Source organism: Symphalangus syndactylus, chromosome 18 (genome assembly GCF_028878055.3).
Source record: "Symphalangus syndactylus isolate Jambi chromosome 18, NHGRI_mSymSyn1-v2.1_pri, whole genome shotgun sequence".
Classification (NCBI taxonomy): domain Eukaryota; kingdom Metazoa; phylum Chordata; class Mammalia; order Primates; family Hylobatidae; genus Symphalangus; species Symphalangus syndactylus.
In genome coordinates, this window is record NC_072440.2 from 101470965 (window position 1) to 101592860 (window position 121896).

Here is a 121896-nt window from a genome sequence, read left to right on the forward strand (position 1 = left end):
AGCGCAAGTTCCTTGTGTGTGTCTTGGTGGGAGGTCAGTAGTTGTAGGCCCTGAATGTTGACTGAGTCATCAGACAGAGCCGGCCTGGTCTCAGGTCCCAGAGTGCAGCTCCTGTGATGCTTCACATCAGGGCTGAAGACCCTCCGGCACCCACAGGAGGACCTGCTGGGTCAGCCCAGGTGCCAGCCAGGGAAGGCTCTTGCAGAACTGGAGGCATCCACAGGCTGTCTTCCACACCTGAACAACAAGGCCCTGGCGGCGGACTCCGCTGGCTCCGCCACTGCCTCTCCATCCTCGAGTGACTTCCTAAGCCCACACCCAGGCTTCCAGGGCTCCTATGAGAGCCCACTGAATGCAGGTGAGGTCCTCTAGTCGCCTCTCTCTCTTGCCCTTCTTTATTCCTCCATCCCCAAAACAAATCTTACCCTTTCACAGTTGACCTTAGTGGCCCTTGAGTCCAGAGCCACTGAAATTCTGTATTGGTTCCTCTCCCTCCAGGACAAGAGCTTAATTTCCTATGTTATGAGGCAGGGGATAATTACATGCCACCCTTCCAGCAGAGCAAAGAAAATGATTTAAAAAAAAAAGTTTTACATTAAAACAGGCAGAACATTTCTATTCTGCCATTATTTTAATTCATTGACTTTTTTTTAAGCACCTACTGTATGCCTGCTCAATGAGCTGGGCTCTGATAAGCGAGCTCAACTCCTCCCTGAGTGCGCTGGGAAGACTGCCCCCCAGTAAGGGAGCTCTGAGCAGGTAGGGTGGCAGCCAGTGGTGTGGACACGTGGGGCCCAGGCCAGCAGCCCAGGATCAGACACTCACATGTCCTCAGGAAGTCACTGGGTATCAGGCCTTGGGCTGGGCAGAAATGGGACTAGAGACAGAGCAGCGTGTCCTACGAGGAAGCTGGCGGCAGGAGGACCTCAGGGCAGTCCGGCCCAGATCATGCTTGGGGGCTGCTTCAGGGGAGCCTTTTGGCTGGGCCAAGGGGGCTGGCTAGGAGGACTTGGACAGAAGGATGGGTCCAAAGAGCTCTGGGGTTCAAGGGAGCACCACTGAGGGAACCCGCCCAACCTCACTCAGAGACCAGATCACGCCCAGCTACTGGGGGGATGGCGGAACAGAACAAATGCCATGCACGGAGTGCCAAGGGCTCCCCGTGAGTGTGCAGGATTCCCAGAAGGTCCTCAATGGGAATGGCAGCATTGGAGGAAGAAGCCGAATAAGGCCTCCTCCAATTTTCTGTTCATCCATAAAAGCTGCTCCAGTCAGCCACCACTGACGGGGAAAGAGCGGGGAAAGGAATGCGTTGTTCACATATTCTCTGGAGAACAAATAATCCCACGGTGATTCTGAAGAACAGTCAGTGATGTTTGATTTAAAAAGTGGCAAAGTACAACTCATAGCTCATTTTCCCTGCGGGGACGCTGCTCTTAATCCTCTTCCCCCTCTTGCTAACTTTGAATTCGGGGAGGTGACCCTGGCCAAGCATTTAAGTTCTGTTAACATAATAAATGCTTGTCATCAACTACCTTCAAATTCAGAGGAAAAGGGGGTAATTTTCAACCATCTCCTGAGTACCTCTGAGTAAGAAATCGGCTGGCAAACCATGCAGACATTCTAGAACATTATGCTCTCATATAATTTGGTCTCGCGTTCTAGAACACTTACCCTTGCTGAGAACACGCTGTTGCTAGGATACAACCAATGAGTAAACACCCTTTCTATTATTGTTTCATAGAGTCAGAGACTATCTAAGCCTCTGTTGCATTATTAAAACGGCTTCACTAAGGGTGTCAGTGACGCCTAATCGGTACATCTAATGGAGGACACTTTCTAGTCCTTCCCTGCCTCTCTCCCACGAACTTGGGAGTGCATGCCCTGGCCCTCCAGGACACTTTCCCCTCGACACATTCTTCTACCTCTTTGTTCCTTCCCTTTGAGTCTCTGCCCTCACCTAGCCCCTTTAATCCATGGCTGGTCCCAAGGCTGCCTCCCCCAGGGCTGGGACAAGGGTGAGGCAAGAGAGGCAACCAGGCAACAAAATGTCAGGAGGCCCTGGCTCCCAGGGTGTGCAGGGCAGGGCCTGCTCACAATTTGCATCCCGGGCACCTGGCTTGCCCTGGCTCAGTCCCAGCCAGCCCTCTCCCTCGGTGCTGCTCTACGAGGTGGCCCCTTGGAGCTCAAGGCCACACCTACCTCCTTCCAAGCTTCCCCAGCCTAGAGCTTCTCCCTAGCTTCAGGCCATGCCTCCAACTGCTGGTGTCTCCACCTGGCTCTCCTCCAACTGCTCCTGCCACTCCCCACTCACACTACTCTACCTAGCCCCCCACCAGCCCCATCCCATACCTCAAAGCAACCTTCTTTCCTGATACAGGTCTCCAAATCCTCGCCTCCTGGCTACCCACCACCACGACTGCCTTAGGCAAGACCCTCACCATCTCTCTCCCAGACTCTTGTAGTAATCACTGTTCACTCTCCCTACCTCCAATCCAATAATCCACCTGGCCCCATCATCCAGGACTCAAAGCATTTCTGCTGCAAATATCCTCATGCACAGGAATGGGTGCATAGAATGAACTCCCCTCCTAAGGAGGACGATTTGACAATACTTATCAAAATTACAAATGTATATACACTTTGACCCAGCAACTCCACTTCAGGGAACTCACTCCACATACTCATCCCTAGCCATGAGGATATGAATTGCAGCATTTAATGTAATGCAAGAAATCATAAACAATCTCAATGTCCATCTATGGAGAAGAAGTTGAATACGGTCTGCTAGATTCATGGAACATTTGACAGGCAATGAAAACATTGTGGCAGCTCTATGTATCAACATAGAATGACTTACAAGGCCTATAAATAAAAAGCTAGGTATAGAATAGTGTATCTAATGCATGGCACCTGCATAAAGGGGAAGATGTATATATACATACACACACGCACATTCAGACTATCTCTAGAATAAAACACTGGGTTGGTCAGGTGCAGTGGCTCACGCCTGTAAGCCCAGCATTTTGGTAGGCTGAGGCAGGTGGATCGCCTGAGGTCAGGAGTTCAAGACCAGCCTGGCCAACGTGCCAAAACTCTGTCTCTACTAAAAATACAAAAATTAGCCGGGCGTGCGGGCGCAAGCCTGTAATCCCAGCTACCCGGGAGGCTGAGGCAGGAGACTCACTTGAACACAGGAGGCAGAGGTTGCAGTGAGCTGAGATCGTGTCAATGCACTCCAGCCTGGGCAACGACAGAGTAAGACTCTATCTAAAAAAAAAAAAAACACTGAAAATGGTGACAGTGATCACTGCTTCTGAGAAGGGGGATTTGGGGATAAGGATGAGGAGGGACCTTGCCACTGTATGCTCTTCCCATTCTCCTCCTATTGTCCAAATTATTTATGTTGAGTATGTTTTACTTTTTCAAATAAAAATGCATCCCACCAGCTCTGCAACCAGCCACCTTTCTAAAGCACAAATCTGGTTATGTCACACCCTACTTACAACTCTCCAGGGGCTGTCTATGACGAGGGACTCTCCAGGGGCTGCCTATGACGAGGGCGTCCCAGACCGTCACAGTTTATGCTTGTTACAGAGCAATTATATCTTCACTCTATGGGGTCTCTAAAGATATAATTCACCCTCCTTATCGTGGACCAGAGTCATCTGACATGACCCTCGCCAGACTGTTTAAACTCCAGAAGCACTGAACTGCTGGTAGCTCCCCTGCCCGCAAGCTATTTTTAGCCTCCAGGCCTTTGCTCCTGCTGTATCCTCTGCCAGGAATGCCTAGAGTACTCACCCAGCTCAGCTCAGGGGCACAGCCAGTGGCTCAGCCTACAAGATGCAGCCACGCCCACCCATGTCCCCTGCCTGTGTGGCTCTGAAACCCTGCCCACAGCCTGCCTCAACCTCCTGTGTCCTTAGAAAGACAGAACACAATGAGCTATTTATGCGCCTGCTTTATCTCCTATTCTTGAGGGTCAGATGTGTGTCCTGTTTGAAATGGAAGAAAAAACTAATGCCCTAAATTCGAGCACAGCTCCAGAGCCAGAAACACTTGGATTTGAATCCTGGGTCTGCTACTGGAGCTCTGCAGCCTGAAGGAATGCAGGGATGGCTGCAACCTCGAGCTGTTACTTCACCTCTCTGAGCTTTCCTTTCAGCTGCCTTTCCACTCAACCTCCTGTTTTGTTTTGTTTTTGTTTTGTTTTGTTTTGTTTTGTTTTGTTTGAGATCTATGAACACGTGTACATATAGGACTAGTTGGTTTATTTTACCTGATGTGTACTAGTAAAGTAGAAAACACATTAACTAATCAGTTTCTCTACTTTCACTCTGAGGAATCTCTGCCCTGACTGTAACTGATGTGGAATCTCTGCCCTGACTCTAACTGATGAGGAATCTCTGCCCTGACTGTGCTGAATATGCACATATGAACGTTCCTGCAGACCTTGTCTTTCACTTTACCTGTATTTTTCTTAGCCTGATCTGTCCATGTATGCAGTCTTCCTCCCATTTGTGTTTGGACACACTATCTCAAGCCCTTTTGGGAATGAGGCCAGGAGGATACCTATGCACACAGGCACCCTAACAAACAGACCAAACCTTCAAGGGTACGGGGACCATAAGAGAAGGGCCTGTCATGTAGGAAATGGCCATCAAAGGCCAACTGCCACAAACTGCTAGAACCAAGTCTCCCCATGCTAGTGCCTCGTGGTTATTTAACCTCCCACAGCCTCAGTTTCTTTATTTGTAAAATGGGGACAAGAGTGGTGACTTCACAGATTTGTTGTGAAGATTAACTCATGAAAACCTGGGCATGGTGGCTCACACCTGTAATCGCAGCACTTTGGGAGGCCGAGGTGGGCAGATCACCTGAGGTCAGGAGTTTGAGACCAGCCTAGCCAACATAATGAAACCCTATCTCTATTAAAGATACAACAATCAGCCAGACATGGTGGTGGGCAACTGTAACCCCAGCTACTCCGGAGGTTAAGGCAGGAGAATCACTTGAACCCAGAAGGTGGAGGTTGTGGTGAGCCAAGATCACACCACTGCACTCCAGCCTAGGCAACAGAGTAAGTGAGACTCTGTCTTGAAAAATAAATAAATAAATAAATAAATAAATAAATAAAATAACTCATGAAAGGCCTTACTACAATACCCAGCATTCAGTAAGTTCAGTAGATATTGATAAACACAGGAACTGATGAATACAGAATCTGAAAGGATCCTTAAAGCTCCTCCAAAGAAATCCAACCACCTCTCGCCCTAGTGCTGACAAGAGAAGTAAGGTCCCCAGAGGATGCGTGATTGAAACCTCAAATACTGGAGCTGGCCTACAACACTCATGAGCTTTTGCCAGAGAGTTCTTGTTCCTCTAGGAAGATCATCTTTCTTCCTGCCCAGGGCACGGGACACTTGATCCAAGCTGGCACTTGGCTGGATCCTGTCCACATTGGGCAAGCTTGTCTCTGCACCTGCCAGATACTTCCTTAGCCTGCTATCAAGAAGCCATTTAAGGGGTAGAAATCCTTGTAAGTGGTAATCAAGATAATCCATTGAAAACCTGACTGTACCCTCCTAGCGGTGAGATCTGCTTTTGAGCTTTTGCATGCCTTGTGTGCCCGGGCTCCAGTGTGATGTTCCTAAACTGGAGCTGGGCAGGGCATTCGTGGTCCAGGGGCCTGTGCTCAAGCCAGTGGATATGCTGGGCCTGGGAGTGTAGAGGTCAGTGTCTCCTGTGGCCAGGACGCACACAGACAGCAGAGGGGCCAAGTCATCAAAGAAGGACAAAGTGAGAGCTAGCACTGAGCTCTCAGGAGCAGAATCCTCCAGGCATTCTGGTTCCCCATAAGAGAGACAGCAGGATGAATAGAAAAGACACAGGTCTGGGAGGCAGATGGACACCACTGATTAATGGCATGACTTTAAGCTCATTATTCAACATCTCCATGCCTCTATTGACTCACCTGTGCAGCTGGGATGATGATTACTATGGGGATTGACAAGACAGACGATGACAGGGAAACCCAGGTTATGTGATTAATCAGGGCAGGGTGTCCTCCCTATCATAATTTTTTAAATGCAGTTTTGTAATGTCACAGAACTATGAACAACTGCAAGGGAGGCCCAAGCCTTGTTTGCTCACACGAGTTCCCCCACCCCTTTCTTGCTACCAGCTATGCCAGTCATCAGGTTATTATGTCCCAGCTCTAAAGTCACCCTTCTTTGCCCTGCTTTGAAATACTGGAGCTGGGCCCTGTAAACATTTCCCCTTTGTCAGCTGGTGCAATGTTAGGCTTTGTCACAGGGGGCTCTGGAGGGATGCCACAAGGACAGCAGAGGAAGGGGCTTCTCTTCCTGCTGCCAGAACATGGTGTTTCCCCCTGTGGCACAGCTGCCAGTGGGGCTGGTGTGCAGGAGCGGTGATGGCACTCATTCTCCAGCAAACTTCACACCCTACACCCTATGAGCCACTTTTGTGGAGTAGCTCTGGCCTGCTCTCTCTCTCTCTCTCTCTCTCTCTGAGTTTTCAGGCCCCCATCTGGGCTGGTCCTCTAGACTGCTGTGGCTCCCACGCTGGCAAATCTCCCCACCAGCAGCAGTTTTTGGTGTTCCTGCAGAAGCTGCATCCCCTCCTAAAGGTCTGGGGCTCCGCTCGAGGGGGTGGAAGTCTTAGTTCCTTCATTGTTGACTCCCTCTCAGCCCTAAGGGTAGCACCCACTTCCTGTAGCTGCAGTTCCTGAGACCCTTGGAGTCCTCTTCTACCCTTTGTAGCACTCAGCCACCAGATTTCACCCATTAGTAGTGTCCTGGGGCCACTGTAACAAAAGTGCTAAAAACCAGTGGCTTAAAAACAGCAGGAAGGTGTTCTTCACAGTTCTGGAGGACGGAAGTTCGAAATCAAGGTGTCAGCAGTGCCCTGCTCCCTCTAAGACCCCGGGGATTCTCCTGGCCTCTTCCGCTGATGGCTTGCAGTGGCTTCACTCCACTCTCTCCCTCTGCATTCCATGGCCATCTTCTCCCTGTGTGTCTGCATCCAAATGTCCCTCTTCCTACAAGGACACAGGTCATATTGGACAAGGCCTGCCTTTGATTACATCTCCAAAGATCCTATTTTCAAATAAGGTCACATTCACAGGTACCAGGGGTTAGGACTTCAACATGTCTCTCTCAGGGACACAATTCAACCCATAACACCAGACCCTTTGTGCTTGTTGATGAGTCATTTTCCCTGTTACATTTTCCCTGTTCAAAGTACCGGTGTGGTTTCTGTCTCCTGCCTAGTCCCTGACTAATACATGGCCCTAATTTAACTCACCATAACTCTCATCTGTCCCAGTCCAACTGAGGTGGGATATGAAAGAAAGAAAAGAGAAATAGAAATTAAAAGGGAAAAAAAACAAGCTGCCTGTGATTCTCCTGCTTTACCCCGAGGTCTCTTTTGTCCTCCTGATTTTTCTGCAACACAGCAACCGCTAAGCCATCTCACTGCCTCCAAGCCCGTCCATCTACAGTCTCCTTCCACAGCACCCTGCTTAAAACCCACCAGAGACTTCTCAGCCAAGGTGAAATCCACACTCTGCCCCATGGTGTTCTGTCCTGCCCCTTCCTACACTCACCTTGGACCTGCGTCTCCCCTTGCTCGCTAGGCTCTGAGCCCAAAAGCATCCCTGCCCCAGGGCCTTTGTTGGGCCACTCTTTGGACAGGGCCTGAATCCCCCAGGGCATCTGCTGCCACCGCCTCATCATGTGAGCCTCTGCTCTCCCTCTCCCCTAGGGGAGGCGTTCCCTGACCAACTACTGGCTAAGGCCCCCTCCTGGTCACCCGCTCTCACATGGCCTCCTTTTGTGATCCTCCCAGCATGCACCTGTACCTAGAATTGTCATGGCTGTCCGTTCTGTGTCTGCTCCCCACTCCACCCTCGGCAGCGTTAAACCCTGAGACCAGGACCAGGCATTGCCTAGCATCTCCAGCACCAAGGACAGTGCCCGGCACACAGGAGGGGCTCAGCGAGTATTTGTTGACTGACTGTTGACGTTGCAGCCTTTATTCGAGTACAAATCTATAGAATACTGTAATTACATACCGAGCATTTTAAAAATTCAGATTTTCAGAAATAACAACCACCTGAAAGAAACCTTGGATTTTGTGGGTTTTCTTCATAAACTTCAGCACCTTTGTCCTTTCTCATCAATGCTATGGAAAATGCTGTATGGTCAGGCCTGCTGCTGAATGAAGTCATTTCCTACTGAACCCTGGGGTGGCCCTGTGCGACTCCTCCGATGGACAAGGCTGGCCCTGGCAAGAGGAACGTCCACACAGGCCTCTCCAGCAGCACAGCAAGAAACTGGAAGGTTTTCTGATGATAAGTCCTGCCCTCTGAGAAGCAGCACAGTCAAATGTAGAGAAGACAGGACTAGGGGCTGTGGTTAGAGCTTTAGCCATAGACTGAGTGTTTGCGTCTTCCCAAAATCCATGCATTAGATCCTAACGCCCAGTGTGATGGTATTGGGAGGTGGGGCCTTTGAGAAGTGGTTGACGGGATCTGAGCCCTTACACAAGAGGCCCTGGAGAGCTGCCTTGCGGCATCCACTGTGTGAGGATGCATTGAGAAGACCATCAACGAACCAAGAAATGGGTCCTCACCAGACACCTGATCTGCAGGCACCCTCATCTTTGGATTTCCCAGCCTCCAGACTATGAGAAATAAATTTTTGCTGTTTTTAAGCCACCCAATCTGTGGTGTTTTTTTACAGCAGCCTGAACAGACTGACAGCTTTGTTCCCCAATTTGTCACCTCCTGTGTCCTTGGGCCACACCCTTAACCTCAGTCAGTGACAGGTCTCCCCCTGCAAATGAGTAAACTAAGGAGACCTTGCTTTGAGGGAGATATGTCCTGTAGAGAGACCACTCTAATTAATGCTAATTAAGCTGTTTCCTAATACAAGCCAAAGTAATCATTAAGAAAACAATGTCAATGGTATTAGCATTTGGTTACACTCTTGGGAACAGCTCAGAAAATAAAAGCCTATGAATGATTCCAGAACATGCTTAGAGCTGCTCCCTTGCTGCTGCCACCCAGATCTGCCTCCTTGATAAGCCCAAAAAGTCCCCACGAGGAGCTGTTCTTGCCTGGAGCCTCTGGAAAATTGACATAACTCACGACGTGCGTCAGATTGCAGCAAAGGTGGAGCTCAGAGAGGTTCCATTCCTGCCTGCCCCATTTTTGAAAACCAAGAGAAACTCATCAGAGTGGCAAGAGAGTGGCCAGCTCTGAGGAAAAGAACCCCTGGGTGGACCTCAACACCCACCCCCGGCACTTTCTGAGCCACTGCTTTCCTCTGCAAAGTGGGGCTATAATCTCTACCTTCAGGGAGAATGCAGATTACAGATACTATATGTACACAGTAGGTAACCAATGAATGGTGTCCAACGTCCACCATCTTGGGGCATGCTGAGTGCAGGGATCCGGCCACAGACCCGAGGCCTCTTCCAGCTGCCCAATCAGAGCCCTCTGCAGCCCACTCCTCACCTGCAGGCCCCTTGCCCCCAACTCGTGGGCAGGGTCCCTCTGAAGCCGTTACCCTCATTACTAGAATGTAAGGTCACAGGGCAATCTGTGTTGTCCACAGGTGCATCCCTGACACCTAGAACACACATTCAAACATTCAGTAAATGTTTGTTGAGGGTCACATGAATGAATGACGGATGCGCCCAACACCAGCCTTTTAGCCAACATTCTCTCATCATGAGAATTTTCTAGGGGCTCAGACACCAGTCCCTGGGTCCCTCCAACTCCAAAGACACACACAACTATCCAGACGGTTCCCTCAAATGCCTCCCCCAGACTTGGGAGAGACTAGTGCACCGGCAGCCACTCCGGAGCAGTCCCTGTACCAGCCTCCTCAAGCTCCCCAAACTCTCAACCTGCCTTATTCTCCCTGGAGTGGGTGAGGGCCCATGCTGGCAGAACAGCTCTCAACTGCCTAGGCAGAGATGGGCTACCTGACACCTTGTGCTTTCTTCAGAACGCTTTAGGGCCTCAGCTGAAGATCAGACAGAGTGTGCGCACGCATGCACACACACACACACACACATCTAATTTTCAACACACTCGCACAAATATAGAAACATCATGGGGGAAAATGCAAAATACCTATGATTTCTGGAACAAGATCCGAGATGTCAAAGATATTCCTTGCTTATTCTGCTCATGCCCGGGCTCCCCTGCCCACCCCCAGTATGTTCATGTGACATCATGAAAAAGCAGCAGGGGTGGCATGAACTTGCACACCAGGCTGCCCAGGCTTGAGACCCAGCTCTGCCACCTAGAAGTTTGGAGCCCCTGAACAAGCCACAGTTCTGTGCCTGGGCTTTCCTGACTGCAAAATGAGGATAATCACAGCCCCTGCCTCCAAAGCGTCCCGAGGATCAAATGAGTTGATGATACTCGCACGGCGCTCGGATCATGGTAAGTGTGCTGCATAAGTGCTCCTTAAATCACCATCTGGAGTTTCCATACCAACCTCTCCCTGGCTTCATCTTATTTTTTTCTCCCCCTCATTTTTATTCCTCTCTGATTTCTTCACGTATGTTTTTTAATCTTGTCATATTGAGTGCATCTTCGCAAACTGCTTCTAATACTTCAGGGAACTAAATGCTGTGTTTTGTGCTCTCTTTTCCCCGTCACCTCCTTGAATATTTAGTAAGTCTTTGTGAGGACGTCAGCCCCTCCCTGCTGGGCTAGGGGTGTCCTGGGTAAGGGGGCCGTGCCCGCCATGGGAGCAGCACACAGGCCCAGCTTGCTGGAGGCCGCACTCATGGGAAACAGAGAGGGGTGACAGTGAGAACAGAGGCAGGGACAGAGCCAGCTCCTTGATCCTGCTGCCCCTGGAATCTTCTCCTCCCAGCATCAAGCCCAGGCAGATTTGGGGTTCTGTTGTTTAAGAGAGGTGGGATTTCCTTGCTGTAAGTGGGACAAGTATCATCACTATTAACCATCATGAATGAGAGTGAAACAGAATGAGAAGACAAAAAGCCAGAAAGATGTTCTCATTCCTCTGTGCTCACATAGCTCATCAGAGAGGGTTGAGGCATGGGACCCCACGTTCTAACCCCAAGGAGTCCCCATAACCCTGTCTGCTACACTGAGACACAGGTCCCTTCCTGCTGACATGAAGTAAGCCATCTATTTTTTTTAATCCCCATAGAACACAAGTGGCAACGAAAAGACACAATATAAAGAAAAGGTTAAGTAGATCAGTGGTTGCCAGGGGCTAAGGGAAGGGGAAAATTGGTACAGGTTTCTTTTTGAGGTGATGGATGAAGTGTTCTGGAATTGCTGGTGGGGTTACACAAACTTGTGAATACACTAAAAACAACCAAATTGGACAATTTAAAAGAGTGAATTTTATGGCATGTGATGTGAATGATCTCTCAATTAAAAAAAAAAAAAAAGCCTGCAAAAGTTTCATTTAAAACCACAGAAGGCCGGGCACAGTGGCTCATGCCTTTAATCCCAGCACTTTGAGAGGCCACAGCGGGCTGACTGCTTGAGTTCAGGAATTCGAGATCAGCCTGGGCAACATTGTGAGACTCCGTCTCTAAAAATAGATACACAAATAAATAAATAATAAAATAACACCCCAGAGCCCGAAGCCCCAGACCCATCCTAGACAAGGATGCTCCAGGCCTGACATTGCCAGTGTCTGCAGCAGGCCATCATAGGACCTGAGCGTGCCTTAAGGGAGTGTGGGATCTGTGGCTGAATTTCAGGAAGATTCAGCTTGTATTTCTTACATGGGAAAGACCCTCTGAAAAGTAGGGGTTGATCCCCCTTCCCCTTCATCACTGATGGTGGCACCCCCACGGGCACCTAGTGGGGCCAATGGGATCATCTCAGGCACCAAGTTACTCCATGGTCTGAAAGCATTTTTTTTTTTTTTTTTTTTTTTTTTTGGAGACAGAGTCTTGCCCTGTTGCCCAGGCTGGAGTGCAGTGTGGCTCGATCTTGGCTCACCACAAACTCTGCTTCCTGGGTTCAAGTGATTCTCTTGCCTCAGCCTCCCGAGTAGCTAGGATTACAGGCGCCCGCCACAACGCCCACATAATTATTGTATTTTTAGTAGAGACGGGATTTCACTATGTTGCCCAGGCAGGTCTCGAACTCCTGACCTCAAATGATCCGCCCGCCTCGGTCTCCTAAAGTGCTGGGATTACAGGCCTGAGCCACCGCGCCCGGCCCCGTCTCTAAGCATTGTGACTTCATAGGACCCGCTGGCGGTCCCATGAGGGAGACAGGGCCACAGCCACTGTCCCCATTTGGCAGCTAAGTGAAGGTGGAGCTCAGAGGTGGATCCTAAACCCAGGCTGGGTTTCCTGGTGTATCGCAGATGTCTGCTTTACTTTTATTAAAACATCGTCCTGATCTGGCACACCTAAAGCTGTGTATCTGAGTGCGCCGGGCCGGCTCCCTGGGCCCCACCTGCCTTCAGGCTTCCAGCTCTTGCCTGCAGCGACCCCTGGTGGGTGCGCCGGCCTCGTTACCTCCAGGCTGGGGCCTGGGCTTTACCGGAGGCCGCACCTGGAAGGAATAGGCCCCGGATAAGGCCCGCGACGGAAACGGAACCCGGCCGGCTCACTGCCAGCGGCCTGGTCAAGAACGCCGGCTCCGGAGCCCGACTGCCGGGGGTATCCGCCCACCTCACCCGCCTGCCAGCCCTGTGTCCCTGGAGTCCCCAGCCTTTCCACCATCTCAGGCCTGGGATGGAAACAGCACTTCCTGCAGATGGCTTGGGAGGCCTGGAAGGACGGTTCAGGTAAAGTGCACCGCCCGGGGCCGAGCAGCAGCCACAGTACACACACAGGCGCTGGTGCTGCTCCTTGCTGTAGGCCCGCCCCACGTGTTCATGCTCATCAACCCACGCTATGAAATTAGTTCACTCTAGGCCGGGCACAGTGGCTCATGCCTGTAATCCCAGCACTTTGGGAGGCCGAGGCAGGTGGATTGCTTGAGGTCAGGAGTTCGAGACCAGCCTGGCCAACATGGTGAAACCCTGTCTCTACTAAAAATACAAAAAATTAGCCGGGCATGGTGGTGCGTGCTTGTAATCCCAGCTACTAAGGAGGCTGAGGCAAGAGAATCTGTTAAACTTGGGAGGCAGAGGTTGCAGTGAGCTAAGATCACACCACTGCACTCCATTCTGGGCAACAGAGCAGACTGTCAAAAGAAAGAACGGAAAGAAGGAAGGGAGGGAGGGAGGGAGGGAGGGAGGGGAGAAATTAGTTCACTCCACAAACACATCAAGTGTCTTCTGTGTGTCTGAGGCAGGGAAGGGAGGAGACCTGCCTCTTAGTGTTCATAACAAAGAAGGACCTGGACCCTCCCAGGCCGCAGGAGCCTCGGCCTGCACCCAGACCACAAGGGTTTACTAAGCACCCTGTCAGTCCCGCCAGGCGCTCAGGGACCAATGAGATCCCACCTCTGGGAGTCACTGCAGCCCAGAGGGGTGAGGGGCAGTGCCACAGAGAGGCCAGGCCTCAGCAGAAGGAGGGAGGGAGGGTGGCCAGCCCCCAGGGAGGGAGGGAAGCCTCACAGGAGAAGGGCACACATGTCCAGAATGTTCCCTCTCCACAGAGAGGGTCTTTCTCTCCAAAGCACACTGCTGCAGGCAGCATCCGTGGCCCACATAGAAAGAAGCTCGCCTTTGATCCAGCCTGAGAGGTTCCCTTTTTTGTCTCTGCTCAGAAGTACAGCCTGAAAGGAGAGTGAGACACTGCCTCCTTTTGAAATCACGCAGCTGCTGCTGAGGCCCCAAAGATACAAATTCACTGGGATCTTTCCCTAGATCTGCGTTGCTCTCACTGTAGAAGCTGTTGGGACTTTGCAACAGTATTTAGAAAACACCTAATGCCCAGTTTAAATCTTCTTCAGAAGTTTGGGGATGGGGGAAGGGAGAGGAAATTATTTTAGAATTCCGCTTCCCTGTGGCAACATCCAAAGATAAGAGAAACACAGAGAGCACTGGTGGGACCTGGGAGGAGGCAAAGATTTCTCTAAACCAATGCCTGGGTCTTCCAATAACCAGACACTGGCTGCCACTTCAGGATCCTGCCACCTTGAGCTCCAAGCTCCACTTCCAGACACTTGGTGACTTCCAGCCCTGGGGACATCATTTAACCTTTCCAGCCTCGATGTCCACATCCACTTAACTTCGTACATCTCCCTGCAGAGCCCATTATACACCAAGCGCATGCCCTGGAATCCAGGCCCTGCCTCCGGAAGTTTCAATCTGTGTATGGGTATAAGAGGGATGTGTCTCTATTCATAGGGGCTTACAAGGCTGGTGTCAACCATACTGGCATTCTGGAAACTTCTGAGAAGGGGCTCAAACATGTTCTGAGAAGAGGGCCCAGCCACCTCTACCTGGCAGAAGTCAGGGAATGAGCCCGCTGTGAGTTTTTGAGGTTCTGGGGGCCACTCCCCATGGCTGTGAGGCTTATTACCCCACTATGGTGATGCACTGAAAACCCCCAGTGGGGGTGGGAACACACCAAGCTCAGAGACAAGCAGCAAAGTGGGGTCCTGAGAAAGCTGCCTCCCAGGCCTGCTGACTGGGAAATTCCAAACGGGAAAGGGTGATTAACAACTGCGGGAGTGGGTGGAGGGGAGAGGAGAGGGACAGGACAGGGAAAAAGACCCTAGATCCTGGGCCTGCCCGAAGGCAGGAGCCAGCCTGGCCAAAGTGAGCCTAGAGGACACGCAGACATGGGCCCCTTCTGCGGAGCTGGCCTGTCGAGGGGGCGGGGCTGTCCCTGACACACAGCCTGGGCTCTACATGGAGACTTGTCCAGGTCAGGGAGGGGATGCTTTCTGACTGCTCTGCCTCTGGGAAATGGGGACTCCTGGCATTTCCCCATGCCCCAATATCATCTGTGAGCTCCCTCCCACCCCTCACTTGGCCTTTTAAGGAGAGTAACCTCAGAGGGCTGGAGTTCTGGGAACCTCCAGAGTCCCGGCTTCTGTGGGTCTCAGTGGCTGGGGGGGCGGGGGGTGAGACCAGCGCTGGACGCGACCTTGCCTTTTCTGCGTCTGCCAAATGTCCCTGGGGGCCCAGGTGATCCTCACCGCCTCCTTTCCCTGTTCCTGTGACAAGCCACAGCCTGGCCTCCAAGCCAGCTGCCCCTCCCCTCCTCTGGGGTCGCCCTCTTCTGCGCTGGACCCGACCTCCTGGAAGGAAGACCCAGGCGGGAGATGCTGACTGCAGGATTCAGCCAGCCCAGGGCCTGAGCCTGGGCCCCCTCGGTCCACCACAACCCCAATTTTTGCAAGCTCCACCACAGCCCCGATTTTTTAGTGTAAATATTGTATCTAAGTACAGCGCATATAAAGAAAAGCGCACGAGTCCTGAGCGCACAGCTCAAATCCCACACGCATCACCCAAGCAGCCTGCGCAGAGCAAGGGCAGAGCTCCCCCTTGCGGTCACATCCTGTCACTAAACAGAGGGTGCCCGCTGCAAGGTTAGGTCTCCTGGCCTCGTGCTTCGTACAGGAATTAATGGAATCCCACCAGGTGGTGTTTGTGAGGCATAGATGGTGAGGATATCTGCAGCTGCAGTTTGCTCATTCTCATGGCTGCACTGCATTCCACGGTGTGAACAGAACACAATTCATCCTTCCACTGCTGATGGGCATTTGGGCAGTTTGCAGTTTGGGGTCTGGCCAGTCCTGCTGCTGTGAGCATTCTTAAGCCTGTCTTTTGGTGAATTCACATGCCCGTGGGGTGAGTATGTGCCTGGGGTTCGGATGCTGGGTGGGTGTGTTCCATTTCAACATTGATGGCAGGATTGTTGTCTATTTCACTCCCCGCCATATTCCGCCACCTCGAATTGTGCCTGGAATGTCATAGGTGCTCAGTAAATATCTGTTGAAATGAATTCTCTCTTTTTTTATTTTTTTGAGACAAGGCCTTGCTCTGTTACCCAGGCTGGAGTGCAGTGGCACCATCATAGCTCCAGGGGACCCTGGCTTGCCCCCCTCTGCCCCCCGCGCCCAGCAGAGAGCCTGGCACATGAGGAGAGTGAGGTTTGAGGGGAGAGGAAGGAGAGGACATTCACACCCCATGACTGGCTGTCCAGGGCAGGAGAGCAGGGGTCCAGGAAGGTGGCTTGGAGGAGGAGGATGACTATGGCCAGGAGCTGGGTGCTGCTTGGAAACTGCATCCTGTCAGGCTCTAGAATCTGTCAGACACACAATCACCCAATGAAGGAGACGTTGGTATCAATTAACTAGTGTTCAGGGAAGGCCAACCCTGTCCAGTGAGCAGATTACCTGTGTCTGCCAGGCAGAGTGTGGAGGCGAGGGGGACATCGTAGCTGGATCTGAAAGCTGCTTATTGCACCCGAATCAGCAGCCAATGACGCCTCCCATTCAGGCTACCCAGAGGTCTGACCGATGACCTGCCCCTGCCCCAGGATGTGGGGCTGCCAGGTGAAACACAGTCTTAGCAGCTGCAAGGGAGGGCTCTAGCCACCATGCCGGAAAAGGATCACAGGGAGAAGGAGCCAGAGAAGGAATGTGACCAGCACCGCTGATTCTTAGTGAGCTGAGCAGTTTTGCCAGGTGGGGCCACCCTCAGAAACGAGCCAGCCCGTGTTTCCCCAAGTAAAGAGAGTGCCGTAGAGCAGGGAGGAGGGCAGCGCCACAGCCCTGGCCACAGGGTCAAGGGGAAGGCTAAGTAGGTGGGGGCGAGTGGTCACAGCGCTCATCAACGCCCGCCCTATCACAGTAGACTCATCTGCGGCTCCAAGTGCCAAGGGTGAGGCCAATCCAAACCCACTGCCGTCAAGGAATCCCGGAAAGAGAGAAAGGGGGTCTCACCAGCGGCTGGAAGCAGAGCGGGGTTCGCTGCACTCCCACGAGGGCCCTCCCTGCCGGCCCCTGCGGCTCAGGGACAGTGAGGGGCTGGGCCGGTGCAGGAGGGAGCTCATTTCTCCGTAGGAGGGAGACCCAGAGGCTAAGTGGGGAGGAACTGAATGTTCTGAAGAGCTGATGTGGCCAAGCGCCCGAGGAGACCACAGAAGTGCCCCATGTGCCACCTGAGCCACCAGCCGGTGGGGGTGGCACCGGGCAGACCTCAGCTCCGGCCCACTCTGTGCAGGTGGAGTCCCCGTGTGTCCAGGGGCACAGCCACGCCCACGCAGGGGGTGACCCGAGGGCCTGGAGGGGCAGCTCAGTTCAGCACTAAGTCTGAGGCCACATTCTGCCTATTTCCTTGAACTAATTTCTCACTTTAACTGAAGACTTAAGTATCTCCTACAAAACTGCTTTGCCCCCATGGGCTGGGTCTGGATTTCATTTTTGAGAGAGCGAGCTCCAGAAAACAACTTAGAATCCTCTTTTGTCCCTTGGCGGCGCTCCCCGGGCCGCCAGGGAGGAAAGGCCCTGCCGCTTCCCGCAAAGGCTCTGGGCGCCACCCCGTGTCCCTACGGACGCACTCCTGCCCCACAGCCATGCCCGCAGGAAAAGGTGCCCGAGAGAGCCTTGACCCTCTGGCCAGAACCGGGCAGGCTTGCAAACTCACCGAGTTCCACCAGTTCAAACACAAGCATCCAGCCAAAACAAATGGAGAACTGATAGGCACAGAGGTCCACGGCATTTTATTCACAGATGCGTTCATTCATTCCGACATTCATTCATTCATTTTCCCAGGCCGTGCTAGAAGCTGGGACACAACCCAGTCCTGGCCCCTGTCTTTAAGCTGCGCACCCACACTGGAGGGGCAGACACAGGCACTGCTTCTACATGCAGTGGCAAGGAGGCAGTGTGGAGCAGGAGCCTGGGGTGAGGAAGCTTCCTAGAAGGGCTGCCATGGCTTAAGGGATGAGTGTCAGCCAAGGTAGCAGGGGGCAGAGAAGCATCCTAGGCAAAGACAGCCAGAGAGCAAAGTCTTCCATGCAAGATGCTTGAAGCACCTGGGCATGGCGGGAGCACAGAGGACCAGCCCTGCCACCTCGCGAAGGCATGTGGACTTCACAGTGCCACCATGGAGCCGCTGAGGTTTGATTTATGCCATTTTTAGGTGGTCAGAGGGACTGTTGACCCGACTTCTCATCCTCAGAAGAATCCAGGGATGGACTTCAGAGCTCACCTCCAAAAGAGATTTGAAATTTAATCACCTACGGTGTCAATATGTACACCTACTATGTACCCACAAAAAAATTAAAAATAATTTTAAAAAAAAGAGGCTGTTGCAGTAGCCCAGGCCAGAAATTCTGGGAGCTGAACTAGGATTCGTGTAGAGAGGAGAAAATGCCACTTAGATTTCAAGTTTGGCAGGATTTGGTGATTGACTCAGTGGAAGGCAGAAAAATTGTTTCTAATCTCCACCTCCAACACCGTGCCTTCTAACAAGGGCAGTTCCTGGTGAGGACAGGATCTTTTGATTGGAGAGCAAAAAGTCGACACCCTTGGTTATTATGGCTTTTGGCCAAATTATAGGCAATAGCAGGCAATGGAAGGAGGAAAATGAGAGCCTGGAGAAGCAGGGCAGAGCCCACCTGCTCAACTAAGAGAGGGGACAGGGCATTGAGGCATGGGTGCTCCTGAGGCTGAAGAAGCCAACGGTGCTGGGAGCTGCCTGGAGGCGGAAGGTCTCCATGAGCCAGGGTTCTGGGTATGAGTGGCCCAGAAGAGACCCTGGGAGAGAGGACATCAGGGGGACAAGCAGCTGAGGGGGTGGACACAACACAAACCCTTCTCCCAGCCCAGAGCCTCTCTAAAAGCCTCTCCAGATATCTCCTTTTTCACAACACCGGGTGAGCAGATTCTCTCTTGAGGAATGAGAAGCGCACGAAGACCTGCTGAAGCCAGTGCAATCCTGGAAAGTTCCTGGACAGCACCCCATAAGAGAGCGTGACCCAGGTCACTGAAGACGGGGTGGGGGATAACACTGTTAACGTGATGATACATCAGCTGTCCCCAGACCACACCAGCGTCCCGAGTGAATGAAGCAGGCACTTTAGTAGGCAAGGAGGAAACCCTGTTTTGCTGATCATGCATTCCAGGCTCCCGGAGTGCCCCTGGGAATTTCTGGACACATCCATGCACTTGTGACCTGTGGGCCAGAGCCAGGGGTCATTTGGCTTTGTGCCCCCTCCAAAGCAGGGGTTTCCTAGTGTAGCACATTTGTGCCCCAAATTCTCAGAGGTGTTTTATTCCCAGCCCCTGTCCTCAGAAGAATCAGACATGATCCAAAGGGGGCTGGTAGGGGACACTGAGACAGTAAGGCTGCACCATGCCCAGTGTCGCCTGCCCCGCACAGGCTAGCAGGAGACTGGCGCTGTGCTGCGCCTTCGTCCCAGCTGCCATCTGCAAGGGCAGAAGAGTGCCCTGGGCCCTGGTGGTGCAAGGAGGGCGGGAGACAGACCCTCGCATTCCTCTGGTCTCAGGGTTGTGGGCCTGAGTGGAGGGGGCACACACCCTACTGGAACTGGGTGCTCCAGGCTGTGCCCGTGGCCTCGACACTCTGCACTTCTTAAAGGGGAAATAACAAACAGCAGCCTGTTCTTCCTCTTCCTAACCCTCTGAAACTCCTTCCTGCCCAGTGAATTTCTGATACATTTTAATTGAAAAATTGATATACAAATAAAGCAAATTGGGGGTAGGTTGGAATAAATAGTTGGAGCACAGAGGATTTTTAGGACAGTGAAACTACTGTGTCTGATACTCTAAGGGTAGATGTGTGTCATCGTCCATCTGTCCAGACCTGTAGAACGCACAACACCAAGTGTGAACCCTAATGTAAACTGTGGGCTCTGGGAGATAATGAGGTGTCAATGTAGGTTCATTGTAACAAACATGCTGGCTGCGGTGGTGTGGGATGTTGATACTGGGGAAGACTGTGTATATGGCAGGGGGAGGGGTTTTATTGGGAATTCACTGTCCCCCTCAACTTTGCTGTAAACCTAAAACTGCTCTAATAGACTAAATGAAGTCTATTAATTTTATTACATTGCATTAAAAAAATAAAAAGATTAAACTTTCACATTGTTTTTTTACTCTAGTTCTAAAGAATTGCAAGAAAAAGAAATTTTTTTTTTTTTGAGACAGAGTCTTACTCTGTCACCCAGGCTGGAGTGCAGTGGTGTGATCTCAGCTCACTGCAACCTGTGCCTCCCAGATTCAAGCAATTCTCCTGCCTCAGCCACCTGAGTAGCTGGAATTACAGGTGTGTGCCTCCATATCCCACTAATTTTTGTATTTTTAGTAGAGACGAGGTTTCACCATGTTGGCCAGGCTGGTCTTGAACTCCTGGCCTCAAGTGATCTGCTCACCTCAGCCTCCCAAAGTGCTGGGATGACAGGTGTGAGCCACCACACTAGGCCCTTATATTTCTTCTGAAAACTTACACTTTCATTAAATTTTCAATCACTAAACTTTATTAGTATGTGGCAGACACTGTTGTAGACGGATGTTGCCAGCACACAGGAAGGTTCTCCTCTGTTCCCTCATGGAGTCTTCGTCCTAGTGAACACAGATGATAAACAAATAAATATGTAAATAAGGCCGGGTGCAGTGGCTCACGTCTGCAATCCCAACACTTTGGGAGGCTGAGGAGGGTGGATCATCTGAGGTCAGGAGTTTGAGACCAGCCTGGCTAACATAGTGAAACCCCGTCTTTACTGAAAATACAAAAATTAGCCAGGCGTGGTGGCGCATAACTGTAGTCCCAGCTACTCGGGAGATTGAGGCAGGAAATCACTTAAACCCAGGAGGTGGAGGTTGCAGTGAGCCGAGACTGTGCCATTGCACTCCAGCCTGGGCAACAGACCGAGACTTCATCTCAATCAATCAATCAATCAGACACATAAGAATTCTGATCAGTTCTGTGGAGAAATTAAACACTGAGTTTGATGAACTGCTCACCGGGGGGCACTCTCACTTCAGATCACCTGCTGTGAGAAGAGCCTGAAGAGGTGGTACATAAGCTGAGGCTGCAGTGATGGGGGCAGCAGGTGGTGCCAAGGCTCCAAGGCGGGAACCAGCCTGTTGTGTCTGAGGAACTGAAAGAATACTGCCATGAACAGAAGGAAAGAGGGAGGGGTTTGAGGTGACGTCAGAGGCAGAATCTTAAAGGCCTGCTCAGGAGGGCAGATTGTTTTTCTATGTCTTGTAAGAAGCCACTGGGAAGGGTTCTGTTTAACAGTTTTATTGAGATATAATCCACACACCATACGATTCACCCAATTAAAGCATATAATTCGACCTGGCATGGTGGCTCACGCCTGTAATCCCAGCACTTTGGAAGGCTGAGGCAAGCGGATCACCTGAGGTCAGGGGTTTGAGACCAGCCTGGCCAATATGGCAAAACCTCCTCTCTACTAAAAATACAAAAATTAGCTGGGTGTGGTGGCAGGCACCTATAATTCCAGCTACTCGGGAGGCTGAGGCAGGAGAATGGCTTGAACCTAGGAGGCGGAGGTTGCAGTGAGCCAAGACTGTGCCATTGCACTCCAGCCTAGGCAACAAGAGTGAGACTCCATAAAAAAAAAAAAATCCATTATTCAATGGTTTTTAGTAAATTCATAGATATGTGCAACCATCCCCTCCCAACTCCCAGCCCTAGACAGCCACAAACCTACTCTGTCTGTATAGACTTCCTAGTTCCGAACTTAAATATGAAAGTAATCATGTGGTTATTTTGTGCCTGGCTTCTTCCACTTAGCATAATGTCATCAAGGTCAATCCATGTCGTGGCATGCCACCGTGCTTGCTTCCTTTTAATGGCGGAATAATATTTCCGTTGTATAGACATGACACATTTCGTTTATCCATTCGTCAGGTGATGAACATTTGAGTTATTTCAGCCTTTTGATTATGACGAATAATGTTGCTAAAACATTCCTGTATGTGTTTTGTGTGGACGTGTGTTTCATTTTTCTTGGGTAGATGCCTAGGAGTGGAATTTCTGGATTACATGGTAACTGTTGAATTATCTGAGGAACTGTCGGACTGTTCTCTAAAGTGGTTGTACCATTTTACATTCCCAAAAGCTGGTGTCGGAGGGTTCCAATTTCTCCACCTCTTCACCAACACTTGTTATTCTCTGACTTTGATTCTAGCCATGCTAGTGGGGATGAAGTTATTTCTCATTGTGGTTTTGACGGACATTTCTCTGATAACTAATGACACTGAACATCTTTTCATGTGCTTTATTGGCCATTTGTATGTCTTCCTTGGAGAAATGTCTACTCAGATCCTTTGCGCATTTTTAAATTGGAGCTTTTGTCTTTTTATTATTGAGTTGTAATCATTCCTTATACATTCTAGATACTAGTTCATTACCAGACATATCATTGCAAATATTTTATCACACATTGTGGGTTGTCACTTACTTGATGGTGCCCTTCAAAGCACAAAAGGTTTTAATTTGATGAATTCCAAACTGTCTATTTCTCTTCTGTTGTCCATTGGAAAGTTTTAAGTAGGGGAGAGGAGTGTGAACTAATTTAAACTTTTTCAAGAATCCATAAGAGTCTGCTTTGTGGAAAAAGAATTTTAAGATACTGTATTAGTCAGGATTCTCTAGAGGGGCAGAACTAATAGGATATATATATATACTATTATATATATATATATAGAGAGAGAGAGAGAGAGAGACAGAGAGAGAGAGGAGTTTTTAAAATATTAACTCACATGATCGCAAGGTCCCCAAATAGGCCATCTGCAAGGTGAGGAGCAAGGAGAGCCAGTCCGAGTCCCAAAACTTAAGAACTTGGAATCTGATGTTTGAGGGCAGGAAGCATCCAGCATGGGAGAAAGATGTAGGCTAGGAGGCTAGGCCAGTCTGGCCTTTTCACGTTTTTTTCCACCCGCTTCATATTCTAGCTGTGCTGGCAGCTGATTAGCTGGTGCCCACCCAGATTAAGGGTGGGTCTGCCTTTCCGAGCCCACTGACTCAAATGTTAATCTCCTTTGGCAACACCCTCACAGACACACCCAGGATCAATACTTTGCGTCTTCCAATCCAATCAAGTTGACACTCTGTATTAACCATCACAGATACCAAGAGTGAAAATAGAAAGACCAATTAGAAACCCAAATCAAACTTGCTTGAACAACAAAAATGATTTCATATTTCAATAACTGGAATGTTCAGCTGAAGGACAGTCCTCAGACACTGATCAGGGATTGGCTCCATTTCTCCATGACTGTTTCAGCTCTGCCCCCCTTCAGCTTCATCCCCACGTGGGTTTTCCTCATCTTGTGGGGTAGTTTCCAGGGACAACAGGGATCCATGCTTCTGCCCAAGCAAATGCCACTCTTCTAGCCATTGACCAAAGTCCAGAGCTTCACTCTGATTGGTTTAATTTATGTCACATGCTCACCCTGGAACAATCACTGTGGCCATGTGAATTCCACTGGCCACTTGGCTTAGAGGTTATTGTGGTGACAAACCCCTTCCTGAGCCAATAACTGTGGCAAGGGGGATAGAGTTCTGCCAGCTGGACAACGTTGCTAGAATCCACCCAGGGTTGCTACACAATGGGGAGGGACGGCAGAACACTCGGCAGATGTCATCGGCCATGGACATGTAATCATGGAATGTAAGCTGCCCCCAGGGAAGGGGCATAACCTTGGGCACAGCAGCTCTTTCTAGCCAATGAAAGGACACAGCCATGAAGCAACAGCAGTCAACACTCCCCATGACTGGAGGTGTGAGTGTCACCTCCTGAAGTGGGGTCTGGGCTACACACCACAACATCCACTACAGTACGGCACCAACATGTTGACTCTAAGGGGCTACTGCAAAAGTCCACATAGCCATTTGGAACCAAGGTGGTGACAATTGTGAGAAAGTGGGAAAAATGTCAGCAGACTTTGAATATGTTTTGGTGCTCAAATTATCAGAAATTGCCAAAGAATGTTGGGAGCTGGTGATGGAAACAGAACCCAGTGAGATTTGGGGCTTGAGCAATTGGATTGGTGGTGTCATTGATACAGATGACAGACTGTTCGCTGAGCACCTAGGCACTGAATAGAGATTTATTTCCTTCTTCCTAACCCTCTCCCACTTTATTCTGAAGTTCATATGAGCCATAACAAGGATTGGAAGAAGTTTTAGAAGTAACCTCCTAGGAGTCCATGAATTAGCAGCAGTGAGAGGCTAGAGGCCTGACAAAGAATTGGGAAGCAGCTGCTATATCCCAAGCAGCAAATGCCAGTGTGGATGGAGAAGAGAGAGCATCATTCTGTGGCAGGAGAGCTTAGCTGCTGACAATGAGACTGCACCCTTGGGATTTGTCCCTTGGATTCTTCAGCATCTGAGCTCTAACCTCTGAAACACAAGAAAAAATGAGCAAGGTGATTTGTCCAGGCCACCTCTATTTCTGGAGAAAGGAGCCATAGCAAATGATCCACCACTATCTAGTCCCTGAGTGGATGAATACAAACCACCCCAAGACACTGGGGTACTCTAAGATTGGCCCCAGACAAGCCATGGGGATACAGCACAGAAAAACTGTCCATGGCCAATATCAAAGATGCAGCTGGAGACCAGGCATCATGGGAGGTTTACAAAGGGGAGGCCTTGTCTTGTCCGCAGGAAGCTGTGCTCACAGCTTGTCTCCTCAGACCTGCTAGAGAGGCAACAGCCATAACAAAGGCTCAGACCTCACTTTTGGAGTGGCCACCATATGTTTTGGTTTTAGCTTTGCCTAGAAGCCTTGCAAATTGTTTAGTAAAGCCAGCCCAGAACATACATCCAAATGCTACTGCATCGATCCCAAGCTACCTATTTGACTTATTAGATGGCATAGAGGGGTGGAGATATTATCACTCTACTAAGTGCCTCCTTATCAATGAGTCCCAGTAAGGAGCACGTGCCCACTTATCCCTGTTTGCAGTGCTACATTAAAAATCATTTATGAGGCCGGGCGTGGTGGCTCACGCCTGTAATCCCAGCACTTTGGGAGACTGAGGCAGGTGGATCACGAGGTCTGGAGATCGAGACCATCCTGACTAACAAGGTGAAACCCCGTCTCTACTAAAAATAAGCCAGGCATCATGGTGGACGCCTGTAGTCTCAGCTACTCGGGAGGCTGAGGCAGGAGAATGGCATGAACCTGGGAGGCGGAGCTTGCAGTGAGCTGAGATCGCGCCACTGCACTCCAGCCTGGGCAACAGAGCGAGACTCCGTCTCAAAATAAATAAATAAATAAATAAATAAAAATCATTTATGGCTGGGTGCAGTGGCTCATGCCTGTAATCTCAACACTCTAGCAGGCCGAGGTGGGCTGATCACTTGAGCCCAAGAGTTGAAGACAAGCCTGGTCAACATGGTGAAACCCCATCTCTACAAAAATACAAAAATTAGCCGGGCATGGTGGTGCATGCTCGTAGTCCCAGCTACTCGGGAGGCTGAGGTGTGAGGATCACTTGAGCTCAGGAGATTGAGGCTGTAGTAAGCCGTGATCACACCACTGCACTCCAGCCTGGGCAACAGACTCTCTCTCAAAAAAAATTTTTTTTTAATTTTAAAAATCGTTTATATAAGGCTGGGTGTGGTGGCTCAAGCCTGTAATCCCAGAACTTTGAGAGGCTGAGGTAGGAGGATCACTTGAGCCCGGGAGTTCAAGACCAGCCTGGGTAACATAGTGAGGTCCTGTCTCCACAAAAAATAAAACATTAGCCAGGCATAGAGGCATGTGCCTGTGGTCACAGTTACTTGGGAGCCTGAGGCAGGGGGATCACTTGAGCCTAGGAGGTCAAGGCTGCAGCAAGCCATAACTGCATCACTGCACTCCAGTCTGGGTGACAGAATGAGACCCTGTCTCAAAAAAAAAAATCGTTTATTATTGCCCTTGGATAGAATCTTTAAATTCACAGAAACACTTACAACCCTGTAGAGGGAGAAGTGCTGAATTGCCAAATTCTCCAACAATGCTTCCTCTTTCTAGATGTTTGCTCAGCATCAATTCAGATACTGCTGAATAGAAGGCAATACCCAACCACACAGCCAGAGGCCTCCTGGGGAAATCGGGGACTGCTCTCCCCTGACCCCTCTTTCTCCTGCCTCTACCCCTTGGCTTCACAGCGATTATTCATTTTTTAACACTCATATGCTGGGTGCCTGTTGCCTATGTCAGGGGCACGCTGTTGCTCCCTACACACAGGTAAAATTGATTAACTGAATCTTGCCCTCCACTGGCTTACCGTGCAACGGTAGAGACTGGAAGCAACAGACGAGGGTGAGCTTTGGAAGAGCTGATGAGGCCATGATTAATTTCAACTGAGAGGTAAGAGAGGCGGAAGGAAGGAGGTGGATTTCAGCTGGGCCATAAAGGTTGGGCAATATTTCAACAACAGAAAAGTGAGAAGAGGGCATTCCAAATCTCTGAAGGCTGTTTTAAAAGACGACCTGAAAATTCGGTGGCCATCTTCTTACTGGGAGGTAGAATCCACTCCCCTCCCCTTCGTCCTGGGCCCAACGACCTGCTTAACCAGGGTCAGTTTCCAAACCCAGGTCCTGAAGTGGCAGCTTCCTCTTCCTGACTCTTAGGATGCTCACTCTCAGAGCACAGCTTCCAGAGGAGAGAAGATACCCCCAGCATCCATGAGAAGAGACCTCCAGGAGAAGCTTGTGCGGGTGTGCTGACCACTGGCCCCAGATGAGGTCCCAGCCAACATCAGCTCTGACTTCCAGCCATGTGAGTGAACCGGCCCAGCTCCCCGACTTCGGGCAACCTCAGCTGGTGCTGCTGATACAGGAGGTAGAAAGAAATTATTTAGACAGATAGGACAAAAGAGTCCTTGACAGAACTTCCCTTCTAACAAAAAACAGCTCAAGAAATTATTTTTTTCCTAACAAAGAATAGCCTAAAAAATCAAACTACAGACACAGATAAACAAAGACGACTAGAAAAACTAGAAACTTACACGGGGGAAGGCCAACGATGACATCTATAGAAAGGCAGCTACCTGGGGGCTGGACATGTCCACCATGGAAGTTCCATCTTCCCCTTCTTTAACACGTGTGCAGTAAAAAAGAAATGGGCAACATGACAATTCAGACTGAAAACACACCTATAATAAAATACTGGGGTGGCGGTTGCCAGAAATGTACACCCTATACAAATGACACACCTGGTCCTAATCAATTTTTCATGCCTTCTGTAGATCAGACACCGCCTTCCCACCAACTCATCTATAAAACACCCCACATTTAACCACAGATCAACAACTCATTTTTCCGGGACCCCCTTCTATAACAGAGACCTATTCTCTCTCTTTCACCTATTAAACTTCCGCTCTTAACCTCACACTTTGTGGGTCTACGTCTTTAATCTCCATGACCATGAGACAACGAACCACGGGTATTACCCCAGACAATAAGGCCACTTCACTATGCCAAGAATGCCTCCGGACTTCAGTGTCTCCCTCAGTAAAGTGAAACTGGTCATATCTAACTGCAGGGCTGCTGTGAGGATTAAACGAAACATAACATATGGTGGCCCCATCTAACAGAGACCACCAGGGCAAACCTGCAGACCAGCAGAGGCGGGCTTCTCGGATCACTGCAACAACTTAGGGCACCTCAGAGGACCCATGGCGCAACTCTAACCAAGCAAGCCAACAGGATTACCATAGGGTGTTGGAGAAGGGAAGGATGTAGGTAAGATTTAAATAAAGTAGTGTTTTAATAGGCTCAAAGCAAAACACAACTGTGTATAAAAGAATTACGGTCAGACCTGGGCTACGAAGTGGATGGAGGTTCCTTTTTCCTTGGAAATGATGAAGTTAAGACAAATATGCAATGTTGTGTCCAGAAAGCCCTGGGTTGGAAATCAAGGCAGCTTCTCAGTGTTAAAATGACTCAGGTCCTTCAGACAAAAGAAGGATATTCCATTCTTACTCTATTTATCTCAAATAGCACAGTTTATAACAGTCTGTGCTTTTTCAGGAATAAGATTTTTCAGCACTGTAACTTTTTGTTGATTAACAAAAGCAGTTTTAACAGGTTCACAGATGTAAATACGTGGAGCCCGGCATATGGTGAACATTCAGTAATAGTTTCCACATCCCCACCTCACTCATCTCCTCTTCTCTCTCACTTTCAGGCTCAGCATCTTCTCCTGCCCACTCCCTGTCAAGAAAAAGTCCCATAAGGTATCCATCAACCATGATGGCTAATGCACCCGGTAAGTACAGGAGACCCCCAGAGTAGGAGCCTCCATCTGTTTACAACAGCCAAAAGGTGGAAACAACCCAAGTGTCCACTAACAGACGGATGGATAAACAAAATGAGGTCTATTCATACGATGGAGTGTGACTCCGCTTTAAGAAGGAAGGAAATTGACACATGCCACAGCGTGAATGGAGCTGGAAGACGTGAGGCTAAGTAAAATCAATCACTCACAAAAGGACAGTGCTGTAGGATTCTACTTACATGAGACATCTAGAGTAGTCAAATTTATAAAGACAGAAAGTAGGATGACAGTTTCCAGGGACCAGGGGGAGGGGGAATGAGGAGTTGGCATTTAATAAGGATAGAGTTTCAGTTTGGGGTGATAAAAAGCTCTGGAGACAAAGGTTGCACAACGATGTGAGTGCATTTAATACCACTGAACTGTACACTTAAAAATGGTTAAAGGCTAGGTATGGTGGCTCACGCCTGTAATCCCAGCACTTTGGAAGGCTGAGGTAGGTGGATCACCTGAGGTCAGGAGTTCGAGACCAGCCTGCCCAACATGGCAAACCCCTGTCTCGACTAAAAAAAAAATACAAAATTTGCTAAGGGTGGTGGCATAAGACTGTAATCCCAGCTACTCGAGAGGCTGAGGAAGGAGAATCAGTTGAACCCAGGAGGTAAAGGTTGTAGTGAGTCGAGATAGCACAATTGCACTCCAGCCTGGGCAACAAGAGCAAAACTCCATCTCAAAATTAAATAAATAAATAAATAAATAAATAAAATGGTTAAAGTGAGCTGGGCACAGCGGCTCACGCCTGTAATCCCAACACTTTGGGAGACTGAGGTGGGCGGATCACTTGAGGCCAGGAGTTTGAGACCAGCCTGAGCAAAATAGTAAAACCCCATCTCTACAAAAAAAAAATACAGAAATTAGTCAGGTGTGTTGTGGCTTTCATCTGTAGTCCAGCTGCTTGGGAGGCTGAGGTGGTAAGATTGCTTGACACCAGGAGGTCGAGGCTGCAGTGAGCCATGATCACACCACTGTACTCCAGCCTGGGTGACAGAGTGAGACCCTGTCTCAAAAAAAAAAAAAAAAAAAAAGTTAAAGTGGTAAATTTTATTTTATGTTATGTGCATTTTATCAGTATTTTTAAAAGGCTTCATCTGCCTATCCCCACTGAAAATAAGACTCGACTCTACCTGTGATCCGAACCTCAGAATGAATGAGAAAGTCCAGACAGGGGCACTGTGTGTCTCCTGAGCACCTCTAGGAAGAGGTACATGTCCCCTGTCGGGTCTATCCAGTTCCTTCTGTGGGTACATTAGCCCAGATTCTTCACCCTGAGAACATTAAGCCCTGTATTAGTCAAAGTCAAGCTAAACTGCTGTGACAAGTTATTCCAAACTACAATGGCTGAAACTATAGAATCTTCTCTCTAAAGTAACAGCTACATGGTGAGCCATCCAGGTTAGAGGGTGGCACTGATCTTCCCGGTCATTCTAGACTTGGGTTCCTTCCCTGTCACTGCTCCAGTGTCCCCAAGGGCCCTGTGGGGGTCTGCATGGTAGAAGCTGGGGTGCCCCAAGTCCAACAATTCTGCCTGGTGGAAGAGGAACAGGACCTGGCTAACTAGTTGGGATTATCACCTCCACTCCCATTCCCTTGGTAAGGCCTTGGGCGCCCAGCGGGGGAGCTGTGTGGTGAAGTGTAGCAGGCAGTGTATACCTGGCTGCAGTTCTGTGACTGTGGAGGAATTTCCAGAATCTGCAACTTTGATTTTGATTGCTTGCAGTCTCTTCCACAAGCCCTAAAATAAGAGTCACTCTCAACTCTGGGGCTTGGGGACAGTTCTTTGTTCTAACCCAGAAAGATGACCTGAGTGACGAGAACTCAGAATAGGCACCTGGGAGTCCCTTAATTAGACAGAGGGGGTTTGCAGCCATAGTTCTACCTGCCGTGTTGTAACAGTGTCATTGTAACAGTGTCGCCATTGGCTGCTGAGGGGGGGGGCAAGTGACTTGCCGCTAATAACATAAAGTACTCATGTCTGCAAACCACTTACTCTTTTAACTAAATTAGAGAGTAATCAAAGTTAGCCTTTTAATAACATCACTTTCACTCATGAAAAACCATACAAGCTTCCTGAGTGGAAGAAAAAGGGAGACTGATCCTAGCAGGCTGGAGCAGCCACGGGTGTGTGTGTGTGCGTCGGCAAAGAACGGCCAAGGTGAAGGATTGCAGTAGTCAAAGAAATCTCACAGGAGGCAGCAGGTTTTAGGGGAAAGAGCTTGAATGTGGGCATCAAGGAACTTGGGTTCTGGCTTTTGATATGTCATTAACTAAGTTGAACGAGGACATTCCTTGAAAGCCTATACTGTGCCAAGCACATGCCCAGTGTGGGTCTTGGGCAGGTCACATGACATCTCTCCCTTGCCCATCGCCTCCACCCTCCGCCCCCAACAAAACAGAATGTTGAATTCATGTCCTCTGAGACTTTCTTCAACTCTGCTACAACCTGATTCTAGGAAGTAGAAGCTCACTCTCTGATCTTCGGAAGCAAAATAACTGTGGAAAAAAGGAAGGCTGCACAAAGAAAAAAATCCCAGTCACATATGTGGTCTTCCTGGCAAGAGGGCATGACTTGAGTCCAATCGCAAGAAAATTTCAGATAAACCCAAATGAAAATGCTGTATTTTTAAAAGTGGGGAGGTGGAATTGTGTGCTTCCAAAGTGTCAATGCCAAAAAAAAAAAAAAAAAAGCATAAAAAGGGCATGAAAATGTTCCAAATGAATAGAGGCTGAAGAGACAAGATAATTTAACCCAACATCTGACTCTAGGCTGGAGCCTGTGAAAAAGAGAGGAAAATGGTGTTTTGAAAAAAAAAAAAAAAAGATACAGGCCGGGCAAGGTGGCTCACGCCTGTAATCCCAGCACTTTGGGAGGTCGAGACGAGTGGATCACCCTGAGGCTGGGAGTTCGAGACCAGCCTGCCCAACATGATGAAAACCCTCTCTACTAAAAAAATTTTAAAAATTAGCTGGGCATGGTGGTGGGTGCCCGTAATCCCAGCTACTTGGGAGGCTGAGGCAGGAGAATCGCTTGAACCCAGGAGGCAAAGGTTGCAGTGAGCCCAGATTGCAGATTGCACCACTGCACTCCAGCCTGGGCAACAAGAGTGAAACTCCATCTCAAAAAAAAAAAAAAAAAAAAAAAAAGGCAAATATGATTTCTCTTATATGAAGTACCGACATTAGCCAAATTCATAGAGAAAGAAAGTTGAATAGAGGTGACCAAGGGCTGGGGACAGGAGGGAAGTGGGAGTTACTGCTTAATGGGTACAGAGGTTCTGTTTAAGGTGACAAAAAAGGTCTAGAGATGATTAGTGGGGATGGTTCTACAACATTGTGAATGTATTTAATGCCACTCAATTGTACACTTAAAAATGGATGCTGACCAGGCGCAGTAGCTCATGCCTGTAATCTTGGCACCTTGGGAGGCCAAGGCAGGTGGATCACATGAGGTCAGGAGTTCCAGACCAGCCTGGCCAATACGGTGAAACCCCGTCTCTACTAAAAATATAAAATTAGCTGGGAATTGGTGATGTGCACCTGTAATCCCAGCTACTCGGGAGGCTGAGGCAGGAGAATCGCTTGAGCCCAGGAGGTGGAGGTTGCAGTAAGCTGAGATTGCGCCACTGCACTCCAGCCTGGGCAACAGAGCAAGACTGGCTCAAAAAAAAAAAAAAAAAGTAAAAGGGGGTGTTACAGCTTATTTAGAATTTGTCTAGCAGATTTTCCAGCTTTTACTGGAAGCCCCCTCACCCCCAAAAATGTGTGAAATGGAAAATTGCATGTATATTTTACCACAGTGAAGAAACAAAAATAGAAGTTATTCCTCTGGGCTCCACTGTACCAGGGCCTTCTCTTTGTCAGAGCACAAGGAATATCGCAGTGTAATGTGCCTCTTTGTTGGCCGTGTGCTCCCTGGGGCCAGTGACTGTGCCTGAGACAGTTTCTCGTATAATTAGGTTGTTAATGTGCATTTAGTTTCAATGAAAAAAGAAACAAGCAACACGCCCTGGTGCATTTCCGGAAGCCTGTGCATTTCCAGAAGCCTGTGCATTTCCGGAAGCCTGTGCATTTCCGGAAGCCTGTGCATTTCCAGAAGCCTGTGCATTTCCGGAAGCCTGTGCATTTCCGGAAGCTTGCGCATTTCCGGAAGCCTGTGCATGTACAGTGGGCTTCACAGGGGTGTGTGCCTCTTGCAGCTGCACATTCAGCCCACGGTCCAGAGCAGCCAGTGACCTGGGATATTTAGCAGGGAGTTATGATCTGGCCTCTGTTTTCTCCACGAGGATCAGCCCTGAGGCCAACTGGGACAGACAACTACACAGCACACAGAGGGCACTGGCAGTGTGGGCCACCGCAGTTCGAGGGTTCTGTTCCAAGCAGGATTGCTGCCCAAACACAGCAGGCCGGGAGAGGCTGCGATCAACTCACAACCCTGAGAAAACAAACTCGATTGTGAGTGCATTGTGGAAGCTGTGATGTCTGTGGCCCATGGGGACAAAGTTAAGTCACTGTCTCAACGTGAAGACAAATGAAGGGGCCCTCTTCAGGTAAGAGAATTAAACTCCTCCATCCAGAGAGGAAAAGAATGACTTTCCAGGCTGAGAGGAAAAGGATTTCGCTGTAATCCAGTCAGCAACAGCAGCAAATTTAAGGGGGGAAATGTGTCAAGTGCAGGAAAGGGGTCAGAAAAACAAACTCAGCATTCATTGCCCCTCAGGCGCCCTTCAGGGAGAGCAGACAGGCCTGGAGGAACGGGCTCACAGTCCACTGCCCTTTGCTACGAATCCCAGACAGCCCTGCCATCACTGGTTGGGCTTCCCATGCACCTTCACAGTCAGGAGGAGCTGCCCGGGGTACCGAGCTGAGGATTTCTGTCTCGGGACAAGCAGCCTCCCTGGGGAAAATCATTGCTGTCATGTGGCTTCCAGGAGAGGCCCCCGTGACTTCAGATGACTGCTGTGCCTCTGAGTTCAGTTTGCCTGAAAAATCTTCCAAACGCAGCTCTAGTGCCACTTCCTCCAGGAAGCCCACCAGCCGGCCCCCATCACTCCTGGACCCCTGCCTAAGAATATTTATGCCTTACACACTACAATATGGAGAAATAACTAATACAAAAACAAAATGTCCGAGTCCACTCCAAACATAGGAGGGAGAATCAAGGCGGAAAGATACAGTGGTCTTAACTTGTGCTTGAAAGATTTTACTTTTAGGTGGCGGGCGGTGGTTCACGACTGTAATCCTAGCATTTTGGGAGGCCGAAGCAGGCGGATCATCTGAGGTCAGGAGTTCGAGACCAGCCTGGCCAATATGGAGAAACCCTGTCTCTACTAAAAATACAAAAATTAGCCGGGCGTGGTGACATGCACCTTTCATCCCAGCTTTTCGGGAGGCTGAGGCAGGAGAATCGCTTGAACCCAGGAGGCAGAGGTTGCAGTGAGCCAAGACCCCGCCTTTGCACTCCAGCCTAGGCAACAAGGGCAAAACTCTATCTCAAAAAGACAAAAAAATTTTTACTTTTGCCGGGCGTGGTGGCCCATGCCTGTGATCCCAGCACTCTGGGAGGCCGAGGCGGGAGGCTCACTGCAGCTCAGAAGTTCAAGGCTGCAGTGAGCTGTATCATGCCACTGCTCGCCAGCCTGCCCCACAAACATTTTTTCCTTCACTTTTGCATATTTTACAAAGCACACACCCACGTGAGCGCATTGCCAGCCCTCTTGCCCCCCAGGACAAAGTGGAGACCCTGTCAGCGAGGAGGCTGCCGCTTAAGTCCCTGGGGTTCTCCAGAGAAGGAGAAGGCTCTGCAGGGCCATGCGACCTGGACGGAAGAACTTTCAAAGTAATTCAACAAAATAGAAACTTGTCGAATTACATCGCAGACAGCGCGTGCGGAGCAAATGTGTGTCCAAGGAATATTCGTTGGGCACAAGAGGAATTCCCGGTCAGCTACCAGGACCGTGGGTGCCCTGAGGCCGAGTCACGCTCCCCCGGGATAAAGAGGGTGGGGAGCGCACAGAGGCAAGGAGGAGGCGGGGTGGGGGGGGTGCAGAATAAGGAACTGAGGTAAAAACGCCCAGTAGTGGGCTCCCCTCCGAGCAGCACCCCGAGAGGGCCGGGGGGAGCTGAGGGGATGCGAGCAGAGGCTGCCAGGTCCGCCCCCAGCAGGCCCCGCCTTTCGCTGCTCGCCACCGCCCCCGTGAAAAAAACCAAACCGGTAACCTCTACCCGGCCGCCTCCCATTGGATATGTGAGTGAGCGATGTCCGCCAGGACCAATGAGCCGCAGCCACGGCGTGGCGAGCGCCTTCCGGCCCGCCCCCGTGCGGCCGCCCAGCGGACCACCGGACTGGCCTGGGGCGGGACGTGGGCGCGGCGTGCGGCGTGCGGCACGCGGCGGGGCTGAAGCGGCGGCGGCGGTGAGGACTGCACGTATCCCGGCGCGCGGTATGGCTCTCCTGGTGCTCGGTAGGTGCGGGCCGGCGGCGGGAGGCGGGCGAGCTGGGGTCGGCCTGAAAGGTTTCGAATCTCTAGGCCGTTCCCCGGCGGGCCGCGGCCTGGAGGCGGCCGGAAGTGGGCCTGGCGGGCGGGAGGCACCGGCCTCGGCGTCCGGAGGAGTTGCGAGGTTGCCCCGGCGGAGGTGCGGGTGCGCGGGAGACTAGGGCGCCCGTGGGGAGGGGCTTCCGCAGCCTCGCGGGGTGGTTCGCGGGGGGCGGGAGCCTGGTGCGCTGGAGCCGGGCGCGGGGTCCAGGGCCGGGCGGGAGAGCCGCGGAGCCCAGCCCCGGCCGGATCCCGGGGAGGGGGTCAGTATACCCGGCGAATCGCAGCGAAGCTTTTTCTGGGCGCTTCTCGAACTCGTGCGTGGGGACGGAGGATGGCGGGCGCCCTGCACTGTAGCTTGTTTCTGCCACCTGTTTTATGCAGCTCCTACTTTGAAAAACTGAAATGTTAAGCCGGGCGCGGTGGCTCACACCTGTAATCCCAGCACTTTGGAAGGCCGAAGTGGGTGGATCATCTGAGGTCAGGAGTTCGAGACCAGCCTGATCAACATGGCGAAACCCCGTCTCTACTAAAAATACAAAATTAGCCGGGCGTGGTGGTTCGCGCCTGTGATCCCAGCTACTCAGGAGGCTGAGGCAGGAGAATCTCCTGAACCCAGGAGGCGGAGGTTGCAGTGAACCGAGATCGCGCCACTCCAGCCTGGGCAACAAGAGTGAAACTCTGTCTCAGAAACAAAAAACTGAAATGTTAAATCTCAGTCCTGAAATAAGGACCCATAGTTGCCTTAGAAAGGGACAGTGCCTTCCAAAAGCTGGGCTTAAGACGCAGGGGCGCTTCACATGTGATCGGACTCCTTGAAAACGAAATGGAACCCGGCGTCTTAGGAATTCTGTAAATGTTTGCTTCTTAGTGGGCGAGGCCGAGGGTCCTATCCTTGCCGGGCTCGACTTGGTCACAGCCTTGGCTGTGAGAGTCCTTAACCTCGGCTCTGGCCTCAGACCACCTGCCCCCTATTTATTGGCTTTGTGACTCGGAACAAGTTACTTAACCACTCTGTGCCAGTGCCTTTTCAACAGTGCTTACCAGTTTAGGGACTGATAATAGTACTCCCTTAGGGTTGTCCTGAGGATTAATGAGTTAGGACATGTCTTTTTGTTTTTTGAGACACGGTCTTGCTCTGTCTCTTAGGCTGGGGTGCAGGGTTTCGATCATAGTTCACTGCAGTGTGGAACTCCTGGTCTCAAGGGATGCAGGCACATGCCACCACACCTGGCTAATTTTCAAATTTTTTATAGAGTCAGGGTCTCATTGTATTGCCCAGGCTGGTCTTAAACTCCTGGCCTCAAGTGATCCTCCCTCTTCAACCTCCCAAAATCCTGGGATTACAGGTGTCAGTCACCTCGCCCAGCTAGTACATGTTTAAAGAGATGTAAATATTTGCCATATTACTGTGGAGAGAGTAGATGAGGGGAAAAGAGTTTAGTTTCCTGTGAGTGAATTCAGACTAGACCCTGAAAGAGTCCGTGAGTCTATTAATTAACTCGTTTTAATAAATGGCAGCCTTTTTGGGAAACCTCTTGGTTTCTAGATGACTGCTCTGGGACCGTAGACTCCTCCTAGCAGATGTGGGACAGAGATGTTACTGATGTGAATTTATAACATCCTTAACTGCCGTGGAGGAATGGAAAACCACAGATGGCAGAGCCATCTGCTCACAGAGATTCTAGACATTCACTCGGATGGTCCAATTTCCCATTGGTGTTCATTATCACTGAGTGGAATGGTGATGTGAATTTTAGAAACAGAACATCATTGGTCAGCATTGACCTACTTTGTCATCTTAAGTGAGCTCAGGGTTTTTTGTGTTCTTGGGGGTTGGAGGTAGTTGTTGGCTACTTTTATGCATTCAGAATGTCCACATCTTTTGTCTGTTCTTTCTCAGTAATATGTTAGGTTTCTTTGTAACCCTGCTAGGTCACATTGCCTTTTTAGGAATTTTAGTCTCAAACCTTAATCAACATAGCATTTTCATTGGGTAGCCATGTACAAGCAGAGGAGGCTCTTGTGAGAACCAGGCAAAATTTAAAGACAAACAAAGGTCCGTCACCATTACTAGGAAAAAGAATAACCCAAGTCTACCTTAATACTGTCAGTAAAGAGCGTCTTTGTATGGAAAGGGAGGCACATTCCTAAGGTGAAAAACCCTGGTCTGTTCTGGTGACTGCAGCCTGCTTGTAACAGCATGAAGAGGAGAGGACTGACGTTATTGCTGTCCTTGATTGGCAAAGAGAAGTGAAAGTACCTAATTCTGCCACAGTCTACCTAATGATGCTCTGTGGATTATACCCCTGCATTCTCCAGCCCTTCGGTTAGAAATTTGGGTCTATCTAATTATATGATCTTAGGTAAGTTATCCTTTCTGTGTTAAAGTTTCCTGGTCTGTGAAATAATGGGCACCATGACACATACCATATAGGGTTCTTAAATGACTTAATATATGCAAAATGTTTAGAAAAATGCCTGGTACAGAATCATCCAAGTGTTACTGTTTTGTCTCGCCAGAAATAAAGACCCCAGTTTCTGGAGCGTAGTGTGACAGATATCTCAGAATGTTAGCCATAGTCCCAGATCTCTCTTGTAAGAATTTCTCTTGAGGAAACAGTCATACTAGTTTGAGGGGAGGAGGAAAATACAAGAATTTTCAGTGCTGGGCTGTTAGTGAAAAATTGGAAACAATCAAAATTCAGTCAGTAGTGGATTGACTAAATGGTTCAGCCATTAAAAATGGTTACATTGGAGTAATTTTAAAATTCTTAAGTAGAAAATATCTGTAACTTACTCTTTTGCTTTTCCATTTTTGAAAATTTCACAATAGGCTCAGTGTATTGAGCAAGTACCAAATTCATATCAATTTTACAAAAAAGATAAAGTTCTTTAAAAGTAGTACATCTCTGTAGAAGATTATCCTATTTTTGGGTTTTTTTTTTTTTTTTTTTTTTTGAGACCGGGTCTCGCTCTGCCTCCCAGGTTCAAGCGATCCTCCCACATCAGCCTCTGGAGTAGCTGCGACTACAGATGTACCCTACCACACCGAGCTAATTTTTGCATTTTTGTATTTTATATTTTTTCTCTACAAGAGATAGAGTTTTGCCATGTTGCCCAGACTGGTCTCAAACTCCTGGGCTCAGGTTATCCACCTGCCTCGTCCTCCCAAAGTTCTGGGATTACAGGCCTGAGCCACCACACCCAGCCTTAGTCTTACTTTCAAGCTTATTCGGAGTTAGGACTGTCAGTGCTTGTGTTCTTAATTTACTTGCTTTGTTAAACATGTCAAACTCTACTTCACCTTTTCTGCAGCAGTGAAAAGATTAATGAGCAGTGCCATCCAATAGAAATATAATGCAAACATGTATGTAATTTTAAATTTTCTAGTAGCTACATTTAAAATGGCCAAAAGAAACAGGTGAAATTAATATACTCAGTATAAGATCATTTCAACATGTGTTTTCAAAATGAAAAATAATAATGAGGCCGGGCACGGTGGCTCACGCCTGTAATCCTCGCACATTGGGAGGCAGAGGTGGGCGGATCACCTGAGGTCAGGAGTTCAAGACCAGCCTGGCCAACATGGTGAAACCCCATCTCTACTAAAATACAAAAATTAGCTGGGCATGATGGCTGGTGCCTGTAATCCTGAGACGGGAGAATCGCTTGAACCCAGGAGACAGTGTTTGCAGTGAGCCGAGATTGCACCACTGCACTCCAGCCTGGGCAGCTGAGTGAGACGCCGTCTCAAAAAAAATAAAATAAAAATAATAATGAGATTACATTTTTCCCTCCATTAAGTCTTCAGAATTCAGTGCGCTTTTTACCAGCACATCTTAGTTTGGGGTAGCCACGTGTAGCTAGTGGCTATCATGCTGGATAACACTGTTATTTAGGAAGCAGCCCCACTGTGGTTAGCCTGGCCTCCGTTCACAGGCATCCTTTCCCACCTCTTGAAATGGAAAAGGAGATCATCCTGTCAAAGGCTACTCCATCACTGAATGGGTTCCCGCTCCTCCTCTGACTCGGGGCATTTTATTCAGATATTCCCTGTATTTTATCTTTGGCCTCTCCCACTGCATATGTCTTCCTCTCCTAGATCACTCCCATCTTTAAAGAGAAACCTTCGTTGTTTTCTACATTTGCCTGCCTCTGGTCTCTATAATGAAACCTGCTTAAAGAGTTACCTGTATTCTCTCCAGCCTTCTGCAGACTGCATGCCTCTTATTTTCACTCCACCACAACTGCCAGGGCTCCCAGTGACTTTGTCACTAAATCCAATCAATAGATGGTTTTTAGTCTTTGCTACTTTATCTCCCAGTAGCATTTGTTAGTGTGGCCCCTTCCACATGTATCTTGGTGTATGTGACACCACTCTGGATAATTCTCCCAATCCACCTTCCACATGGCAACTGGAATAGTCCTTCTAGAAAGCACAAATCTATTCTTTCCTCTGCATGATAACCCTTTAGTGGCTTCACTGTCAGTAAAGTTCACAGTTTTATAAGTTTTTACAATATTGGCCATATCTGTGATTCAAATGCAGTGTAAATCTTGAATACCATAATTGTTCATTCATACCTATAGCGTACAGAACCACTTTATCTTGAGCACTAAAAAGACAGCATGGTGTAATAGGAAAAGCTTGGAAATGGAGGCTGCCCTGCCCCTTATATGTATGACCGTAGATGGACCATTTGGTCTAGACCTTTATTTACAAAATGGGGATAATTCCTACTTTCTAGTTAGTAATGCTGTCAAAAATTAAGTGATCTAACATATTTGAAAGTGATTTGAAAAATTGAACGTGTTGTATGATGGAGGATTTAGCAGTAAAACAATGAACAATGGTGTACACTCCTTCCAGAAGAAATGTACCATTTAGTTATTCCAAAAAGGTCCATTTGAAATCTTCCAAATTCTAATTATGAAGCAAGCATATGAAAATGTAACTAAGATGGCATGTACACACACTACTTGAGAACACAGGCCAGTCTCACTTATAATTTGCTATATCAACAAATTAAAAGGAAGAAGTGATATGATCAACTTCAGAGATGCTGAAAAGACAGGAATAGATAGAAATTTCGTTAACATTGTAAGTATATTTTGGCCTGGCATGGTCGCTCATACCTGTAATCTCAGCACTTTGGGAGGCAGAGGCAGGAGGATCACTTGAGACCAGCCTGGGCAACATAGGGAGACCCTGTCTCTACAAAAAATTTAAAAGCCAGGGATACACCCGTAGTCCCAGCTACTGGGGGTGCTCAGGTGGGAGGATCACTTGAGCCCAGGAGGTCAGGGCTGCTGCAGGGGGCTGTGTTTGCACCATTGCACTCCAGTCTGGGTGACAGAGCAAGACCCTCTCTCAAAAAAAATTAAAAAGTGTATTTATTTCAATCCAAAAGCCAGCATGATGCAAATAGGAAAACACTCCTGTTGAAGTCAAGAACAGTCTGAGGATATTCCATTATTTACCTTGTTCTAGAGGTAGTTAGCAAATTTTTGTTTATAGTCATGTGTTGCTTTAACATTAGAGATCTGAATTACAACTTCAGAGATGCTGAAAAGACAGGAATAGAATTTCTTTAATTTCTATTGGCATGTCAGACGATTTCTTCATTGTGAAAAACATCAGCGTGTATTTAATACAAACCTAGATGGCGTAACTTACTAAAAACCTAGGCTGTGTGGTATAGCTTATTTCTCCTAGGTTATAAATCTGTTTGGCATGTTACTGTACTGAATATTGTATGCAGTTGTAACAATGGTAAGCATTTGTGTATCTAAACATAGAAAAGGTGCAGTAAAAATGATATAAAAGATTAAAAATGGTACACCTGTATAGGACATTTACCATGAATGCAGCTTGCATGACGGGGTTGCTCTAAAAATTTTATTTCTTGGATAATAGATTAACCTTAATTTACTGTAACATTTTTCTTTTTTTTTTTTTTTTTTTTTTTTTTTTAGGAGATGTGGTTTTGCTATTCTGTGTTGGCCAGCCTGGTTTTGAACTGGTGGCCTTAAGCAGTCCTCCCACCTTGGCCTCCAAAGTGTTGGGATTATAGGTGTGAGCCATGGTGTCTGGTCAACATTTTACTTTCTAAACTTAATTTTTTTTTAACTTTTTGGCTGTTGTAAAAACACTTACCTTAAAACACATTGTACAAAACAGCAGTACAAAAATATTTTCTTTTCTTTTTTTTTGAGACAGGGTCTTGCTCTGTCAGGCTGGAGTGAGTGGCACATCACAGCCCACTGCACCTGTAGCCTTGACCTCCCTGGGCTCAGTGATCCTCCCACCTCAGCCTCTCGAGTAGCTAGGACTATGGGCGTGCAAGACCATGCCTGGCTAATTTTTGTACTTTTTTTAGAGAGGGGGTCTCACTATGTTGCCCAGGCTGGTCTTGAATTCCTGATCTGCCTGCCCTGGCCTCCCAAAGTGCTGGGATTACAAGCATGACCCATAGCGCCTGGCCAGTGTTTTCTTTTATATCCGTATTCTGCAAGGTTTTTTTCTGTTTTTAAAGTTTATTTTACTTTTTTATTTTTTATTTATTTTATTTTTTTTTCAGGCTTAATTCACTTTATTTTTCTTGTATAAAAACCCTATGTTGTAGCCACAGCTGGAGCCTGGGTCCGCTGCATGGAGACTCTGGTGTGGGTCTTGACAAGGTGGTCAGTGAATTCCTGATAGGGAAACTTGGTAAATACAGTCTCCTTCTAGAGGTTGGGGGTCAGGTAGGTGTAGGTCTTAGAAATGGCATCAAAGGTGGCCTTGGCGAAGTTGCCCAGGGTGGCAGTGCAGCCCCGGGCTGAGGTGTAGCAGTCATCGATACCAGCCATCATGAGCAGCTTCTTGGGCACAGGTGCGGAGATGATGCCAGTGCCCCTAGGTGCAGGGATGAGGCGCACCAGCACAGAGCCGCAGCGGCCTGTCACCTTGCAAGGGACGGTGTGGGCCTTGCCGATCTTGTTCCCCCAGTAGCCTCTGCCCACAGGTACAATGGAGGGCTTGGCCAGGATGATGGCCCCACGGATGGCGGTGGCCACCTCCTTGGAGCACTTAACACCCAGACCGACGTGGCTATTGTAGTCCCCGATAGCAACAAACGCCTTGAACCTGGTGCGCTGGCCGGCATGGGTCTGCTTCTGCACTGGCATAATCTTCAAAACCTCATCCTTGAGAGAGGCCCCCAGGAAAAAGTCAATGATCTCTGATTCCTCCTTATCCTCGGCCTTGCCTCCGCGAGCTCTGCGGGCTCAGCCCCGGCCCCGTCCACGGCCGTGACCCCGGCCCCAGATGCCACTGCGGAAGCCACCGCGGTTCCCCATCCCAGGGCCTCCAGGCCTCCCTGCTGTACCGGCGTCATCCGCCATTTGGTGTTTTCTCGAAGAAGAAGCTGTTTTACTTTTTTAAATTTTTTGTCAAAAACTAGGACACGGGGACGGGCACGGTGGCTCACGCCTGTAATCCCAGCACTTTGGGAGGCCAAGGCTGGCGGATCACGAGGTCAGGAGATCAAGACCATCCTGGCTAACACAGTGAAACCCCATCTCTACTAAAAATACAAAAAATTAGCCAGGCGTGGTGGCGGGCGCCTGTAGTCCCGGCTACTCGGGAGGCTGAGGCAGGAGAATGGCGTGAACCTGGGTGGCGGAGCTTGCAGTGAGCTGAGATAGCGCCAGTGCACTCCAGCCTGGGTGACAGAGCGAGACTCCATCTCAAAAAAAAAAAAAAAACACAAAAACTAGGACACAAACACACATTAGCCTAGGTATGCACAGAGTCAGAGTTATCAAGGCATCACAAGGTGATAGGATTTTTTCAGCTCTATTATAATCCACAGGATCACCCTCATATATGTGCTCTCTCCTTGACCCTGTAGATGTGACTGTATGTGTAAATTTAAAAGGTGAAATTTTGATAGTAATGCCATTTCAGAGAACTTTTGGGTTCTTAAGATACTAGTAAGTCAGTTCAGAATTTGTTTTCCTATATTATTGTTGTAAATTGCATTTAAGTTTCCAGAGTTGCTAATGAAAATGCTCTTGCTCCACAATGTGGCAGAACTGTATGGTCAGCAATACAGTTGACACGATCCTTTCTTTATAAGGTGGTTCACATGAAAAATGTTTCTGATAATGTGTTATGGATAGTATTAAGATAAATAAAACTATTTATAAAAATAAACATTGGCCAGGCGCCGTGGCTCACGCCTGTAATCCCAACACTTTGGGAGGCCAAGGCGGGCGGATCACCTGAGGTCAGGAGTTTGAGACCAGCCTGACCAACATGGAGAAACCCTGTCTCTACTAAAAATACAAAATTAGCGGGGCGTGATGGCACGTGCCTGTAATCCCAGCTACTTGGGAGGCTGAGGCAGAAGAATCGCTTGAACCTGGGAGGCGGGGGTTGCGGTGAGCCGAGATCGTGCCATTGCACTCCAGCCTGGGCAACAAGAGCGAAACTCCGTCTCAAAAAATAATAAATTACCATTGCCCTTGAAAGAGTCACAATCTAGTGGAAGAGACAATAATTATTTTTCCCTTCAAAAAGATAGTTTAATAAAGATGATGTGCTAATAATTGCAACTGAATAACATGAGGAGTGATGGCTGTGTGATTGCCCAAGGTTACGCAGGCAGAGGTGACCTCCCAATTAGTCAGTGTCCGTGCCCATAAAATGATAGTAGTACTGCCTCATGGAGTGGTTGTAAAGAACAAAGATGTTGACACATGAAAGCCACTAAGAATAATGCTTCAGCCTTTTTCCAATGCAGCCCAAGGAGTGGGAGTGGGGACTGTCCGTTCCTTTCTTGCTCAGAGTTGCAGCAATGGGAGTGAAATTCCAGGGGCTCCGACTGCAGCAGGGAGGGCAGAGGGGCCAGAGCTGGGCCGTCCTCCTGTGTGAAGGGTCCTGGTCAGTTGAAGAGGAGTCTGGTTGCCCAGGGTTTTCAGTCAAAGCATGAACAGTGCTGTTAATGGTGCACTTTTGTTGTTACTTCAGGTCTGGTGAGCTGTGCCTTCTTTCTGGCAGTGAATGGTCTGTATTCCTCTAGTGACGATGTGATCGAATTAACTCCATCAAATTTCAACCGAGAAGTTATTCAGAGTGATAGCGTGTGGCTTGTAGAATTCTATGCTCCATGGTAAGTATTATAAAATGGTTATAGATTATTTATAGTACTTTCTGAAATTGGAGAAAATGCTGTATAAAAATCTGATTTTATTAAGTCATCTAGTTTAGCTTAGTGTTTGTTTAAAAGAAGTAGAGAAGAGGGAAATGGGAAATGCAGAGTATCTAGTCTATTGTTAAGGAAGATCTATCTTTTGATGAGGTGATGCATGTGGAAGGAAAACTAATTTTATGAGGAAGGAATCTTGAGCAAAGAAAATGGAGGGGCCTGTGATTAACTTCATTCTGTTTCTTGAAGAGAATTATTTCCTGAAAAAATGTAGTTAGAAAATCTGGTTTAATTAAAAAAATCTTTTCTTACCTTACATTCAATACTGGAAAAACCCTTGTGGGGTAAAAATGTAATCACCATTGAAACTAACGGCACAAAATTATATACAGTCAAAAGTACAGCACTGCACTAGTTATTTGTGTGATTAAAGCATTTAATGCAAAAAAACACCAAATAGAAGAGTGGAAACTGCAAGATGTGTATGAGGCTGTCTCTGCTGTAAACCAGCAGGCCACGAGTATCCTGAGGAGAACCAAACCCTAGCCAGCTGTGTGTCTGTGAAGAACTGTGTGGTGATCTGAAATTCCAAGGAGTCCTTTGACACGTGAACAAGGGTTTGTAAGCTTAAGTGAGGGATATTAGAACCTGATGGGAACATTTTAGAGTATGCCTGATGAAAGTTTTTCCTTTCTCACTTGAACTTTTTTCTTCGAAACTGAGTTTTAGAAACTAACCACCAGTCCTCATGGATCATTTTACTTCATGCTCAGTGTAGCAAATGGAGGTAAAAACGCTGTGTTTTCAAAGTCGATGGTGCCACATTGTGTGTCCTGTCCACCTAATGCCTTTACTATTTTTAAAGGCTCTGGTATTTATGTGTTCAGTCCAAATGCTAATTCTGTATGGATTAGTTCAATTATACTAGCAAATATATAAATAGTAATTGTACAAACTGTTGTATTGTTAAATATCTCTGTATGTGGTTTTTACAAGCTTATCATATGTGGCATAGGTAATTTACCTTGTTTCGGAGAGCGACCATACAAGAGAAAACTCTACAGGACGGCATAATTGAGAAGGCAGGATCTAGATCCACTAGTTAATAATTATTATACTGGCAGAGTTTTACTTTGTGGTGTTTGGGTGAGAGAATGTCTGATTAGAGCAAGCGCTTTTTTTGAGAGACAGGGTCTCACTTTCTCCCAGGCTAGAGTGCAGCGGCATGATCATGGTTCACTACAGCCTTGATTTCTCAGGCTCAGGTAATCCTCCCACCTCAGCCTCCCCAGCGCTGGTGCTACGGGCATGTACCACCACGCCCGGCTAATTTTTGTATTTTTTATAGAGACGGAATTTCACCATGTTGTCCAAGCTGGTCTCTTAACGCCAGGGTTCAAGCAATTCGCCTGTCTCGGCCTCCCAAAGTACTGCGATTACAGCTGTGAGCCACTGCACCAGGTCAGACAGGTGCTTTTTAACTTCCTTTTGTGCTTGGATTCCTTTGGCACCTTGGTGAAGGCCTTGGATTCTTATAATAAAACTTTTTCGGTCAGGCATGATGGCTCACGATTATAATTTCAGTACTTTGGGAGCCCAAGGTGGATAGATTGCTTGAGCACCAGAGTTCGAGGCCAGCCTGGGCAATGTGGCAAGACCCTATCGCTACAAAAATAAAAAGAAAAGAAACAAAGAAATTACCCAGACGTGGTGCCGTGCACTTGTGGTCCCAGCTACTTAGGAGGCTGAAGTGGGAAGATCACCTGAGTCTGGGAGGTAGAGGCTGCAATGAGCTGTGATTGTGCCACTGCACTCCAGCCTGGGCAACAGTGAAAACCTGTCTCAAAAAAGAAAAAAAAAAGCTCTCCTTAAAAAAAAAAAAAAAAAAAAAAATCAAACCTTTACATGTTTAAATAAAGTTTATAGGATCGTAAAAAAAAAAACCTAAAGTATGGAAATATGATCATTGAAATATTAAAATTTTGATGCTAATGTAGTACTTTACCAGAGCAGTAAGTACAGGTTGAACATCTCTTATCCGAAATGCTTGGGACCAGAAGTGTTTCTGATTTCGGATTTTTTCAGATTTTGGAAGATTTGCATAATACTTAGCTGTAGAGCATCCCTAATTTGAGAATATAAAATCTGAAATGCTCCAGTGACCGTTTCCTGTGAGTGTCATGTTGGCGCTCAGAAAGTTTTGGATTTTGGAACATTTCAGGTTGTGGGTTTTTAGAATAGGGATGCTAAACCGGTGCGAAGATCCAGCAGCAGGTTTGACAGCTGCAATAATTCTGAATAGTGATGGGCATAAATGATGTTTGAAGATACCTGCAACAACTATAGTGGTGATCATGAAAACAGCTGTGATTTTTATTCATGACAAAGTCACAATAATTGACTACGGCGTGTAGTTTACATTCGTAAAGAAATGCTAAATTTCGATTACAGATTAGTGAAAATAAAGACTTTTTTTTCATCCAAATTCATAGACTCCCTCCCCTAAATTTTTCCTAAAAGGCCACCTTGGCTTCAGATTTATTCTTTTTTTTTTTTTTTTTTTTCTTTTCCTAAAAGGGATTCCCTAAATTTTTATCCACCAGCCCTTTGGGAGTCTGGACCCCAGGTACAGAACCCCTGGGTAGACTGTATGCCATATTTCTATGTATGTGGCATTGTGATGTATGTGCAGATCAAAAGAAGAGAGGATGAACCCTGACAGTCTCTGCATTTAGTCCTCTTTTCTTAGATTAACAAATTAAAGAGGCACAAAACCCTGTAAAAATCTGACTTCTGAATTTTTGAGTATCTCACCTAAACAACAAAACATACTGTATGTAAATAACGTAGAAGTAGCATTTCAGGACATTCCCCTGAAAGATCCTAACTTCAGATATTGGGATTGAGTTTAGGCCCCAGTACTCAATTACATAATGATTACAACTTTTCCTGTATGATTGTAGTATTTGGAATCAAAAACTTGTCAGGCAGCTCTGACACTGGATGGCTGTGATATTGGGTAAATTTCTTCTCAACATCAATTCCATCATCTGTAAAATGAAATAACAAGAGGACCTGCCCTCAGCTTCATGCTGATTAAATGAAATCATCTATAAAGTGTTTTCATCATGGTGCTGGCACCTAGCATTTGTGCATTTGGTCCTTAGATGGATAAACTATGGTATCTGCATACAGTGAATGTTACACAGCAATAAAAATAAACAGTATAGCTACCTACAACCTCAATGAGTGGTAAGGGCTAACAGGTTTACGCACATGTAATTTTTTAGAAGCACTTTTCTGTGTTGTATTTCACAATAATAGTACCTATAAGGTTAAGGTTGTTTTTCCTTGTGTTCTCTTCGGTCCTCTCCCGACTCTCTTTCACTTTCCCTGCCTCCCCCCACTTCAGTCACTCACTCACATCACCATCTTGTGGTGTCACGTCTTGCATTTCAGCTTGTTAGGCTCATTAACGTGGGTTTGTGTATGTGTTTCTAAGTCCAGAAGCAATTTGCAGGACTCAGAGAGTATTGAGATATAGGCATAGTTGATCTAGGCCAGATACCTCATCTATAAAATTAGAAAGTTGGACTAGAGACTATCAAACCTCAGTAGGTTTAAGAATCACTAGCAAACTTAATAAAATGCATTTCCTCCACTAGGAAGTTTGGGTTTGTGGACCCCAAGAATCTGCATTTTGCCTAGGCTTTCGGCTCCACACAGTGAAGCACATTGGACCAGACAGATTCTAAAAGGCTTGTTGAGGTGTAGAGTTATAAATTATAGAGTTTAAATGTGATTTAATTGAGCAGTAATTCGGAAGCTTTTTTGGGGGGACAGAGTCTTGCTGTGTTGCCCAGCAACACAGGAGTGCAGTGGCACGATCTCAGCTCACTGCAACCTCCGTTTCCCGAGTTCAAGCGATTCCTCTCCCTCAGCCTCCCCAATAGCTAAGATTACAGGCGTGTGCCACCATGCCCAGCTAATTTTTGTATTTTGAGTAGAGATAGGGTGTCACCATGTTGGCCAGGCTGGTCTTAACACCTGAGTTCAAGTGATCTGCCTGCCTCAGCCTCCCAAAGTCAGGCGTGAGCTGGAAGCTTTTTTATTAGGATGATAGGAAAAGTGATTGTTGTAAGTAATAAAATGGTGAGCTCATCCAGGTTGCTGATCCTGTTTTACTTATTTATTTTATTTTTATTTTAGTTTTTTGAGACAGAATCTCACGCTGTTGCCCAGGCTGGAGTGTAGTGGCATGATCTCAGCTTATGCAACTTCTGCCTCCTGGGTTCACGTGATTCTTGTGCCTCAGCTTCCCCAGTAGCTAGGATTACAAGCATGTGCCACCACGCCTGGCTAATTTTTGTATTTTTATTAGAGACGGGGTTTCACCATGTTAGCCAGGCTGGTCTCAAACTCCTGACCTCAAGTGATCCTCCCTCCTCGGCCTTCCAAAGTGCTGGAGATTACAGGCGTGAGCCACCGTGCCTGGCCTTGGTCTTGTTTTATTTGTGCTTGTCCTCTTTGCAGGCATCTCATTCAATAGACCATTGATGGGGTTTTTTAATTGAATTTTTGAATTTTTTGAATTGAGAATCAAAGGCTTTAACGGTTGCTTTGTGTTGTCTTCCCCCAAAAGGTGTGGTCACTGTCAAAGATTAACACCAGAATGGAAGAAAGCAGCAACTGCATTAAAAGTAAGTTTCTTAGGAATGCAAAAGGCTTACAAAACTTTTTTTTACAGTAAGTTTCTAAGGTGTTCATATTCACCTGTGTATGTTTAAGTAATAAGTATGCAGATGGTTTAATGTTCAACGGGAAGCTAGTTTGCATATCAAAGTTGAAAATACTGGTTCTGTTGTCAAAATCATACTGAGAACAAGGGGATAATACACATTTAAATGTTTACATTGCCTGTTTTTGTTTATTCTCTTTCCCAGATAAATGACAGTTACTCTCAGCCCTGCCAATTCTGTGAGCTGCAGAGTTGCCTCCATGGGCTAACTTTGATTTCCTCCATCATTCCATTTAGATTTTCTTCTGGTGTTCAAGGCTAAAGTCCTTATTGACTGATTGCAAACTGCACCCTGTGCTTTATTACCTTTTTCTGAGTAAGCAGATAATGAGTTCTTGTGGAGTCTGCTCTAGCAGAAGGAAAAATTGTTGTTTCTTTTACATTTCCACAGGATGTTGTCAAAGTTGGTGCAGTTGATGCAGATAAGCATCATTCCCTTGGAGGTCAGTATGGTGTTCAGGGATTTCCTACCATTAAGATTTTTGGATCCAACAAAAACAGACCAGAAGATTACCAAGGTAAGGACTTTTCCTAGCTACTTCATTCCCCTGGTAGACAAGAACCTACTGTTCTTTAACAAGCCTGAGAACCTGCTCTACCTGCAAGGTTCTCAACCTCATTGTACCTGAATTATCTATAAATGGTACACAGTGATTCGTACACCCTCCGAGTCATTCTGAAGATGAAATGTGTGTCACACAGGTTTGTCTTATCACTTAACGCTTGCTTAGGTCTACGCTGCATTAGCAATGATAGAAAATAGTGTTCTGTGCTCCCGTTGTCTTTCTCATTACAGTCACTTGTATTTAATAAAGATCTACATGTATTTTCTTGCTCTAATCTCTCTTCCCTTTACTGTAGGAGAAGGGTCTAACATACCACTATGGAAAAGGAGACTGTAATTTGAGAGTCGTAGTCTCCTAAACTGTCAATAATAAATGGATACCACAAATTCTGTTTTGTAGATAAGTAAATTGTGGGTGTCTGCTGTGAGCCACTGAGGCAACTAAAGATAGAATTCAGGTTCCACCCTCCCAAGACTAAATGTTATTTCAGCTACACTATTCTTTTTTTCTTTTTTTTTTTTTTAAGAGACAGAGTCTTGCTATGTTGCCCAGCCTGGACTCAAATTCCTAGGCTCAGGCAGTCCTCCTACTTCAGCCTCCTAAGTAGCTGGGATTACAGGCATCACACTCTTAGAGAATTGTCCTGTTATTTAATTAAGATATCACAAACAGGCCAGACACGGTGGCTCATGCCTGTAATCCCAGCACTTTGGGAGGCCAAGACAGGTGAATCACGAGGTCAGGAGATCGAGACTATCCTGGCTAACACGGTGAAACCCCGTCTGCACTAAAAATACAAAAAATTAGCCGGGCACAGTGGTGGGCACCTGTAGTCCCAGCTACTCGGGAGGCTGAGGCAGGAGAATGGCGTGAACCCGGAAGGCGGAGCTTGCAGTGAGCCGAGATTGTACTCCAGCCTAGGCGACAGAGCGAGACTCCGTCTCAAAAAAAAAAAAAAAAAAAGATATCACAAACAGATTATTCTATTTAAGATGATCAGAGTTGCTGGGTTGGGCCAGATCCATGGTGCTAGTAAACGTATTGGGCATAATTTGTTTGAAGCTGAAATTATGGCTAATTTGGTAAAGGTTTTTGTTGAAGATTTATATGGAACATATGAGTGACTGAACTTTGTCATCTTAGGTTTTGCTTTATGTGAGCAGTACCAGCTCATGGGTTGGGTGGCAGCATCAACATCATAGTAAAAGAGTTGTCTGTCATCGGTGACTTGCCTGAGTCCAACTAATAGAAGGCAGGGAAGGTGGGGGTGAGGGGTACAGAATCTGTTGTGTGTGAGCTGGGAAGGCAGTCCATCCTGGCTGCCTGGCTGCTGGCTTCTCCATACTCCAGTGTCGTAACTAAACAGTACTTAGTGTCTTGCTTCTCTGTATAATGGGGATGTGCAAACCTATTTTAAGGTACCAGAAGCTTAATTGAAATAGTACACATAAAGCATATGAGACAAATACTTGGTAAATACGTCTTCGTCTGAAGACAGAGATGTGGCCTTGGACACGTTGTCTCTGCTAGGCTCCCCAGCTCCAAAGTTCTAGGGAAAGACTTTTTTTTTCCCCTGAGTAAACACCTGCTTTTCTGCCTTTGAATAATAATTTGTTTTAGTTTTCCTCCCTTATGAAAATGTACATGTTTTTAGTGCAGTCAGTCTGCTGCTGTTTTTACAAATTTAGTTTATTGGAACACACCCTACCTGTGTGTCAACATACTGTCTCCGGCTCCTTTTGCACTGGAACTGCAGAATCGAGTAGTTGCAATAGACAGTATGGCCCAAAACGCTGCAAAGTTTTTTCCTAGTATACTTCACGATTTGGCATATGTCCAGATAAAGACTCGGGGAAGGGGCAGTGGTTCAGATGACGGAGATACCTGACATAGATAAGGAGCAGAGGCTGTTTCATGTTGAGGCCTTGCCCTTCTGTGTTATCAAGTGACATACTTGGTAGGCTCAGCCAGCGATACGGTGCAAGATTATCTGAATAGATGCTGAGAGTTGCTGTAATATATTTTGTGGGTATTTTTGTTTTGTTTTGTTTTGTTCGAGATGGAGTCTCACTCTGTTGCCCAGGCTGGAGTGCAGTGGTGCTCTCTTGGCTCACTGCAACCCCCACCTCCCGGGTTCAAGCAGTTCTCCTTCCTCAGCTGGGATTACAGACACGCACCACCACACCTGGCTAATTTTTGTATTTTTAGTAGAGATGGGGTTTCACCATGTTGGTCAGGCTGCTCTCGAACTCTTGACCTCATGATCTGCCTGCCTCGGCCTCCCAAAGTGCTGGGATTACAGGCGTGAGCCACCGCCTATATTTTGTTTCTTGTGTCAGGTCTGGTGTGTTCTCAAAAGTTTCTCTTCCTGGGCAGAAAAAAAGGCCGGCCGCCGCACCTTAGCTCTCTAATCCCAGCACTTTGGGAGGCCGAGGTGGGAGGATCACTTGAGTACAGCAGTTTGAGAAAACTCTAAAAAGAAAAAAAGATTTTTTTTTTTTCCTGACACAGTCTCGTTCTGTCACCCAGGCTGGAGTGCAGTGGCGCGATCTCAGCTCACTGCAGCCTCCGTCTCCTGGGTTCAGGTGATTCTCCTGCCTCAGCTTCCTGAGTAGCTGGGATTATAGATGTCCACCACCATGCCCAGCTAATTTTTGTGTTTTTAGTAGAGACAGCGTTTCACCATGTTGGCCAGGATGGTCTCGAACTCCTGACCTCAGGTGTTCCACGTGCCTCCGCCTCCCAAAGTGCTGGGATCCCAGGCGTGAGCCACCACGGCCGGCCAGAAAAATGAACTTTCTAAAGAGATTCTATTAGATCTAGTTTTGCCTTTAAACTGAAGAAAGCAGATGGCATATGTTATTCCAGTACTTCTGTGTTAGTTAATAGCCCCTGACTCTCTTGAGCAAATAAGTTTTTGGTGAACTTCCAAAGACTATTGTCATCTTGCCTCTTTGAGTTTTAATGTAGATTTGTTACTTATATTAGGATTAAGTTCAGCTTAACAGTGTTTCAAGCAAGATAGAAAAAAAGAAGCCTGGAATGGTTTCCAGTTACTTGGCTTCAAAGACACCTCATACCTACTTTTTCCATCTTTTCTATCCGGTATCTCACAGAAATAGTTCCTTTTTTATTTGGGAAATTCCCCTGCTTTCCCAGCTAGATATTAAGCTTCTTCTTCATCCATGTTCATGTTCGGTAAACATTTGTGAGTTATTCTCATTAGGGGATGGTATTTGAGCAGGGAGTTTTCGTTCACACTACGTAAAACTTGAGAAATCGGGCTGGACACGGTGGCTCACACTTGTGATCCCAGCACTTTGAGAGGCCGCGGTGGGTGGATCACTTGAGATCAGGAGTTTATGACCAGCCTGGCCGACATGGTGAAACCCTGTCTCTACTAAAAATACAAAAATTAGCCGGAAATCACTTGAATCCGGGAGGCGGAGGTTGCAGTGACCCGAGATTGTGCCACTGTACTCCAGCCTGGGCAACAGGGTGAGACTCCGTCTCAAAAAATAATATTAATAAATAAAAAAGGAAAAGGAATTGGTTTTCCAAGTGTTAAGTCTAGTGCAAAATGCATTCTGGGGAGAAAGTGTGTTCTGTCAGAGATACATGTGTTGTTAGAACTGTGTCACACCTGGTGAAGCTAACAGTGAGGTAAAGACACAGTCTTGGGCTGGGCCAGATGAGGCACTTGCTGAAGGCCGGGCTGAGGACCGCCTACCTTCCGTCTCCTGTAGGTGGCAGAACTGGTGAAGCCATCGTAGATGCTGCGCTCAGTGCTCTGCGCCAGCTCGTGAAGGATCGCCTCGGGGGACAGAGCGGAGGATACAGTTCTGGAAAACAAGTAAGACCATAAAATGTCAGTTTTTACTGTGTCATAATTTTGAAGCCAGAGTGGATTCCTTGTAAAAGATAGTTGTTAAGTATGTTTAAAGTATGTTAAAGTGGTGAACTTTCAATTAAAGAATAATAGAGGATTGGATCCAGCAATCCCAGAGGTAACCAGCCATCCAGCCTGCTCATTTGGCCTCCTCAGAATTGCTGTTGCCAAGGCCAGTCAGTCCCAGGGCCTCTTGCCACACCTGCAGTCCAAGTACCAGGCCCAGGAGCCACATGCTGGCATCCCACGGCACTTGTAGGTCCAGAGTGGGGATGGGATGGACGGGTTTTCCTCTAGGTAGGCTTTGGCAAACCGTGATGAGATTGGATTACCTCTTGGACTGTATCTGTGGCAGTCAGCCCCAAATCCATGGAAAATTCTACACAAATGGATAGGGAAGAAGAGAGAGAGATAGGAGCAGACTGGTGTTTTAGATGCCCTTGTATGAAATGTGAAGCTTAACACTGATGTTCTTGTGAAAAGACAAACTTGAAGATAGATAAATATTAAATGGGCTTTTACTTTTAGGTGACCAGTTAAACTAGCTTCTTTATACAGGCTCAGAGCTTACCCAAAGATTTCATGCTCTTGCCTTTTATTTTAAACTTAGACATTTAATGAGCATAGTTGCCTGGCCCCCTGCACCCTGCCTGGCAACAGAAAGCAATGCTGACTGCTTCTTAGATTTAGTACTGAAGAACATTCTTCGAAAAAAGAAAAGGATTAAGTGTTATTTTTAGCTTTGTTGACTGGTAGGGACTTTGTCTATGAAAGATGTAACATAACATCCTGGGATGAAGCAGCAGCTGTACTTGAGTCTGAATTAGAACAGTGTTGTTAAGGTGGTTTTTTGAGCCATGTTGAGGTTTCTCTCTAAAAATAGCTGGTGACGGAATTCAGGTACAGGTTATGTGTTGTACTGAATGTATTGATAATTATTTGAAAGTAAAAGACTATTTACCAAGCAAAAATTATAATGCTGAGGAATGTACCCAATTTGAATACAACCGTTTTCACTATTTTATTCACTAAAGAAAAACCCTAAAACTTTGTTAAGATGTAGAAGCAGTGTTAGTATTTAAAATAGGAAAAGTGTTCTTCTTGGCCAAATTGTTGTTTGATGTTTAATGTCATAAATGACAGGGCAGAAGTGATAGTTCAAGTAAGAAAGATGTGATTGAGCTGACAGACGACAGCTTTGATAAGAATGTTCTGGACAGTGAAGATGTTTGGATGGTTGAGTTCTATGCTCCTTGGTGTGGACACTGCAAAAAGTAAGTACCTTCTACTAAGTAGTCTGTTCATTCACAGTGTTTTCAGTACATTCATTAGCTTATTTTGAAAGAGCTGAACTAGATAATAGATCACCACTAAGATCTCTTCCAGCAAAACTCTGACTCTAAGTGAATATTAAACATTGACATTAGTGCCAAGAGCTTCCACTCTCATATTGCCAAAGATTAACAAGGGACTGGCTCATGTCTGGATTTAGGGGCAGTGGTGGAATGGGAAGCCCATGTGAAGGGTGGGTAGCATTGTATCTTTAGTAAAGCCACACACAAAATGTTTTCTAGGTGTGACATAACTGGGGATTGGGCAGAAATGCACAGATCAGTTAAAAAGTATAGGCTGGGCGTGGTGGCTCACACCTGTAATCCTAGCGCTTTGGGAGGCCGAGGCAGGCGGATCACTTGAGGTCAGGAGTTTGAGACCAGCCTGGGCAACATAGCAAAGCCCCATGTCTACTAAAAATACAAAAAAATTGGCTGGGTGTGGTGGCATGCGCCTGTAGTCCCAACTGCTTGGGAGGTTGAGGTGCAAGAATCTCTTGATTGTGGGAGGCAGAGGCTGCAGTGAGCCAAGCTCACACCACTGCACTCCATCCTGGATAATCGAAGGAAACTCTGTCTTAAAAAAAAAAAAAAAAAAAAAGGTATTTGGGCTGCAAGTTAAAATGCAAGTATTTGAGTATTTGGGCTGGTGAGGTGGATCACTTGAGGCCAGGAGTTTGAGACCAGCCTGGGCAACATGGGGAAACCCTATCTCTACTAAAAATACAGAAATTAACAGTGGGTGGTGGCACACACCTGTAGTCCCAGCTATGTTAGAGGCTGAAATGAGAAGATCACCTGAGCCCAGGAGGTTGAGGCTGCAGGGAGCCATGATTGCACCACTGCACTCCAGCCTGGGCAACAGAGAGAGACCGTGTCTCAAACAAAACAAAACGAATATTTTTCTATAGCCTAGAGCCAGAGTGGGCTGCCGCAGCTTCAGAAGTAAAAGAGCAGACGAAAGGAAAAGTGAAACTGGCAGCTGTGGATGCTACAGTCAATCAGGTTCTAGCCTCCCGATACGGGGTGAGTATACTTATAAGGCTCATTTCATTGTGAAATATATGGTGTTTCGTTACTTCTTCCAATACTCCAGGCCTCCCTATGAGGTAGTAAAGGAGATGTTTAAACCATTTTGTAAGTGAAGAGATAAAGTCACTTTACTGTCATAACTAACAAGTCTGAAACTCAGGACTGTCAACTTTTTCCCCCTAATGTCACACTGCTTCTACTGTGTGAGGTTTCAGCTTGCCCAGACTTATTCAAGTTGCTCATATGGCTGTTGTGAGTTGGTCCATTTGTTCTAGAGCAGATACTTTGTGTTAATTATATACCAGGGCTTAAATATGATTGGGCTAAACTTCACAAACTGTTAAAACTCCCTGATTGATAATTGACCTCTGTGAGTCATTCCTTTGAAATCCATGCAGTCTGGGGAACAGTTTTGTTACATTAAATTACCTATAAGGCCGGAGTGGTGGCTCACGCCTGTAATCCCAACACTTTGGGAGGCCGAAGCGGGCAGATCGCTTGAGGCCAGGAGTTCAAAACCAGCCTGGCCAACATGGTGAAACCCCGTCTCTATTAAAAATACAAATATTAGCCGGGTGTGGTGGTGCGTGCCTGTGTAGTCCCAGCTACTCGAGAGGCTGAGGTAGGAGAATCGCTTGAACCCAGGAGGCAGAGGTTGCAGTGAGCTGAGATTGCACCTGTGCTCTCCAGCCTGGGCAACAGAGTGAGACTGCTTCAAAAAAACAAACAAAAAAAAACTAAAATTACCTATAAGGTGGTTTTAGAAACTGTAAAGATTGTGTTATTTTGCATTAAGTGTTAATTGGATTTTATCCTCTGACCTTTTTTTAATAGATTAGAGGATTTCCTACAATCAAGATATTTCAGAAAGGCGAGTCTCCTGTGGATTATGACGGTGGGCGGACAAGATCCGACATAGTGTCCCGGGCCCTTGATTTGTTTTCTGATAACGCCCCACCTCCTGAACTGCTTGAGGTAAACTACTTCAACTGCATGTAGTCCAGAAAGCTTTTTTAGCTGATAGTGAGGAATGTTAAAGCAGTGTGACACACTGTTCATGTTATGCCCCTAAAGATACTCTCTTTAAAGTGGTTTTTATACTTTGAAATGGAAAAAAATGTCTGATAAATTGCTTTTCATAACTTTTAGCATTAGAATAATTACACTGAACAGAAATACAAGCTTCTTAAAGATAGAGTGTATTCAATCACTCTTGCTTATCATTCTCAAAGTAATAGCACATTTATCGAGTACCTAATCATGTGACAGGCACTGTTCTGGTGTCTTTATATAGTTCTTTTTTTTTTTTTTTTTTTTTTTTCCATTTAATTCTCACATGAACACTGAGAAGTAGATACTGTTTTTTTTTTTTGTTTGTTTGTTTGTTTTGTTTTTTTTTGAGACGGAGTCTCGCTCTGTCGCCCAGGCTGGAGTGCAGTGGCGCAATCTCGGCTCACTGCAAGCTCCGCCTCCTGGGTTCACGCCATTCTCCTGCCTCAGCCTCTCCAAGTAGCTGGGACTACAGGCGCCCGCCACCACGCCCGGCTAATTTTTTGTCTTTTTTTTTTTAGTAGAGACGGGGTTTCACTGTGGTCTCGATCTCCTGACCTCGTGATCCGCCCGCCTCGGCCTCCCAAAGTGCTGGGATTACAAGCGTGAGCCACCGCGCCCGGCCGATACTGTTTTTATTTCCATTTTATATATGGGGAAATGGAGGCACAGAGCCTCAAGTGTGTATAAACATACAAGACCTATAATACATGTACGTATAATCTATTTAAACAAGTAAGTGGCAGAGCAAGGCTGTGTCCAGGCATTGTGATTTCAGAGACGTGTGTATGTGTGCTGATCCCCCCCCACCACCACCACAGCTTCCACAGGCTTAAGAATCAGTAGCAGAAAAATCTCTTAGAGAACATGCCTCCGGGTGTTTCCATACAAGGAAGTAGTCGTGGGAGAAATGTTTTCAGTGAAAGTGACAGTGCGAAGGTCTTGTTTGCCAGCTTACCTTTGGGTGTTGTATCATGCAGCCTCCTGATCGTCCCTTGTCTTCTGGGTCCCACAGATTATCAATGAGGACATTGCCAAGAGGACGTGTGAGGAACACCAGCTCTGTGTTGTGGCTGTGCTGCCCCATATCCTTGATACTGGTAAGACAGACAGAAATGATTTCCCTTAGCTGTTCTATGCTAGATGCTCTGACAATACTTCCTAAATGGATTAATTTTATGGACTCCTTTATCTTTACCTTTAAAAAACTTTTGTCTGTTTAAATCAGGAGCTGCAGGCAGAAATTCTTATCTGGAAGTTCTTCTGAAGTTGGCAGACAAATACAAAAAGAAAATGTGGGGGTAAGTTACTGAGCTTACTGTCTCAGTGTCATCTGAACAGTTGATTATAGGCTTTCTTGAGAGTGCTTCCCCTGTGTTTTTATAAGCTGTGTTCTGTGTTTGCTCTATTTTTTTTTTTTTCCTCCTGCCTGAGCCTCCCAAGTAGCTGGGATTATAGGCGCCCGCCACCACACCCAGCTAATTTTTGTATTTTTAGTAGAGTCGGGGTTTCACCATGTTGTCTAGGCTGGTCTCAAAACTCCTGACCTCAAGTGATCCACCCGCCTCCGCCTCCCGAAGTCCTGGGATTACAGGTGTAAGCCACCACACCCTGCCTGCTCTGCTATATGTTTTTATTCAGGATGTGAAAACTTTATCATGGGAGGAAAAGAAGGAATGAAGGGCTATCAGCACAGCATGCATTTTTCTCATAGGAATCATGTTTTAAATGGTGATTGGGGTGCCACGTTAGCAGGCAGACACATAAGGAGTAGTGCACCTGAATTCTACTATGAACTTGAAGGCTGGGTGAGAAAGGGGAAATAGAATTGTTTCCTTCTCCTCTTCTGAGTAAGGACTGGGTCTAGGCACATTTTCAGAACACTGTATCTCTTTCCTATTTTATCTTTTTTTTTTTTTGAGACAGAGTCTCACTCTCTTGCCCAGGGTGGAGTGCAGTGGCACAATCTCAGCTCACTGCCATCTCCGCCTCTTGGGTTCAAGAGATCCTTCTGCCTCAGCCTCCCGCATAGCTGGGACTACAGGCGCACACCACCATGCCCAGCTAATTTTTGTAATTTTAGTAGAGATGGGGTTTCACCATATTGGTCAGGCTGGTCTCGAACTCCTGACCTTAGGTGATCCACACATCTCGGCCTCCCAAAGTGCTGGGATCACAGGCGTGAGCCACCGTGCCCAGCCTGCTTCCTGTTTATCTTTTTGCTTCTTGTCCTCAGTATCCATTGCTTTCCCCAGGTACCTAGCGCCCCCTGTTGTCCCTCTCTCGATGACCTTGCTCCTCCTCCATTAGTCCAGCAAATGTTTATTAGATGCCTACAGAACGCAAGAACATGCTTGATAACCCAAATGATATTGGTGGGATTTCAGGTAAAAAGGGAAAATCCATATAGAAACTCATCTTTTGTTTTTTATTTGTCATTCTACAAAATATCTGAAGCGTGATCTTTTGTTCTCTAAGATCTTCTAGTTAGATCGTAAGCAATTTAAAAGACATATTTGCCCTAAAAACCAGTCTGGTTTTCTAGGTGGCTATGGACAGAAGCTGGATCCCAGTCCGAACTTGAGACCGCGTTGGGGATTGGAGGGTTTGGGTACCCCGCCATGGCCGCCATCAATGCACGCAAGATGAAATTTGCTCTGCTAAAAGGCTCCTTCAGTGAGCAAGGCATCAACGAATTTCTCAGGTAATTTGTTTTCTTAGGTCGTTGTTTGGTTCTGTTGTAGGTTTGTATTTGAAACTAGGTATGTATAAGCCAGGTAATAAATGGAATTTAAAATGCAAACTAATTCCAGAGAATTGAATGTTTATAAATTAGAGTTTTTAAATTGTCTCCCTGTTCGTTCTTTTTTCCATGGAATACTCTGCTTGCTGGATGAGGAGAAAGCATTGCTGCCCTCAGGCCGCCCTGTGTGCCATTCTGTGCATCTGGCCCTGGGTTCTTTCTGATTCTCATAAAGGTCTCATATGGGCTAGAGGCAGCCCTGTCTGTCCATCCTCACCCTCATATGCATTGTAATCTTGACCTTGGATAAATGTGGTTTCCATTTCTGGGCACTTGGCTTTGGAATGTAGTTATTTATTTGAAAATGGGTGTACTTAAGTTACTCCAACAATGTGCAAAACAACATGATAGGTTCTAAAACTCTAAAACCAATATACAGAGCTGTCTACCCTGCTCTGCTATTCAGCTCACCTAATCATCTTTTAGGCAATACAGGGCATTGACCTAAAGAGGTTTCGTTTCCCATTCTTGCTTCCTTCCGTGTTCATTTCTTAGCTGCTGTATAAGAGATGTTCAGCACACAAAAGGCAGTTGAGAGGCTTGTGATGAATAATGAATAGGAAGAATAGCACATGAAAGCCTGCAGTGCTCTTGCTGCCAGTCTTCCTACTTGACGCAGAAGTTTGTGTGTGTGCTGTGTGGTGAGTGGGGGCTCCAAAGTCAGGCGCCTCAGTCACAGCTCTGCCTTGAGTAGTGAAGTGGGAGGCATGGAGGAAGCCATGTGAGATCAGCTGCTTCAGCCTCTGCCTGGGGGCAGACCGTGGCTCCGTCCCTCCCAGCTCTCACTCATTGTAGTTGGTTAATATGGTTAATGGGTGTTTTCTTTTTATTTATTTATTTTTTTTCCCCAAGACAGAGTCTTACTCTGTCATCCGGGCTGGTACAATCTCGGCTCACTACAACCTCCACCTCCCGGGTTCATGTGAGTCTCCTGCCTTAGCCTCCCGAGTAGCTGGGATTACAGGCGCCTGCCACCATGCCCAGCTAATTTTTGTATTTTTAGTAGAGATGGGGTTTCACCAGGTTGGCCAGGCAGGTCTCAAACTCCTGACCTCGGGTGATCCACCTGCCTCAGCCTCCCAAAATGCTGGGATTACAGGTGTGAGCCACCACACCTGGCCAAGGGGGTGTTTTCATTAAGTTTGTGGGGCCAGGCACGGTGGCTCACACCTGTAATTCCAACACTTTGGGAGTCTGAGGCAGGCGGATCACTTGAGGCCAGGAGTTCGAGACCAGGCTGGCCACCATGGTGAGACCTTATGTCTACTAAAAATAAGCCAGGTGTGGTGTCGTAGGCCTGCAGTCCTAGCTACTCGGGAGGCTGAGGCACACCCAGGAGGTGGAGGTTGCAGTGAGCTGAGATCACGCCACTGCACTCCAGCCTGGGCAAAAGAGTGTGACTTGGTCTCAAAGAAAAAGAAGTTTGTGGACTGCTTAAGTTTGTGATTGTCATAGAGTAGTATTTATTAAATCATGAAGTCACAATGTGAATATAAATATATCTCGTAATTTTTTTTTCTAATAATAGGTTTGCTTATTCTAGCCTATGGGTGCCATAGATTGTTAGTCTAGCTCCATTATTCTATGAGTTGTTTGGTGAACTCTAAATATTTGTGCCCACAGTATTTCTAGCTCTGGTTTCCCAACAGCCAGATTACACCAGGTCTGGTATGTTTCAAGTACTGATGTTTATGCACGTATGCACCCCGCTGTCTGCCAGCCCACTGGAACCAGTCGCCTCACTGCTGATATGCTCCCTCTGTACAGGTTCACAGCAGTCTTAGAAAGCTCACAGGCAGCCCATGTTCTAGATCAACTTTGATAATTATTTATGTATTTAATTTGTATTTCAGCAAATGCTCTGCTATTTTTAAAAACTTATTGATAGCAACTGACTTTATCTGATGCAGGGGGGGCTTAGTTGGGAATGTTGAATCTGGTTGTAATGTTGTCCATGATTAAAAAGATAATGTTCTCAAGGTGTTTCTGAGGAAGGTACTGCAGCAAGAGAGAAGAAATGCCTCTGCATAAACAAAGTAGGCAGACTGTTATTTTTAAAGTTGTTTATTCTTCTGCACCAGTAGTCCTTTGTAAATGTGTGTGTGTGTGTTGGTCATTTTTCCCTAAGGGAGCTCTCTTTTGGGCGTGGCTCCACAGCACCTGTAGGAGGCGGGGCTTTCCCTGCCATCGTTGAGAGAGAGCCTTGGGACGGCAGGGATGGCGAGGTGAGTGCCCGGGAGGGAGGCTGTGCGGGCAGCAGTCATGGTTTACTCTCTTGAGCCTGTGCATCTCTGCACCTGGAGTCAAGTCCTTTCCATCAGACCTCAGCCCTGGTGCACCCATGGGCCTTTTAAGAGGTTCTTCTCTGAAGACCCTCATCTTCCTTATCACAAGTTTAAGTGCTGCATGGCATTTGATACTCTTGACAGCCAAGATAGATTTCAGTAGTAAGGTTGCTTTCCTGATTATTACCTTAAAGTGAATATTTAACCTGGAATTCATTTACTTTATCTTAGAAAAATAGAAAATGATAGCTTTGAAATTAGTACTTATTTCTGTACTGTTGTGTCCCACCCTCCTCAGAAGGACATGTTCAATGGCTTCCAGTGTTAAAGTGGTGAGTGATGTGATGTTGAAATGTTTCACCTGAGTTCTTAGCTTTTCCATCCGTATAATCATAGGTACGAAGGTCAGGGTAGGAGTCAGACTGAGGAGAACCTGGACTGTAAGCAGGAGTAGCTCTAGCGAGTTGCTCTTCTATAAAATGAGATGTTGACCTTCCAGGGTGTCCCCTTCTGCAGATCTAACAGTGGCTTTCTGTCTCCCAGCTTCCCGTGGAGGATGACATTGACCTCAGCGATGTGGAGCTTGATGACTTAGGGAAGGATGAGTTGTGAGAGCCACAACAGAGGCTTCAGACCATTGTCTTTTCTTGGGAGCCAGTGGATTTTCCCAGCAGTGAAGGGACATTCTCTACAATCAGATGACTCTACCAGTGGCCTTTTAACCAAGAAGTAGTACTTGATTGGTCATTTGAAAACACTGCAACAGTGAACTTTTGCATCTCAAGAAAACATTGAAAAATTCTATGAATTGTTCTAGCTGGTGAATTGAATCGTATTCTGTCACATAATATTTTGAAGAAAACTTGGCTGTCAAAACATTTTTGGACTGCTGCTTGAATGTTCTTGGAGGCTGTTTCTTATGTATGGGTTTTTCTAATGTGATTCCTTCATTTGAATATTAATGGCTTTTTCCATTAAAGAATAAAATATTTTGGACAATGCCGATAAATGTATGAAATTAGTATCCACATCATAAATTCAGAGTGATGTTTAGCGGTAAATCAGTGTTTTGAAGTGATACACAGATGTCTTTCCTCCCCATAAACTTTTTTAAACAAAAAACAGGACCTCTTTTCTTCAGATGGTGCCATCTGTGCCCACCACAACAGAGATTTTACATGGAAACTGGGCTCAGTGAGAACTGATTTCCTGCCCAATATTAGTCTTTGGGCTGTCTCTAGTGGCTAATTATTAAGGATTCTAGCTGGTTATACAGTTCAAGGCTTTCTATGTTGTCATGAACCTCAAAATAGCCATTAAGACATGAAATACAGCAGCAGGTTACCAATGCGAACAGGTAGTTCACATTTATGTAAAACATTCAGAAAATGAAGTTTTGAATTTGTTAGAACATTCGAAGGACTTGAGAGCATTTTATTGTAACTTAAAAAAATAAATACAACTGTCACTAACTTTTGTGAGCAATTTCTCTGAAAAAGATCTTAGTTCTGTAAGACATTTGAACCATTCTCTGACTAAAGAGGCATCTGTAATAGTCTGCACGAACATGAGACAGAGGTGCCAGCTGGCCTTTCTAGTCAAGAAGACTAAGGTCAATATGGAAGTAGACATAAGGAAAATAATCTTGGTTATTGAGTTGCAGTCCCGGGATCTCCACAGATGCCTACAAAAGAAGACATGGTAATGCTCTAAGTGCATAAACCAGTTTCCTGTCTTATCCTTTTATTTTTGAGGAAGCTCACCAGGCACTGAGCGTACATTCTGCTCTGCATAGCTGTGGCCCACCCCCTCCAACCCTCTCCTTGCTGTGCTTTAATGTGTATGACATGTAGATTTTCATAACAGGCTGACAAATAATAGTTTTGCTTTGTTTTGTTTTTGAGACAGTCTCTGTCACCCAGGCTGGACTCAGCTCACTGCAACCTCTGCCTCCCAGGTTCAAGCAATTTTCCTGCCTCAGACTCCCAAGTAGCTGGGATTACAGGCATGCACCACCACTCCTGGCTTTTTTTTTTTTTTTTTTTTTTTTTTTTTTTTTTGAGACAGAGTCTTGCTCTGTCACCAGGCTGGAGTGCAGTGGCGTAATCTCAGCTCACTGCAACCTCCACCTTCCAGGTTCAAGCAATTCTCCTGCCTCAACCTCCCAAGTAGCTGAGACTACAGGCACACACCACCACACCCACCTAATTTTTGTATTTTTAGTAGAGACAGGGTTTCACCATGTTGACCAGGTTGGTCTTGATCTCTTGACTTCGTGATCCACCCGCCTCAGCCTCCCGAAGTGCTGGGATTACAGGCGTGAGCCACTGTGCCCAGCCCAAGTGTTTTTTAGTAGAGACAGGGTCTTACCATGTTGGCTAGGCTGGTCTCAAACCCTTGACCTCAAGTGATCCGCCTGCCTCCCAAAGTGTGGGGATTACAGGCAGATACCAGTTTTTTGAAAGTATCTCCCATTCTACAGTAAGGTGCTGAGCTTACTGTAGAAATACTGCTGTTTCTGGATACCTACATCCAGTATACTTGCAGCGGCTACTTCATCCAGATGTCGGAAGACAGAGTTTAGAACCTCTCTTAAACGCTTGGTGGATGACTTCTTATGCGGCTGCAGGAGCACTGCCTGGAAGTTCACTGGTAGTCCGTACCTTTTCAGACAGACAAAATGTGTCAGTTCACCACTCCAAAAGCAAACACGGATAGAAGGAACCTGAAGAAAACCAGTACATTCCGAGGACGAAAAGCTTCAACCAACACAGCTTCATAAAGTCAAACTCGAGCAAAATGCCTTGGGTCAGCGGTGATCTCTCTGGATAGAAAAAGCTCTAGAATTTGCTAACCCCCTTCTGATAGCTAGTTTTCAACTATAGAGCAAAAGAGGCCATCCCTCTGGCCATGAGTGACCATTCCATGGTGCGTGCTCAAGTTGAATGCAGGTAGTTGGACTGAACATTCGGACTCCAAGGCGTTTGTCTAAAACCCAGCTTGGCTGTTTTTCTCCACTAAAGGAGAGGCAAAATCTGGTTTATCAAGATTGTTACTATTTTCGCTGAGTTTTTGGGTAGATAGAAAACATTTTTAACATACCTAGTTGTATGCCTGAGCGCATTTAAAACCAGTTTTTGGGATGAGCTATTCCTGGGGTGTTAGCCCACACAAAATACAGCAAGTGCTGTAAATGGTAAACATTTTGTGATTGTTGAAGTATTTTTATACTCAGAGAGCAAAGGATCGGATGTTCAGTAGTTAGCACCTGTGTTTCCTCGGGATCCCCAGGCCTTGATGTGAAATCCATTTTTACACGCCCTTCCACTCACCTAGTACTGTGCTTTGTTCAGACTGGGGTCTGCCGTAAAAATAAGTCCTGGGAGCAGGACCTATTAATATTACTAAGGTTTTACTTTCTTTTTTTTTTTTTTTTCGAGACAGAGTCTAGCTCTGTCACCCAGGCTGGAGTGCAATGGTGCGATCTGGGCTCACTGTAGCCTCCACTTCTGGGTTCAACCGATTCTCCTGCCCCAGCCTCCCGAGTAGCTAGGATTACAGGCACCCGCCACCACCACGCCGGGCTAATTCCACCACAGTCATTACCAAGTTGCGCTGGAGGTTGCTTATTCATCTAGGACATGTCTAAGCTTAAAGCACTCCTCCCCCAGCAGCCTGGCTTGAGGGAGAGACCTCCCTCTGTTGTGCTCGCTGTGGTGGGTGGTAGGCACCCTAGGTCCTTAATGGACATATACTCCAGCCCTTAACCTTTCCTCAGCCTCTGAGCTCTTCTGGCCCTGTCCTGTCTCTGTGGCACCCATCCTGCTAATGCCTTCTCCATTCTGCCCAGAACAAGACACCATGCCAGGCGCAGTGGCTCACACCTGTAATCCCAGCCATTCTGCCCAGAACAAGACACCATGCCAGGTGCAGTGGCTCACACCTGTAATCCCAGCACTTTGGGGGGCCAAGACAGGCTGGATCACCTGAGGTCAGGAGTTCAAGATCAGCCTGGCCAACGTGGTGAAACCCCGTCGCTACTAAAATTACAAAAATTAGCCGGGCGTGGTGGTGCACGCCTATAATCCCAGCTACTAGGGGAGGCTGAGGCAGGAGAATTGCTTCAACCTGGGAGGTGGAGGTCGCAGTGAGCTGAGATTGTGCCACTGCACTCCAGCCTGGGCGACAGCAAGAGTCCGTCTCAAAAAAAAAAGACCCCAGGAGTGGCTGGCCCGTCAGTCTCAACCTCTTTCTCGGGCAAATGCACATCCTGGAAGGCATGGACAGGCTTCACTGTTAGGCCTGAGAGCAACCGACTTCTGAGCCGGGCAGGGTTGATCTGGGGCCACGTATACTAGAGATGGCTAGAACACTCCCAGGAGCTGGGTACACCCTCCAACCCAATGCTGCCATCCGTGTCGGTACAGGCTTTTGAGATGGGCGTGCACAGGTGCGCATGGGTACAGGTGTGGGTGTGGTGCACGTGCGGGGCAGAAGAAACACGAACCAAGGTCAGATCTGTATCTGGGCAGACCACACACTGAGCCACATGGAAGGTGAATTGGAGGCCAAGAACAAAGAGGAGGCTTATGGCAACAGCCAGGCCGGTGGGGCCAGACCCGTGAAAGAGAGAGTGCAAAGGCGGAGTGGACCGGGCCTGTCAGGGGTGTCTAAACTGACCCTGAAGTTTGGGGTCTGATGAGGGGAAGGATGAGGAGGCCATTGGCAGAAACGGGGAAGCAGAGGAAGGGGTGCGGGAGGGGAGATGAGACAGTTACCCAGGTAAAGCCTACGGCAGGCGGATGGCAGGACCCGGAGACCAGGGAACATGGGCAGGAAAACGAGGGAAAGTAGGGGACATCAGCCAGGGGGACGGCAGGGAGGGATGAGGAGCTCCTCAGTGCAGGTGGGGAAGGGGTCCGGAAGGTCACACAGAGGGTCCCAGGGGCTGGAGGAGCCCAGGAGGCTGCGAGTCAGAGCAGCAGGCAGTGCGCAGCACTCCACGACGCAGGACGCAGCCACACAGGGCAGAAAAGTGGCCTTCAAAGGCGTTTCTTCTCTGATTCTACTTTCATAAAAATCTGTAAGAATTACATATCTATTCATAAAAAACCAACAAACCCTACACCTAAAAGGGCACCCACTGGCACGCTGGCAGTGTTCTCTCCTGGTGTTAAAATTAAAATTACAGGAGATTTTTATTCACTCTGCTTACCTAGAATTGCCAGGTGAAGCTTTTTTTTTTTTTTAGCCTGAGTTTCTCTTGTTGCCCAGGCTCGAGTGCAGTGGCGTGATCTCGGCTCACTGCAACCTCCGGCTCCCAGACTCAAGTGATCCTCCCACCTCAGCCTCCCAAGTAGCCAGTACTACAGGCCCACGCCACCACACCCGGCTAATTTTTGTACTTTTAGTAGAGGTGAGGTTTCACCATGTTGGCCAGGCTGGTCCCAACAGTCCATAACAAAAGCCTTTTTTTTTTTTTTTAATTAGGCAAAGGCTGGGCATGGTGGCTCACGCCTGTAATCCCAGCACTTTGCGAGGCCAAGGTGGGTGGATCATCTGAGGTTAGGAGGAGCTGGAGACCAGCCTGACCAACACGGCGAAACCCCGTCTCTACTAAAAATACAAAAAAATTAGCTGGGCGTGGTGGCGGGCGCCTGTCATCCCAGGTACTAGGGAGGCTGAGACAGGAGAATCTCTTGAACCCGAGAGGTGGAGGTTTCAGTGAGCCAGGAACACGCCATTGCACTCTAGCCTGGGCGACAAGAGTGAAACTCCATCTCAAAAAAAAAAAAAAAAAAAAAAAAAAAGGCAAAATAAGCTTTGTTGTTGGTGTGGTTTTGGTTTTCTCTCTGGACTGCCTTGAGGGGTGGGGCTTCCAGGCTGAGAACGGAGGCAGCCCGACAACGCCTTCCAGGAGCCACTCGGGCCCTGCAGGCTTCACAAGGGTGGGGACAGGAGCCAGCCAGAGGGTCCACAAGGGCATGCGGGTAGGGCAGCTGGGGAGAACCAAGATGACACTTGCCCCAAGTGTAGCAGGAACAGAGGGAGCAGACAGCAGGGGACACAGGGCTGAGGGGAGGGTGTACTTGACTCGGAATTGAGCGTGTTGCCAACAGCCACAGTCACAGAAAGGAGACAGGTGGAGGATGGAGAAAAGGCATGAGCTGGGGCACCCCGATAGCTCCCCCAGACCCTGCCCATCTTCAGGACAGCCCCAGCCGGGGCATCGCTGCCACGCACCTGAGCACGGACTCCACAAACACTCTCAGGGCCTTGATGTGGATCCAGGCAATGAAGGCTTCGCTGAAGTTCACCTTGAGCCAGCGCAGCAGGGGACCCTGCAAGGACAGAAGAGCCAGGTGACCCCTGCTGACCACCCCGCCTGATAAAGAGCCAAAAAAAGAACTTAGGTTTTGACAGAGCACACCCTGAGCTGAGAAGAAGTGCCCAGGAGCCAGAAGCAGAGAGTCGGTCAGACCAGCCCTGGGTCAGGCTCAGGACCTTGAGATCCAGGGCACCTGGTGCCAGGGAAGCTCAGCGGGCCAGCCACCCGGTGCATGCACGGGGCCACCACAGACCGCAGCACGGGGAGCTGGGCAGCCCCTGACCTCGGGGCTTTCAGCAGGCAGCCAGGGGCTTCTGCCTGACACTGCGCAGCCAGGGAGCCCACCTTCCCAGAGGCTCTGCCCCCAGGGTCCTGGCATCATCCACAGCAGCCACCTCCCCTCACAGCCCCACCTCACGTGGCCACAGCAGCAGCCACTGATGCTGGTGTGGCAGGTCCTCCTGGGAGCTCAGAGTCTTGGAGCAAGAGCTCCGAGCTCCCGCCTGACACTGCAACTGCCCACAAAGGTCAGGGGTGGGTTCAGCAAGGGCAGCCAAGGGAGGAGAGCTGAGCTGCCAACCACCACCCCAGCCAGGGCCCTGCCCATCCCAGCTCCAGCCACCTCCAGCCAGGCGCCCGGGGAGAGGTGCCCTGGCCGACAAGCACCCTTCACTGCTGGCGGGGGCAGCTCCAAAGAGGCCCTGCAGATTAGGAGGAAGGCATGATTCCAGCTCCTCAAATTTAAGACCTCAAAAGCCATATTAGAGAACAGAAAAATGCAAGGATTCATTTTCCCAGAAGGCGCCTGAGCTGGCGAGGAGATGCGAGCCAGGGACCCCGGCGTTCCCGGGGCATTGCTTACCTCACCCTCGCCCTCACTCTCTCTCTCTCTGTCGGTCTGCCCCGCAGCGGGCCTATCAGGGTTACCTAGCGGGGTTACCTTAACCTTGTGGTCCGGGAAGGTGGATGATCCCTTTTTAAGAGCAACACAGGAAGTTTGCTAAAGGCACAGAAATGATTTATTAATCTTTCAGCAAACATGCATCACAAACAAATAAATCATTCTCATCGCCTGAAAGGCACGCGAGAGCAAGCTCAGGAATTCAGGCCCACCCTCGGGACTCGCGTGCTGGCTAGACTAGAGATGTGGTAGGTGCCCACCGGGCTCCTGGAGTGGTGAAGGCAGAGAGAAGGGCAGTGTTAAGGTCTTTGGGTTGCACATTCCAAGCACAGAGTCGATCTCTGGCAGAGGAGTCAGTCCTGAGCCCCCTCCCCTTGCTTGGGCTTGGCCAGGACCCCCATCGCAGGCCGACCAGGACGGCACCGGGAGGCATTAGTGGAAACAGCTCTCTGCGCTCTGTCAAGGTGGCTCCACCGTGCCCAGCCACAGATGCCTTCCTGGCATTTGGGGGGCACCTCGGCGTGCAGAGTGCAGAAGATGAGTTGGGCATGCGGTTAGGACACTCACCCTTTCCCATTCTGTCTCTGCCAACAGGTGGGAAACACAGGGACATCCCACTCTGCTCTCAAAGTACACTCAAACCCCAGGGCCTGGTCTGTCCCTCTGGTTGATGAGTGACAAAAAGGATATAAGACGTTTGTTTGGTCATGCACTTCTAGATAGGTCAGAGGGGGCCAGATTCTCAGGAGGCCAGTGGGACTGACCCAAGCTGAGACTGCCTCCACCTCCCGCCCACAGAGAGACCGTGGCAGGGCCCCCAGGGCAGTGTGGGCAAAGGCTACGCCATGTAAAATACGCCAGCTGGCAACCTGAGCCCCACGTGGCAGGCAGCAGGCTCCTGTGTGTCACCCTGTTCCCCGGGGGTCTGGCAGGCCTGGGCCAGTGCCCAGGTGGGTGCCAAAGGCCCTGCTTTGCCACCTGTCCCCCAGCAGGGCCTCCCTGGTGTGGAGGCTGCCATGGTCTAGCCCCGTCCAGAGATACGGTGCAGGGGGTTGGGACCAGGACTGAATCAAGCTGGGAAAAAGCCTGGCTAAAGAGAACAGCCGGGGCGTGCCCAGGTAACGAGGGTTTCAGGTGAGCTGAGGCTAAGGAAGAAAACACTTTGGAGCTCAGCTTTCACGGGGGAAAGTCTTTCCTGCCTGGTGTCTGGGTCTGTGAGCCCTGCTCTGAGGACTGGAGCATCCAAAGGGCCGGGGGTCCCCAGCTCCAGCTCGGCTCCTCATCCTCAGGAGGGGACGCCCTCCCCGCAGGCTCAGCCAGAGCCCAGCAGCGTCTGGCTCTGAGGCGTGTCTCACTTGCTATGTCCACATACACACCATTCATGCGCACACACACACACGTGTGAGCGCCCTGTGCTTCTATTTCAGGGGAGGAGGGTGAAAAATCCCTATATAAACTTTTATATTATCAGCTGTTGTTTCCTTCCTAAAGGGAAACAGACCAGACCAGCAGAGGGGCTCCGAGAACCCCACTATGGGGGCTCCATGGCTGGGCTTGCTTGTGACGGGGTGGCTGCTCATCCCCAGTCCCTGCGAAAAGGTCGCTGACAGACGGCCAGGTCCCCAGGAGCCCGGAGCACACACTTGGCAGCACGGACACTGGGAGCACTCCCAGCCTGCCCGTGGCCACGGCGCTCCTCCCCACGGAGGTCCTCACAGTGCTGTGTTCACACAGCGACTTTCCCCCAAAGGCCTCAAGAACTTTCTACTCATTCCTCCCGCCCCGTCACTAGAGGCTGGACTGGAAGGTGCTCCACGGAACCTTCCCTGGTGGGCACGAGGAAGAAGGGGCCCAAAAACATTCCACCCAGACAGGCTCCTTCCAAGTTGCCCGGCCTAGCCCAGCACTGCAGCAGGAGGACCTGAGTATGGGAGGTGCTCACTTCCCGGAGCGGTGGAGTGACATTCCCAAAGCTCTCCTGCTCACATTTCACATGCAAGCATCTAGTTTTGCTCCCTGGTGAGCTAAGCTGTCCTCCTCCATGAAGGGTTTCTGAGTGGCTGTGGTCGGAAGTCTCCAGTTAAGCACCCTCTCCATGCTAAGGACACGGGAGGTAAATACAGGGGCTAGTGGCGCCCTGGAAACCTCACGGCTGCAATCTCCAAGGCCTAGCACTGCCCACCCTGCACACAGATGCTCCCGCCTGGAGCCCATGTGCCTCGCTCAGTCCCAGGAAGGCCTGGCAGGGTCCTCTGGCCAGCTTGCCTCTCAGAGCCTCAGTTTCTCATCCATACTGTGGAGTTAGCAACCCCTTCCTGGCAGGCCGGCGCTCGGGACCAGTGAGAACGTATGTGGAAAGCGCTGGCTCGGGCGGGCCCCCGGCTCCCGCCCCCAGCTCCACCGCCTGGGCTCTTTTGTGCTCATCACCCCTCCCCCCAGACCCTGCTTAGGCGTCCCAGGAGAACAGACGGTCTCCCTGGTGTGAGCCCAGGAGCCTGGGGACAATGAGAGGGAGGAGGGAGAGCTGGAGACCTGGGAGGACTCTTCTATCCCCAGGCCACCAGGTAGGGGTGGGAGGGGCTGCTCAATCACATACTTACATACTGTTGCTTCTTATCAGACAGCAATCTGGCCATCTCCTCCCTTTCTCTTTTAATTTCTTTCTCATCGTAGTAAAATTCACGAACAGTGAACCTTAAAACAAGCAAACCATGGGCTTTCCCTCAGAAGCTTTCCAGAGGGGCAGAGGCCCCCCGCAGCGGGAGATGAACCAAACCCGGAACACCCTTACTTGTTTTCTTTGGCCTTGGTTTTGAAATCTTCAATCACTTTTCGAAACAGAGTCACGGTGAAAAGGCCCCCTTCCTTGTCCTCAGTAATGAGTCTGTTGGAGAGAAGCATCTGTTGGCTGGATTCACTGCCAGGCCCTGTGTGGGAGTGGGGCTCAGAGGCCCCAGGGCCTGGTGGCCTGCACCTGCAGTCCGTGGCAGCAGCTGAGGGCTGGGGAACCAAGGACACTCTCTGAGATTTCCTAACCCCTGGCTGCCTGCCCTTCCCTCCTGCCCCGTCCACACCCCTCCAGGCTAAGGCCTCAGGGGGCTCGGGGTGCAGGGAGTGCAGGGGCCTGGGCTTTAGCTCCTGCTTATCAAATTCCTGAGAGACCAAGCCCTCCTGGGCCTCCGTCACCGCAGCTGGCACAGGGTGTGCCTGGCTCTGATGTGCTGCCCGATAGTGAAGCAGAGTGGTGGAAACTATCTTACAAGGTCCATTTCACTTCCGATGTCACAAAGTCCTAATAGGACACAGCCTCCCAAGCATGTCTCAACACAGGACCACTGGGGCCACTGTCTCTAGCAACTCAGGAATTCTTGGGGCCAGGAGTCTAAGCATCTCTGAGTCATATTGGCCAGAAGACTGGAAGTGGGAGCCCTCAGGCCCAGACACGATCTCACAGCACGCTGGCATGCTGGCGGGGTCACCCTTCCTATTTCTCAGAGCCCATGCCCATAGGGGCTGCCCTCAGACTCCAGGTATTTCCAGAGTCATCTGTGCAGGCTTTCAGGTGGCCTGTGACAATGGAGGGCCTGAGGCTCTGGTCTGGGAGGTCCTGGCAAGGATCCCCGGTGCTTGGCCTTTAAGAGCAGTGAATGCTCCTGCCAGCACACCGGCTTCCAGGGCCTTGCTCCTCTTCCCTGCCTCCCCTGTAACCTCGGGCTGTGATTGTCCTGTTCCTTGCACCCTTCAACTTAGATCCCGATTGCCATCTCGTAGCCCTGGGAGAGCCCCGTCCCCCAGCAGGGGCCCCAGGGCAGAGGCCTTGCACCGGGAGTTCTGTGTGTGGGGAGTCAGATGAACAGGCTGGCTGCCTGATGCGCATTCTAAAACCTCTTCAAATTACAAACCATCTCAGCCATACAAAAAGGTATAGAGGAAAATGAGTACCAAGCTGGGTGTGGTGGCTCACACCTGTAATCCCAGCACTTTGGGAGGCTGAGGCAGGTGGATCACCTGAGGTCAGGAGTTCGAGACCAGCCTGGCCAACATGGTGAAACCCCATCTCTACCAAAAATACAAAAATTAGCTGGCTGTGTTGGTGCACACCTATAATCCCAGCTACTTGAGAGGCTGAGGTAGGAGAGTTGCTTGAACCTGGGAGGCGGAGGTTGCAGTGAGCTGAGCTCACGCCACTGCACACCAGCCTGGGCAACAGAGTGAGAATCTGTCTCAAAAAAAGGAAAACATGCAGCTTTGGATCAGCCACCCAAAACCAAAGTTCCAGCAGGTGAAAGCCCACATGCCCCTACCCCACTATGTGCCACTCACTCCATCCTGAGCCACTAACATCCTAAGCGTGGCCTTCCTCCCCGTGACCCATCCCCATAATTCCCTGTGCACCTGTGTGTGCCCGAGTCACACCCATTTCACATTCAGTTCAGACCCTCTGCTCATCTGCAGCTGCCTTTCCCCTTCATCCCTCCTGACACACAGGGCCCAGCATCCTTGGTTCCCCCGCCATGCAGTGTCCCGTGATGGACACAGTCTGTAACCGGCTCTCCTCCTGTCACTTTGACAGGGCCCACTGGCCACTCCTGCTCTGGCCCCCACAGGCCACACGCTGAGGCTGCTTTCTCTCCCGGCTCCTGCTGTGGCCGTTCACTGGGCAGCCGCTCAGGCCAGGGCTGGCTTCCCCCTCTGGCAGAGAAGAATTGACGCTGAGCCGAGAACGCAGAGCCAGAATGCAGCAAAGGCAACGGCGTGGAGAGGCTGCTCGGCCAGGTGGGGCCAGGGCAGCCTTCCCAGGGCAGGGGCAGGGAAGTGAAGTTTTGAAAGAGGAAGGCACTCTGGCATGTGACAAGGTGTGCAACCCTGACAGAATTCCAGGCCAAGGGACAGGAGAGGGCCCAGGTGTGGAGGGCTGGGGGGCCTCACACCCTCGGGGCATGTTTGGTGGTTGGGTGCCCTGAAGCACCCACACATGCACCCCAGGGGCCCTGGGACCAAGCTGGGGTCTCACTTACTTGGTTGATCGAGGGACGACCATGTCTGAGAGAGATTCGTAGGTTTTTTGCCATTGTGAGTAGTTTGGTCTGCAAGAACACAGAATCGTTAACGTGATTTTTTGCAGAAAAGGCTCTTGGATGTCCTGAGTGCCTAGGAAGCTGCATAACCCTTTTCCTGAGGGCCTGAAGGTGAGCAGGGATGGGGTCAGAGGGAGCCCTAACCTCCTCTGAGGGCCTGCTGTGCCCATAGGGAATCCCCTGCCCAGCCTCCACAGGGTACCCACAGAAGTACCTTTGTGAAGAGCTATGGATACACTTGGGGCTCACTAATAACCATCTAATCCAGGCCCCTTGTGACCTTGGACAAGCTAACCGACCTCTCCAGCCTCAGGACAATGGGAATCACCAGACTTCCCAGGCCTTTGGTGAGGATGAAACAAAATAATGTCGACCACGCATTGGGTATACAGCAAGCGCTCAATAAATGGCTGCTTCTATCGTGGCCACAACCACTATCAACCAACCACTGTCCCTGCTGACACAGCCACAAGCAGGGCCCCATGAAGGAATGACTGCTTCCCGAGAACTGGGGCTGGGCAGGGAGCATCCTCGTCCACACCACCCAAGTCACCAATGGGCCCACCTTCCTCTCCACTGGGCAGGGCCAGTTTCCTTCGTGATCGCCCAGCACAGGCCGAGACACTCGATCGCCCAGCACAGACCGAGACACTCACTCGCCCAGCACTCACTTGGGGACAATGACCAGAAGTGTAACGAGATATTCAGAATCCAGCACGAAGTCCTCTTTGCTCACAATATCACTCAGTGTCCGGGTGAAGAGGTTCCCCCTAAAAGGCAGGTGGAACAAAGGGTGTGAAAGATGTGAGCAGAAAGGGACACAGTGACCCCACACACACCCACACCCAGGCGCTGGGGCTGGGGGCAGTTCTCAAGGAAGGGTGGGCGCCAGGGATGCTGGAGCCTAAGAGAACCCAGCAATTCTCGGCAATGATTGCTCCCCGCCAACCCCAGGGCCAGGCTCTGTGCTGGGGCCAAGCTGCTGCCTCCTCCCCTCTAGGGACAGGAAGGCTGGCAGGGCCTCAGGTGCTATCACCCGTCACCCAAGGGGCTGCCGAATCCAACACCTCAGTGACCTGCCCTGCCCTGGTGCCAGCCACAGCTGCTACGGGAGGGGGGCCTCGGGTGCCAGGCAGCTAAAGTTACTCAAGTGTCAACACAACAGCCAGCTCTTGGAGATGCGTGAGTCATCCTCGATAGAGCTCCGTGTCACTTTACAGAACTCCCAGCCAAGCAGCCAGGGGACACTCACCTGAAATAGCTTTCTACATGCCCAGTGGACCTAGTCTGAGTGGAGGGTATGGTATTATTGGCACACGGATCAAGGCTGTCAGATCAGCAAATGGGCCAAGATCTAACTACCCAGGCTGTATGCGGCGTCAGCACAGGGGCCATGACGTCAGCACAGGGGCCGTGACGTCAGCACACAGTGCTTCCCTGGGAAATCGCTCTCAGCGTTGAGCCATGACCAAAGCTTTAAAGGCAGTGGGAAACACCCTCCTCAGGGCGCCTGCGTGGCTTCTTTGCTGTCCCCTGCCTGAACATCACTGAGCAGCTGCGTGGCCATGGATAAAGCCCTTAGGTTCTTTCTCCCTGGGCACCGCGTGCATGAACCTCCCTGTCCTAGCACTGAACACATTACTCTTACACTATCCCACCTGTCTCCCTGGCTCACCTCTGAATCCCCAACACGAAGCCAACTTTCCACACGTTTGTTGAATGAATAACTGTGAGCTCTGCAAGTGCAAAAATTGTATTGTACTCTGCTTTATATCTTTAGGGTCTAGCATCAGGCCTGAGGGCACAGTGCATACTTGGTTTGTGTACAAAGAGGAAAAGAGAGCGCAGAGGAGGGAGTTAGAAACGTTCATCCCTCTTTGTACGCCACCCTCCTATGCTTGCTGTATGTGCTCAGTAAATCCATTAAAGTCACTGCGAATCAATGAATGATCAATGGATGAAGGAACCTCACCAGTTGAGTGAAGAGGCTGGACCAGATGTTTGCTCAAGTCCCAACCAATCCTGAAGAAATCCATCACAGGGTGATGCCGTGTGAGTGGATGGCCCCATGGTCTGTAGGCTCCAAGCCAGGACAGACGGATGACCCATCCCCACTTAGGGCTCTCTGCCCCGGCACCCAGCCTCTGTCCCATCCTCCATAGCTCATGCCCACTGACTTTTGACATGAAGCCAGGCATCCAACAGCAAGGGCTTCCAGTTGAAGTGGGCTTTTTTTTTTTTTTTTGAGACGGAGTTTCGCTCTTGTTGCCCAGGCTGGAGTGCAGTGGCTTGATCTCGGCTCACTGCAACCTCTTCCTCCCGGGTTCAAGCGATTCTCCTGCCTCAGCCTCCCGAGTAGCTGGGATTACAGGCGTGCACCACTACACCCGGCTAATTTTGTATTTTTAGTGGAGACGAGGTTCCTCCCTGTTGGTCAGGCTGTTCTCAAACTCCTGGCCTCAGGTGATCCACCTGCCTCAGCCTCCCAAAGTGCTGGGATTACAGGCATGAGCCATCATGCCCAGCCTAAAATCCATCTATGGTTTTTAATTTTCCTTCCACTGATGTACCATTTGCTTTCTTCACAAGAAGACAGCTGGCCCAGTGACCCTCAGAAGTGGATTGCTGAAGTGGGGGTACCTCCCAGGTAACATTCTCTTTGCTTACAGTAGTGGGCCAATCAGGGGGAGGGTAGCTGGCTCGGGGCTCCCTGCACCACTTCCCTTCTCTGGAGTTAGGGGCCCAGTGTAGGTATCATATTGAAAACTCTACAATTGACCAGGGTTCTCGGAGAACCGCCAACAGCATCAGATCCAGAGTCTGGGGGGACTGGGCTGTTCCATGCCAACCCCACCCCACCCTGCTCAGGGGCAGCCTCTCCAGCAGGGGCTCACCTGGCTTCTTTTTTTTTTTTTTTTTTGAGACGGAGTCTCGCTCTGTCGCCCAGGCTGGAGTGCAGTGGCGCAATCTCGGCTCACTGCAAGCTCTGCCTCCCGGGTTCACGCCATTCTCCTGCCTCAGCCTCTCCGAGTAGCTGGGACTACAGGCGCCCGCCACCACGCCCGGCTAATTTTTTGTATTTTTAGTAGAGACGGGGTTTCACCGTGGTCTCGATCTCCTGACCTCGTGATCCGCCCGCCTCGGCCTCCCAAAGTGCTGGGATTACAAGCGTGAGCCACCGCGCCCGGCCTTTTTTTTTTTTTTTTTTTCCAGGCAGAGTCTTACTCTATGCCCAGGCTGGAGTGCAATGGCGATCTCAGCTCACTCAACCTCTGTCTCCCAGGTTCAAGTGATCCTTGTGCCTCAGCTTCCCAAGTAGCTGGAATTACACGCACCCGCCACCACGCCCAGCTAATTTTTGTATTTCTAGTAGAGACGGGGTTTCACCACGTTGGCCAGGCTGGTCTCAAACTCTTGGCCTCATGTGATCTGCCCGCCTCAGCCTCCCAAAGTGCTGGGATTACAGGCGTGAGCCACCATGCCTGGCCACCTGGCTTCTCTTACACACCTCCAACAACAGGACACTCACTACCTCACAAGACAGTCCCTGCCACCGTGTTGCTGAGCTTACACTTTTCTGTGGCATCTCCACCATCCTGGTGACTGTTCTGTCTGCGGAACCTGCTCCCTCTCCCACACGGCAGTTCTTCAGGTGGGTGGAGAAGGCACCTGAGTCCCTGAGGCTGCTCTGCTCTGGGCCACAGAGCCCACCAGCCTGCTGCACTTTCAAAGGGCCGTGAGCTGACGTCCTGGCCTCCCATCACCCCTGGGGGCCCTCTGTGCAGTCTCCACAGGGGAAGACTGGGGTGGCACCCAGGGGCCCTAAAGAAGCTGGGAGACGGAAGCGTGCATGGCTGCCTCCTCTTCCCTGGGCACATTCACGGGGTGTGATCACCCTCACCTGGCCCTTTCTTCCTCCCCCAGCACACGGCTCTTGGAGGGGTGAGAGTGCCTCCACCTGTCTGTCTCACTCTCATGCACATGCACAGACTCCCAGGTGGCCCAGTGACAGGACAAGCAAACGCTAAGCCCCCGCCAGGACCCGCCCTCGCCAGATGTGGAGGCTGGCAAATACACACATGGATTTCTTTTCCAGGTTCTCCAGGTTTGTCTTCAGAGTGTTGTAGGCGGCCGTTCGGGACTTCAGGTCCATCTCGATCTGCGCCAGTTGCTGTTTGGGAAAGCAAAAGCTCCAGGTGACCTTGAGCATTGAAGGAGTTGGCTGAACTTTTTGAAACGGCCACAACAGCTCATGGTGCGTTCAAGAAAAATAACTGCCCTGCCCATTTGCTGGGATGGCTTCTGTTTACCAGCATTTGGCCCTTCCAGGGAGCCCTCGTGTGGCACCCAGGCGCCAAGCCATGATGGCTTTTCTAGGATGACTCAATGAGCCCAACCTCTCCTGATTTCAAGCCCATCCTGAACGGTCGGGACATCCCACGCCCACACCTACCCTCTCAGGCTCTGCTGGAGGGCAGCTCAGGCTGACCCCCAATCTTTGCTTCCACGGGTACCCGACATGGCCTGGCCCTCTCAAATGCCCACGTCTCCTGGCTCGGCTGTGCCGATCTCCCTCGCATGGGTTGGCAGGGGCAGGGAGGTGCAGTGGACAGAAACAGGACAGGCCCGGGCTCAAGCCGCGCCCTCCTGCTTTCTGGCCGACTGGCTCAGGTTCCCCATTTGTTCCACAGCGGGGATAATGCCAGTGCTGAGAGCCGACTGTGCCAGGCTCCTTCCCATTCCCTCCTCGCAGCCCCACGCAGTGACACCCCACCAGCTTGGGCAGCCGGCCACAGCAGGAGCATTTACACCACGGCCATCCACAAATGCTACAGACCAGCACACGGCTGCTGACGGGAGAATCTCGAGAGTCAATAGATGAAGAAAATGGGTGCTCCATAGAATGCCAACAGCTTTAGTCTAAATATATACATTTTTATATATGGAAGAATCCATTGCCAACTTTTAAACATTGGTTACCTTTTGGGACAATAAAGGGAATGGAGGTGATTATCACAGCTCGGATGATTTTATTATTCTAAAGATAAAATTATAAAATAATTTTAAAGATAAAGTAATTAAATAAAATGATAAAATGATTAAATTAAATGATTATATTAAAATGGTAGGCTGGGCAAGGTAGCTCATGCCTGTAATCCCAGCACTTTGGGAGGCCGAGGCGGGCGGATCACCTGAGGTCAGGAGTTTGAGACCAGCCTGGCCAACATGGTAAAATCCTGTCTCTACTAAAAATACAAAGATTGGCTGGGCATGGTGGTGCACACCTGTAATCCCAGCTACTCAGGAGGCTGAGGAAGGAGAAGTACTTGAACCCAGGAGGCAGTGAGCTGAGATCGCGCCACTGTACTCCAGCTTGGGTGACAGAGTGAGACCCTGTCTCAAAAAATATATATAATAAAATGGCCAGGCACATACCTGAAATCCTAGCACTTTGGGAGGCCGAGATGTGCGGATTGCCTGAGCTCAGGAGTTTGGGACCAGCCTGGCCAACATGGTGAAACCCTGTCTCTACTCAAAATACAAAAAAGTTAGCCAGGCATGGTGGCATGTGCCTACAATCCCAGCTACTTGGGAGGCTGAGGCAGGAGAATTGCTTGAACCAGGGAGGTGAAGGCTGCAGTGACCCAAGATCACAGTGAGACTCTGTCTCAAAAATAATAATAATAAAATGATAAAAAATGATAATAAAAAAAGATTTAAAGATAAAGTGATGATTTTAAAGATAAAAACTAAATGTTTTTCTGCACTATACAACTACATACTATACTGTACTATGCAGCTATGTTATACAACTATACAACTATATTAAAATCTTCTGCACGATGGAAGTATACTGTACAACTGTATAGTATACTGCATTATGGAACCATACAACTATATGATTACTATTTTGCACTATACAGCTCTATCACTACACCATACTGTCCTATACAACTATACTATACTATTCTGCACTATACCATCATAGTGCAGTATCATAACCAGGAAACTGACATGGGTACAATCCACAGATCTTGCTTTTTAAAATAAGATTTATATATTTTTTGGAAAAAAAAAAAAAGCAAAAAAAAAATACTGCTTGTCTTTATTTTTCTGATTTCACCACAAGCCAATGAAAAATTGCTGAGAGGTATTTGGGAGCCAGTAAAGCAGTGGTAGGAGTTAGGGCTTTTGAACCAGTAAGGCCCACATTTAAATGCCAGTTCTGACTTTTACTGGCTGTGTGACCTGACATAAGCTCCTTGACCTCTCTGAGCAAAGTAGCCCAGAATTATTGTGAGATAATAGAGGAGTCTCCTTTGACTAAACGTCTCGAGTTGATAGATTGAGACCTCTCGTTGGCAGAACGAGGCTGAGGTGGGGGGTGTCACACTGTGTTCCTGGTGTAGGAAGGACTGAGGGAGCCAACACCCCGGAGCCTCTGGCCCTGCTGCTGCCAGGAGCAGCTTCCCTGCGGTTGGGCCAGTCCAGTGCTTCCTTGGGAAGTGGTGCCATGCACATAGCACAATCTGCGGGCTCTGGCCCCCAAGACCTGCATCCCCATCCCAGCATAATACTCCAACCGCTGTGGGCCCTGGATCGCTCGCTCAACCCCTCAGCTTCCTCTTCTGCACTCACAGGAAAGCGATGTCCACCCCATGGCACGAGGTGGAGAGTAAGAGAGCCCAGCACAGTCTCGGGCACATCTGGAATGCCACCAAACCAGCGCCCTCCTTCCTTCCTAAGGCACTCTTGGGGTGCTCTGGACTGGATAAGCCAGGTCTCCCGACAGCCCCTCTGCTCCCTCCATGTGCTCCAGGGGACCCTCCCCCCTGAGTCTGGCATCCCTGGGACTGAGAGAATCCCAAACTGGCACATGGCGAGGCAGGGAAGGGCCAGCCCCACCAGCCACCATGTGCTTCCAGTTCCTTGGTGGACATGCACAGCGCCCTCTGAAAGGCACACCTGGCACAGGTGCTCTGGGCAGCCCCTCCTTGAAGGGCCTTCCAGAATCACTGCCTGATCGTCCCAGCAGGGGCCTGGGCCTCTCTGATGTAAACAGCACCCAAGGTGCCCCACCCAGATTCCCAAGCTTTCTGGCCCCACCCTACTTTCCAGGAGACCTGCAGGAGCTGCCAGAGGACAGGTCAGAGGCCCAGCTCCACTCTGACCCTTGGCCACAGTCACAGTAGAGAACCGGGCGCCTTTGTTCCTGGCCCAAGCCGAGACTCTCCCACAGCCATGGGGGCCAGCAGGAGAGGGGACACATTAGGGGCTCAGTGTTTTGTGGCAGAAGGGAGGGCCAGGCCATCAGAAACCATCAGCCTCAGTCTCGCGGTCCTTGTCATCCTCACCTTCAGTGACGACACAGAGAAGTCACCCAGCTCCAGGTGCCCATAGCATCCCCTGGGACTCGAGTCACAGGGTGTTCATTTTACCAAGTGGAGTGGAGGCCATTGCTGAACAGGACAGAGGACTGTCGGGACACTTACTGCCTCTCCATTGTCACAAGTAGAGAGCAATGAGCTGGTGCAGTGTCTGAAGAGGTTAGGGCTCCCAAGCCAAACTCTCCACTTAAACCAAATAGCTTTGCAGGTGAACAATCCCCTGGGGGCTAGAGGTGTCAGGTTCCTAGGAGTAGATGATGGGGGAGCTGCCTTCACCATCAGTAACTTTTTTTTTGGTGGGGGGACGGAACCTCATTCTGCTGCCCAAGCTGGAGAGCAGTGGTGTGATCTCGGCTCACTGCAACCTCCACCTCCCGGATTCAAGAGGTTCTCCTGCCTCAGCCTCCCGAGTAGCTGGGCCTACAGGTGCGCACCACCACGCCAGGCTAATTTTTATATTTTTTAGTACAGACAGGGTTTCACTATTTTGGACAGACTGGTCTCGAACTCCTGACCTCGTGATCCACCCACCTTGGCCTCCCAAAGTGCTGGGATTACAGGCGTGAGCCACCGTGCCCATCCACCATCAGTAACTTTTGAAAAAAGAAGTGGAGCAGCAAGTGAATGGGTGCTGGGCCCTCGAGGGGAGGCCAGGGGACTGACTCTTTCCCTGTCCAGGGCTGCCCCAAAACCCCAAAGCTGCCCAGTGCATGGAAGGAAGCCACACCTCAGAAACCCAGAGGCCCAGACAGGACAGGCTGAGGCTGTTGACAGGGGGGCCCTACCCAGGCTCAGACCCCAGACTCTTGCCTGCCTGACCCACCAGTCAGCTGTTCCCCAGAGCAGTCCCTTTTCTCACCTTGGCTATTGCGTCCACCACACTCACAAGCGGCTGCTTGGCAGGATATTTGGCCATGTCCCATTCAAAGTGGGTCACAAAGGATGTTAAGTCAACTGGAAGAATACAAACACATTTCAACACATGAGCCTGCGCTCTGCAGCCACGATTAAGACTTCGGAATCCCAAGCCAAGCATCAACGTGGACACGAAGGCAGCCATCACGGGCAACGCCGGTGGGCAGGCACAGGGCTCTGGGAAGGCAAACGCTCCCCGTGGGAGCAGGGAGCTGTGAGCTCAAGCGCTAGACAGTTTCCACCTTCACTGTCCATTACAAAGAAGGCATTTTACACATTAGCAAAATACTGGTCTGTGTGACTGTGGTTTATATTAAACAGCAGGGAGGTGCGTTTTTCAGTATATGCTATTTATAGAAAAGTCCCTGGTGAACAGATCACACCAGTGTTTTCAAGCATTTCCTTTTTTTCTTTTCTTTCCCCAAAACCCACTGCCTTCAGGATGTCTCTGGCTCATTCTAACCAGGTGTGGGGTGGAGAGAGCCCCAGAATTGAAGTCAGAAAGAAGCAACACTGAATAAACCTCAGCTGACCCAACCCCTAGGCCAGGAAGGAATCCATTTCCCTACCTGAGACACAGCGGAGTGGCCCCTGCCTGCTCTCTTCAGATTAGTTCTCCACACACTTACAGAGAGCTACCCGGGCCAGCCCCACGACCCGACCTCTTTTAATACGCCGGGTCTATGGGAGAGCGGGAAATTCCCTAGAAGCTGCAGCGCCACGGTGGCCCCTGGAATTCCTGCACCGCTTAGAGGGCCCTTCCTATGGCCGATGTCCCAGACCAGGCTCCCTGTGCACCTGCACTTCCCGGTCTATCCTGGTGCATGAAAGGGGACTGTCACGCTCACTCCACACCCATCACACTGCTGGGGACACACACTAGACACCACCCCCTGCCCAAGGTCCACAGGGAGACCCCTAGGCAGACACACCGCAGAGAGCTGGGGGCCCAGTGATAACCGCCTAGAATGCTAAGTGAGGACAAAGAGCTGGCGCCGGCTCCTCCTAGGGAGGATTGTGTCCCTTCACTGGGACACAGACATGGTATTCACGTGGAGGCTAAGGGGAAGAGAAGGTGGCCGTATGGCCGGTAATGGAGGGCGCTGGGTGTCAGGCAAGGAGGGCTGGCAGCGCTATGTGCTCAGGGCACTGTGAGTCAGGGAAGAGGGAGTGTGGACGGACGCTGAACAGAAAGGGGTAGGATCGGTCACCAAGGGTCATGTCTGCACTTCACCATGTGCCAAAAACAACACTAGATCCTGCCCACTCAGCCCCTAGCATGGGAATTGGACTGAGATTCCTCCAGCCCCAACAGCGGCACCCAGTGGGGTCACCAAACAAGACTCCAGCTGACCAAGGGGAGCAGGCTGGGGACACTCACGCACTCTGGGGGAGTCCTCTGAGGCTGGTGTGGAGGAGGCTTCAGGGGAGAAGCCAGCAGGAACGTGGGAGGGAGAGGGTGGTGCCAAGAGGAGTGGGAGGGGCCCTGGGAGGGGAGAGGAGGACAGGGGAGGCCCGACTGGATAGGGTGCAAGGCAATGACGCAGGCCTGGCCACACCAGCTTTCGTGCTTGGTGGCTGGGTGGAGGGAGGGAAGTGCACTAAGCCGGGCAGCCATGGAGGTGGGAGGGATGGGGATGGAGGAGAGGAGGCAAGTTCTGCCTGGGACAAGCTTGAGTTTGACATGTGGGTGGACAGGTCCCCAAGAAGCCCTGAATGAAATGGGACTCGGAGGAGGAAACCGGGCCGGGGAAGAAATGCCAGCACATGAGACGTAGGAAAGGCCTGAAAATAACAGGATGACGATGGTGACAATGACCATTAAAGCAGCTGGCACCTACTGCTGCTGACCTTGGGGCAAGACACATGAATTATTCCATTTAATTTATGCTTCAACCCTATTAAAACCCTATGATGATCTCCATTTCACAGATGAGGAAACGCTGGCACAGAGCAAGCTGTGGAAGCTCCAGGATAAAGTGAGACAAGGCATGAAGCACCTAACGCCCTGCTTGGCCCATGGCAAGGCCACGGCTTCCTTCCCTGCCACATCCACTAAGTGGACACAGCCTTGTTGCAGGTGGAACCTGCCTGGGAACCATACTCAGACACCTTCTAGACCACCGGGACTTGGATGAAGTCCTTGGGAGAATTTGTTTTACAGACTTAGGATGCTGGTGTTGGAATTAACATGGCGAGTCCTGGCCTGTTGACAAGAGTACCTCTGAGGCACTAAGGGTGGGGCCCTGATCCAATAGGATCCGAGGCCATATAAGAAAGGACAGCAGAGAGTTGGATCCGTGCTCTCCCTGTCCTCATGCAGGCACCAAGGAAAGGCCATGGGATGACACAGCAAGAAGGTGGCCGTCTACAAGCCAGGCAGAGAGCCTTCAAGAGAAACCAGGTTGTCTGATCTTAGTCTGTGGTTTAAGCTGCCCAGTCAGTGGTATTTTGTGACAGCAGTCCAGGCTGACTCAGACATTGGTATTAGTTTGGTTATTAATACAGGCTTTGGTATTGCCACACACAGTGGGAATGACCTTGTAGCAAGGGTGCAGGCCTGGGGAGGAAGTAACAGCAGGGAGTAGTCAGAGGGTAACCAGGAGGACAGGGGGGACTCCTCCTGTGGCAGGAACAGCAGCGAAACTCACCTCCAGGACCCCACTGCACAGGCACAGGCAATCTCACCTCCCACCATGGGCCCAGAGCCATCCCACAAGCCGGGAACCAGCCTCAAGGCACCAAGCGGCAGCCCAGGATGGGAGATGGCAGGGCGGTGTGTGCTGTCCCATCCATCTCTTCACTCCACCTCCTACCCCGTCCCCTCTGACACTCCAGGCAAGTCCCCACAACTCCCTACTCTCCTCTCACAGCTACCTCTGTCCTTCAACATGTAGGACAGGCAAAGACCAACTCCTTCCAGGGGGGCCCAACTGTCCCTGCCCCTGCTGTCCTGAACTCCACTCCTTGTGCTGTCTCAGGCTCCTCGAGGACAGAGACTGTGACTCACTGGTCTCTGTGTTCCCAGAGCCTGTTGCAGTGCCCTGCACAGAGCAAGTGCTCCATAAACATGCTCAAACGTTGAGACTCCTCCTGGCAACCATGACTGTGGTATCGGCTCGCACTGTCTACGTGGCTTGGAAGAGATACATTTCAGATCAAGCTCTTGTCTCTGGCCATTTGCACCAAGTCCAAGGCCTTCATGGCATTCAGACCAAAGGGCTGAGGTCTCCCTTTCCATCTGAAGCACCCCTGCCCGATAACTCCTCCAACACTGAACCCGCTTCCTGCAGCTTGGTCTTTGTTTCCATCATGGCGCATGTGGCACTATGAGTCTGTCCCCAGCAAGGCTGTGGCTTCCAGAAGGCAAAGACTGTGCATCACCTCCGCATGTCGAGCATGTGCTTGGTTACTGACAGATGCTCAGGGACGTCTGAGATTATGTCTCCCTGCAGGGGCCTCCAGAAGCCTCTGGGTGTGTGACTGTGACTTCTTCCTCATCTCTCACATGTCCCAAACACCAGCTCCAGCCATGTACACTAAGCCTTGCCCCGGGTCAGGTATCCAAGCCCTTTCCTGTCCATGCACCTTGCCTTTGGAAAGAATGTTGTCTGAGGATGGCCCTCTGCCATCCCTCTGGCCTTCTATTTTTTTTTTGAAATGGATCTCGTTCTGTCGCCCAGGCTGGAGTGCAGTGGCACCATCTTGGCTCACTGCAACCTCTGGCCTCCAAGGTTCAAGCAATTCCCCTGCCTTGGTCTCCCAAGTAGCTGGGATTACAGGCACATGCCATCACGCCTGGCCATTTTTTGTATTTTTAGTAGAGGCAAGATTTCACCATGTTGGCCAGGCTGGTCTCGAACTCCTGACCTCAGGTGATCTGCCCGCCTCGGCCTCCCAAAGTGCTGGATTACAGGCATGAGCCACCGTGACCAGCCAGATCTTGCTTTTTAAAATAAGATTTATATTTTTTTTTCAAAAAGCAAAACAAAACAAAAAAAAATACTGCTTGTCTTTATTTTTCTGATTTCACCACAAGCCAATGAAAAATTGCTGAGAGGTATTTGGGAGCCAGTAAAACAGTGGTAGGAACTAGGGCTTTCAAACCAGTAAGGCCCACATTTAAATGCCAGTTCCAACTTTTACTGGCTGTGTGACCTGATATAAGCTCCTTGACCTCTCTGAGCAAAGTGATATTGTGAGATAATAGAGGAGTCTCCTTTGACTAAATGTCTCTAGTTGACAGATTGAGACCTCTTGTTGTCAGAATGCGGCTGAGACACCCAAAGTGCTGGGATTACAGGCGTGAGCCACCGTGCCCAGCCCCTCCGGCCTTCTGTACTCACAGCACCACAGCTTGCCCGCTGCTGCTTGGAACACACAGGCCTTGCCTCCCCTGCCTGGGCTGCAGTCACTAAAGCCTGGGCCTCAGAGGGGGCAACGCAGACCTGGGCTGAGGGCCCATGAGGTCAGACCATGACCCAGGCAGGCTCACCCCTCATCAAAATATGCTGTGCACAGGCTGGCAACTCTTGAGCAATGATAGTCTTGTCCGAGAACCAAAATGAGGCCTGCCCGGCTGGCAGCAGCATGAGGGACTGTGACCAACCAGACTGCGGCCCATCGCCCAGCAAGCCAGACAAGCCTCGAGGGTTTCTGTCTTCCGTGGGCATTCCAGGGCCCAGGCCGGGCAAGGTGTGTCTGCCAGCCCTGGCTGCAATCAAAGCTGTCTGTGTCCTTCCCATTCCCAGCTCTGCTAGAGGCAAGGAACAAGCAGAAACAACCCATCCTGATGAAGCCAAGAGCCTGTGAAGCCATTCAGTCCATTTACAGGTGAGAAAAGGAAAATCCAGAAGTGACTTTTGGACCAGGTCTGACCGGCTGCGGGCAGTGGTGCCCTAAATGCCCCTGGAAGAGACAGGATTCAAATGCAACAATGCGCGCCTCTGGTTCATCCCGTCAATCACTAGCTCATGGGTGCCCTGCAGAAGAGAAAGATGTCCTCATTCAGGTAATATTGGGAAAGCCCAAGTCAAACTAAGTTTAAAGGCCTCTCGGCCGGTGCGATGGCTCACGCTTATAATCCCAGCACTTTGGGAGGCTGAGGCGGGCGGATCACAAGATCAAGAGATCAAGACCATCCTGGCCAACAGGGTGAAACCCCGTCTCTACTAAAAATACAAAAATTAGCCAGGTATGGTGGCACACACCTGTAGTCCCAGCTACTTGGGAGGCTGAGGCAGGAGAATTGCTTGAACCCAGGAGGCAGAGGTTGCAGTGAGCTGAGATCGCGCCACTGCACTCCAGCCTGGGCGACAGAGCGAGACTCCGTCTCAAAAAAAAAAAAAGGTCTCTCTGGCCTGGTTTATAGCACATGCTGTGTTTTGTTTTGTTTTGTTTTAAGAGACAAGGTCTTGCTATGTTGTCCAGGCTGGAGTGTGGTGGCTATTCACAGGCACAACCACAGGGCATTACAGCCTCAAACTCCCGGCCCCAGGCAATCCTCCCACCTCAGCCTCCCTACAGCCTCTAGGCTTCAGAATGTGCTTTACCAGCTCTAGTCTTGGGAAGTTGAGACCCGACTCACAGGCGGCACAGAGGTCATAAAGCCTGTTCAACAAACGAAGCTGAATTTTCTTCTCCTGAGAAGAGAGGCCACTGCTTGTACCATCGGGATTGGGGATGGATACTGCATAATAATAACATCTAACTTAAGGTTACATTAATTTTGCATAAAATATAAGCACTTTGATCACTATTTTAATATAAGCTAAAGTTCCTCCATTGTTTATGGAGAAAAGTAGTTCTCTACCTGAAGTCAGCCTTGCAGTCCTGGGCCCGAGGAGTGACCTTCTGGGAAATCAGACCTGCTTGGTCAACTTGACAAGGTAATTTTTTCTTAGCATCATCAAAAAATCTCAGTGTGACAAACAGACTGCATTTGGGAAGGCATTTGATAAATGCCAATCTCTAAAGATTTTTATTCAACCTAAAATGATTTGCTATTTTTAATTCCACCAGTTTGAGCGGGTTGGAGAAAATCCAAAGCAAACGGCTCCCTCTAACATTCACACAAGCAAAGACCTGTTTGGGCACCGGGACTGCCCTGGAGGCTCCTTGTATGTCTGAACCCCATCAAGGCCACACAAAGTGAAGCCTGGAGTTTAAGGTTCCAGTGTCCATAAAACAGACAGGCTCAAGAGCAGGCAGTCGGGACATCGCGTCAGGATCAAAGCAAGAAGCAGACCACATGCAGAAAGAGACAGGAGTTCACCTTGAATTCCACAAGGTCAAAGTGTTCCCAGCTTCCAGGCGACATGCAGTGCTGCTCAGGAGACGCAGGGATGACAGGACAAAGAGGGGAGGGGACAAGATGGTGGTTATCTGTGTCATATGGATATTGTGACCAAGTTACAAGGCTGTTACTTGAGAAATCGTGGTAACTTGATCACTGTACCAATACAACCAGACCGAGATTCCACCTTCCTGGGACATGCGGGCATCACGCCGAGCACAGACACAGCAAACAATTCATAACCTACTCTTTAAACATTTCATTTTTTCTTTCAAGCCTGCAATATAATAAGGTGGAGTTATTAAGCCACATAGACACACAAAGCCAAGATCACAGGTGGGGTAGGAACATTTCAATTTGTCAATTTAAACAGCCAAATAAAGTCTCCTCTGGCCGGGCGCGGTGGCGCACGCCTATAATCCTAGCACTTTGGGAGGCCGAGGCTGGCGGATCACCTGAGGTCAAGAGTTCAAGACCAGCCCGGCCAACATGGAGAAACCCGGTCTGTACTAAAAATACAAAAATTAGCCATGTGCGGTGGCAGGTGCCTGTAATCCCAGCTACTCTGGAGGGCGAGGCAGGAGACCTGCTTGAACCCGGTAGGCAGAGGTTGCAGTGAGCTGAGATCGCGCCACTGCACTCCAGCCTGGGTAACAGAGTGAGACTGTCTCAAAAAAAAAAAAAGTCTCCTCATGTTTTCAAGAGGGAAAAGTATGAATATGTTATATTTATAACAAATGATATAAATCTTATTATAAACATATAGTGTAAACAGTCATGCATTGCTTCATGACAGGGAAACATTCTGAGAAATGTGTCATTGGGAGATTTTTGTCATTGTGTGAACATCACAGAGGGCACTTAGAAAAACCTAGGTAGTATCGCCTACTACACACCTAGGCTACTGCAACTGTAACACATGGTAAGTATTTGTATATCTAAATATTTCTTTTTTTTTTTCTTTTTTTTTTTGAGACAGAATTTCACTCTTGTCTCCTAGGCTGGAGTGCAATGGTGCGATCTCGGCTCACTGCAACCTCCGCCTCCCAGGTTCAAGCAATTCTTCTGCCTCAGCCTCCCGAGAAGCTGGGATTACAGGCGCCAGCCACCACACCCAGCTAATTTTTGTATTTTTAGTAGAGTCGGGGTTTCACCATGTTGGCCAGGCTGGTCTCGAACTCCTGACTTCGTGATCCATCCGCCTCAGCCTCCCAAAGTGCTGGGATTACAGGCGTGAGCCACCACACCCAGCTAATTTTTGTATTTTTAGTAGAGTCGGGGTTTCACCATGTTGGCCAGGCTGGTCTCGAACTCCTGACTTCGTGATCCATCCGCCTCAGCCTCCCAAAGTGCTGGGATTACAGGCGTGAGCCACTGCGCCCGGCAATATATCTAAATATTTCTTAACATGGAAAAGGTACAGTAAAAATACAGTATTATCTATTGTTGTTTTTTGTTTGTTTGTTTTGAGACAGAGTCTCACTCTGTCACCCAGGCTGGAATGCAATGGTGCGATCTCTGCTCACAGCAACCTCTGCCTCTTGGGTTCAAGCAATTCTCCTCCCCAGTCTCCCAAGTAGCTGGGATTACAGGTGTGCACCACTATGCCCAGCTAATTTTTTCTGTATTTTTAGTAGAGATGGGGTTACACCATGTTGGCTGGGCTGGTTTTGAACTCCTGACCTCAGGTGATCTGCCCGCCTTGGCCTCCCAAAGTGATGGGATTACAGGCGTGAGCCACCACACTGGCCCAGTATTATCTCTACTCTCATTTTCAATATATATGCATAGAATCATGTAAGTTTATCTCTGGAGATAATTAAACATTTAATTCTAAAGTTTCCAAAGTCTCAAAGGTTTTGCCTTGCACACTTTAAATGCACTGAAATAGTATGCACACAGTTAATGGGCCAAAACATCATTGGAATCTAAAGGTTCGTCCTATTAGCACGAAGGAGGCAGACATTCCCAACGTGACTACACTGCAGGGAGCCTTCAGGGCACAGCCTCTGTTCTTTTTACTGGACAGCAATTAAAGACTGGCTGGAGGCCTTCCTCAGCACAGGAAGGCATTTTTCATACCTGATTTGGGCAAAGGGATAAATCGGTGAGGGTGAGGCGAGGAGGCAGAATTGCCCAGGTGGGGAGAGTGGTGGCTCTGGAGAGGGTGGAGGGGCAAACAGTAGGAGCTGGGCTTTATCTGCAGCACTCTGAGGAGTTCACCAGCTGGTTAGAGTAGAGGCGGAACTGCAGAGCTGTGAACTTATGAAGGGGAACAACTTCCAAATCTAGCAGTGCTGATGTGCTAAAAGCAGTGCATCAGCCAGGAACAGTGGCTCACACCTGGAATCCCAGCACTTTGGGAGGCCAAGGCAGGAGGATCGCTTGAGCCCAGGAGTTTAAGACCAGCCTGGGCAACATTGCGAGACCCCATCTCTACAAAAAATAAAAAATATTAGCCAGGCGTGGCCAGGCATGGTAGCTCACGCCTGTCATCCCAGCACTTTGGGAGACCGGGGTGGGTGGATCACCTGAGGTCGGGAGTTCGAGACCAGCCTGACCAACATGGAGAAACCCCGTCTCTACTAAAAATACAAAACTAGCTGGACATGGTGGCATATGCCTGTAATCCCAGTTACTCGGGAGGCTGAGGCGGGAGAATCGCTTGAACGCGGGAGAATCGCTTGAACCTGGGAGGCAGAGGTTGCAGTGAGCTGAGATCGTGCCATTGCACTCCAGCCTGGGCAACAAGAGCAAAACTCCGTCTCAAAATAAATAAATAAATATATATATATATATATATATATTAGCCAGGTGTGTTGGTGAGCGAGAGGCTGAGGTGGGAGGACCCCTTGAGCCTGAGAGGTTGAGGCTGCAGTGAGCTATGATCACACCACTGCACTCCAGCCTGGGCAAGACCACGTCTCAGAAAATAATCATAATAGGCCGGGCGCGGTGGCTCACGCCTGTAATCCCAGCACTTTGGGAGGCCGAGGCGGGCAGATCACAAGGTCAAGAGATTGAGACCATCCTGGCTAATATGGTGAAACCCCATCTCTACTAAAAACACACACAAAAAAATTAGCCGGGCATGGTGGCAGGCGCCTGTAGTCCCAGCTACTCAGGAGGCTGAGGCCAGAGAACGGTGTGAACCCGGAAGGTGGAGCTTGCAGTGAGCCGAGATGGCGCCACTGCATTCCATCCTGGGTGACGAGCAAGACTCCGTCTCAAAAAAAAAAAAAAGAAAAGCGAAGAAAATAATCATAATAAAAATTGGCCAGGCATGGTAGCTCACGCCTGTAATCACAGTACTTCGGGAGGCTGAGGTGGGCAGATCACTTGAGGTTGGGAGCTTGAGGCCAGCCTGGCCAACATGGTGAAACTCCATCTCTACTAAAAACACAAAAATTAGCCAGGTGTGGTGGTGGGTGCCTGTAGTCCCAGCTACTCAGGAGGCTGAGACAGGCGGAGGTTGCAGTGAGCCAACATTGCACCACACTCCAGCCTGGGCAACAGAGGGAGACTCTGTCTCAAAATAATAATAATATAAATAAATAAAAGTGAGTGCAGAGCCTCTGCCCAATGTGTCAATCCAGAGTGTCCACTGAGGCCTGGGCCACCTTAGTGATTGCTGTGTGGCCACAGCGAGGGCGACTCTGGTCTAGATGGAGTGGGGAGACTGTGCTCCACATCAGAGGGCCGCCCTACCTACCTCCGTTTGCCAGGAGGTGCTCCTGGACCTTCCCCTTTGAGTCCTCCATGACTTCCACCACGCTCTGAGCCATTCTCCTTATGAGGCTTTGGAGAGAGAAGAAAAAGCCGGTTAGAGTAGGAAGCTGTCCTCAAAATACTGTCACATGCTGCTGGCAGGAAAAGTAGCTGGTGACACCCTTTGGGGGAATAATTTGGCAAGATGTATGAAGAGGGTTAAAATGCCAATAGCGGCCGGGCACAGTGGGTCACACCTGTAATCCCATCCCAGCACTTTGGGAGGCCGAGGCAAGCAGATCACTAGGTCAAGAGATCGAGACCATCCTGGCCAACATGGTGAAACCCCGTCTCTACTAAAAATACAAAAATTAGCCAGGCATGGTGGTGGGTGCCTGTAGTCCCAGCTACTTGGGAGGCCGAGGCAGGAGAATCACTTGAACCCGGGAGGTGGAGGTTGCAGTGAGCCGAGATCGCACCACTGCACTCCAGCCTGGGTGACAGTGTGAGACCCCATCTCAAAAAAAAAAAAAAAAAAAAAAAAAATGCTAATAGCCTTTGAACCAGTAATTCCACTTCTGGGAAGCTATCTTAAGGAAATAGGACAAACAGAAAAAGCTTTCTGAATAAAACAATGTTCTTCGCAGCAGGCTGCTGACAGTAAAGAATTGGAGAGAGCTGGAAGGTCCGACAATAAGGAATTGTTTAAGTAAATGATGGTATATCCAGCTGAGGGATTATTAGGGAGCCGTTGAATATAAAGCTTCAAAGAATTCCTAATACTGTGGAACAAGGCGTGTATTATAATGTTGGAAAAATACCAAGATACAAACTCCTACAGGCAGTATGGGCACTGGCTATGACGACGTGAAAGTGTTTTTCCTACTTTACATATTTTCCAATTATAATCAGATATTGCTTTGATAATTAGAACATTAAAACTTTTTGTCTCTGAAAAACACACTGAAGGCTTTAGAAAGTATAGCATTTGAAGGCAAAAGGGCTCAAATCGGCCACAACTCTGCCAATTACCAAATATAGGATTTTGGCCAATTTTCAATTTTTCTTTTTTTTTTTTTTTTTTTTTGGAGACAGAGTCTTGCTCTGTCACCCAGGCTGGAGTGTAGTGGTGCAATCTTGACTCACTGCAACCTCCGCCTCTCAGGTTCAAGTGATTCTCCTTCCTCAGCCTCCCAAGTAGCTGGGATTACAGGCGCCCAGCACCACGCCCAGCACCACACCCAGCTAATTTTTGTATTTTTAGTAGAGACGGGGTTTTGCCATGTTGGCCAGGCTAGTCTCGAACTCCTGACCTCAAGTGATCCACCTGCCTTGGCCTTCCAAAGTGCTGGGATTACAGGTGGGAGTCATCGCACCCTGTCGATTTTAGCTGAATTGATGTAATTACTTTGAGCCTCGGTTCTATTACCTATAAAATGTGGATGATACTCATTCTACAGGATTATTATGAACATTGACATAACCAATCATCTCGTAGCAAGGAGTCTGCTCCAGAAGGCTGAGCCATTAGAACCCCAGTTGGAAAACAAGTCAAACTAGGATCAAAGTCTGAAAGTTATGATGATCCGAATCGTTGCCTCAGGCTCTGTCTCCACATTCTCCCCGCCCTCAGGAGAGAGGTGGTGTTTGCAGGAAGACTCAAGTCACTGAATCCTACATGGAGTACAAGGTCTTCCACTGCTGCAGACGCCGGCCACCCCGGCCACTCGGACCGGAGCCCAGAGGCCTAGGGCCCAACACAGAAAACAGAGGCAGGGACACAGGACGCCCTGATAAAAGCAAAGGAGGGAGGGAGAGGTAGCACCTTGCTTTTCTGACTCCCAGAGTCATGTGTTTATGGTGAAAAATGGAAAAATACAAGTATAAAGTAGTTAACAAAAATTGAACAACCATACTCCCCCACCCAAGAGGGAACACATTTCGTATTCTGGCATGTTTCCAAAGGCTTAACACTTGCATGGTTTATGTAAGTTTTTTTTTTTTTTTTTTTTTTTTTGAGGCAGGATGTCGCTCTGTCACCCAGGTAGGATGGGAATACAGTGGTATGATCACGGCTCATTGCAGCCTTGACCTCCCAGACTCAAGTGATCTTCCACCTCATTTTTAAATATTTTTGTAAAGACAAGGTCTTACTATATTGCCCAAGCTGGTCTTGAACTCTGGGGCTAAAGTGATCCTCAGGCCTCAGCCTCCCAAAGTACTGAGATTACAGGCATGAGTCACTGCGCCCAGCCAGACAGAGTTAAGGTCTTCTTTTGATATCACCTATTATTTAGTGGAGTCGATCAAGCATCAAACATTCTATAATCGTTGCCTCATTTAATCCTCGCAAAAATTCCCAAAAGTTGGGTATCATCTCATTTTACAGATGGAGAAACTGAGGCCCAGAGAAGTAATGTGCCCCATCCCTTCCAACCATCCAGTCGTTATGTGGACTCCAAAAGTGAGGCTCTCGGCCACCAGGCCACACTGCTATCTTTACCGTCATTGTGGCCCATCCTGGGATTAAATCTCCACCAGTATGATGGCATTTCTTAGAACAGTAGTTAATAGCCTCTTACTAATTATAACCTCGGGTAAGTTACCTAACTAATCTCAGTTTCGTCTGTAAAATGTTTTCACATTTTTACAGTTTTCAGCTGTAAAATGGGGATGACACTCCTTATCTCACAGGATTCTTCATGGAGTTTGGTGCCTGATACCATTGTAAGGTATCAGAGTCTGCAAGAGACACGTTGAGATATGCTCTAGGCAACCTGGGTGGACTGTTTTGGGTTCTCTGCCCCATGACTCCTGGGTAGATCTGGCAGGAGATCAGAGGGAGGGAGAGTCTGGCTCCCTCCCAGTTCCAGTGACCTCAATCCTCTCATCCCTGCCAGCCTAGGGGTTGTGACAATGTCTCTCCACCAGCCTGGGTTCCTGCATGGTTCCTGTGATTCTCCTATAGCCCACATATAACTCTGTCTCCCTATAAGGAGCCCCTCCTCAAATTATCCCTGGCATAATTTGCAAGTGCATCTTCTGTCATCTGTTGGGACCCCGACTCCATAAATTCATTGGTTCATTTGTTTAGCAAATTTCATACATCAAACAACTACTATGCGCCAAGCACTGTTCTAAAATGTCATGGACAAAACAAAGTCCCCGCTCTTTCGGAGCTCCTATTTTAATGCTGCCAACTGTTCCTCTTTTATCCTTACAGCGACCTGTGGGAGTTGCTGTCTCCTATCACCACATCCCCTATAATATTTTGAGTAGTTATTTGTTTACATAAATCCAGCAACTACCACAGTGCCTGACTCACAGCAGCTGCTCAGCAATGTCTGCTGAATGAATCAATGAATTCTGGCACCCCTACTTGTCTCTGTCCTAACAGACCTAAAAAGAGAACTCACTCATCATTTTGCTGATGACTCTTTAGTGCTCCTTGTCCTAGCCTCTGTGAAGTTTTTGTTTGTTTTGTTTTGTTTGCTTTTTGTTTTTGAGACAGGGTCTTACCCTGTCGCCCAGGCTGGAGTGCAGTGGTGCTATCTCAGCTCACTGCAACCTCCACCTTCCAGCTTCAAGTGATCCTTCTGCCTCAGCCTCCTCAGTAGCTGGACTACAGGCACCCGTCACCATGCCCCACTAATTTTTGTATTTTTGGTAGAGACGGGATTTCACCATGTTGCCCAGTCTGGTCTCAAACCCCTGAGCTCAAGCAATCCACCTGCCTCGGCCTCCCAAAGTGCTGAGATTACAGGCATGAGCCATCACACGTGCCCTTCTGTGAAGTCTTTAACTACATAGAAGTGTGGCCCTTAGGCATATACAAGACACCAGAAACGTCTCAGAATAACATGGTCTGATGAAGTTCTACTGCTAGAAAAAGCCCTGGTTCCACATAACACAAACAGCCCTGACTTACCTGTGATCACTAGTGATGGTCATCAGTGAATTGCAGTATTACTGAATCGGAAAATTTTTCTCATTGAAAGGGAACTAAGAGTCTAGATACTGTGTTAAATGTACTTTTTTCACTCTACAGTTTGTGGTGAACACCTTTTCATGGGAGAAGACTGGTTCCTCATTCCTTTCACTTACTGTACTGTATTTCATTTCATAGCTGTGTCATAACAAATTCTCTACTATTGGACATTTGAGTTGTTGCCACTTTGATATGGTATCACAATAATACACACATTTTGCTCACTTGTGCAGGTATATATAAAAAATAAGTTACCTGGATGAGAAAGCTGAACTTTGTTAAAAAATAAATACATTTCTAAAAAGAAAAATGCATTTAAAAAGGAAAAAATAAGTTGCTAAGAATGCAACTTCTGGAATTAACAATATGAACATTTACAATTTTAACAAGCAAGACTAAACTACCCTACACATGTACAAAGTCAGTGTACACTCACACCCCAGCGTATGAGACTGCCTGCTTCCCTAAACCCTTGCCAACATAGGTATTATGAATCTTTTTAATCTCTGCCAATCTGATATCTGAAAAATTATATCTCATTGTTGCTTTGATTTGCATTTCTTTGATCATCAGTGAGGCTGGACATCTTTTCTCATGTTTGACTCTATAAAAGGCTATTTTCTTCTTCTGTGGATAGCATGTTCATATATTTTGCCAGTTTTTTACTGGCTAGTTCATTTAAAACAAAATTTTTTCTGGTAGGGCCAGGGTCTTGCCATGTTGCCCAGGCTGGTCTTGAACTCCTGGCCTCAAGTGATTCTCCCGCCTCGGCTTCCCAAAGTGCTAAGATTACAGGCATGAGCCACCACACCCAGCCTCTTTTTAAAAATTTTATTTGTTGATATATATAATTTTTTAGGTGTTTTGAAGACTCCATTCTTTTTTTTTTTTTTTTTTTTTTGAGACAGAGTTTCACTCTTGTCGTCCAGGCTGGAGTACAATGGTGTGATCTCGGCTCACTGCAACCTCCATCTCCCGGGTTCAAATGATTCTCCTGCCTCAGCTTCCCTGGTGGCTGGGATTACAGGTGTCTGCCACCACGCTCAGCTAATTTTTTGTATTTTTAGTAGAGACAGGGTGTCACCATGTTGGCCAGGCTGGTCTCGAACTCCTGACCTCAGGCAATCCACACACCTCGGCCTCCCAAAGTGCTGGGATTACAGGCGTGAGCCACCATGTCCAGCCAGAAGACTCCATTCTTGAGAAAAAGTTTTGAGCTAAGTGACATTCCCATTTTAGAGATGAAAAAAATTGAGACTTAGAGAGCTAAAGGTCACCCTACACAGTAAGCTAGTGTCGAAGCAGAAATTGATCATAAATCTACACTACTCCAAGGCCCATGGAAATTAGCTCTCCCATGTTTGTCTAAAGTAAACTCTGGCAGCTTTATGTAAAATGCCAGGAAAAAAATTTATATTAACCCATAAAAGATGGACAAACCATATTTTTAATTAAAAAAGCACTGTAAACAATATATAAAGAACTCGATTGGGATGTTGGTTACACTGATGGATGGATGATACTTATTTGTCAAAACTCTCTAGCCTGTTCACTTAAGATGTGTACATTTCACTGTATGTATCTTTTACCTTGTTTAAAAAAAAAAATTTAAGCAGATACTGCCTTAGTCAAGTGACCAAAGTTAACATCATACACATGGAAAAGACCAATGCTGTGTGCCTCCTGCAATGCATTGAAGAAAACAACATCAATTCTGCAGTGTTTTGCCAAAACTGCATAACCTCATCTAGCCATGAGGAAGCAGCACGAGTTCAAATTAAGGAGCATTTTACAAAACAACTGATCTAAACACTTAAAAAACTCAGAGCCATCAAGGTCAAAAAGGCTGGGTGCAGTGGCTCACGCCTGTAATCCCAGCACTTTGGGAGGCCAAGGCAAGTGGATCACGAGGTCAGGAGTTCGAGACCACCCAGGCCAACATGGCTAAACCCCGTCTCTATTAAAAATACAAAAATTAGCCGGGCATGGTAGTGTATGCCTGTAATCCCAGCTACTCTAAACCCTAAACTCTTCCAGGTTTAGGCTGGAAAGCTTTGAGGCTGAGACAGGAAAATTGTTTGAGCCTGGGAGGCAGAGGTTGCAGTGAGCCGAGATCGCGCCACCGCACTCCAGCCTGGGTAACAGAGCAAGATACCCCCTAAAAAAAAAAAAAAAAAAAAAAAAAAAAAGTCAAAAAGTCTGTATAAGTGTTCCAGCTTAAATAAGGCTAAAGAGACATGACAATTTATTACAGAAGACAGGAAGCCATCTCAGTTTTTATTATTATCTGAGAAAATATGACATTTTATTTTGGTAGAAAGTGTGCTTTTTTTTTTTTTTTTTTTTTTTTCAAAGAGATGGTGTCTTGCTGTGTGGTCCAGACTGGTCTCAAACTCCTGGCCTCAAGTGATTCTCCCACCTCAGCCTTCTGAGTGGCTGAGACTACAGAAATGTGCCACTGTCCCCAGCTTAGAAAGCACACTATTAAGACAACCAGTGATACCCAAGTGAAATCTGCAGACCAAGTACCAGTATTGCATTCCTGATTTTGATCATCATACTAAGGTTATATAAGAGGATGTCCTTGTTTTTAGGAAATATGCCCTAAAGTTTTTAGAGGTAAAGGAACATCATGTCTGCAACTTACTGTTGAAGAATTCAGAGTTCAGAAAGAGAGACGGAAAAGACAGAAGCAGAGACAGAAACAGAAAGCAGATGTGGTAAAAGTATATGAAAAGTATAAGAATTCTTTTCTTCTTTTCTTTTTTCTTTTTTTTTTTTTGAGACTGAGTTTCACTCTTGTTGCCCAAGTTTGAGTGCAATGGCGTGATCTCAGCTCATCGCAACCTCCACCTCTCGGGTTCAAGCAATTATCCTGCCTCAGCCTCCCGAGTAGCTGGGATTACAGGCATGCACCACCACGACTGCCTAATTTTGTATTTTTAGTAGAGGCGGGGTTTCTCCATGTTGGTCAGGCTGGTCTGGAACTCACAATCTCAGGTGATCCACCTGCCCTGGCCTCCCAAAGCACTGGGATTGCAGGCGTGAGCCACCGCACCTGGCTGAGAATTCTTTTCATTGTCTTTCATATTTTCTGGAAATTTGAAATTGGGTCCAAATAAAGCATTTAAGCATGTAAAGCACATAACCCCACTTAAAAAATTATGTCAGCATATACCTAAATAAGAATCCTAAAAGAAAAGAAACCAAACTGTTGACGCCGGCTATTATCTTCATGGATATAAGAATGGAGACCTGCAATTTCCATGAATTTATGTAATGCTATGTTTTAATTTGTTAAAAACATATTACTTTTGCAAATAGAAAATAAAAGAAACTACGGTTGGGCGCGGTGGCTCATGTCTGTAACCCCAGCACTTTGGGAGGCCGAGGCGGGTGGATCATGAGGTGAAGAGATCAAGATCATCCTGGTCAACATGGTGAAAACACATCTCTACTAAAAATACAAAAATTAGCCTGGCGTGCTGGTGGGTGCCTGTAATCCCAGCTACTTGGGAGGCTGAGGCACGAGAATGGCTTGAACCTGGGAGTTGGAGGTTGCAGTGGACTGAGATTGGGCCACTGCATTCCAGCATGGGTGACAGAGGGAGACTCTGTCTCAAAAAAAAGAAAAAAGAAGAAAAAAAAAGGAAATAAGAGAAACTGAAAATAAAATAGTAAATCATAACAAAATAAATAATAAATAACTAATAAAAATAAACATAGCAGCATCATTAACAATAGCCAAGGCTGGACGCAGTGGCTCACGCCTGTAATCCCAGCACGTTGGGAGGCCAAAGTGGGCAGATCACTTGAGGTCAGGAGTTTGAGACCAGCCTGGCCCACATGGTGAAACCTCATCTCTACTAAAAATACAAAAATTAGCCAGGTGTGGTGGCACACACCTGTAGTTCCAGCTACTCGGGAGGCTGAGGCAGGAGAATTGCTTAAACCCGGGAGGTGGAGGTCACAAATTCCATCTCAAAAACAAACAAAAAATAATAGCCAAAAGGTGGGAGTGACCCAAGCATCCATCAATGGCTGAGTGGATACATAGAATGTGCTGTGTCCATACAATGCGGCACTAGTCAGCCTTAAAAGGAAGGGAATTCTGACACATGCTATAAGACATTGAAGACATGATGCTGAGTAAAATAAGCCAGCCAGAAAAACATTGTGTGATTTCATTCATAGCAGGTACCTAAAATAGTCTAATTCATACAGAGAGAAAGTAGAAAGGTAGTTGCCAGGGCCTGGGGGAGGAGGAAATGAGGAATCACTGTTTAATGAACACAATTTCAGTTCTTCAAAATGGAAAAGTCCTGCGGGTGGAGGGTGGTGACGGTTGTAACAGCAGTGTGAACGTACTTAACGCCACTGAACTGTACACTTAAAAATGGTTGGCCGGGCCTGGTGGCTCATGCCTGTAATCCCAGCACTTTGGGAGGCAGAGGTAGCTGGATCACTTGAGGTCAGGAGTTTGAGACCAGCCTGGCCAACATGGTGAAAACCTGTCTCTATTTAAAATACAAAAGTTACCAGGGCATGTAGTCCCAGCCACTTGGGAGGCTGAGGCAGGAGAATCACTTGAATCAGGGAGGTGGAGGTTGCAGTGGGCCAAGATGGTGCCACTGCACTCCAGCCTGGGTGACAGAGTGAGACTCTGTCTAAAAAAAAAAAAAAAAGTTAAAAAGGTAACAAATAGGCTGGGCACAGTGGCTCATACCTATAATCCCTGCACTTTGGGAGGTTGAGGTGGGTGGATCGCCTGAGGTCAGGAGTTCGAGACCAGCCTGGCCAACATGGTGAAACTCCATCTCTCCTAAAAATACAAAAAAATTAGCTGGGTGTGGTGGCAGGCACCCAGATACTCGGGAGGCTGAGGCAGGAGAATTGCTTGAACCCAGGAGGTGGAGGTTGCAGTGAGCCGAGATCACGCCACTGCATTCCAGCCTGGCAACAGAGTGAGACTGTGTCTCAAAAAAAAAAGAAAGAAAAAGAGAAAAAAAAAAAACCATCAAGCATGGGGACAATTATTGTAACAGTGAGACCTGTTTATGTAGTTCAAGTGTCAGATACTAGAATCTCCCCAAGTTAAACATCTGCAGCATTAAAGGTGAGGAGGCCCAGTCAAATGCTCGTCTATAGGTTCACAGAAGAGCATCAACAAATAGCTCATAAGCGTGAGGAAGAAAGCTCAGCCTCACTTGCACAGGAATATCTTTTACACCAATTAGTTCAGTATATAAAGTAAACTCCTAATACAGCATTGGCAGTCCTTGGGGAAACAGGAGCATCAAGGCACCGCTGAGATGAGGTGTTGATTGGTACAGCCTTACTAGAGAGGAATTTTAGAGTATCTATCAAACATTTGGAGGCAAGGGTTGGTTCTGGTGAAAACCGGAAAACCTCCTAGACAAATTCTAAAAAAGCTGTATTCTTTTCTTCGAGACAGGGTCCCACTCTGTCACGCAGGCTGCAGTGTAATGGCATTACATGGCCCACTGCAGCCTCAAACTCCTGTGCTCAAGGGACCCTCCTACCTTAGCCTCCCAGGTAGCTGGGACTGCAGGCACACACCACCATGCCTGGTTAAATTTTATTTATTTATTTATTATTATTATTATTATTTGAGACAGAATTATTATTATTATATTATATTATTATTTGAGACAGAATCTCGCTGTTGCCCAGGCTAGGGTGCAGTTGTGCAATCTTGGCTCACTGCAACCTCTGCCTCCAGGTTCCAGCTATTCTCCTGCCTCAGCCTCTCGAGTAGCTGGGATTATAGGTGCCCACCACCATGCCTGGCTAAATTTTGTATTTTTAGTAAAGATGGGGTTTCACCATGTTAGCCAGGCTGGTCTTGAGCTCCTGACCTCAAGTGATCCACCCGCCTCGGCCTCCCAAAGTGCTGGGATTACAGGCGTGAGCCACCTTGCCCGGCCTAATTTATTATTATTATTTGTACAGACAGGGCGTCCCTATGGTGCCTAAGCTAGTTTCCAACTCCTGGGCTCAAGCCATCCTTCTGCCTTGGCCTCCCTAGTGCTGGGATTACAGGTGTGAGCCACTGAACTTCTAGAAATTTATTCTTCTGCTATACTGGCTCATGTGCTACAAACACCATATTTTGTGACAGAATGGTTTGTAATTACAAAAGACAGGAAGCCATTTCAATGTTTATCAACAAGGGACCCATCTGATACAATGGACCACCAAGAAGTCTCTAAAAAAGAATGAGATCAGGTGTGGTGGCTCACATCTGTAATCCCAGCACTTTGGGAGGCCAAGACAGGAGGATCACTTGAGCCCAGGAGTTCGAGATCAGCTTGAGCAACATAGTGAGACCCTGTATCTACCAAATAAATAAATAAATAAATAAATAAATATTAGCCATGGGTAGTAGGCTGTGCCCGTAGTCCCAGCACTCAGGAGGGTGAGGCAGGTTGCAGTGAGGAGTGACTGAATCACTGCAGTCCAGCCTGGGCAACACAGCGAGACCCTGTTTCAAAAAACAAAAAGTCAATCATGGTAATTCAAATAGACAAAGCAGTGAGTAAATAAAGGAGTAAGACAAGGGTATGCTACTCAGGCCCAGCCCCTTACCTCGACAGTCATCTGGGGAATCCCCAAGGGAAGAAATTGGGTAAGATGGAGTTGGGGGGGGCATTGCCCAGGTGTAAGGTAGGGCAGGTAGGGACTGGAGGCCTTCGGGTGCTGGGCAGGCAGCCTCCAGACACAGGCAAGCTGCAGTGGGGGATCAGGCGAGAAGGGGCCACCCAGGAGCTTCACAAATCTGCCTGTGGCAGGTCTGTACTGAACGTGCCCTTTCCTTCCTTTCCACAAACACTACGGGGGCACCTCTTAGCCCTGCTGATTTCTAAACCCTGGGGCCCAAGGCGTTCAGGGGTGGTAGAATAGCCCTGGGGTAGAGGATGGCTGAAGGGCTTCGATCCCAGTGGTGAGGGGGCTCCTGAGATCTGTCTCCTCTTCTTCTGCACCCACAGCCAGGACCTTCCTGCTATGCAGGGCCCCCAGGACTCTTCCAGTCCGGGGATATGGGGAGAGGAGCAGCCGGCGGGTGCCTAGAAGCCTTGTACCCCAGCAGGAGGGCTGGAATCGGAGGTGAATACTTGAGGCCACAGATCGCGGGGCCGGAGCAGGGGAGATTCTTAAGTAGCCTTAAGACGCAGTGTCTCCAGGGGTTCTGCCCTGCAAACTGCACAGGCCGCTCCCTTCTTTGTAGAAGGAAGGGTTGGGTCTCCCACCTCCAGCTCTCCCGCTGAGGAGTAGTGGATACAGGTTCTGAGGATCCTGAGGGCAAGTCTATGCACACCAAAGAGAAGGCTTTCTCCCTCCCTGGATTTTCTGGAAAATTCTGGCAAACGCAGGATAGAGTTGTTTGGTTGTCAGAAATTACCCAGAAAGGCCGGCATGGTGACTCACGCCTGTAATCCCAAAAGTTTGAGAGGCTGAGGCGGGCAGATCACCTGAGGTCAGGAGTTGGAGACCAGATTGGCCAACATGGCCAAACCCTGTCTCTACTAAAAATACAAAAATTAGGCCGGGCGCGGTGGCTCAAGCCTGTAATCCCAGCACTTTGGGAGGCCGAGGCGGGCGGATCACGAGGTCAGGAGATTGAGACCATCCTGGCTAACACGGTGAAACCCCGTCTCTACTAAAAATACAAAAAAATTAGCCGGGCGTGTTGGCGGGCGCCTGTAGTCCCAGCTACTCGGGAGGCTGAGGCAGGAGAATGGCGTGAACCCGGGAGGCGGAGCTTGCAGTGAGCCGAGATCGCGCCACTGCACTCTAGCCTGGGCGACAGAGCAAGACTCCGTCTCAGAAAAAAATAAAAATAAAAAAAAATAAATAAATAAAAATACAAAAATTAGCTGGGTGTGGTGATGTGTGCCTGTAATCCCAGCTACTCGGGAGGCTGAGGCTACCGCTTGAGCCTGGGAGGCAAGATTGCAGTGAGCCGAGATCATGCCATTGCACTCCGGCCTAAGCCACAGGGCGAGTCTCCATGGAAGGAAGGAAGAAGGGAAGGAGGGAGGGAGGGAGGAACCCACATGCCTGGGAAGAGCACAACCAGGTTACAGGGCAGAGTCGGAGGGAGGGCGTCTGGGAGCTTCTCTTTGCACTCAGAAAAGCACTAAGGATTTATATCTGAATGCTCCACACACAAAGCCAAGGCCCCTAGAGCTGAGGAAATGGAGTGCACAGAGGCCCAGAAGCTTGCCCCAGGTCACTTCACTGGTGGCCACATGTCAGCTGGTCCTGACCCCCAGCCTTCCCCTAAAGCCAGTCTCCATCCGTGAAAGCAGGTGCTAGCATGCCCGCTCTGGATAACCCAAAACCCCAGGCCTGCCAGTGCCCGGCCACTGTCAGGGTACCTTGATGAGAGGGGCCACCTGCCCTAGCCTCGCTCCTGCAGCCACACAGGAGGGGCCCGCACACCTGAGAGAGGAGGCCCAGAAGCTTCCAGGGGGAGCCTGTTCCCTGCCTCTCCTGGTGACTCAGGAGCCCCTGGGCACCTCACCCCATCCTTTGTCTCTCTACTTCCTCCTCCACCAAGCGACAATGAAATCGTCATGCCCTGCAGCAATGTCACCAAGAAAATGTGACTCCACAGCAATTAAGTGATTTTCTTTTCACAAAAACAAAGGTCCAGTGAGGCTCACTAGGAGGCTCCCCCTGGGGACTCTGGCCACAGACACACCATGCTTTAAATTCCAACTTGGCTTCACAGAAACTGGAAGTTTAAATAAGGAGCTGACCTTTGGCTCTTTAGAGGGACTCCCCTCCACATACAGTGTGTAGAGCCACCCAGCAAAGTTACTCTTGTCACTAAGAACAGAATTCTCATTGGCCAAGCTGGCATTATAGAGTGATTCACCCACATGCGGTCCAGATAGTAATGCCCTACCCTCTTCAAAAAGCCAATTTCAGCCGGGTGCGGTGGCTCACGCCTGTAATCCCAGCACTTCGGGAGGCCAAGGCGGGAGGATCACCTGAGGTCAGGAGTTTGAGACCAGCCTGGCCAACATGGTGAAACCCCGTCTCTACTAAAAATACAAAAAGTAGCCGGGCCTGGTGGCGCACATCTATAATCCCAGCTGCTTGGGAGGCTGAGGCAGGAGAGTCACTTGAACCCAGGAGGCAGAGGTTGCAGTGAGCCGACATAGCGCCACTGCACTCCAGCCTGGGCGATAAGAATGAGATTTGGTCTCAAAAAAATGAAAAAGAAAGTTTTCCCCTTGGAAGGAACAGGCAAGGAGGACCTGAACTCAGCTCCCAGAGAAGTGTTGCTTAAATCCCCAGGGCCTACAGTCTTTTAGGAATCATTGGGCAATCCCCCAAGTGTTTGGGATAGAAAGAAACATCACACATTGAAGTTCTGGAGACTACGCCAAAAAGTCAATCCACCGAGCAGCTTAGCCACTGAGAACAATTGCCGGTCCTGCGCTCACGGAGCAGAGTTCCAGCACACACAATGTGAAGGGCTTCCCCGGAGTTTTGCAAGCTGCAGCCCAGCCCAGGGGATGCAGGAGCCAAGGCCAGGAACAGCCCAGTCACACAAATAGCAGTACAATGGCTGATAAGCTCTTGAAAATATGTTTACTCTCGCTGGAAATCCAAGAAATGCACATTAAAACAATCACACATCATCCTGCCAGGTACACGAAACAAGTTTCTTAAAAGCACTTAATAGATGGGCTGTGATAAAAGGGCACTTCTTCTAACTTCATTGGAAAACAAGTTAGTAGTATGTACAAACAGCTTTCAATATGTCTATAACCATTATACCAGTAATTCCACTTCTGGGCATGCAACTTTTTTTTTTTTTTTTTTTTTTGAGATGGAGTCTCACTCTGTCGCTCAGGCTAGAGTGCAGAGGCGTGATCTCGGCTCACTGCAACCTCTGCCTCCTGGGTTTAAGTGATTCTCCTGCCTCAGCCTCCCAAGTAGCTTGGATTATAGGTGCCCACCACCAAGCCCGGCGAATTTTTTTGTATTTTTAGTAGAGACGAGGTTTCACCCTGTTGGCCAGGCTGGTCTTGAACCCCTAACCTCAAGTGATCCGCCTGCCTCGGCCTCCTAAACTGCTGGGATTACAGGCATGAGCCACTGTGCCCGACCATTGGTAAAGTTATATTTAAACATCTCCATGCAACTTTAAAATAATCAAAAATTTACACAATGAGTTATGCAAGGATATTAATTACAAAATTAATACCCCGCAAAAGGCAAAGATAACTTATACAGTGGGCTTTAATAGTGGACTGCGGAATGCAGATAATTAAAACGAGGTCACCTAGAGGGAACGGGCTGGCTGGCAGTCTGGAGACGTCTTCTGGGTGAGCAGTCTCCTGAGATCAGGCCAATAAGAAGAAACCTGCCCTGCTAGGCTGGGGTGGTGGGTGGGGGGTCTTCCAGGCATAGGACCAAGGCAGGATGGAGCCAGGGTGGCTGGAGAGGAGTACCCTGGGGCATGACCAGCTAGGGGTCTGGAAGCGAGGGTCGCAAGTAAGAATTTTACATTGAGGGCACAGAAAAGCCATAGAGGGTTTCATGCAGGACAGCCATGTGATACGGTGCTTTTATTTATTTATTTATTTATTTATTTATTTATTTATTTTTAAGATGGAGTTTTGCTCTTATTGCCCAGACTGGAGTGCCATGGCGAGATCTCGGCTCACCGCAACCTCCGTCTCGTCTCCCGGGTTCAAGAGATTCTCCTGCTTCAGCCTCCCAAGTAGCTGGGATTACAGGCATGCACTACCACACCCGACTAATTTTTTCTATTTTTAGTAGAGATTAGGTTACTCTATGTTGGTCAAGTTGGCCTCCAACTTCCCACCTCAGGCGATCTGTGATACGGTGCTTTTAAGAAGATCACTCCGGCTGCTGTGGGGTGAATGAATGAAAGGGAAACCGGGAGACAACTGAGTCTGTTGCAAAAACACAGGAACGCAATGAAGGTGGCTTCGATGGACGTGCTGAGAAGTGGGTGGATACGGGACAGATTTTGGAGGTGGAGCCCACAGGACTCCATCCCTACTGGCATCTCCTGTGGAGGGTTGGACAGGGAGGTGGTGCCCAGACTGTCTGCTTGAGCACCAGGGCCTTAAGTTGCTGGAGGCTTTGACTGAGATGGGAACGAACCCTAGGCAGAAGGCTGCACAAATGGAAGCTGTCTGTTGAGCATGATACCAACTTTGGACATGAAGCTATGCAAAAAGAACATCCAAAAAGGACCACGGGAGGTTGCCCCTGAAGCTCGTGAAAATAAGGAACGTCCAAATGGCTGCCATTTACCGGGGCTGTGATGAGCACCAACACGGTGTTAAGTGAAAAAGGCCTTGCTGGGACCTGGGGAACAATGGAGCTGTGGGTCCCGGGGCAGGGCCCGAGATGGAAATGCCTCACATTAAATTTAACCTCCAAAGAATGATCTCGGGATTTCACAATATTGCCTCGAGCTGACCCTTACTCCCACATGTTGTACCTAAAGTGGCCAGCCAACATTCCTTCCTCCCCTGCTGGCTGGACTTCTGGTTTGATAAGAGCTGCTGGGGGAAGCCTGGCAGATACTGGAGACTCTCCCAGCTGGGCCTAAACTGAAAATCAAGGCAGGGGAGGCAAAGCAGAGCTACTGCCACCTGTGAGGGGCCTACGACAGAGCAAGGGCAGACCAGGGAGCCAGGGAGTCCGAGCTGGAAGCATCGTGGAAAGCCCAGGGCACAGGGTCCCCCAGGGCAGACGGACCCAGACAGACAGACCATTAATGGCAAGTTGATGGATCTGGAGTGTTTTCCCTCCTCTGCCACCCCCGCCCACCTTTGTCTTTCTAGGATCTTCTCTCTGGGCCTGTTTCCTCCTTTGGAACTCTTGCAGGTTAGATAAGATCTCTAACGGGCTGCCCAGCTCTTCTAACCCAGGATGCTCCCCTCTATTCATCCATTCAATCAGTCACCAAGGGCCTCCATGTTACAGGTGCTAGGGATCTAATCATAAGCAAAAGACAGGGAAGAAAAATATGACCAAATAATTCCACAAGAAGACGTCAAAATCCACTGTGGCAAGTGCCATGAAGGAGGGGAGCACCAGGTGTGTTAGAGAGGGTGAATCTGTGGGCGTGATGGCAGAGGGTGTGGGAAGAGGTGGGGAAGACAGTCTCCCGGAGCTGGGGAGGAAGAAGAGGGCTCAGCAGCGGCAGATGGGAGGAGGAGGGGTGAAGAGGCCTGGAACAGCCGCCATGGAAAGTAGGAGCCCTGCAGACACACACAGTAGGGCTGCCCAGCAGCTTAGAGCAACCCACCATGCATGCGGCATACAGAGACATGCAACCGCGGTCTATTCACTGAATCCCACGAAATGCCACATAGGTCATCTCAATCTGACATTCTTCCACCAACAGAGAAGAAAAGCCTATATGCCTTTTACAATTCCATTTACTTCTCTTTAGAATGCCCTTAAAAGAACTGACTCACAAGTATCACTAAGCAGACATCCACACTCAGCTTGCAATCTTTGATCAGCCAAGCCTCGGTCAGCTCCATGGAACCACGTGGGTAAAGAAAAAGGCAGCAGCTATTCCACAGACAGGGGAAGCACTCAGGGGCAAGCAACGACAGGGGAAGCACTCAGGGGCAAGCGACGGTCACCAAGCACCACAGCACCCAGGAGGTCCTGCTGAGGTCCTGCTGACCGCCCCAGCGCCTGGGAAACGCACTCTGTCAATCAACACCGCAAAACAGGCTAAGATACTGTGAAGGACTCACACGTTTTTTTTTTTTTAAACAGGGAGAGAGATTTTTTTTTTTAAAGATAATAGCATTGGGTTTTTGAAATGTTCATGAATGATAGGGCAAATACAGAATAAATTAACAAAGGCAGTATGAAGGAATAAATTAAAAAAAGAGAGAGAAAGCTCTCGTAAGCAAAAGCTGCCTTCCAACTACATGGAAAAACACTCTAGTGCCCTAAGTAAATAAATAATAAAAGGATATTGAAACAATACACCCTGAAAACGCTTGTGCCTTCTCTGTTCTCCTGGGCAGAAGCAGTGCTGACAGGTTTATGCTACCGAGGTTACAGACCCAGCTAGCATTTATTTACCTAATAACACTCGAGGACTTTTCAAAGAATCAGAGAGGACATTTCAAAGAACTGATGCCATTCTCCAGATTTATTAGTACATATAACCCACTCTTTTACCCCAAGCTCTAGTACCAACTCCCAACACAGGACACCCTGACCCCTGGACTAGAAAAAAGCTAAGATTAGAATTTTGACGTGCTCAGACCACACCATTTTCCTTCCCCCGATAGGAAGGCTCTTAAGAATATATACCCACAAGGAAAACGAAAACAACGCACAGTGATTTTTCATTCTTGCCACACCTAGTCCCTATTGTTTAGAAAACACTTAAATTTGCACAGGTTCTATCTGTTTCACAATTATAGCCACAGTCTTGCCTGTTCATGCATTTTCATTCCTTTGTCTTTTCTTTTTTTTTTGAGACAGTCTTGCTCTGTGGCCAGGCTGGAATGCAGTGGCACAATCTCGGCTCACTGCAACCTCCACCTCCTGGTTTCAAGCGATTCTCCTGCCTCAGCCTCCTGAGTAGCTGGGACTACAGGCTCCTGCCACCAGGCCCGGCTAATTTTTGTATTTTTAGTAGAGATGGCATTTCACCATGTTGACCAGGATGGCCTCGATCTCTTGACCTCATGATCCACCCACCTCGGCCTCCCAAAGTGCTGGGATTACAGGCGTGAGCCACCGCGCCCAGCCTTCATTTCTTTTTCTTAAACACATGCTACACTACCACTAAAAGCAACTTGTGCAACAAGTATGTACAGAACAAAACACTAATATACTTACTGCGGAAACAGAGCAAACAGACAAAAAAGAAACTAAAGTGGGGCTGGGCATGGTGGCTCACGCCTGTAATCCCAGCATTTTGGGAGGCCAAGGCTGGCGGATCACCTGAGCTCAGGAGTTCAAGACCAGCCTGGCCAACATGGTGAAACCCCGTCTCTACTAAAAAAATACAAAAATTAGCTGGGCTTGGTGGGGGGTACCTGTAATCCAGCTATTTGGGAGGCTGAAGCAGGAGAATCACTTGAACCCGGGAGGCGGAGGTTGCAGTGAGCCAAGATCATGCCACTGTGCTCCAGCCTGGGCAGTAGAGCAAGACTCTGTCAAAAAGAAAGAAAGAGAGAGTGAGAGAAAGAGAGAGAGAGAGGGAGAGGAAGAGAGGAAGGGAGGGAGGGAGGGAGTAAGGAAGGGAAAGCAAAAGAAAGCAAGAAAGAAAGCGAAAGAAAGTAAGAAAAGCGAGCAAGCAAGCGAGAAAGAAACTAAAATGGAAACAACAATCCAGGATCACAGAATGTCAGAGCTAAAGGGGTTTTAGAGAATAAGAGGTTAGAAGATTTGCACTAGGGCAGAAAATTGGTAGCAAAGACAGCTCTAGAATTGCTACCATTTCTGCAGCAGGCAGGGAACCATTCACACTTTTTTTTTTCTTTTTTTCTTTTCTTCTTGAGACAGGGTCTCACTCTGTTGTCCAGGCTGGAGTGCAGTGGTGTGATCTCTGCTCACTGCAGCCTCGACCTCCTGGGCTCAAGCAATTCTCCCTCCTCAACTTCCCAAGTGCTGGGACTACAGGCATGCACCACCACACCTGGCTAAATTTTGTATTTTTTGTAGAGATGGGGTTTCACCATGTCGCCCAGGCTGGTCTTAAACTCCTGGGCTCAAGTGATCCACCCATCTCAGCCTCCCAAAGTGCTGGGATTACAGGCATGAGCTACCACACTTGGCCCAATTCACACTTCTTAAGCCAACCTTCCTGCACGAGACCAGTCTCCTGCTGCAGTTTGTCACTGCTGCCCAGGAAAACCTAAGGCATTCACCAGCCTAGGGCAGTGGGCTGTTCTCGATGGCATCTGTTACAGGCCTTTCTTAGGTTTAGCATTATTTGATTATGTGATGTGATTATTTTATTAATATGAGTCTTCTCAGCTAGGCCATAAGTTGTACAAGGCCAGTCATACCTCCCTGTGGTGCAGAGAAGCCTAAGAAGGGAGTCAACATTTCCAGATCAAGTCACTTTTTCTTGGAAATTAACTTTCACAGGACAGGCCCTGGGATTTGATAATACTTGATTTAGCATGATTTTACTTCCCTTCATTCGTCTGAGAGCAGACAGATTTTATGAATGAGAGAGCCAAAGATTAGGTTTCTTTCTCAAAGACTGTGAATGGTGGCTAGGTGTGGTGACTCATGCTTGTAATTCCAGCACTTTGGGAGGCCAAGGCGGGAGGATTGCTAGAGCCCAGGAGTTCGAGACCAGCCTGGGAGATATAGTAAGACCTTGTCTCTACAAAAAATTTTAAAATTAGCTGGGCATGGTGTTGTGCACCTGTGATCCCAGCTACTTGAGAGGCTGAGGCGGGAGGATCACTTGAGCCCAAGAGGTGGAGGTTGCAGTGAGCCTTGATGGTGCTACTGCACTCCAGGCTGGGTGACAGAGCAAGACCCTGTCTCATGAAAAAAAAAAAAAAATTGTTGGCAGGGCGCAGTGGCTCATGCCTGTAATCCCAGCACTTTGGGAGGCCAAGGTGGGCAGATCACCTGAGGTCAGGAGTTTGAGACCAGCCTGACCAATGTGGAGAAATCCCGTCTCTACTAAAAAATACAAAATTAGCCGGGCATGGTGGCACGTGCCTGTAATCCCAGCTACTTGGGAGGCTGAGGCAGGAGAATCGCTTTAGCCCAGGAGGCGGAGGTTGCAGTGAGCTGAGATCGTGCCATTGCACTCCAGCCTGGGCAACATGAGTGAAACTCTGTCTCAAAAAAAAAAAAAAAAGGTTTACACCTATGTATTATCTCATTTCAAAAAAAACCACTGTGAACAGCAAACTACTTGGTGACTAGGAGTGCTTGTGTGTTAGTCCAATATCCCATACAAAGCAAAATGTCACTAACAAAGGCATCCTATTATTCTTAGGCAATCAGAAGGTAAATAGCAACAGAACACAGAGAACCCAATTTTTAGCCCATGGCACTAATCTGCAGATTAGAAATCCTCAAAGTGGCCAGGCACAGAGGCTCACGCCTGTAATCCCAACACTTTGGGAGGCTGAGTCTGGAAGATCACTTGAGGTCAGGAGTTCGAGACCAGCCTGCCCAACATGGTGAAACCCTATCTCTACTAAAAATACAAAAATTAGCCTGGCCTGGTGGCACATGCCTGTAATCTCAGCTACTTGGAAGACTGAGGCAGGAGAATCACTTGAGCCCAGGAATCAGAGGTTGCAGTGAGCTAAGATTGTGCCACTATACTCCAGCTGGGACAACAGAGCGAGATTCTATCTTAAAAAAAGAAATACTCAAAGTCTGTTCACTAGAACTCCTAATTCCATACAGTTCATCAAACAAGGCAGTAGCAGCCATATCACCATTCCACTAAGAAGAAAAGAGCAAGTCCATGGGCCCTAAAAACCTGAAAGTTTCACAAATGTTAAGGGTTAGGAGAAGAAAAAGAAAAGGAATCCCTGAAACCCTTTAAGGAAGCAGTCAGAGCGCTGAGTCCCAGCACTGCAGCCCAATAGGCCACCACCCAGCCCTTGGGGAATGCTGCCCTCATCTACCCCATAGCCAAGGTCTCGATCTGTCATCCAGGCTGGAGGGCAGTGGCACGATCACAGCTCAGTTCAGCCTCGACCTCGTGGGCTCAAGCAATCCTCCCACTTCAGCCTCCCAAGTAGCTGGGACTACAGGTGCACCACCACAGCCAGCTAGTATTTTTTACTTTTTGTAGAGACAGGGTCTCACTATGTTGCCCAGGCCCTTCTCAAACTCTTGGGCTCAACTGTCCCTCCTGCCTTGGCCTCCCAAAGTGCTGGGATTACAAGTGTGAACCACTGCGCCTAGCCTGATCTTACTTCTATTACTACATTATCCAGAAATTATATTTATATGTTGAGAAAATTAGATGTATGCACTGTAAACACAATATAAAAATAGTTATATTTGGATGGCTTAATTATGGGTGATTTATATTTTTTTCATGCTATTCTATGATCTATAAATGCTTTCCAATGAATCACTTGAGGTCAGGAGTTCAAGACCAGCCTGGCCAACATGGTGAAACACCATCTCTACTAAAAATACAAAAATTAGCTGGGCATGTTGGCACGTACCTGTAATCTCAGCTACTCGGCAGGTTGAGGCAGGAGATTGCTTGAACTTGGGAGGCGGAGGCTGTAGTGAGCCCAGATCATGCTACTGCACTCCAGCCTGGGTGACAGAGTGAGACTCTATCTCAAAAAAAAAAAAAAAAAAAAAAAAAGTTTTCCAATGATTATATACCAGATTTGTAATAATTTTTTTTTTTTTTGAGACAAAGTCTTACTCTGTCCCAAGCTGGAGTGCAGTGGCACGACCTCAGCTCACTACAACCTCCGCCTGCTTGGTTCAAGCAATTCTTGTGCCTCGGCCTCCCAAGTAGCTGGGATTACAGGCGCCAGCCACCACATCCAACTATTTTTTTTTTTTTTTTTTTTTTTTGTATTTTCATGTTGGCCAGGATGCTCTTGAGCTCTTCACCTCATGATCCACCCACCTCGGCCTCCCAAAGTCCTGAGATTACAGGCGTGAGCCACCACGCCTGGCCCAGATTTGTAATAATTTAAACAAAGATATATAATTTTAAGACTCCACAACATCCTCATACACTTTTTTTTTTTTTTTTTTTTTGGGACAAGGTGTCACTCTTTCACCCAGGCTGGAATGCCGTGGCATGATCTCGGTCACTGCAGCCTCAAACTTCCAGGCTCAGGTGATTCTTCCACCTCAGCCTCCTGCATAGCTGGCACTACAGGCACATACCACCATACCCGGCTAATGTTTTGTATTTTTAATAGAGATGAGGTTTTGCTATGTTGTCTAGGCTGGTCTCGAACTCCTGGAGTCAAGCAATCCACCAGTCTATTCAAATAAATGAGGGTACATCTAGATATTCACAGTAACACAGCCATTAAAAGAACGAACATGCAGTTATGGACTGATACGAAACTATCTCTAAGATATGTTATTTAACTAAAATGCAAGATGCAGAATATATGCTATCATTTGTACAAAATTAATTTTAAGGCTGAATGTGGTGAGTCACATCTGTAATCCCAACACTTTGGCAGGCCGAGGCAACAGGATCACTTGAGGCCAGGAGTTCAAGGCCAGCCTGGGCAACATAGTGAGACCCTGTCTTTACCAAAAAAATACAAAAATTAGCTAGCTGGGCATGATGGCATGTGACTATAGTCTCAGATAATTGGGAGGCTGAGGTAGGAGGATCACTTGAGCCCAGGAGTTCAAGGCTGCAGTGAGCTATGATTGTGCCACTGCACTCCAGCCTAGGCAACACAGCCAGACCCTGTCTGCAAAAAACACAAATAAGTAAACAAATACATGAATGAATAATATTAATTTTAAGACATATTTATTTGTGCATGTATTGGCTATCTCTGGAAGGCTTACCTAGAAAGTTATAGGAAAATTGCCTTAAAAGAGGGGCAATGGAGGACTAGGGACAGGAAAGAGAAAAACAAGTGAGAAGAAAACTTAATTTTCTTTTTCTTTTTGAGACGGAGTCTCGCTCTGTCACCCAGGCTGGAGTGAAGTGGCGCTATCTCGGCTCACTGCAACCCCCATCTCCCCTCCCCCGCCCAAGCGATTCTCCTGCCTCAGCCTCCCCAGTAGCTAGGATTATAGGCACCCGACACCACACCCAGCTAATTGTTGTATTTTTAGTAGAGACGGAGTTTCGCCATGTTGGCCAGGCTGGTCTCAAACTCCTGACCTCAAGTGATGCACCTGCCTCAGCCTCCCAAAATGCTGGGATTACAGGCATGAGCCACCACTCCTGGCCAGAAACCTTCACTTTCACTATATATATCCTTTTTGTACTTTGAGTTTTTGTTTATTTGTTTGTTTGAGATGGGGTCTCGCTCTGTTGTCCAGGCTGGAGTGCAGCGGCACAACCATAGCTCACTGCAGCCTCAAGCTCCTGGGTTCAAGCATTTTTCTCACCTCAGCCTCCCCAGTAGCTAGGACTACAGGCGCACATCACCACATCTGGCTATTTTTTTTTTTCTTAGAAACAAGGTCTTTTGGCTGGGCATGGTGGCTCATGGCCTGTAATCCCAACACTTTGGGAGGTCGAGGCAGGTGGATCACCTGAGGTCAGGAGTTTGAAACTAGCCTGGACCACATGGTGAAACCCTGTCTCTACTAAAAATACAAAAATTAGCTGGGCATGGTGGAGGGTGCCTGTAGTCCCAGCTACTCAGGATGCTGAGGCAGGAGAATCACTTGAACCTGGGAGGCGGAGGTTGCAGTGAGCCACGATCAGACCATTGTACTCCAGCCTGGTCAACAGAGTGAGACTCTGTCTCAAAAAAGGAAGGGAGGGAGGAAGGGAGGAAGGAAGGGAGGAAGGAAGGGAGGAAGGAAGGAAGGAAGGAAGGAAGGAAGGAAGGAAGGAAGGAAGATAGGAAGGAAGTCTCTCTATATTGTCCAGGCTGGTATTGAACTCCTGGGCTCAAGCGAGTCTCCTGATTTAACCTGTGGAGTAGCTAGGATTACAGGTGTGAGCCACTGCACCAGGCCTCTTTTTGTACTTGAAATTTTGTACTATGAGCATTTATTACTAAAAAATAAACAAACTTAAAAAGGCTTGGTGGGAAACTACACCAATGAGTTTTCCAAGTGTCTTGGCACCTATGCATGATTTTCAGGTTGAAGGTAACCACTTAACAAGTGCTGCCTCCAGCACACAAAACACCAGGAGGGACCAGGCAGGCTCCTGCAGACCCAGCACCCGCAGCGGGACTGATCAGTTTTCTCTGCTCACTTTTGGAACCAGGTCTAGACAGGTCCATACTCCAGTTCAGCCAAAGCAAGAACACTGTGTCCTCTGACAACAATGTCAAATTCTCACTTGTATGTAGTAAATAAGGAATATTTTACCTTTCAGCAAAGGTGTCGAGTTTCCCCAACTCATCAGAGAGGCCAACCAGGGAATCCAAGGTCCCCACCTAGACAGATCATAAAAACGTCAGAGGCTTACAGGTTTCTGGCCAAGCATGATGCCATCTCAACAACAGGGCAGGGACTCTGTCACTTCATCTTGAATTTGTCACCCTTGGTCGATGGCCAAAGTGGAAAGTAGAAAGAACTCTTAATGGAAACCAGTGGATTTGGGGGTGTCTTTATTTACTTATTTTTGACCAACAGGATAAACTGTCATATGCCTGCCACAGGAAGCAGTGACTATGATGTTACCATCTGACCTCAGCTCATTTTCCTCTTAGAATGGCAGCCTGCTAGTCAGTCATGCTGTTAATCTCCATAGCTGAGGAAGAGATATACCAGAAAGCAAGTTAAAGAAGTTCTCATTCCTAAAAGCTTTTCTGCTCCAAGACAGTCCCACCAGTTGTGTTTTTGTTTGTTTGTTTGTTTGTTTTGTCATTGTTTTTGTTTTTTGAGATGGAGTTTTGCTCTTGTTGCCCAGGCTGGAGTGAAATGGCACGATCTCGGCTCACCTCAACCTCCGCCTCCTGGATTCAAGTGATTCTCCTGCTTCAGCCTTCCTGGGTAGCTGGGATTACAGGCATGCACCATCATGTACAGCTAATTTTTTATTTTTAGTACAGACGGGGTTTCTCCATGTTGGTCAGGCTGGTCTCAAACTCCCGACTTCAGGTGATCTGCCTGCCTTGGCCTCCCAAAGTGCTGGAATTACAGGCTCGAGCCACTGCACCCGGCCCCACTGTCTTTTTCTCTGTTCTTTGCTGTTATTAACCATGATCTTGAGGCCGAGGTGGGCAGATCACCTGAGTTCAGGAATTCGAGACCAGCCTGGCTAATATGGCAAAACCCTGTCTCTACTAAAAATACAAAAATTAGCTGGGCATGGTGGCATGTGCCCGTAATCCCAGCTACTTGGGAGTCTGAGGCAGGAAAATCATTTGAATCCGGGAGGTGGAGGTTGCAGTGAGCCAAGATCGCACCATTACACTCCAGCCTGGGCAACAGAGTGAGACTGCATCTCAAAAAAAAAAAAAAAAAAAAATTATTGCTGGGGAAGGAGGCAGCTTTTTCTTTCTTCCCACTTCATCATTCACCTAAGTTCTTTTCTTTTCAGAGTACTTATGATCTGGTTTTTTTGTTGTTGTTTTTTATTTTTTGAGATCTCGGCTCACTGCAACCTCTGCCTCTCAGGTTCAAGTGATTCTTCTGCCTCAGTCTCCCAAGTAGCTGGTATTACAGGCATGTGCTCCATGCCTGGCTAATTTTTTTATATTTTTAGTAGAGATGGGGTTTGGTCATGTTGTCCATGCTGGTCTCGAACTCCTGACCTCAAGTGATCTTCCCGCCTCGACCTCCCAAAGTGCTGGGATCACAGGAGCGAGCCACCGTGCCTGGCCATGATTTATTTCTCAGTGTAGAAATTACTACAATGTCCAAAATTGTCTTTAAAGGTCTTTTCACAGAATCAGAAAGAAAAGGGTTGCTATCGTGTGGTACCACCAACTAGATGTTAAAAAGTAATTAGGTTCTGAGACTTGGCAGAATTTCAAGAAAAAAAAATTAAGAAAAATAATTAGGAGGCTGGGCACAGTGGCTCACACCTGTAATCTCAACATTTTGGGAGGCCGAAGGTTTGAGACCAGACTGGTCAACCTGGTGACACCCCATCTCTACTAAAAATACAAAAACTAGCCAGGCATGGTGGCATGTGCCCGTAATCCCAGCTACTGGGGAGGCTGAGGCAGGAGAATCACTTGAACCCAGGAGGCGGAGGTTGCAGTGAGCCTAGATTGCACCACTGCATTCCAGCCTGGGTGACAGAGCGAGACTCCATCCAAAAAAAAAAAAAAAAAAAAGTAATTAGGAAATGATGAAGCCTGAATATCTCTACCAAGCCAAGTCGCTTCTTTTCAAACAACTTAATTTTAAGCAACTTCTGCAGGTGCTGTGTCTTCTTTTCTTATCTTTTTACCTTCCAGAGTCCAGCACAGTGCCTCACACACAGTATCAATGAGTGGATGCAGAATTTACTAACCCGTACAGTGTCCGTTGCTGGACAAGCAGAGGCAGGCTTAAAAAGGCAGCAAGATGTGGGTTCAGAACCCACTGCTGCCACTTACCAGCCTGGCAACACTTAGCCTCTCCCAGCCTGTCCCCAGAGTCAGCTTCCCGGTGACACATTTAAAGTACCTAGCTGTCAGCACTTTGCTCAACAAATGTTAGCAAATGGGGTAGCATTACAACCCTGGTAGCTGATGGGGCAGCTGTTTTGGCAGAGGAGCAAGGTGAGGTTTGAAAAGGGAGTATATGGCAGTTTTCTACAAGAGCAGATGCTGGGCAGTCAGTGCCATCTCACCAGCACCTGTGCCATGTGGTCTGGGAGAAAGCTGTAGTATCTTCCCCGTGGAAACCTACAGCCTCGGAAAGTACCACGGTAAGTCCACTCTTTTTGAAGTAAAATAATTGTGTGGCCAGGCGTGGTGGCTCACTCCTGTAATCCCAGCACTTTGGGAGGCTGAGGCGGGTGGATCACCTGAGGTCAGAAGTTTGAGACCAGCCTGCCCAACATGGCGAAACCCCATCTCTACTAATAATGCAAAAATTAGCTGGGCATGGTGGCATGCGCCTGTAATCCCAGCTACTCGGGAGGCTGAGGCACAAGAATCACTTGAACTTGGGTGGCAGAGGTTGCAGTAAGCTGAGATCGTGCCACTGCACTCCAGCCTGGGCGACAAGAATGAACTCTGTCTCCAAAAAAAAAAAAAAAAAAGAATTGCACGTCTCATTCTTTTTTTTTTTTTTTTGAGATGGAGTCTCACTCTGTCGCCCAGGCTGGAGTGCAATGGCACAATCTCGGCTTACTGCAAGCTCTGCCTCCCAGATTCACACTATTCTCCTGCCTCAGCCTCCCGAGTAGCTGGGACTACGGGAGCTCGCCACCACGCTCGGCTATTTTTTTGTATTTTTTAGTAGAGACGGGATTTCACTGTGTTAGCCAGGATGGTCTCGATCTCCTGACCTCATGATCCACCCACCTTGGCCTCCCAAAGTGCTGTGATTACAGGCATGAGCCACCGTGCCTGGCCTCATTCTTCCTTAATGTTTGTTTCATTTGAACTTTGCCCTCCACTCCAATAGCCCTTAGATGCCTGGGCACGACCCAAACTCCCTTCTGCCACCAAATTCCCTCCCTTCCCCTCCCTCAGGACCAAAGGGATCCTAGATTTCCTCCCCTGCCCCCAGGTCAAGAGTACAATCAAGGCTGAAGCCCCCCAAGCCTGCACATCTAAACTATACGGTCGGTCTTCTGAGACGTTGCAGACAAACCAGGAGGAGCCAGAGGAACACCCGAGAGAACTTGAGTGTGCATTTACCATGCTTCCCACTTTTTGAAGCATTAGACACTGCTACCCACAACCTTGTCCCCCTGTTCATTCCTTCCTGTGGCTGCACCTACATAGGTATCACAATTAATTTTGGACTATGGCATGATATCCCACCTAGCCCATCACCTCCCTGTCCATCCTCAAACCTCACCTTGTCCTCAGAGCCCCTGCCTTTGCCTTGATACTTTCTCCTTGGCTTCCTCAAGTAGCAACCTCTGTCTCCCTCTCCGGTCTCCCCCCGACCAATCCATCCCTTTTTCACTCCTCCCCAGGAATTTTACCTTGAAGTCAGGAATAGCGAATTTGGTATTATAAGACAGGTTGGACTTGGAGGTTACAGTATTCATCCTCTCCAGAGCTTGCAAATTTTCCTTATCGCCAGGGGCAGAAATTAACCAAAACTCCGACATGCTTCCAGTCTTCTCTTACCCAGTGACTGCCCAGAACCAGCACAAACATACACAAACAGAAACAGGAGGAGAGATGTGTCAGATATCCCCGCCTCACCACTCCCTACCCTCCAATTCATCCTTTCTAGGATCTGTGAGCTCCAAGGACATCCATTTGCAAAAGCAAAGCTCTTATCTGCACCTGGGCAGCCCTCAGGTGCTCACGAATCTCCAAAGCTCCTTGGTCCCTGCGGTGGTTCTGGATGGTTTTCAGGAGCATAGTAGGAGGGAGAGGTTCCTTTCTTTCTCTCCACCTCAGTGAACAACCTCTATCAGGCATCTGGAGGAGGATACCTTCTGGGGGAATATTTGTCTTCCTTCCACACTGCATCTTCTGGGATGCAGGATGGGGTGGAGGAAGGCGTGGGATGAGGGAAGGATTTTCACAACAGGCTACCAGGTCAAACCGCAGGTCAAACTGGCCAACCTTGTGATTGGTATTGGCTTTAAAAATAGACTTCAGAAGGATTTTTTTTAATAAGAAAAAAAAGTAGTAGGGGGTGAGGGGAACTCTTTTTTCCACTAGGCGAGGTGCCCGGCTCAGCAGAGCTGGGTCCCTTGCCCGACCTGGCCGGCGGTTTCGCGGCCGCGTCTGCGGCCTCTACGGCCGATTCGATTCGTGCTGCTCCTTCACAGGTGTCCACACCCGCACCTTTCCCCCTTGGCCGGATTCCCCTTTTCCGCTTGCCTCCCCGCGGCGTCTCCGGATGGCTGGGGGAAAGCAGGATAAGCCCTGAGGAGCCAGAGACGCCTGGTGGAACCTCTTCCTTTTGGACTCCCGGTCCCGCTCCAATCTGAGGGCGTTTTGTTCTCTCCTAACCCCGCGCAGACCCAACGCAGCTCCTTTCCGCCTTGACTGCCCATGGCCTGGGGACGAACTGGCCCCCCGCAGCACCTGCGGAGATGCTACCAGCCCCGCCGCAGGGAAGCGCGCGGAGGTGCCCGCTGCCCACGTTCCCAATGAGAAAGCTCAGGCCAGTGCGCAGCCGGACCCCGTGCCTGTGTCCCCACCCCGCCCCCGCCTCGGGTCCCCGCTCCGCGGTGCGTCCTTACCGGGAGCCGGCGGGGCGCGGGCCGCGCGATAGGGGCTGCGGGCGACGGGCGTCTGGTGCGGGGCCGGAGCGCACTGCCGGCTCCCGGGAGGCAGCGGCTTCGCTGCCCCGCGCCCCGCCCCGCCTTTTATCCCGGGCGCCGGAGGCGGCCCCGGCCCCGCGGGATATTTGCATACGGGCCGCCCGCCTCCCGCCTCGCTCCAGCCAGGGGCCCGAGACCCGGGAAGCAGGTGCAGGCGCCGGGCGGGAAGGCGCGGAGGAGACGCGCAGGGTCTCCAGTCCGCTACGCGCGAGGGCCGGGGCCCTGGGGGCTTCTGCTGCGCGTCCCACAGGGTCTCCTGCCGCACGACTGCTCTGCCGCGTCCGGGACGCGTGGACGGCTGAGCCGGGTGGGAGTCGGGAAAAGGCTCCGAGCTCCGGACCACCCCGTCCTCCCGCTGCGGCCGCCGCAGCCCCGCCTGGTCACCCACTCTCGCCTCACAGAGACAGGCGCGGATCTCAGGGGAATCACCTACTCCCAGGTGTCTCCAGGCC

At 48.7% G+C, this 121896-nt stretch overlaps 2 protein-coding genes, 2 non-coding genes and 1 pseudogene across 11 annotated transcripts; 2 read left to right on the forward strand and 3 right to left on the reverse strand.

Annotated features, from left to right (window-relative positions):
• Positions 1-10294: 10294 nt before the first annotated feature.
• PDIA6 (protein disulfide isomerase family A member 6) lies at positions 10295-63231 on the forward strand. 3 transcript variants are annotated; one of them, XM_055252124.2, is made up of 14 exons: positions 10295-10483; positions 28132-28212; positions 43828-43969; positions 48648-48705; positions 49195-49321; positions 53116-53222; positions 54402-54532; positions 55501-55615; positions 56456-56596; positions 57687-57771; positions 57900-57972; positions 59217-59375; positions 61603-61699; positions 62303-63231. In XM_055252124.2, exons 1-14 carry the CDS (start codon positions 10402-10404, stop codon positions 62369-62371), a joined length of 1467 nt encoding a protein of 488 aa, XP_055108099.2. In that variant the 5' UTR covers positions 10295-10401; the 3' UTR covers positions 62372-63231. The 3 variants fall into 3 exon arrangements, with proteins under 3 accessions (XP_055108099.2, XP_055108100.2, XP_063480035.1); XM_055252125.2 differs by lacking the exons at positions 10295-10483; positions 28132-28212 and adding an exon at positions 32397-34736; XM_063623965.1 differs by lacking the exons at positions 10295-10483; positions 28132-28212 and adding an exon at positions 34570-34736 and having other exon boundaries at positions 57903-57972.
• Positions 31961-32021, forward strand: LOC129468695 (U7 small nuclear RNA). Its single transcript, XR_008652774.1, has one exon. It is a non-coding gene; the product is annotated as a U7 small nuclear RNA (small nuclear RNA).
• On the reverse strand, positions 41348-42197 carry LOC129467594 (small ribosomal subunit protein uS5-like; annotated as a pseudogene).
• On the reverse strand, positions 61521-121464 carry ATP6V1C2 (ATPase H+ transporting V1 subunit C2). Of its 6 annotated transcripts, XM_055252126.2 has the most exons (15): positions 121364-121464; positions 120143-120297; positions 116413-116480; positions 92377-92462; positions 88912-88941; positions 82314-82408; positions 78146-78237; positions 74738-74836; positions 74007-74075; positions 71780-71872; positions 71589-71682; positions 68950-69087; positions 68003-68100; positions 64290-64422; positions 61521-63443 (listed from the first exon to the last, which is right to left on the reverse strand). In XM_055252126.2, exons 2-15 carry the CDS (start codon positions 120269-120271, stop codon positions 63354-63356), a joined length of 1314 nt encoding a protein of 437 aa, XP_055108101.1. In that variant the 5' UTR covers positions 120272-120297; positions 121364-121464; the 3' UTR covers positions 61521-63353. The 6 variants fall into 6 exon arrangements, with proteins under 6 accessions (XP_055108101.1, XP_055108102.1, XP_055108103.1 ...); XM_055252127.2 differs by lacking the exon at positions 88912-88941; XM_063623969.1 differs by lacking the exon at positions 68950-69087 and having other exon boundaries at positions 63230-63443; positions 121364-121444.
• LOC129468693 (U7 small nuclear RNA) lies at positions 101740-101804 on the reverse strand. Its single transcript, XR_008652772.1, has one exon. It is a non-coding gene; the product is annotated as a U7 small nuclear RNA (small nuclear RNA).
• Positions 121465-121896: the final 432 nt, after the last annotated feature.

Bases quoted from the DNA above. Each gene is read 5' to 3' on its own strand.
- PDIA6 (XM_055252125.2), top strand. From the start codon at position 34,403: ATGCGAGCAGAGGCTGCCAGGTCCGCCCCCAGCAGGCCCCGCCTTTCG. The intron at 55,616-56,455 runs GTGAGTATACTT...TTTTTTTAATAG, and splicing joins TTCTAGCCTCCCGATACGGG to ATTAGAGGATTTCCTACAAT. The intron at 57,772-57,899 runs GTAAGACAGACA...TGTTTAAATCAG, and splicing joins GCCCCATATCCTTGATACTG to GAGCTGCAGGCAGAAATTCT.
- ATP6V1C2 (XM_063623967.1), bottom strand. From the start codon at position 120,271: ATGTCGGAGTTTTGGTTAATTTCTGCCCCTGGCGATAAGGAAAATTTG. The intron at 116,481-120,142 runs GTAAAATTCCTG...TGATCTGTCTAG, and splicing joins TCGCTATTCCTGACTTCAAG to GTGGGGACCTTGGATTCCCT. The intron at 78,238-82,313 runs GTGAGAAAAGGG...TTTCCCAAACAG, and splicing joins TGGTGGACGCAATAGCCAAG to CAACTGGCGCAGATCGAGAT.